The 144,179-nt window shown below is 34.6% G+C and overlaps 2 protein-coding genes across 3 annotated transcripts; one reads left to right on the top strand and one right to left on the bottom strand.

The window, feature by feature from the left end:
- Positions 1–2,139: 2,139 nt before the first annotated feature.
- Positions 2,140–23,185, top strand: LOC149786107 (ATP synthase subunit O, mitochondrial-like). Its single transcript, XM_089976423.1, has 9 exons — positions 2,140–2,163; positions 5,858–5,887; positions 8,805–8,849; positions 12,159–12,269; positions 14,723–14,795; positions 15,362–15,421; positions 18,208–18,320; positions 22,071–22,157; positions 22,947–23,185. Exons 2-9 carry the CDS (start codon positions 5,858–5,860, stop codon positions 23,058–23,060), a joined length of 633 nt encoding a protein of 210 aa, XP_089832549.1. The 5' UTR covers positions 2,140–2,163; the 3' UTR covers positions 23,061–23,185.
- A 12,186-nt stretch (positions 23,186–35,371) lies between these two features.
- LOC149786106 (glutamate receptor ionotropic, NMDA 1-like) lies at positions 35,372–143,510 on the bottom strand. 2 transcript variants are annotated; one of them, XM_089976421.1, is made up of 17 exons: positions 143,231–143,510; positions 138,653–139,122; positions 133,335–133,511; positions 125,847–125,947; positions 119,930–120,042; positions 107,800–107,980; positions 104,424–104,571; positions 103,651–103,749; positions 101,723–101,834; positions 91,436–91,560; positions 88,728–88,892; positions 85,979–86,213; positions 82,174–82,322; positions 77,482–77,639; positions 72,590–72,867; positions 60,868–61,013; positions 35,372–39,444 (listed from the first exon to the last, which is right to left on the bottom strand). In XM_089976421.1, the coding sequence occupies exons 2-17, from the start codon at positions 139,034–139,036 to the stop codon at positions 39,142–39,144; spliced, it is 2,874 nt and encodes a 957-aa protein (XP_089832547.1). In that variant the 5' UTR covers positions 139,037–139,122; positions 143,231–143,510; the 3' UTR covers positions 35,372–39,141. The 2 variants fall into 2 exon arrangements, with proteins under 2 accessions (XP_089832547.1, XP_089832548.1); XM_089976422.1 differs by lacking the exon at positions 35,372–39,444 and adding an exon at positions 41,977–51,746 and having other exon boundaries at positions 143,231–143,506.
- Between the last annotated feature and the right edge of the window lie 669 nt (positions 143,511–144,179).

The following is a 144,179-nucleotide window of genomic DNA, read 5'->3' as shown; positions in this document are numbered from 1 at the left end:
TTTGCCGCTGCATGGCACATTTGATACTTTTCCTTGCTAGAACGTGGACATCTTACATTCGCTCTCTCAGTTCCCATGCACAACTACACTTAGGTGTACGTTTCATACTAGTGGAGATCTGATATTGTAAAAAATGTAGAGTATGCGTATTTAGTTATAGCGCCCCGTTTTAAGGAATTCTTAGATTTTTGTGATTACTTGTCTGATTATTGGAAATCGGTGCGATGGAAATATTCCTTAGCCCGAAATAATTAGCCAATTACTAGGAGCAAACGTCGCGGAGTGAAGTGTTAGTGAGTGTCCATGATGCCATGGTCCACTAGTAGTGAATTCAGGTCCAAACTGAATGAGTGACCCTGGAATAACAAAGTCCCTATTAAGATCTAGTGGTGTACATTGGTAGTGTGATGGCAGTATTTACGGAAGGAAACCGGTAAATTACACAAAGGAATAAATAAGAAGGGACTCGACAGATATCGTTTTTGTCGCCAAGGTGGCAAATATGATGCAGTTGTACTGGCGAAATGTGCCTGGAAACCATAGATTGACTGGCCTAAGTTAAAATAGTTCCCTGTGTTAAGGGATAGTTGTATAGTTTCTACGGTGTCGATAGACAAATCACAGTCTCAATGATATATTGATTGGCGCTAGGCTTTGGATGTTGTGCGCTCTCTTTGGAGAACCGCTATCAACCTTCCAGAAAGTTAAGTTTAAAGATAATTCAATCTTCGCAAACTCTGCAGTCATATCTCTACTCTCAGTAATTTGCGCCTTGAATCATGCGGTGTTACAGGCCATTCGTCATCTAACATTATATGCTCCATGCTAAAAAAAAAAAAACCAGTGGGGTGCGGGGGGTGCGGACCACACCGGGTGACACCATCTCAGAGGGGTGACACCAAAATGAAAAATTGCAAATTTTACAGAGAACACACTGCTCGGTCTAGTCGGATTTCAATAGCGGATAACCGATCATAGTTAAATACATGACTAGCAGGCACAGCAGTGGCGTCGGTAGGGGGATGCGGGGGGTGCGGACTGCACCGGGTGACACCATCAGAGGGGGTGACACCAAAATGACATTACTAAGGATCTTGTATTACGGAAGGAGGACCATGGGGGTAACACCATGAGCTACCGTACTGGGTGACACCAACCCGAGTGACGCCACTGCAACCAGCTAATTAAACAAGCACGTTCTTTAAATTCGACCGTTGACACCATTAATAAGTGACGTGTAAAGACGCGTGCGTTTACTCTGAGATTGGCATCCCATGCGCTTGCCTATACGAAGAAAATAAAAATAACGCCCCCCTTAACGTCTTTAATATTGCTATAGTCGCGGAACGCCTTCTTCAGGCACTTCTTTAGTTTACTTTCCTTGAGGACGATGCGCATAAGAATCCCGAATAAGCTCGCCTTCGGTCTTTATATCCACCGGTACCACGTTACCTATCATGTTACCCAACAAGTCTATTCGAAAGTGGACCATGTATGCAGGGCCGGCGCACCATATAGGCAAACTAGGCATCCGCCTAGGGCGCTGATTTCAGGGGGCGCATTTAAAAAAAAAATAAATGATTGTTTATAAATTTTGAAATTGATATTTTCCGGAGGTCGCCAGAATCTAACCTTGTCTAGGGCGCCAGATAGTCTGGCCGGGTCTGGCGCCGGCCCTCTGTGTGTGTGTGTGTGTGTGTGTGTGTGTGGATGGATTAATGCTGTTTTACGGAATAATATGCAGATAAAATTATAGATTGATTTTTATGTGATAAAACTGACTCGTTTTCGAAGTGTCTTCATTCAAATGCGAAGTTTATTCATTAAATGCTGCAATGATTTCTTCAGTAAAATCTTGTTACAACTTTGTGATAATACTGATGATGACGACGACGATGCCCGTAGTGGTGATAAAGAAGAAAAAGACTAAAACGTCGAAGATGATATGATACTTAAATAACCATGATGATACAAACTGCAAAGCAACAGCATGGTACATCCTGCATGATACAAACTCCTGCTTAAAAAAATAAAAAAGAAAGCAAAATGATTTAACAGAATCCGTGAACACTTACGATGAACATTCTTTCCGTGTTTAAGATCTGTATTCGAGTTTAGGAGTAATTAACCCATATTGCAGTGCGATTTCCGCTTTTTGCAACTGGACATAGTACACAATTAATTTTACTATATGTTCTCTACATTTGTTTCTCAGTACTGACCTTTCCACTGTGTGACAATCAATGCAAATCATATGTTAATCTAAAATACCTTCAAAGATGACTTCACGGTGAAGTTCTTGTCAAAGGTTGACCTGCTCTTTTTTTAGATTATTGACTGTCAACATAACAGCATGTAACCAGAACATGAATTTCACTTCCGGATCATCACCAAGGCCTTATTACTCACTGTGCACTGTCGCCAAAATACATACAGACAACAACACCCTGAGCTCATATTATCAAGAATAAACAGTTACCTTTAAATCCCTACCAAAAATGCATAAATAAAACTCTTCTATCACCACCAAAATGAGAGAGGAAAAAATGTTCTAAAAATAGACTAGAACTACATTCGTGGGTACTGAACTGGAAGTATTAATTGTGAACTGATTCCTGACAGGCTACATGTTTTACGCCAATTTTAGTCAAACTTTTATATTTGCATGCTATACCTATTTCAACTTTATACATGAAGTCTTTTTGAATTTCCTTGCAAGGAAAACATGTGACACCTGTCAGAAAGTATGTAGTGCTGGTGTTCCACAGGGTACAAGTTCTGGTCCAAGTACTCTTGAGAAACCAAAACTAAATTTGCTATATCTTCCTTAATTATAGGAATTTTTCAATGCAGTAAAAACCTAATTGTGATACAAGATAAGCCCTGTCTGAAAATATGTTTGAAAATTACAAATGTTGATAAATTCAGTTTTAATGGCAAATTAAATTAACATTTAAATTTTAAAAACTAAATTTTATTGAAAACTTAAATTTTCATACAAGTTTTAAAACACAGTTTGACAAATTTTAGACAGAAAAGTTGACTAATGAATGATATTTAAAACAAATGGTAGTTTGGGTCTGTATAACTGATAACATTTTCCCCAGGGGTAGTGAAGCATCATAGCTCATAGTGATTTTGGCAGCAAACCGCAATATGCCTGTCCAGATGCATATAGGTGTACACACTAAAGAAACACTGACAGGTGCTATGTTCCACATTTATTGTGTCAGGTACTTAGGCAGTTGTTTCCATAACTAATAGCACATTCAGATTTAAAGTTCTAATGGGACCACTACCATGTTTTATAGCAAAAATGCATTCCATTTCAATGTCGATAACAACAAAAGGTGGCAATGGGACAGGAAAATAGTTACTAGGGAGGTTCTACCTTACTGAAAAATGGTGCTGATCTCTCTCATGAAAACCTAAGCCATGTCTTTGAGGTGCCATATATCAGTGTGGTGATATGAACTAATCTTGGTCACTTATGGCAGTACACTGCACATGCCCTTATGAAACCATGCTATTACCACCAGACTACTCAGGAGAGCTTCCAAGCTAATCCAACTCTAACACTTTGTTCCAGATACCAGGCTAGACCTGAAAAGATCCAATATGTTTCACTTAATTCTAGAAAACAGTAAGATCTATGTAAATGAAGTTAAACTGTGTTAGATATGGTGATTTCAAATTAACATTAAGGTTGCAAGCATGGGGGAAAATATTAAACTTGACAGAGTGACACTCAGAAATGTGAAGCAATGGCCATGTATTAAAGTGTTAAATTCATCCTAAAAGTATATGAGGTTTCTAGAAGCACATTTAGCCATTTACAAGTTAAAAAACTAATCAGGTAGACTATGTATCATAAAGTTTAAGGCAATGTTGGGGCGGTGAGGTTTGATCATTGGTGTAAACATTATTACATACCAGTATACAGGAAAGTCAGGTGACAATGTACTAAATTAGAATGTGTTACTATAAGCATTCTTATTCATGAGGGAAATAACAATTTTGGATATTGCAAGTGAATACAGCCAAATGTGGTCATACAAATCAACTATAAGTACCAATAAATCCTATATCATCAGCTAAATGTGAAATTCTCATCCCCAAAACTTGTAAACAAGGATGGAAATTTGCATATGTAGGACATATACAATGTACTTGTTAAGATCAAATGTGCAAACATAATTCAAATTATCTATTTGAACATTTATATGGTATTTTGAAGAGTGTTGGTTACCAATTATTAAGCTCATTGATTGAATGGAATCAGATATCAGCTGATGTTTCAATACCGCACTCTGTCAAAGTACTAAATTGAAATATGTTACCATACATAGGCATATTCATGATGAAAATAACATTTTGGGATCTTTTCAGTGCACATAGCCATAAATGTGCTTTACAGGTTCACTATAGATACAATGTCAGCCTATATGATGTACTGAATGTGAACTTTTGATCCCAAACATTCTAAAATGGATGGATATTTGTACATGTGGGATATGTAACCATGTACAAAGTTAAATTCAAATAATTTGTTTGAATGCTTCTTATGTAATCTTTAGAGTGTCAGTTAACAAATAGTATTAGTAATTAATAATGCATAAAGCAAGATGGATCATTAGAATTCCCATAACATCATATAGGCCACAATGCCGCACTACACCAATCAATATCTTAACCTAACTGAACAATAAAATGGAATGCATTTTGTATTCAACTTACATCATTTTGCTTTTTTCTTACATCCAAGGGTAAATATACCTGGGGGAAGCATATTTTATCCCTTTGACCTGTATTTCATTCTCAGACAGTTTAAAATGATTTAGTAGAGAACTTGAGTAGGTTCTAGTATAAAGTTTTCATCGCTGTCCTCTCACTAAATACCTTATAACTATGTTTATAAACAATTACTGAAGGCTATACAAGCAGAAGTTTGTTACTCAGGAAGTGACCCCATCATAAACACATAAATTAACTGATTGGACCCCTAATAAATAGTCTGAATGGCCAATACAAATTATAATTTTGTCTTCATGTATTTTTAATGAAGGTCTCATTTTGACTACAAAGATATTTTCTCTGACAAAATGTGACAAAAATCCAACATTGGAGCTTTTATATGGTGTAGGAATATATACATGCTGATAACATTTAATATGATTCCCAAAAATATTATATATGTGCATTTTAGGGGTTTTTTAATTATTTTTTTTAATTTTTTTAAAATTTTATTAAAATTTTTAAAATAAAAATTAATTTTTTACTTTTAATTTCATTCTTATATTTTAAAAGTCAATATACATGACATATTAAAATTTCATGTGTCTATCTTTAATAATAAAGATTTTATACCAATTTAAACTTTGCTCCAATACTGCCCTTACAGGACATAGTACACAATTAATTTTACTATATGTTCTCTACATTTGTTTCTCAGTACTGACCTTTCCACTGTGTGACAATCAATGCAAATCATATGTTAATCTAAAATACCTTCAAAGATGACTTCACGGTGAAGTTCTTGTCAAAGGTTGACCTGCTCTTTTTTTAGATTATTGACTGTCAACATAACAGCATGTAACCAGAACATGAATTTCACTTCCGGATCATCACCAAGGCCTTATTACTCACTGTGCACTGTCGCCAAAATACATACAGACAACAACACCCTGAGCTCATATTATCAAGAATAAACAGTTACCTTTAAATCCCTACCAAAAATGCATAAATAAAACTCTTCTATCACCACCAAAATGAGAGAGGAAAAAATGTTCTAAAAATAGACTAGAACTACATTCGTGGGTACTGAACTGGAAGTATTAATTGTGAACTGATTCCAACTATGGCCTCCTTCAGGACTGCCGGGCAGCTGGTACAGTAAAAATTGGTTGAACTGTAGTATAGCAAATATTCATACACCAGAGCAAAACATTGGTTGCATTAAATAGAATAATCATAGTGAAAATACGATCGTCAGTATAGTACTGCCATCTTATTATAACAAACCACAAAGTTCAAATTGAGCAGCTCGTGTCTGATTTCAAGGGCAAACTGTAATCTATACGGGGTTTGGGTCATAACGGTAGAGGAAGGTAGGGGGCACTATTATTATTATATGTTACAAAAACTGATAGGGAGGAAGCTTCACATGAAAATACTTTATAACTCTGCTATGTTCAAGTATCCGTACCACCAACAAAACAATGTATAGTAACTTAAAGTAAGCTGTAGTTCTTCATTGTTTGTTGAAATGTCATTTATTTTCAGTTTAGACTGGTGTGCTACGTATATAGTATCCGAATAGAATGAATCTATGAAAATAAGTTTCACATTCAAGAATACCGTCTGTCAACAAAAGGTACTGGCCTAGTTAATGACATAAGGCTCTCAAAACAAGCACATTTAAGTTGCAAGAAAAATAGACTGGTACGAAGATAGGATGGTATAGTTTTAAATATCAGCATTGATTCTTAAAGAGGTCTTGCGAGAAAGGAGAGAAGTATCCTCCTTTGTTTAATTATGTAGTACATATATGACAAGTAAATTGTAAACAGCCATACAATCCCCTGTGATGATGAAAAATGCATACATGACATGAGCCTCGAATTGTAATCATTATTATGTGTCTCGATCTGGGCTTGGAATTCATTTTTTTTAAAAAAGGTTCCTGTTTGCTCATTTTATTACCCTGGTTATTATTAAGGGGTGGGTACCCAGGTACCATCTGTTGGCATCTTAACCCTTTACCTCATAGAGCATAGTTACAAAGTGCAGCATGCTATAAATAGAACACCTGTTACCTATTCGACTCCATTTGCATAGGCCTGCCTGTTAACTGTTAAGCGTTGTAGTGTATTTACATTTAACAGCAATTTTAACCATTTTACATTTTTGGTACACATATATTATGTGTGGAAATGTTTTAGGGTAAAGTCCGATTGTTATAGCTGTGTAATTATTTTTCATGGAAGAATTTTTTTATGTGCTTTAAAATCTTGAGAGAACTCGTTCACCATCAAGTAAGTGAGACCGCATGACCAATCGTAACTGCCATTTCTCGACTTGAAATTTACAACTTTTTTGTCCGCATCTACATCACCAAGTCATCTGAATTTGATAATTTATAAATACTAATTGCTGCCTATATCAGAGCATTTACCTAAGTTAATGAAGCTTTCTTAGTTGGTATGTGAGAAAGCTTGCCAGTAGCTTCTTGTGGGTCGGTGGTTCTTCCCGGGGTTTTCCCGGGTTCTTCCTCCACCATTAATACTGGCCGCCATGTATAGCCTATCGTGTGCTGAAAAATGGCGTTAAATCCCACAACAACAAAAACAACTTTCTTAGTTGTGATTCTAATCGTGATAACTTCGTAAGTACTGAATGAAATCCGCAACCTCCATTTTGGAGAGTGGAGATTACGAACCAGATAATTTAAAAAGCAGATATCGACCAGAGCATAAACAGTGACCATGTGATCTGATGTAATTGTCATTCGCAGAAATGAATTTAGTATTTAATAGGGGTTTTTCCCCAAAGGTGGAGCTATGAAAACTGTCTTAAAATGGCTGTTTACAGCAGATATCAAAAGGTGCTTCCATGCGAATGGAGTAGAGGTGTCCAAAGGCACTTGCATGAGGTAAAGGGTTAAGTCAGAAATTGTGTTTGCTTTGGATTTAATATAAGTCTGTATTGTTTATTTGATTTTATGATACAGTTGGTCATAGTGGTATTGAAACATACTTTGCCAAAAAATCATGGACATGTGTTGCAATAAGAATGGTTGCTCATGACGATGCATTTCTAAAGTAACATTGACCCATATATAGTGAGTAGGATCATAAATGGCTACTTAAATAGGGTTTTATTGTATATTTTCAAAATCCCTCAATGGAGCTTCTTAATATATAGAATGAATCATTATGAAGCTAACACAATTGTTACACTTTCACCCCTTTGACCTTGGGGTCATAGTCAGTCATAAAAATTTGCATTACTGTTTTGTGGTTTTTGATTGTTTATATTTCCTAAATCTCTTTTCAGATTTTCTTTATACTTTTGAAGAAGTATTATGAATGTTAGACAATTCATTATGTGCACTTGCTTATTTGCTGTGGGGGTTATGGCCACAGTTAAAGAAAATTTTTATTAAGATTTTTGTTAAATATATTTAATTTGCATGTACTTACTAAACCCTTTGATGTAGTTATTTATCTTCATACTTAGGTTCTTCATACTTAGGTTGTAGAATTATGAATCTAAGATAATTAAATTTGCATCACATTTGCTTCTCCTTGTGACCTTGTTGTCACGGTCACACATTTTAATGGAATGCTATGATCATGGGCTTGACGTGCAAGTCCTGTCCTTGTTACAGTTGTAGCAGATAAAATATCTATGTTTTCTCCACATGGGAAAAGACAGAAACAGGAGTTAGTCAACCATTAACATATAAGCTTATAGATTAATTATTGGAAAGTGTATAAGAAAGTTAAAAAACTGCTTTTGTTTTGGAGAAAGTAATTTATATTAGGGTCAACCATTCAGTTAGACTTAGATCTTCTCACTGTCTTAGCAAAACATTGACATATGTATGCCTCAGTCTTATCACAGTTTTGCTCTTTTCCTGTCAGCATATTTGGCAATTTGTAAATTATAAAGAAAAAAATGATTATTGTGACTTGGAGCTGCATGTTATGAAGTGTGTCATCTTTTGGACACCTGCTTTTCACAGAGAAAGTGTTCATATAAATTGAAGGTCTTCTAATAAATATAATTATGTATATTTTCAGGTACGCCAGTTCTCATCCTCAGCAGTAAGGCATAAATTGGTTAATGTAAGTCATTATATGCCATTTAGTAAAGAAACAAACTTTTGTTCAGCAGTTTGTCTGTTTATGGGGTACAGCAATTTTAGCCGTGTCATCCATCCATTATTGCAAGCTTGTTATCACTGCTCCTCTAAATTACTGGGAGAAATGCCATGAACATCACACACACACACACATTTATCTCAAGGTCTCATCAGTTCCGATTGAAAATAGTGCCCTTGGTCATCCAATATTGCCACCTTGGGGGTTATCATTTTTTAAAAAATCTTTAAATTCCTCATACACATGTTACAACGTAGCTGATTGTCAGGGAACTATTCCATAAACATCCTTACCATTTAAAAAAATCATATTTGATAGGTTGTTGTATATACATGATAACATAAATGAAATTATATCAACTTAATTCAGTTCTATATATAAATTAACATACAGGAAATTGGTTTTTTATTGTCATGAAAAACACAAATAAGGGAAAATTGTGGAAAATGTAAGTACATATATATGGTACAGTCTTAGTGGCAATATGCTGTTTTTTTTCAAGCTGTATAAATATATTTGTATTATACAGTATTTAAGACAGTCATTCATATACAGATGTGATATGTGATTGGATCCGAAAGGAAGCAGAAAAAGGTGTATTAAGAAAAGATATGAACAGAGTTTTTGAGAGTTAAGACATGAAAAAAGATATATGTGCATGTCAGAGGTTCTGACATTGCCATCCAACAAATGAGCTCAGGACTGTCAACTGACCAATTGCTGACCTGATATGTCAGACATTGGACATATGGTGCTCATAATTACCTCACTTTAAATAATCTATAATCACAAACAACAAGACAACAGAAAAGCTTATCTCCATGATGTATCAAAAACCTTATAATCAAGTGATTTTTTAATGTCTGTAATGTAGACATTACATTAGGTCATCACACAAACATTTTTTAAACTATATTGTGCCACTCTCTGTCAGCACATCAGGCAAAATATGTGTTGACTTGAAAGAGATACTAGCAACAATAAATGACTTTTGCTATCGTCTTCCAGTACTAGTTGGGGGACATTATCAAATAAAATATGAACATCAAACATCACCAGAAATGCATGTTTATTAGTTGTTACGTATTTTGTAGGTAGTAGGTCTACTTGTTGTTAAGTAGTAGTTCATTTTTTGTGATTACATACAGTTGTGGGGGTGTAATTCTGTTGTATAGTGTTTTGAAAGAAAAGCTCATCTGGTCACATCATTTGTCAGTCTGTCTGTGCAAGTTTGTTGTTATGTCTAAACTACTTGGAGGATTGACATGAAATATTACACATACATTCATCCCATGGTCTACTTGGTCCCAAGTGAAAATGGTGCCACTCAAATTCTTGAAAATCTTGTTATTACTTCTCCTCCACTAAAAGACTTCTTACAATGTTTTGTTGGTCCTAAATGAAAATGGGGCCAGACTGGCATCCAGTATGGCCACCATGGAAGCCATCATGAAAATCTTATCACTACTCCTGAAGGAAAAGTCATATTGACATGGGTTTTTCATCAGAAGACTTACTTGTCTAATTTTCCTATATGCAAATGGACACCACAATAGTCATCTTGAAAATCTCATTGCTACTCCACCTGAATGGATAGGTCTATTAACATGTTTTTTTTTTCTTGGAAAACTTGATGTGATGTCTAGATGGTCCTAAATGAAAATGGTGCTGCTCGGAATCCAGTATGGTGACAACAGCATGTGGTTTTCGCAGAAACAATTCCTTTCATGTCTGATTTTTTTGTAGCTGAAAATGTTCTGATCTGGCCACCACAATGGTCATTTTGAAAACCTTGTGGCTACTTTTCCTAGATGACTGTTCTGATCTTTACAGCGCATTAACCAAAAGACTTACGATGTCTTGTTGGTCACAAATGTAAATGGTGACAGTTTAATAATCTACATGGCAGCCATGTCATCAATATTTAGCATTTTGTTATTGCTGTTCCACCTAAACAAATTATCATATCCAAATATGCTTTTCACTAAAAGACTTAAATTGTTGGTCTCATGTCAAATTGATGCTGTTCTGACATTGAATATTTTGAAACAAAATGTATTAATTCAACCTGTGAAAGGAGGTATGTATCGGCTTGGGGTTTTCACTGAAAGACTTTGATCTATAGTTGGTCCTGAATAATAAAAAAACTAGACTGCCAATTCTTTGGCCATGATAGGCATTTTGAAAATTTTGTTTCTATCACTCCTGAATTGTTGGACTTGGTGACATGAGTTTTTCACATAAAGACTTATGGTATGTAGTTGGTGCCTAATGAAAATAATGGGGATCTGATTGCAGTCAAAATAGCCATCTTGAAACATTTAACAGATTGACATAAAGACATGGGGTTTTCACTTAAAGACTTGTGACACCTTGTTGGCCCTATCAATATTAGCCATCTTGAAAATCTTAGTTCTGTACTTGGGGTGCATAATTGTATTGGTATTTTCATTAAAACACTTCTTTCTATATATAGTTGAATCTGAATGAAAATGATGCCAATGTGTCCACCAAAAATTTGAAGCAACTAATTATCCAAAATGAATGGCTATACTAACATTGGGGGAAAAAATAGGGAATAGTTGTTCCTTCATTAACATTGATAGTCATACCTACATGTTTAAGACAGACTGAATAATTTTCTATCCATGTTTGTGGTAAATGGCCATGGTAATGAATTTTATCATCAATTTCACAGGTATCTTGTAAACATATTAACTCACATCTTGAGTAAAAGGTTTTGTTACCAAGTTTGGTATATTCCGAAGAATATCAGATAGTTTAAATAGCAGTCAAAAGGAATAGTCAGCAGTTAAAAGGAATGAAAGGACAGAACAGAGCAAATGTTGTAATCTTGGATTCCTGGAAATTCTTTTTTGGTTAATTGAGCATTAGCTCCTTCAAGGGACTCTTGTTTTCTTTTGAGCAAATGAAATAAAATGCCTCCTTAACATCATTCACAGATTATTCTTTGAATATCATACTAATAAAAAGCTTATTGTATAGTTAAGCATCTTGTGGTGAATGACAGTAAATGGATGGTGATATTACATTCAGTATGAAAATTGATTATTATGCATGAGTTAATAAAAAAAAATGGAGGGGGAATGACTTTGGTATTTATTATATGAGCAATTCTTGCAGCTGCTATTTATCAGAATTGTTGATTGATGTTCTTTCTCAATATTTATTAGCTAGAATTCAAAGGGTGTAATTAAATAGGACTGTGACTTTAAATCTGAATTTTCATTCAAGAGTATTTCATTTTGCCAGCCTCCAATCCAAGTGTATGGTGTGGAGGGTCGATATGCTACGGCACTCTTCTCTGCTGCTTCAAAAGAAAAGAAGTTGGATGCTGTGGAAAAAGAGCTTAAGTCACTAAGGGTAAGGGATTTCCTCGTTATAAATGGCAGTCAACAGAAAAAAACCATAACTCAAAACCTAAATCTTAAAAATCAAAAAGGGTGACAAAAGCAAAACATTTAAGCACATATTTAAAAACCCCATAAGAAATGTGCTTCTAGACAATTTTTATACACCTGCCACTAGATGGAGCATATTACATGAATGATACTGTCTGTCCGTACATTTGTCTGTTTACAGTATCCACCATCTAGAGTTGCCAAATGTTGTGGGTGGGTTGCACTTGAGGTAAGGAAGAATGCAGTCAGTTTCTGGGTCAGGGTCACTGTGACTGAAAGAAAAGAAAAGGGTTTTAGCATAATAACTCTAGTTCTACACCATCTACAGATATGCATCTCCATGGATGATGTATGATTTGTGCTTGGAGTATAGTAGAGCCCTATTGATTTTGGGACTTAGAAGATATCCAAGGGCAAGGTCACTGTCATTGAAAGGAGAAAAGTTTCAGCACAGTAACTCAAGTAATCCACAATCTACAGTTCACAGTCTTTGTGGACAGCTTGCACTTTGGGTAAGGGAGAACCCTGTTGGCTTCAAGTTGAAAGGTCAAGGTCATTGTGACTGAAAGAAGAAAAATGGTTTCTGTGCAATAACTTAAGTTCTCCATCATTTACAGTTAACCAGCTTTGTGGATGACTTGCTCTTGTGGTAAGAAAGAAGGATATGAGTTTGAGTATCTTGTTAACACTACATGTATTCAAATGAAAGTCATGTATTGAAATGAGGTTTTACAAGAAGATTTCTTAAGGTATTTAGTTGGTCCTAAATGATAATATTTCCACTCAACATCCAATATGACTTGAACACAGACAGCTTGAAAGTCTTGTTATTGCTACTCCTGAATGGTTGTTCATATCAGCGTGGTATTTTCACTACAAGATTTCCTAGGATGTCTTATTTATATGGCAATCATCTTGAAAATATTGATTTTGCTAATCTTAAATGGGCTGTCATATTAACATTGGCTTTCCACCATCTTATTAACATGGGTTTTCCATTAGAATACTAATTATGATATCTAGTTGCTTGTGTCTGACCTTCAGTATGACCACACCAGCAGACCTCTTGAAAATCTTGTTGCTGCTCCTACTGAATCTAAAATTATTTTGAAATGACAGTTTTCACTCAAAGACATCTAATGTCTAGTTGTCCATTAATGAGAATGATGCTGATCTCATATTCAAATTTGTTATTGTCATTCCTCTATAAATGATGTTCATGTGAACATAAGGATTTCAGCATGAAACTTCTGATATCTAGTTGTGACTACATGGAATTTGAACTTTATTCTAATTGCCCTATTGGTGTGGGATCAGTATTATATTGACTCATTTTTTGTTGTTGATCTTTCATCCAATTTCACATAAAAGTCTGCGTTGTAAATAATAGCAGATCTAATTTTTTGTGTGTAACCTATAGTAGTTATTACCAATAACAGGTGAGAAGAGTACTAAAATAATTTGGGATAGAATCTCAAATTCAATACATTTTGTTGTGCTTGCATCTAGTAATAACTTTCTTTAAAGATGGCATGAATTCAAAGAGGGGTATAGTTTTATTTTCAAGCTGTCTTAAGCCCATCCTATTTTCATATTGTGGGGCCCTGAGTGGCAGAGTGGTCTAAAGTACTGCCATCTCACCTCTGTCTGTGTGGGTTCAAGTCTCGGGTTCTGCCATTGTGGGTATGTGAAAAAGCTTGCTGGTAGCTTCTTGTGGGTCGGTGGTTCTTTCCAGGGTTTTCCCGGGTTCTTCCTCCACCATTTTTACTGGCTGCCATGTATAGCCTATCTTGAACTGAAATTGGTGTTAAGCCCTATAACAACAACTTTAATATTGCAATTATAGAAAACAAAGTTTAATATGTTCAATGTAAGCTTATGCCAACATTTTTCCTAATTTTATTGAAAACCATCTTATTTGGAAATGAATGGTACAAATTCCCATCAGTTTTATTATTTTCCAATATAATAGCTGGTATAGAAAATTACTGTGAAATGATTGGAGTTTATGAAGGTTTTTCCTGGATTCTGGTACCAAAATGGTAATGAGTCTGGAGAGTTGCATCCTATGTCAGGGGCTTGTCATAAGAAGTTGAGACCATGAATGTATCATAGTGTGTACATTGCAGCCAGAACACCCAATTGCTTATTGGTTCATCCAAGATGGATGCTAAGCATCACTTTTTTCATAGATTATTGGAATGTTGTGTATTTTCTTCAAGTATATCTTTTTATTACTAAAAATATAGTTTTTAAACATTATAACAGAAGAATGCCACCCAAGTATTTACCAACTATAAATATATTTGTCATAGACCAAATTAAAGATGATCTGATAAATCAGATTCAAAGATAACATAGTTTCAAGACTCTTTTTAAACACAAAATATGTCTTATTTTATTTATCATTTACAGGAGTTGTTAAATAAGGATGCTAGATTTACAGAGTTCCTGTTAAATCCAAGCTTAAAGAGAAAAGACAAAATTAGTAAGTGTATTAATGATGGTATCTGCACATGTTCTGCATTAATGGAATTTAAAAAAACAAGAATTAATGATCTGTATGACAATGGGTTGTATATCTTTTTCTTTCTTTATAACAGTAATTAGTGTTGCACCCTGAGCAAGTCCAGAGAAACATTCTCCAACCCAAGTTTTAACAAATCCCCATATCTTGATCATTATAGGGGGCAAAAGTACTTGACAGTTCAACCAAGGTGCAACAGTCAATATTTAGTCATCATGGTTCCTGGTATTCAAGATAATTGTAAGGATATTTTTTCCTGACTTTAAGTCATTTTCTTTAATTCTATTCTTCACCTTGATCTGTACAAGTTACTACTACTACAAATACTACTACAAAAAATACTAAATTAAGCAAATTTTGTTGATGATTCATATTTACACAATGACAGAAATGTTACATGTTTTAATTTGCCTCATTTTAATGCAGTGGCTTTTTGTCTATACATAAGTTGTAGTTGTATTTTTTAAAAACATTCATAATGTCAAGTGTGCATCTTAATTACACATATCGTTGGTTGTCATTTTCAGATACAATTCAAGACGTGATGGCAAAACAGAAGTTCTCATCCCTGACAACCAATTTACTTGGTAATGGAATGTACTTTCTTTAGTAGGGAATACTTGCTTTACTGGATTCACTTTAAAAGTCTGGCATGTAATTTTGAAACTGCAAGCTTGGGCAATTTTTCACCTGTTTCTGTGCAAAGAAAATGAGGGCCATATTTCCCTATCATGCTTTTCAAAGAAAAATGAGAGGGACTTTGTTATTCTGCCTGTCTGGGCGTTTGGATGTCATTTATATAGTAATGTTATTATCTATCACATTCAAAACAAATTGTCAGATGAGGTGTAATGACATTAACAGCAAAAATGACAGATTATTGATATTATACATAATTTGAGGTGGTATACATTAGTTAGGTTCCATGTCACTGGAAAGCACTAATACAGAGTTGAAGGTTTACCTCGGTCATCTGTGACCTTGACATTAGTATATTTTAGTCAGGACATATTTGTCAAATAGCAACAGTCTAAAGGCAGTGGTCCACAGAATTTTTTAATGGAATTTTGCATAAGTTGTAACTATGGCCAATCATTTGGCTTTACATACAATAGTATAAACACCATCATATTATTGTAACAATGTTATATGAAATGTTGCAATATCACGATACAACTTTTGGCTCATTATAACATTGCTAGTGTTTCTCCGTCAAGACCTTTGTTGATAACAGGCTAAAACTGAGCTAAAAACTTGTTTTCCTAATAAATCGTTTTCTGGAGGCAAGGCTGGTTGAGATTGTTGGATGCACAAAGGAAATGTTTGAGTTAACGGATAATATGTAGCAAAAGCTATGCAAACAGTTTTTTTATTTCTTGCAGGTTTAGTTTTATTAGTTCACCAGGCCATAAAGTTAAGTTTAGCACCGAGCATCATTGTATGTAGGGCTTTTAGATTTGTAGGAATCATGCCATTGCAAAACAACAGAAAGACATTGAATTAATCTTCTCAAAAAGAATTTTACTAGACTTGACAGCATTCTGACTTACAAGGATTTCAAGTATGTACAAGTAAAGCTGAATCTTCATAGAATATGGCAGTCATTGCTAAAATTGGGGACGAAACCTTTAACCAACTTCTCCATAACTTCTGATCGTATTTGAAAAAAAGCATCATGACATGTAGACTTTCCAAAGTATACACATGATTTCAACCTGGCATAATTATAGTGGCAGCATTACAAAAATAGAAGTTAACTGAATTCTTTAAGTAAAAAAAACAACAACACTTAATTTGAGAAACTTTGACAGGAAGCAGTGTGGCAAAGAGGGCCTGCAGATTTGCACAAATGATACCAATACACCACAAAATGTAGAAGAATATTTATATAACTTTATCTCCAAAAAATGTTTCAACAGACTTTGACTATCTTTGACACTAGTCATTCTGGTATAAGGATTTTTCAAAATTGGAAAAATTACATTGATGTGCCTCAAATAATGAATGAAGAAATAAGAGAAATCTTAAACAGTTGTTTGCATAACATATGCAGTCAAGAGAATATTGGATGAAATGTTAACAGAAAGCATCCTACTGAGTATGATTTCTTGGCCAATTGCTCTTGCATTAGTCTATTGGGTAGATGTTAACCAGATGAGCATTTGTCTATTGGGTAGATATTAACCAGGTGAGCATTTGTCTTTTGGATAGATGTTAAACAGGTGAGCTTTTCTCTCTTGGGTAGATGTTAACCAGGTGAGCATATGTATATTGGGTAGATGTTAACCAGGTGAGCATTTGTCTGTTGGGTAGATGTTAACCAGGTTTTTGTTTTTTGGGTAGATGTTAACCAGGTGAGCTTTTCTCTCTTGGGTAGATGCTATCCAGGTGAGCTTTTGTCTGTTGGGTAGATATTAACCAGGTGAGCATTTGTCTTTTTGGGTAAATGTTAACCAGGTGAGCATTTGTCTATTGAGTAGATGTTAACCAGGTGAGCATTTGTCGTTTGGGTAAATGTTAACCAGGTGAGCATTTGTCTGTTGAGTAGATGTTAACCAGGTGAGCATTTGTCTATTGGGTAGATGTTAACCAGGTGAGCAATCCTGGGCTAAATGAGCCTCATATTATACATCTGCCTTAATACTGTGCATATTACATTATGAGGTTGTATGTCTGTCTGTTCACCCATCTGGCTGTAACCAATTTCACTCCTGCACAGTAAGTCTACTTATTCACCGTCTACAGTTATAGACTGTGTGGATGGCTTGCACTTGGTGTATGGAAGAAAACTATTCATATAGGTGTCAAACACTCTAAGATCAAATTCATTGCTACCGAAAAAATTTCATTTCTTCTGACTTGAATTCTCCACCAACTACAGATAGCAAACTTTGTAGGTTTCTTGCACTTGGAGTAAGGAAGAACCCTATAGATTTTTGGGTCAAAAGGTCAGAGTCACTGACTGAAAGGAGAAAAATTGTTTCTGCACAATGACTCAAGTTCTTTACTGTATACAGTTACCAAACATTGTGGATGGTCAGCACTTGGGGCAAGGAAGAATTCTATTGATTTTAGGATAAAAATGTCAAAAGTAGGGGTCAAGAACTTTTATTTCCATGCAATAACTTGAGTTCTGCATGTCATCTTCTTTTACCAAACCTTGTGGATGGATTTCACTAAATGTAAGGAAAAACCCTGTTGATTTGGGGATCAGATTCAAGGTTACTGTGAAAGAATTAAAATCATTTCTGCACAATAACATTAGTTCTGTATAACAGACATGGACAAATATTTTGGGATGTATTACACTTTGGTAAGCGAAAATTTACAATTAATCTATTGGCTTCCATTTTAAACCTGTTTTTCCTTTCAGCTACCATGGCAGAAAATGGCAGACTGAAGAAGATTGGAAATGTTCTTTCATCATTCGACAAACTTATGAGTGCCGTTAGAGGGGAGATCATCTGCACTGTAACTACAGCCAAGGTAACATGTAGTGGAATGAACCACCTGTGTATAATCATTTTTATATGTCAGCCATAAGGTGGAGAGTATAATGTTATGATAATGTCTGTCTTTCCATTCATACATTTGTCTATCTGTCCATACGTACATTTGTCCATCTGTCCATACATACATTTGTTTGTCTATCCATACCTATATTTGTCCATCTGTCCATACATACCTTTGTCCGTCCATACATACATTTGGGTGGCTGAGTGGTCTAAAGCACTCTCCATTACGGATCACTGCCATCTCATCTCTGTCTGTGTGGGTTCGAGTCTAGGATTCGGCCAATGTGGGTATGTGAGAAAGCTTGCCAGTAGCTTGTCGTGGGTCGGTGGTTCTTCCCGGGTCCTTCCTCCACTATTAATACCGGCTGCCATGCATAGCCTATCATGTGCTGAAAAATGGCACTAAACCCCACAACAACAACAACAACATGCATACTTTTATCCAATTGTCCATACATACATTCGTCCATCTGTTACCAGTTTCATTTCTGCATAGTAACTTGAGTTGTCCTCCATCTGCAGTTATCTACGCTTAGTGTAATGGCTTTCACTTGGGGTAAGGAAGAATCATCTCATTGTTGAGGTCAAGAGCTCATCGGGCAAGGTCGCCAACTAAAAGAAAAGTAGTTTATGCATGATAACTTAGTTCAGTTACATCTACCTTGACTGAATTTTGTGGATAGCTTGCACCTGGGGTAAGGAAAAACCCTATAAAGTTTGGGTTCTAAAGGTAAAAGTACAATTTAAAAGGGAAAAAAAATGTTTCGACACAATAACACATTTACATCACAGACCTTTGAACTTTTCAGAAATATCCTTTTTGGTCTGCATTGGGGGCATATGCATTTTTTGAACACAGATCTAGTTATCTTAAGGAGTGATTGAGGGAAAGGAAGATGGAAAGCAGGCCAAAAACTTCCCATTTTATACAGTGGTAAAAACCTGTTACTGGAAAACAATATCATTTCACAAACTTTCATGTGTGATAGCAGTTTTAGTCATTTAAAGCTATATGTCAAATTCCTTTATATAAGCATCTTTTCAGTTTTTGTTCTACTTTTTACTTTTCCTGATTTAAATAGTCAAATTTACCTTTACAAATTAAGAAATGGCTAATATGTGTGTGTGAATTGGATACACATGTTGATATCGAACATTGTTTTTAAAGACCTATTTTCTTTCACAGGAGTAAAAGTAATGTTTAGCCTAAATTTCATTGCCAGAGATTATCCTGAACTAGTAGGAATATGTTATATGGATTTATAATGCATGTCATAACAATTTTGATTCAAACTTTTATTTCCCAAGACAGAAAGACGTGTGTCTAGTTGTGTAGCCGATATTTGTAGTGAATTTCAGAGACTCTTGAAAGTCACAGGCCATCAGTGTAATGCATTTTTTAAGGCTTTTTATTGAAGAAAGCAACTTGAAGAAATGCACAATTCAACAATTAATCCAGCAATAACTATGTGCAGTTTGAAAACATTTGCAGAATTGGGAATGGGGTGAATTAATAAAGAAAACCATGCACGAAGCATATAAACTCAAGGAGCAAGGTCTGTAATAGAACATTTTCATATAAAGTACACTAAATAATGAAACAATAAAGACAAATTTATGATTGGTCTTATGCTCATATTATTCTACGAGGAAATATTATTACGTTCAAGTGGCTTCTTGGATTTACTTCCCATAATACCAGGCCCTCTTTTACATTTGCTTGATCAAGATCTCTGGCCAAGAGTACTGCAGGAATGGTGGATTCATCACAACAGCTGTTTAGATATGCTTTTATGGCCAGATTGTCAAGTCACTTTACCAAATTAGAACTGTTCTACACTGGGGAGCAACCATTAAACGATAGTTGCCAATCCTCATGAATTCCCCAATTCTCAATTATTTTAAATCTTTAATAAAGTAAACGATTTCCCGTTAAGCGCTAGTCATGATATCAGCAGTTGCTGTAACGGTCCAGTACTTCTGGTCGCAATAATAGTGGAACTATAGCTGATTAGTACAGTTGGCTGGTAGCAAGCATTTTTGCATATTGTAATCTATATGTATAAGAGTACAACTGCTTTTGAGAAAATGGGGCCTAATTGGAATTTTGCTCCGTGCATGCGCAGCAAACACTGAGTTGAATTACCATTCGGCATTGCATCTAGAAAATGTCTTCACCAACAAGGAAAAAGATGTGTATTGCACAAAAAGTGAAGTTTAGTTTGGAATATACCAAAAATTGGCTGTGCATTCAGTCATCAAACACAGATACACATCATGCAATTTGCATGCTGTGTGCCACAAATTTTAGCATTGAGCATGGTGGCAGAGATGATGCGAGGAAGCACATTGGTAGCCAAAAGCAGATAGAGGTTGGGAAAATTAAGAATTTGCCTCAGCAGATTTCAGCTCTGGAATATTTTAAGTCATGAAAGGAAGACATGCAAGGTACCAATGCTGAAGCATTGTTTGTGAGTTACCTTTATCAGCTGGAGACCATGCTAAACAATTGTTCCGACAAGTTAGTCCTACAATGTAAGACATAGCACATGTTGTCCTTGTTTTAGTGCTATGTCTTACTATCCAAATAACGGCCTTGTATAGCGAGTAGTCAAAGTTTCAGGAACATCTCACACACTTGGCAGCCTATATCGACACTCTTCCACTAATTTACGTGTAATTAATATACTTACTGTGCTGTCTTTATCCTGGTGGAATGAAAATATGATACTAGAAAAACGTTCCGTTGACATACATTTGAATTTGTTGCAATGCGATGGTAGTCGAGGTATGCCAAAGTAAGTTCAAGTAGGTTCATGTTGGGGAACCGTTTCTTGAACAAAACGAACCATTTCTTACAGTTCCAGTAGGCATAATATATTTTTTATTCATTTCGTTAAAGAACAATATTTCAACTTAACCTGAATTTGGCATTCTCAGCTTTCATTGTTTTCCAGCCAACTGAAATGTAGGCCAACAAAACTTGAAAACAGGTCCATTTCTTGTGAGAATTTGAATTGATTAGAGAAAAGACATCAGAGTAAGTAAAGTCTGACTAAAACATTACAACTTTACTTTGTAGAAAAGCACCGTTATTTTAGTTGTCAGTTGTCTGAAATATTCCTGAAAATTTGACTTTCATAATGATGTTAGTCAACATTAAAACACGCTACAAAGCACCGTTAGTTGGGCTGTAAGACCTTGATGCCCACAACATAAATGTTAGCATTGAGGTCTTACATGTAGGACTACCGACAAGTATTCCCAGACTTGATTGCTTCATGAATTCATGTCAAAATTCACTAATTTTTATCCCTATTTTCACTAATTTCAAGCCTGGAGGGTTGGCAGCTATGATTACACTGTAAACAGATGCCACAAAATTGCTGTAGCACAAAATTGTTTCAGCTGAATTATTTCCAGTTGAAAATTATAGTTCTTGTTTTGTAGTATGCTTCAGGATATTTCAAGCCCTCAGAAGCAGAGGAGAAAGAAATTTGCTTTATGAAACAATTTTATGCTGGCTGCATGAGGTCTTTGTCTGTATTAGGTGTATTCAGGATAATTGTATTAAGGACATCAATTTTAAGAGGGTACAAAGGACATTTTTATCATCAGCTTCTGGCAATGATAGTTTTTCCTCATTTCTACACGAATCGCACACTATATTTTCTTGCATAATTTTTTAAAGAAAAATGTTAAAAGGTCACATTTCTTTCAGCCCCTTGATGCTGTGGGTGAAAAAGAACTGAGATCAACACTTCAGGAATTTGTCAAAAAGGATGAAAAAGTTAATCTTGAATTGAAGGTAAGAGGATAAGTAAACACATCATAACAAGTATTAAATATATTGTGAACCTAGTAACATTATATGGGAATCAGAAGTTAGATAGAATGGTTTCTCTGCATTTACTTAACTATTTGTGTAAATTTCATATTAAATTATTTTTCAGAAACATGAATTTAATGATGAATTAGCTGAACAATACAGGTCCTTTTGAAACTTACATCCTATCACATGAATAAATACAGTTCTGTACACAGTATCACAGGCCTCGTCACAAGAAACATCTGAGGAACAATATGCTTTAAAACTGCACATTCATTAGAATTGTGAATGATCTTCACAGTTCAAGTACCTGGTTTGAAGAAGGCGTGTAGCAGTGTTTTTTTCTTCTTCTTACATCTTTGTTTCACTGATGTGACTTGTACACATGATTCAAATTCTTGTGCCATGGCCAGATAACACCCAACCTTAGCAGTCACGACGTGTACACATGACTCAGTTTCTTGTGCCATGGCCAGATAACACTCATCCTTAGCAGTTGTAAAGTTTTTTAATATCTGTATCTAAAACTATAGCGTGTGCCATTATGCGAGGCCACATGCCTTGTTTAATAAAGCCCCAATAATTAATTTGGCATATGGAATTAATATGGATATCACTGCAGAAGTAAAAACATACAGCAATAAGTAAGTTTACATTAGTTGAAGACTCCATTAAATTGAGATTTTCCCAGACCCAAGATAATTTTAAAAAGTCATATTATCTGATTGACTTGTACTCACATTTAATTTTGTTTACAATTCTTTTCAGGTTGACCCAAGTATCATTGGTGGTATGATTGTAAGCATTGGAGACAGATATGTTGATATGTCCATGGCCACAAAAATCAAGACATATACCAATCTAATCAAGCAGGCAGTATAATTGGAGATATTGTAGAAATATTTAATTGACCATCAGAAGCTGACTTTATTGAATTTCATTTTGTGCTTGACAGATTTTTATGTATGGTATCTATAAACTTCAAAATAAACAATGTTGTAAATGAATCCTCTTGACTTTTTTCATCATTTAATAGTGAAATTTAAGGGCATGTGTAATTAAATAAATATTTATATCCATGACCCTCTGTCCAAAAATGTTTAAATAATTATTAAAATTTTATCAGTCTTGCTGTATGGCACAAATGACAGAATTATCTCTTCTTTTTTTCCAAGTTAAAATTGTCTTCCATATTTCGGGGAAAAAAAATAGTTTCTACTTGCCAAGAACATGTGGAATTGTCTTTGTCATCCATCTTTCCATTAGCCCAAGTTTTTTATAACTACTAAACTGCTTGAAAATTGAATAAAACTTTATACATGCATTCATCCCATTATCTTGTTGATCCTAAATAAATGCTTTGTGGACATCTGAAAAATTGTATTGCTGAATGACTGGTCATATCAAATGAGTTTTCACTGAAAGACTGTGATGTATGGTTGGTCCTAAATGAAAATGTTTCCCATCTGACATCCAATATGGTCACCAAGGCAGCAATCATAAAAATTCTAAGTATCACAGATTCACCAGAACAGATTCACCTTGAGGAGGGGTTTTCACCACAAGACTTTTTTACGATGTCTATTTGGTCTTAAACAGTGGTGATCTGACATCCAATATGGCCACCATAGAGGCATCTTAAAATTCTTGCTATTGCTACACCTGAATGGATAGTTATGTGAACATGAAGTTTTCACTAAAAGTCTTACTTGGATGTCAAGTTGGTCCTAAATGAAGAAATTGTTGATCTGACATTAACCATGGCTGCCACAGCAACCATCTTGAAAATTTTGTTACAGCTACTCCTTCCAAACAGAAAGTCATATTGACATGGATTTTTTTAACGTAAATACTTATGTTATCTAGTTGATCCTATGGTGGTGCTCTACAGTTTGGTATTTTGACCTTGTATATCTTAAGAATAGTTCAAAGAACCTTTAATTCCCTTTATTTTAGTGTATGATTGATAGGTGTATTATCGGTTATAGAGTATACAGCCTGGCCTTACTCCAGATGTGCACCTTTCAAAAAGGTGCTAGCTCCACTTGGTCATTTTCTCTTCCTGAACTTCAGAGGTAAATTGTATAATAAAGAGCTGATAACTTTTTTTACATTTTACATATCTGGTAATTCATTCATTGCACTTTCAGAAGCTGGTATTGTCTATTCTGGAAAAATTCATGTTCCCAATTTTAATAGTTGCTACAGATAGTGTACTTTAGACTAATTCAGGCTGATTTTTGAGCACAAGGGAGCAGTCATTTTAGTTAGCAGAGAGCTTAGATCATGTACAATTTCCAAAAGTACAATATCCAAAGAAATATCAGCCACATTACATTGAAGTAGCAGAGAGGTATGCCAACATTCTCTCAACTGTGCATGTTTTAAATGCAAACAATTTCACCTTACATATGTCACTCTCTCAAAAGTACATAATAACTGGTGAGCGACTCCTAAATGAAAATGGTACCCTACTGAGGTTAAATATGGCTGCCACTGTGGATATCTTGAAAATCTTATAATCAATAAGCCTCCTGAGTAGAAAGTCATACTGAAATGGTCTATTCACCAGAAGATTTCTTATGATATCTAGTGTCTCCTAAATGAAAATGTTGCCTATCTGATTTCTAATATATCTGCCACAATGGGTAGCTTGAAAATTGCTATCACAACTACTACTGAATGAGTGCTCATATCAGCATGGGGTTTTCACTAAAGACTTCTTATATTGTTTCGCTTGTCTTAAATTTAATTGCTGCTGATCTGACTCTTGAATGGAAAGTCATTTTGACATGGGGTTTTTATCAGAAGAGTTCTTAATGTGTCTAGGTGGTCCTTAATGAAAAAATGACTAACCGCCAATATGGCCACCATAGTGGCTATTTTCAAAGACTTCTTATGATACCTAGTTGGTCCTAAATGAAAATGGAGCCAGTTGTACATCCAAGATGGCTGCTACAGTGACTTCATAACTTTGTCACAACTGAATGGATTTCATTATGATGTGGGATTTTCACCAAAAGACTTCTAATGATTTCTGCTTTGCCCAAAATGCAAATGGTGCCAGACTGACATCATGTGCACCACTGCAGGTAATTTGAAAATCTTGTCGCTGAAAAATATCAGAGAAAGTCTCAACAGTCAACAGTAGGAAGACATGGTCTTATCTTGAATTCATGGAAATTCTTACCTGAGCATCAGTCCCTTTGAGGGACTCTTGTTTATTGATTCTGTTTTTGAATTTACTTGTCAAATGAATCTCGATCAACCACCACCCTAAATCATACTTGTACAAAATTTGGTGGGTAATCAAGGGAGTGCTGTACTTCAGTTAAACCTTGTCAATGAATTCTGCCAAGTAATTGTCTGTTATTACATGTAAGGTACATGCATGTAACTTTCATGCTTGACTGATTTCAACTGTATTTGTCATTGTTTTGCTCTATTTACAGATGTCAACACCATGGGCAGGACTATGTGAATGGGGTGCACAATGGTTGAAGCTGACTCAAGACCATCACTTTTGCATGCATTCACTGTATTGGGTGCAATTCTAGCTATACCTGTAACTTGTGCTCACACTGGTTGGAAACTGTATGGGTATTTGTCTTTACCAAATATCTCAGCTGTGTGAATAAGAGAGCTAAGAATCACCATCAATGATACAGACACCTGTAGCATTGCTGATACCAAGGCCTCCAACTTTCTCTTAGCAGATTCCTTGAAGACTTGCTTGTTCAGATGAAGAATAGACAATTTTCAGTCCATTGTGGGATTCTCACAATGCCGTCCTGTCCACTACCCCTACTGCCATGATGAGAACTGGTCTTCACAGCTTTGACTTTCAGGACAGTACTGACTCGGTATGGTGTTTCATTTGGAACAGTGATAGATACACTAGTCACACATATAACTCCCTTTTACAGCCAGTACCATCCATTGGCACCAGACTTGAACATCTATGAACCACACCAACTCTGACATAGCCTCAACTTTGCCTTTGATTTATTTCCAGGAACTGGTACATTGATCTGTTTCCTGGTATACCCAGTATCAGCTTGTTGTTTTGGGTTTAATGACATTTTTCAGTGTGTGATAGGCGTATAACTGGTGGTGAGAAAGAACCTGGGAAAACCCATAAGAACCACCAACCCAGTGGAAGCTGCTGGCAAGCTTTCTCACATACCTACACTGGCCAAGCCCAGGACTCAAACCCACATGGACAGAGGTGAGATGGCAGTGATTGGTAAAGGCAAGTGCTTTAGTCCATTGTGCCACCCAGGACCCTAGTAGCAGCATAAAAACAGCACCTGACAACCAGCTGTGCCCATCCCAGATACAGGTATGACTTGGAGGCCATGTATGTCCAGCACTGGAATCAGTGAATAATCTCCTGCTACCTAGTACTAGACTACTGGAAGTACTGTTGACCAGTACCATACAGGCCCATCACTGGTCCCCACTGACTTCGTGAACAGACCATTCTTAGATGCTTGGCGCTTGACTGGGACTGTCTATGATTTACAAAGTGAATGCCAGGAGATAAATGTCCCAACATGGCCTTGTTCACTGTCCCACCTGACCTAGTTTACCAGCTAAGTCATCACAAGAGGCTTATTTATCATCCCACTTTTCTGTTTATAACTCGTGCTTACAGAGACCATCTTTCTTTCTTGATCTGACAATGTCCAGAGATGATACAGCCTGCTGTGCATTTATCAAAGAGGTTTTTAGCCTTTGCCGTCTGAATTTTGTCTGCTTTCACATGCTCCATCATTGGACACTTTTTAAGTTCCCAAATCCTTTGAGCTATTAGTGAAGAAAGACCAGCTGGCACTCAAATAATCATCTCATTATGATGAATTTGATGTATAATTTTATTTTGTCAGCTTCAACATAAAAATGTCAATAGGCCTTTTCACATCAACTTCAACTCAGCTTTCCATGAGACGCATACACTTGCTTTTCATACTGTATCTGTGGATCTGACAGTCTTCCCATCTTCATTAGTCAAGGTTCTGAGGTGTTATCCCTATCTACACCTTGGCAGATCAGTCAGATATTTACAAAGTATCCTCTTAAAGTCAATTGCTGGACCATTTTTGGCTGATGTACAATGTACTGCTGTAACATGCTATTGGTTAGTTGGTATTACATATCAAGGGAGACAACTTATAAAATCCAAAATGTCACTAGGACAAAGCACTGAAATATCTGATCATTCTGCCAAGGTGTAGATAGGGTTAACATATCAGAACCTTGGCTAGCAAAGATGAAGGCCTTCCTTGACAACTAACAATTGAATCTGAATTTAGAATTCATGCCCAAGTTAATTTCAAGTCCGCAGTCAAGACATTTACATCAGGAACACTGCTTATCAGTGCAGCAAAATACACACCAGTGCCAATGTGGCATCTGTTAACATACAGTTCTTAGAAATGTTTTCTCTCCACATCTGCCATTCTCAAGCAAAGCCATTCTCAGCCACCTTCTTCAACTTGCTCTTTCATGGGCAGAAAGAAGAGATCAGGAAACAGGCTGCATCAGTGGCAAACCAGCGACCAACAGCACAGCTTTGTTCTTGAAGAGATATCAAAGAAACAGAAAGGACTCTTCTGAAAATACATGCCAAACAAGTAAATCATCCTCTACATCCTCCTCAATGAGAATGGTTTCCAAAGGCCACATCCAACAAATCACAGAGACAAGGAACATCCTACTCAGTTTCTCTCCTGACCAGTCTTAATCTAAAAAAAATGATGCCTTGCTTGCACAACCCTTTTCAGATTTAATACATATCAACAGAACGGGAGAGACTCAGGCCTGACAGCTTTTGGGTCTTGTAAATCATTTCTTGCAAAACATTTCTGAGGGCCTCCAGATCTTATTTAGTTCCCCTCCTCATTATCAAGGGCTCGTTTTGCTACAGATGTTCCAAGAGAGTCGTTCAGAGCTGACATTCTGCAGTAAGAATAAAATAATCTTTCACAAAAAGGGCAGTAGAGGTTGTTCACAATATAAGCTCACCAGGATTTTACTCCAGACTGTTCTTAGTCCCAAAGGCCAATGCCAAGTTTCAACTTGTCATAGAGCTAAGCTCTCTAAACCAATTCAGTTGGGTACCAAGGTTAAGAATGGAGACACTAAGACTGGTTCACAGTGCTGTCCTGAAGAGAAAACTAACAGCCTCGATCTTCATGATGTATATACATCCACATCTCCAACATATTCCTGAAGTTCACATTCAGGGATACAGTATGCCAAATCATGACACTTCTTTTTGGTCAGAACATCAGTCCTTTGGTCTTCACAACAATAAAGGAGTCATGTTGCCTGTCGAAAAATCGTATTTCAGCCTGGGAATTTCTTCACCTGTTAGATCTCGCAAAACATCAAATCTCCATGTCGAGGGCTGCCTGTTCATGATATCACAGCAGATGGTTCTTCTACCTTAAAGGCAAACAAAACTTTTCTCTCTGGTCTATGTGTGCCCAGTTTTGAGATACGTTAGATCTCTTCTCAGAAAATAGGAGTACATCACCTGTGTTGTTCATCTCCTTGCAAGATCAGCCACTTGAAATTATGATCTTCAATGATGCCAGCACTGCAGACAGGTGTGCCCATTTCCTATCCACCTTTCAGGAAGACGTCAGGGTTTGGTCCCTTAACGAGTGGTCATGATCATGACACATAAACTTCCTGAAGACAAAGTCTAAGGTGAATACCTTTAAACCATGACAAGAGATATATGGAAAGGGCATTCTCATGCTAAATGACAACTATATTGTCATCAATATTATATCAATATTGTCATCAGTTATATCAGAAAATGGGGGGAGTATGTCCCCAAGCCTCTGCCTTGTGGTTTGGGATTTTCTCGGTTTCATCAATGAAAAATCCATATAAAATGACACCCACATACTGGGCAGGCTCTGTTTAAGTGGACTCATTGTCCCAATAGATTCAGTTGATTCATGCTGAATGGTCCATTCATCCCTTGGTGCTTCAATAAATCTGTGTCTAATGATGTCTGGCTCATGTGGACTTATTTGAAATGATGAACATAAACGCCTGACCTTATACTCCAGTTACAGATCCAAAAACCTGGCAGCCGATTTTCATTCCAGTAACTAAAATGGTCTCAATGCATGTGCTTTTCCTCCCGTCCATCTGATACCAAGTCATGCAAAACTGCAAGGAAATCATGATGCTACATAGTCCTGATGTTTTCACAAGTGGGAAGAATTATGGATTAGTCATTATTGAATTTGGCAGTGGAGATTCCCAGAAAAATGTACTTTCTTTCTGCCTCCTCAAACCACTCTGAAAGCAGGTCTTCCACCCACATCCAGAATTGTTCAACCAGTATGCCTGTTTAATATCAAGCAAAAAACATATTTCTCGTAACAAGTGCTGGACAGAATCACACTGGCAAGAGGATCCACCGCAAGGTTTGCCATATGTCCTCTTTTTCCACCACCACCCCGACATATCCTCCTTTTCAGTCCTCAAATCTTGATAGATACATCCACTGTCCACAGTGTCCTCTTGTTTTAAAGTTCAAATGTGCTTATAAGGAACTATCCCAAGACCAAGTGAATAATAAATGCCTTTACATTCATGCATTATCAGTTGGCCATGATACCAGGCACTCTGTTCATTGCATTGTCTTGACACTCATATCTATCAATTGGCTATGATACCAGGCACTCATGCAGTCTGTTGGTCACAATGTCTTGACACTCATGCATACTCATTTGGCCATGATACCAGGCACTTGTGCAGTCTGTTGGTCACAATGTTTTGACACGCATTTGGCCATGATGCCATGCACTCTTGCAGTCTGTTGGTCACAATGTTTTGACACTCATTTGGCCATGATACCAGGCACTTATGCAGTTTGTTGGTCACAATGTCTTGACACTTGTACATATCAATTGGCACTTATGCATACTCTGTTGGTCACAATACCTTGACACTCATGCATACTCCTTTGGCCATGATACCAGGCACTCATGCGCAGTCTGTTGGTCACAATGTCTTGACTCTCCTACATATCAACTGGCCATGATACCATGACACTTATGCATACTTTATTGGTTACAAATACCTTGACAACCATGCATACTCGTTTGACCATGATACCATGGCACTTGTGCATTAATCTGTTGGGCATAACACTTTGACACACACTGCCACTCACACATACTCTACTGCACACTTTGACACACACTGCCACTCACACATACTCTACTGCACACTTTGACACACACTGCCACTCACACATACTCTACTGCACACTTGGAGATGAAGTACTGTTACTGGATCCAGGTTTCCTTTAGAGTCGGCCTCAATTTTCCTTCGAATGGAAAATGTTCTTTCAGTGTCTGCATTGGAATGTGGCAATGTCAGTACAACTCTATGGAGTCCACCAAGAAGTTTAAATGTTTCTGCCTGTGGGTAGATTCTGAATGCAGACTGCCTGCCAGAACTGCTCAAGATTGGTACTGAGTGGGTCTAGCATTAATTTAATGTTAGTAATAAAGTACAAATGCATACATTTTACCATCACACCCTTTGTGATTTTAACCCTAATTTGCACATACTTTTTGCCATCATTATCATTATTATAACCACTCTTTAATAATGACAAATCCAGAAAAATGATTATCACTTACTAGTATCATAAACAAAGACATTACACATCCCAGGCAGCATGGATCACAATGGCAGTTAGTGACCTGTACTTTAGTCTGGTTTACAAGGGATTTTATCAAGGCCAGAATCGAGGTTTATATTGGCTTTTGCAGTGTAGTCATTCATTATTATCACCACTCTTTAATAATGACAAATCCAGAAAAATGATTATCACTTACTAGTATCATAGACAAAGACATTACACATCCCAGGCAGCATGGATCACAATGGCAGTTAGTGACCTGTACTTTAGTCTGGTTTACAAGGGATTTTATCAAGGCCAGAATCGAGGTTTATATTGGCTTTTGCAGTGTAGTCATTCATAGTAGTGTCAAGTGCATATTTTGCCTAAAAACCATGATTGCTAGTTGCTTTGTGCAGATGTTCACTCACAACACTGACTTTATATATTAACAATTATTATTATCATTATTATTATTAATTATTATTATAACACATTAAGATTTCTTCTGGGAAGTAGTTACTATGCAAGTAGTTCTTGTTCAATAGTATGAGAACATTTGTGCAAAATATATGTAGGTGAATATGACTCTGTACCAGAAATGAGAGGTGATATTCAGCTATAAAGTTGGCAAATAGTGTCTTGGCATGTGTAACTTGGTCCACATTTGATGCTGACTCCATAAACACGTTTGATAAAAGCTACTGAATAAATAAAAATTGCATGAAAAGAATAACACTACAATATGCTGCAACTGATAATGGTGAAAATATTGACAATGTATTGAATTTAGATCTAAGATTGACTATATTGGATTCATTATTTCGAGATGGAAATCTGTGTAAAAACTATTTCAAATGCTTAATATAAAAAGAAATGAAAATTAAAACAGGAAACAGGAAATAGAACTTGTACAGCAAATAGTCCATAGAGAATAGTTCCACAGGATCTGTGATTCTGAAATATTGGAGTCTAAAAAGAAAGAGCTTGAAAGTTTAAGAAAAGTAAAGTTTTGAGGAAGTATTATCAGATCCAGAGTAAAATGGATAGAAGATGGTGAGAAACCAATTAGATACTTCTGCCATCTTGAAAACATAAACTATGTGAATTATATAATTACAAAATTCATTAAAGATGAAAATGAAATTATTAGTGATCAATTTGATATTCTAGGGGAAGTAAAATATAATAATAGAGGTAGAATATATAGACTTAGAGGATCTTCTAAAAAATGATCAAACTCCTAGGCTTAACTATGAACAGTCTTTAAGATCAGAATGCAAAGTCACCAAAACAGAATTATTGGATTGTTTGAAAAGGATGAAAAACAGCAAAAGCCCAGGATCAGATGGTTTCATAGCTAAATTCTTTAAAGTCATTTGGATTGACATTGGGGAATTTGTAGTTAGTACAATCAATGAAGTATATGAAACTGGATCATTCTCAACTGTTTTGAGACAAGGCATTGTAACTTGCATACCAAAGGAGGATAAACCTAAGCAGTACCTGAGGAACTGGTGTCCGATTTTTTTATTTAATGTTTTGTACAAATTAGCATCAGGATGTATTACCATTAGAATTAAGTCAGTATTTAATGGAATAATATCTGATGATCAAACTGCTTTTGTAAAAGGAAAATACATTGGAGAAAATACAAGGATCATATACGATATTATGCACATTACAGAAGAGTTACAACTACTTGGTGTATTATTATTAATTGATGTTGAAAAAGCATATGATTATATATCATGTAAATTTTTTCATAATTCATAATGTTCTAACTTATTGAAATTTTGGACCAAGTATAAGGCACTGGGCTAAAATGTTTTATTTTAATATCTCATCGGCAGTTTTACAAAATGGCTTTCTGGGTTTTTCAAAATTTCCAGAGGTTTTCAACAGGGTGATCTAATATCCCCACATCTCTTTTTATTATGCACAGAACTATTGTCCATACTACTAAAGAATAATAAAAATGGAAGAGGTTTCAAGCTAAAGGAAACAGAATTTTTACCGTCACAGTTTGCAGATGGCACTAATTTAAAATTCTTGATGGCTCTTTTGACTCCTTAAAATCCTCTACTGAAGTATTAATTAAAACTTGTTTGCAAGGATTTCAGGACTGAAACTTAACATTGCCAAAACCAAAGCAGTTTGGACAGGAAGCAAGAATTACAGTGCAGAAACATATCGTCAAAGGTTAAAGTTACATTGGGGGTACTGAATTAACATCACTGAGCATAAAGTTTTTGGTGGATTTGGATAAAATGGTAACAGTGAATTTTGAAAATAAAACAGAAATTATTACAACTTGCTTAAAAACACTGGGAAAATTGATCCTTAGCACCATTTGGTAAAATAAGTTTTAAAAGCCTTAATTATTCCAAAGCAAATCATTGGTTTGTCTTTTTACCAAATTCTCCATAAAGGTTTAGCAGGGAAATGATTTATTGTACACCTTGATATGGAAATCAAAAAGCGGACAAAGTTAAAAGAGAGGTCATGTTTCAAATGTTTTCTAAAGGTGGCTTGGTGATGACAGATATTGATAAATTTATATTAGCTTTGAAAATAACATGGATTCATAGAGATCCTCTACCTCTCAGAATATTGGTCAATTTATTTGAATATGAAATACAAGATTAAGCCCCTGTTCTTATCAGATAATAATGCAATAACCTTATCCAAAGACAAAAATTTTTTTTGGAGTGATGGAAACTGGCTTGGAAACTGTTAATAGAGAAAAAATATATCCTAGACAGGAGATGTTATAAAAACCAGTTTAAAGATGAACTCCCTTATAAGGGTGAAGAAGGTACCCATTTTCTATAGGAAATGGTTTGAACATAATGTAATCTGTACCGATGATATGCTTAAAGATAAGGGAACTATTATTGACCTTGTCAGCTTTAAAGCTAAATATCTTCTCAATACAAATTTGAAGTTATAACTCAATGCGTAAAGTCCTTATGCACAAACACTACTTAATCCCTTTCCATTAGAAACTGTGTTTTATAACAATAATGGATGTAAAGATGATTACAAATCACTTTAAAAAAGATGTTAAACCAACCAGTGAAAATAAATGGAATTAAATTTTCAATCTGAATATGGATACATGGCCTGACATATATGCTATATTTTCTAAAATAACAATATACTCAAAACTACAATGGTTTCAATTTTGTGTTACTCATTGAATTTTATCAATGAATTCATTTCTATATAAAATATAATTGTCTGATACCAATACATGTACCTTTTGTAAATTAATTAATTCATGTCTTTAATCCGTTTGGAATTACTTTTTCTCACACACAGTTTAATCCACCTTGATAAAATTCAAACAATGAAGTCAAATGACCATACTAACATGATGAAGGGGTGAGGTTAGCAACTATATTGTCTTATGCTTAAGTCAGTTCAAAGTCACATGATCCCAGTCTGTATTACCATAAATAAACTACATGTACACAGAAACATGTGAAACAATGTATAAAAAAAATTAAAGTTTGACTAATTTTTCATAATGGGAGATTTCAGTGATTGATGAAAGGGACAGACCACACTCCTCAACTTGAGAGAAAAGATTTACGTTTATGCTATTGGCCTTAATACATTGGTGCTACTGGTCATAATACAATGACATTCACACATACTCTGTTGGTCACTATACACTGACACTTGCACATACTCTATTGGGCAGTATACACTGATAATGAAATACCTTAGTCCTCCAGCTGCACGTCCATTTCCATATATTATCCTAAACTTATGACTGAACATTGTCAACTTGGCAGTTTTCTTGTGTAGTAAGCATGTGCAAGTGAGGCATTATTTTTGGCTACCTCCACTTGACCTGGAATACAGTGTCAAATAATCTGAGATATGAACAGAGGTGAGATGTCAATGATATGTAAAGACTCGACCACCTGGGTGTCCACAAGTTACTCTCAACCAAAGCTGCTTTTGATTAAAGGTATCAGCTACCTTCCTAACAATAATCTGTATCATCAATGACTGAAACATCATTACGCCAATATTAAATAGCCACGGTCACTGGTAATTTTAATACAGTAACTGGCAATGATTGTGCTGCAGTAGAGTCCATACTTATGTCACAATAAATTAATAACATCAATACCAAGTCTGTGCACACATATATACAAATGAGTAATTGGATCAGAAAGAGGTAGTGTGACCAGAAATCTGAGAACTCCTCTTGGCAGTTGTAGCCATCTGTTGTAACAACTAAAATTCCACTTTGGCAATGTTCAACTCCGGTTGGTTTACAATCTTAAATTTGTGAAAAAGCAAAGACTAATATTTGAATCTTAGTTATGTGGCATGAATAGTAACTTGACATCAAATAAGACTTGGCTTTAGTCATCTGTTAGCAAAGGTTTGTCTGAAGTTTATATTCCAGAATCAACTTCAACTTCTAAGCACATTTTGAATATCACTACAGAGCAAGTCATACAAACAGCTGTATTTCACGTGCATACTTGATGAAAGGAGAAGAAAACAAAAATTCTTTATTAAAATGGATTTTATTTCAATTTAAAATGTGACAAAACAAGTGAACTAGATACTTGAGTATTGGTAATATGTTAGAAAAATCTGGTGTGAAGATTTGGCAGTGGATTATCTGTTTGTCATAAACTGTTGGCAGCTTCTGCATTAATTCATTTGGGTTAATACAAGCAGCAGTCTTATAACACAATGAAACCGCAATCAGGGTTCAAAGAGAATTCACTTGCGTTAATACAAGCAGCAGTCTTATAACAGTCAAACCGCAATCAGGGTTCATACAGAATTCATTTGGGTTAATGCAAGCAGCAGTCTTATAACACAGTGAAACCGCAATCAGGGTTCATACAGAATTCATTTGGGTTAATGCAAGCAACAGACTTATAATACAGTGAAACCGCAATCAGGGTTCATACAGAATTCATTTGGGTTAATGCAAGCAACAGACTTATAACACAGTGAAACCACAATCAGGGTTCATACAGAATTCATTTGGGTTAATACAAGCAGCAGTCTTATAACAGTCAAACCGCAATCAGGGTTCATACAGAATTCATTTGGGTTAATGCAAGCAGCAATCTTATAACACAGTGAAACCGCAATCAGGGTTCATACAGAATTCATTTGGGTTAATGCAAGCAACAGACTTATAACACAGTGAAACCGCAATCAGGGTTCATACAGAATTCATTTGGGTTAATGCAAGCAACAGACTTATAACAGTGAAACCGCAATCAGGGTTCATACAGAATTCATTTGGGTTAATACAAGCAGCAGTCTTATAACACAGTCAAACTGCAATCAGGGTTCATACAGAATTCTGAATGATAAATTCAAAGTCTTTTCTCAAACTTTCAATGACCACAAACATTGATTTCCAAGACTTATTTTCACTAACATTTTGTACACATGTTATATGAGAAAACAACAAATGCAAAATACTACAAAGCTGCTTAATGATGAAATGAAACTGAACGGGTCATCAAAAGAAAGAAACCAGGAAAACTCGACTACATCCGAATCTAACAACCTTGGACAATTTTACTTGTGATTATGAAAAGAAATTAAAATGTTTGGGTTTATTTCAATTTTCAGAGACTTTTAAAGGTCTCAGGGTAATCTGCTCTATTTTCCCAAACTTTCAAGGCCTTGAAAATGCTACCTCATTTTTCCCAAACTGTCAAAGACCGTGTGAACCCTGGCGATGAATCAACCCATAGCCTATCCTGTAGACTGGCTACAATTTGGACCAAAGATGCCTCCCCTGTGGACTGGATGCATATTTTGGACTAAAGACGGCTGTTCTAATAGTAATGAAACGTCTGTAGACTGGCCACCTCCCAATAATGCTGGTTTAGAAAAGTTTAACTATGCTTGTATTTGACTAAACATGTATATGCTGGAATTCTAAATCAAAAGCAAATATATCAATAATATTGAAACAAGCTGAAATATCTGTATTAAAACAATTATTTACATTGGTAGAATGGGCCTGCATAATACTGACAACGACACTAATTGAAAATGCAATTAAAGTAATAATCTTTTAGTACCATTTACAGTATGAAAACATTACAAGTAAGCAAATATAAACAATATTAAGTAGGTACACGTAAAACATAGGATAGTTCAGAAAATGTATACTGTATATACCTGCTTATATGTCAAATTGCAAACAACAATGATCCTGATCTGCTGTAGCATAATACATCTGCGGATCAGGGTCTATGTTGTAGTGATTACTCATTATAAGCTGTACAGACCCAGATCAGACAGCACATTATGCAATGTCAGATTTGGATCTGTGTAGTTTGCATTTGGACTCGTGAATATATATGGTATGTGTTTGTAGTACCCCAATACATGTATGAGTAAAAGTTCCAATCTATCCCATACTGTCTAAATGCCTTCCCTCCCAAATTATAAAATTGCTCTTGCTATCATGTTATAATTCCATTAATTACAACTATTTCACTCTATCCAATCAATACTGTCTACTGATTCAAAATACAGAATCTTTGGGACTAGATGCAATACAGGCATATAATTAAATGTCACTATTCAAGTCTTTTCCCCCATACTGTAATAAAATGAAAGACATCAACTGACGTAACAAGACAAGATTTAAATAAAGGCTTCATAATAAAATATCCAATAACCATTAATTACATATAACTACAAGATTTCTAGTCCAGACTCGGGACCTTTGTTATATTTACCAATAAATACACCTGATACATCATATATATATATATATATATATATATATATATATATATATATATATATATATATATATATATATCAATCATGATCTCAGGCAGGTTTGACAATCGGCAAGTTCCAAACATTTTAATGAGATAATCTTGTATCTGATTGGAACTTTTTACCATTCTGAAGTCTGTATTTCTGATCTAGTTTTAATCAAACTTTGAAATATATATTTACATGATCAAGATCGCAGACAAGTTCAGTAATAAGCAGAATACACACATATCAATGAGGTAAACTTGCACTTGATTGTCCAATCTTGTTACATATCTGGAAGCCATATGTGAGATCCAATTTTGATTAAACTTGAAGAACAGGCTTACTTCATAGAGCTCTTGGATGTGGTTGATAATTTAATGAGTGAGATCTATGCATATTAATGAGATGATCATGATCTGACTGATTGAACCTGTATCCATTCTGGAGTCAATATTGCTGATCAGACATGTAATATAAACTTATGTATCAATATCTTGTAATTTTTTACCTGATTGGCTCAACTTCTTACCACTCTTGAGATTGTATTTTTTATTTACTTAAACTTTCAAAATGTCTCCTGATTTTTATTATGAGCAAGCTGTACGCATATTAATGAAATTCAGAACAGATAGAAATAGTTCTCAAATTATATCCAGTATAATCTGTTGGTTTTTTTTCCTATATAAATACCTAACTTCTCTCCAGAGAAAAATGTACAATTGCAGGCTAGCATAAACTATGTCCAGTGTTGTAACTATTGATCAGAATTTCTTAAACAAATATCACTGAATTTGAATCTGGATTTTCTTATTCCTGGTACATCTGTATAACTTGTTTGCTGGTGTTACTAATAATCTTTGGCAAAAGAAATGACAACAAAATTAAGAGAAGCAAGACAAGTCAGCTGCACAGTGTACCAAAATAAGACACAGGTACACAGACTACCTACAAAATGACACAGACACACGTTTTGCTATTGTGAATTATATATATTTGTTTGCAAGTAATTGTGTTTCTTCTAATATTACATTTGCTCCAATAGGATCATTTCTTTACTAATACCATATCTAAGTTTATAAAATTATTTGCAGAGAATCATTTCTAACATTTTTGCCCCATTTAAAATTGTTCAATATTTGGAACCTGTTTTGATATGCTTGGCAAAACAGACTCTGGCTGTCCCTAGTCCACTTCTATGCTGCAGATAACTGTAATGAGATCTGCTGGTAAATTCCACAAAGCAAGGACTACCAAATGTATTCAGATTTTCCTAGTGCAGTGGAACAGCACATCTGCTTTCTCATTTATAGATGCTAATTTTATCCCTGCATTATTTGTCCCCACATAAAAAGCTATGGAAAAATATGGTGTTTCATAAACAACATTGTACTGACAAACTTTTCCAGAGGCTCGGCATACCATGGCAAAATGGCATATCATAATTTATAAATGTAAAGAATATCATTCCTGGTACATGAACAATAATTTATATTGTATTTATAACTTCGCTGATTGCTTCCATTATACCAATTCTGATCTATCCTCTGTAAATGCTGGATTGGCAGACACAAGAAAAGAGGTGGCAGGTGCCACACTCCTCCCACTTGGTGTCAAGGATCGTGGTGGTTTGCTCAGTGGTGGTGTGGAACTATTTTCTCGACTGAAACCAGACAATCCAGTTGTCAGAGCTTTCCTTAGTGAAGTTCTATTAATAGGCATAGTCATGGTGCTATTACTCTCAAATGATGTCAACTTTCCAAAGGAGTTTTCCCTCAGCTGTTCCTCACGTTGATGCTTTAATGTCTGTCGAAGTACACGTCTTTTCTTTAAAAGAAACAAAACTACCTATTTTACTGTGTATCAACCACTTGCAAAGAGTTTATCTTGTTTATTTTACTTTGGGGGTTTTATGTTGTCAACTTTAAAAACCATCTTACAGCAATGTTTACATTTTGTTTTAACCCAGGGTGCTTAAGGAATGTTTGTCATGACTGTACAAGCTTCATTTCCAGATTTTAATCAGATTGTGATTATGAATGAGACTGTTTTATATCAGATTGAGACTTTACTTTGGACTAACCAGGTGTGGCCATTCTGCTATTACTATATTTCTAAGCCAATATTACAAATTGTAAAATGGTTCCATCCAGCATGATTGTAAATCATGCATAGCAGCAAAAATTAAGAATATTATGGTATTCCCTCACTAGTTAGAAGCCCAGTATAAAATTAAGAATATTATGGTATTCCCTCACTAGTTAGAAGCCCAGTATAAAATTAAGAATATTACGGTATTCCCTCACTAGTTAGAAGCTCAGTATAAAATTAAGAATATTATGGTATTCCCTCACTAGTTAGAAGCCCAGTATAAAATTAAGAATATTATGGCATTCCCTTACTAGTTAGAAGCCCAGTATAAAATTAAGAATATTATGGTATTCCCTCACTAGTTAGAAGCCCAGTATAAAATTAAGAATATTATGGTATTCCCTCACTAGTTAGAAGCCCAGTATAAAATTAAGAATATTACGGTATTCCCTCACTAGTTAGAAGCTCAGTATAAAATTAAGAATATTATGGTATTCCCTCACTAGTTAGAAGCCCAGTATAAAATTAAGAATATTATGGCATTCCCTTACTAGTTAGAAGCCCAGTATAAAATTAAGAATATTACATATTCCCTTACTAGTTAGAAGCCCAGTATAAAATTAAGAATATTATGGTATTCCCTCACTAGTTAGAAGCCCAGTATAAAATTAAGAATATTACGGTATTCCCTTACTATTTAGCAGCCCAGTATAAAATTAAGAATATTATGGTATACCCTCACTAGTTAGCAGCCCAGTACAAAATTAAGAATATTATGGTATTCCTTTACTAGTTAGTAGCCCAGTAAAAAATTAAGAATATTATGGTATTCCCTTACTAGTTAGAAGCCCAGTAATAAATTAAGAATAGTATGGCATTCCCTTATTAGTTAGAAGCCCAGTAAAAAATTAAGAATATTATGACATTCCCTTACTAGTTACAAGCCCAGTAGAAAATTAAGAATAATATGGCATTCCCTTACTAGTTAGAAGCCCAGTAAAAAAATTAAGAATATTATGGCATTCCCTTACTAGTTACAAGCCCAGTATAAAATTAAGAATAATATGGCATTCCCTTACTAGTTAGAAGCCCAGTACAAGATTAAGAATATTATGGTATTCCTTTACTAGATAGCTGCCCAGTATAATGCTATTATTTACATGTCTGTAACGTCATGGATCCCTTTGCTGTTGGTGAATAAAGTTTGGACACTACAGTCCAATTTATTCAACCTGGCTGATAACAATGTGATATCATGTAAAAAAAATCCCTACTACAAAATTGGTATTTTTACATACTTTATAACCTATCACAAAATAATCTTTTGTTAAACATACCTTGCCTATAACACAGTACACTTGAATATATGTTGCCTATAACACGGTAAACTTGAATTTACCTTGCCTATAACATAGTGTATTTGAACTTACACCTTGCCTTTAACACATTACACTTTAATTTATCTTGACTATTATGAAGTACACTTGAACTACCTTGCCTATAACGCAGTATACTTTAACTCACCTTGCCTACAACAGTGATGTGAACTTGCACATTGCCTTTAACACAGTTCACTTTAAATTACCTTGCCTATAACACAGTAATTTTTAACTTACCTTGCCTATAACACAGTAATTTTTAGCTTACCTTGCCTGTAACACAGTGCATTTGAACTGATCATGCCTATAACACAATACACTTGAACTGAACTTGCCTATAACACAGTGCACTTGAACTGACCTTGCCTATAATTTATCTTCCCAACAACACAGCACACTTGAACTTACTTTGACTATCACACAGTATACTTGAACTTACCTTGCCAATAATACAATAAACTTTAACTTACCTTACCTATACCCAAGTTCACTTGAACTTGCATTGCCTATAATAAAATACTTTAATTTATCTTGCCTATAACAATGTACACTTGAACTACCTTGCCTATAACACAGAACACTTTAATTTACCTTGCCTATAACACAGCACACATGAACTTACCTTGTCTATAACACAGTACACTTTAATTTACCTTGCCTATAACACAGTACATTTTAAGTGCTGCCATGAAAAGAGCTAAGAAAGACATATAACTGAATATTACATACTGGTTTGTTGGAAATGGTCAAAGAGTTCAACTATTTTCCCCACAAAAGTGATCAATTTCTAAGGACAAATTTAGTAAACATTTCTTGATAAGAGTGATTAATTAGGGAACCTTAGAAATAGTTACATTGTGTTAATATTAATAGACAATTGTACACAGAGTCACTTTTGATTATTTTAATTAGATACCCATATATTGTACATAACACCTGTAAGAATAGCTTTTAAAACTTTGATCATTATCACGAGATTATAACATTCCAGAACACATTACAGGGCAATTTTCAACAGTCAGATCAGGTTAAAATAAAAAATGCAATGTATAGCACTTGTGTAAAAATAACAGGAAAATGAAACAAAACAATATCAAACATGAATTAAAAAAATAAAAGAGGACAATTATAATCAAAAAGAAAGTCTGCACATAAAAATACAAAGTTTCTACATATTGCATCATAACTAATGCAAGAAGATTGTGTATGGAGATTGATGTACTAAAAAGTACATCATGTGTATGGAGATTGATGTACTAAAAAGTACATCATGTGTATGGAGATTGATGTACTAAAAAGTACATCATGTATGGAGATTGATGTACTAAAAAGTACATCATGTATGGAGATTGATGTACTAAAAAGTACATCATGTATGGAGATTGATGTACTAAAAAGTACATCATGTATGGAGATTGATGTACTAAAAAGTACATCATGTATGGAGATTGATGTACTAAAAAGTACATCATTTATGGAGATTGATGTACTAAAAAGTACATCATGTATGGAGATTGATGTACTAAAAAGTACATCATGTATGGAGATTGATGTACTAAAAAGTACATCATTTATGGAGATTGATGTACTAAAAAGTACATCATGTATGGAGATTGATGTACTAAAAAGTACATCATGTATGGAGATTGATGTACTAAAAAGTACATCATTTATGGAGATTGATGTACTAAAAAGTACATCATTTATGGAGATTGATGTACTAAAAAGTACATCATTTATTCAATACCAATGTTACTCTCTCATGAAAGACTTAAAATCATAAATTGGACCTTTTCAGACATTTGCAAAATCATTAAGGGTAAAATAAATTAGAAGAAAAAATTATGCCAATTTTGATTTTGTGTCAACTATGACAGAGATTTAACCAACTGACTGGTTGTGTTCTAATAAATAAAAACATTAAAAAAATCATTAAAATACACAAAAATAAAACTTGTCATCCCCCCAAAATAAAGTCTGGATGTAATATCAAACTGACATGGACATCTTAATGGATTATACATGTGGAGCAAGAGAAAGAGAGACTTGATATTGCTCACAAACATTTTGTAAAATTGTATAAATCTGTTTCAAGGTCACACATTCAGCCAGAGATCAAGTACAACAGGACTAGGTTTAAGATCTAGCACCATGTCAACAGAAATCAATTTGCAGTTGCTTTGATGGCATCATCAATTTTGGCTTTAAATGACAAGATAATGAATCACAACTCAAATTCAACTGTTTCTTTGTAGATACTGGTCAAATATCAGCCATAACTCAAAAGAAATAGTAAACTATACTACACAGTAAGCTTGGATTTGTTGCTTTCCACTTGATTCATGCTACCTGATACAGTTTCTAAGCTGTAACCTGGTGATTGCCAGTTTCTCTCCCTTCCTTGTTCTATTTTCTCCTTCTAAAGCTAAGTCAACCCATTCTGATAATGACTGTCCATGTAATAGAAATGGGGCTAATCCAATGTTTTGTATTAGAAATGGGGCTAATCCAATGTTTTGTATTAGAAATGGGGCTAATCCAATGGTACGTATTAGAAATGGGGCTAATCCAATGTTACGTATTAGAAATGGGGCTAATCCAATGTTACGCATTAGAAATGGACCTACTGTTATGTATTAGAAATGGGGCTAATCCAAGGTTATGTATTAGAAATGGGGCTAATCGATGTTTGTATTAGAAATGGGGCCAATCCAATGTTATATATCAGAAATGGAACTATTGTTATGTTTTAGAAATGGGGCTAATCCAATGTCATATATTAGAAAAGGGGCTAATCCAATGGTGTGTAATAGAAATGGGGCCATTCCAATGTTATATATCAGAAATAGACCTATTGTTATGTATTAGAAATGGGGCTAATCCAATTTTATGTATCAGAAGTAGGGCTAATCCAATGTTGTGTAATAGAAATGGGGCCAATCCAATGTTATATATCAGAAATGGACCTATTGTTATGTATTAGAAATGGGGCCAATCCAATGTTGTGTATTAGAAATGGGGCCAATTCAATGTTATATTTCAGAAATGGACCTATTGGTATGTATTAGAAATGGAGCTAATCCAAAGTTATTTATTAGAAATGGTGGTAATTTATTGTTATGTACCAGAAATGGTCATAATCTAATTTGTATTAGAAATGGGCTTAATCAAATGCTATGTATAAGACTGGACTTAAACAAATACTATGTATCAGAAATGGACCTAATCCAACTATATATTAGAAATGGGCCTCACCACATGTTATGCATTAGAAATAGGCCTAATCCAATGCTATTAGAAATAGACATAATCCAACTAAATATTTGAAATGGGCCTAACCACATGATATGCAATAGAAATAGGCCTAATCCAATGCTATTAGAAATGGGCCTAACCACAAGTTATGCAATAGAAATGGACCTAATTCTATGCTATGTATTGGAGAAGGGGCTAATCCAATGTTGTGTATTAGAAATACAATAATGTGTATTGGAAATGGGCTTAATCGAATGTCATATATTAGAAATGGCCCCAATTAGGATTGGCTCAGAATGAATATGCCAAGAAAATTCATCATTTTAGATGCCATTTTTTCAACTTTTAAATTTCTTTATATATATGCTGCAAATTTAGTTTTAGTAGTTTTTACAAATGTTTTTCTTCAATTCTAACCAATGCAGATATCAGTCTAACAAAATTCAGGATATTATCACTATGTGCATACTGAATCAAACAAAACTAGCATTCTGTTTTCCAACATTTTTTCCCCCATGATGCTCCACAATTTTCCAATAAGGTCCACTCTATTGGGATGAAAATTTTGTATGCATTATTTTTGTTAAATTTAATACTATAATTAATATGAACAAGAAAATGTACCATGGAAAAACAACACTCACCAATCAACTGGTGGTTAATATCAACTGAATACAAACATTGAAAAGAAATTATCAACATAAATTTGGTCAACAGGTCATACTAAAATAAATAAGCAAACAATTTTAAATATATCAAGGAAACTCTGTAACCACATAATTTAAAATACATGATGGAAAATGAAACTATAATATCTGTAACCAAATAATTTAAAAAGGAAATAATATACTTGCATAACTAATGATATGATGAAAAGTCAAAAATAATAGAGCAAATACTATCTTTTAACTCTCAGATAAAAAGTTTCACAACTAATTAAAATATATTGCACAATGTCTCTACAAAATCTGCATGGAAACAAAATAAAATAATTTTCAGAAATATGTCCAACAGATGCTGTATGTACTTTGAAAAAGTTTAATTACAAGACCTTAAAGTACTTACAATATTCCTAACAATTAGAAAGCATCCTGGACAAAATGTCAATTCACTAGTACAAGATCAACATACAGTTATCCAGACTTTATTTTGCAGTCTGACAATGGCTCCCCTCAATATAGCGTCTATCCTTTGTGTTCACTGTGCAGTTTTATTATGTTACTGTTTATCTAGACAACCAATAATCTAGACAAAATACATGTTTCTCATGGAATCTCGAAAACTGATGTTTTATTATACATCCTATTATGCTTTTAGAGTGACCATACCCTTCCTGCCATATCCTTCTCATTTTTCTGACAAAAAAATATAATGTGCTAAATTAAAATCATAATTTCAAACCTTGGCAACACAAGAAATCACTTATTTTAAGTATGTAAATGAATAACAGTTTCAGTTAGGAATGCAGTTTGTGGTAGTGGGGGTAAACTAATTAAAATTATATTTACCAGTTATCAGTGCACTGCTATATCATTTCCTGGTGCTAGACGCCAGTCTAAGGACATTATGCCCTCCTTCAATCAGTTAAATGGAAGACTAGAATTAAAATTAAAAAAAGCAGGATCCCAGTCTGATATCTTACTTCACTTTAAAAACTGGAATATCTTCCTTCTTTGCCTTGGACAAGGAATAAAGGACATCAGAGCACAAGGGGTGGGGGTGGAACTGTGCAATAGAGGCAGTTACGTATTATATAATTAAAATCAGTTTTAACTTCCATCCAAAACATACAGTTTATCAGCAGTGATACAATACCTGCTATTATTACACTGCTAAATTTGTCAGCCTGGTGAGAAGTTTATGACCTAAGATAACCTGTAAATTACACTTACCAGTGATGTCAGTAGGCTGCTCTATTGATGTCAGTAAGCCATTCTATTGCAGTCAGGAGGCTGCTCTATTGATGTCAGTAAGCTATTCTATTGCAGTCAGGAGGCTGCTCTATTGATGTCAGTAAGCTATTCTATTGCTGTCAGTAGTCTGTTCTATTGCTGACAGCAGGATGGCTTTACACTATGTTGGGCTGATATAACTGGACCCAAGGCATAACCCCCACCACCACTATAGTGTGCCAGTGAAAAGAGGTAAAATGAGATAAAGGTGATGTGGCAACACCATAAGACAGCCTTTGTGACATCATCCTAAGAGTCAGGATTCGAAAAGGCCCAACATACAGTAATAGCCCAGACCTCAAAAAGGCCCAAAATACAGCAATAGCCCAGACCTCAAAAAGGCCCAAAATACAGCAACAGACCAGACCTCATGGGCTTTGATTTTCATGAGAGATCTCTCTCAGCAAGAGATTGACAAGCTCTTTTAATAGTCCAAACAATCCATTTCAAGATGGTGCTTGCTGAAATATTATAAGTACCTTTTAAAGGAAGAAAGAAATGGTTAGAGTTCTTTCTTTTTTCTCCTAATTTAGCTAGATAAAACCATAATGTTCCATGTGTGCAAACGAGTCCCTCTTAATCCTCCCCAGCACAGATATGATTGAGATAGGACCAGGAGCTATAACACTTTTTTTTTTTACTGACAAAGCATGAATTTTACACCTTCCCCATGCTGATGCTAGGGAAAGGAATGAAGATTGTTTTAAGGGTAAGATTCTTAAAGGATGCTTCACTCAAATGTTCATAAGGAGTTTCAGATAGTAACCAAAGAACAAACAAGAGGCTTCACCTTGGTATTAACAAGCCTGAGACTGGTCTCACTAGTTCAAATTACATGATCAGTTCTGAAAGCTGTGGGGCCAGCATGTAGTGGAGCCCACAGATAACTTAAGGGTGCTGTACCTGATGGACACTGTGGGACATCAGGTTCCTCCTCAGCGGCAATTTCCTGGGAATGAAAGATCATTGAACCAAGATCCCTGGGGGCACAGGGGGATTATTGGGTGAGCTGTGACATGGAAGTCATGGCTCCATGAAGAACCTCTGGAAGTAGGTGGGAATGCATAGGCATACAGTTGATTCTATTTCAGAATGAAGGCTTCCACCCCTCATGTCATCTAGTCTGGCACTGGAAAGATATAAACATGGAGCTTGTTGTTGAGCTTCATTGCAAACAACTCTACCATTGGCCTTCCCTACTGATGAAAGAAGGTCTCTGCAATTGACATCCCCACCCTACCTTTGAAGTGCTAGAAAAATGCCCTGCCTTTCTAGACTGTTGATGATACAACCATCCTTGCAGAACTAGTCCCTTGGACTTGAGGTGAGCCCCACAACCTGAATCTGAGGTCTCAGTGTAAAGGAAGGAATAAGGTTCTGAAGCGTGAATTGGAACTCCAGTTATAAATCTGAATCAATAGTTACATCAACTTTGAATTTAATGAAGTTTTGATCCTAAAGGAATCAAAGCAGTGAGTGGGTCCTTGTGGGTCTCTTGTTCCACAGAAGCAAACAACTGGAGGCACTGCATATGAAGCTAACCTAGGGGAACAATGTCCACTGCCACATTCAGAGTCATCTGAAGAGAGAGGTTGAGACAAGCTGATAATAATATCTTCTCATCCAGCCTGGTTAGGACAACAAGTATCTGTGAGATTATGCTGGGAGGAGCATGGGTTGTTCCTACAGAGGTGAACAAAATTCATCTCCATTTAATCAAAATTCTGAGATAAGATCCGACTTCTTATTGGGGATAAAGCCTAGTTTAGTCACCGTCTCCCAACAAAGACAGATCCCCAAGGAGAACATGCCTAATGACATTGTGCATCAACTAATCATCAAAGAATTGGAGGATGGGAACCCTTATTGGCTTTATATGACCTGCTATTATGCCCATCACCCTGATGAAGACTCTGGAAGCAGAAACTAGGCTGACAGGAAGAGAATGAGACTAAAAGATCTCGTCCCAGAAAGCATCTCCAAACTATAGAGGATCTTGCAGGCTTGGGACATAAATCTGGTGGAAAAAAAGGTAAACTCCATTTACTGCCTTATCAAAGCTTCAGATGTGTTCCTCCTCCATCACATCACATGATCTGCTGGGTGGGATAACGAAGGTGAATCCAGCTGATGAGAAGGACCAAGTGTGACAGGTTCGTATGGGAACTCATCTGCATCCACAAAAGTGTACCGTTCATTGTGCTATCTTTGCTCTTGCGATTATTCAGATTAATTTATCTTATCTTCCTCCTGGCCAGGGGTTAGTCATCCTATATCTGCTCAAGAAGATAGGACTAACTCTTTCTCCCTCTCTGAAGATATTGTTGATTTCCTCCTGATGCTGGCAAGTAAAAGTCCACCTTCCCCATGCTCTATAATGAGGCTGGAAGGGCTATAGCAACCTATCTCACAGAATTTGGAAACTTCCATACACTGGGAAGTGCTGTCAAAGAAGCATGTGACTTCCATACACTGTACACCAGGAAGTGCTATAGCCATTTCCTAGGAATGGAGGGGTCCGCCTGAGACAAAAATGGCAATATAGGTTGAACAACTCTGCCAAGTCCAAAACTGTGTCAAGCAACAAACAGTAAATGGGGTGATCATCTGTGAGTACACATGCCATACACACAAGACAGAGGGTTTTGCTGTCCCATGCTGTCTTGTTATGCTCACATTTGCCAATAATTGAGGCATTACTGATTCCTGAAGGAAACAAATACCACAATGAACTGGAATGATAAAATGGTTGGACATACTTTTCCTGACACTTTTTCCTATTAGAGGTACAAAATACATGAAATATGACTTCACTAACAATATACTCAAAAATCAACAAAAACCTGGACAGGGACACATGAAAATAAACCATGGACTGGGGAGAAAATAACAAAAACAACACACACAATTATAAGATTGACAGCAGAGAAGCCAAAAGACACCTAAATCAAGAAAGTGTTGCATGCCCTAGAGATATATATATATAAATGCAAGAAATCAATGGAAACAACAGAAGATATTTGGATTGTCTTAGGTGGATTAAGGTATCAGAGAGGGTTTAAGTTTCTTTTTATTCTAGCGCTCCAATTACTGATTGCAGGAGGAGAGAATGTGTCTTGGACTGGGAACTATTACAAGAAAAGATATACCAATACAATAACACCAGGCAATATATTACGGAGATTAAAGTATAATTTCCATCAGACAATAGACTAAACAATGAAATTTCTGCTTTTGGCATCATCTACCACAAATCATGCTTCTAATGGAAATTGACTTTAATCTACCTGCTCCAAATATGACTGACCTCTCATGCTATTAAGTTTGTGTAGTTACCATTTTTAACTTTTACTCTTCAGAAAACTGAAAGGGTATACCTGTTCAACTGTGTTTAAATAGATTTTAATGAAGTGCCTGAAATGTAATGTATCTGAACAAAAAAACTGCACAGTGTGAAAACTATGCCCACATTATGTACGGTCAGTAATAATATTACAACATTTGTAACCTCTATGATAAATTTAATAATAGCTGCGTAAGTTTTGCCTGGATAATTTGACTAATTAAATAGGTACCATTATTCTCTATGAATTATAAACTTTGATCGTATTCTCGGATTTCTGACACTCTATTGGTCAAAAATAATTTCCAGGAATTCAAGTCAAGACTTATAACTGCTGAGTGTTGAAATCATCTCCGATATTTTTCAGCAGTAACAAGATTTTCAAATTAGCAGTTTTGCTTAAAACACTGGATGTCAGATATGTAACATTTTCATTTAGGACAAACTTGTCACATTAAAAACTCTCCTGATGCAAAGAGTAACAATATTTTTAAGATGGACACCATGGTTGCCATATCTGAAGTCTTATCAGTACCATTTTAATTTAGAATATGTAAGAAGTCTTCTGGTGATAACTCCAGGCTGATATGACTTTCCATTTTGGAGAAGTAACAACCCAATTTTCAAGACAGCAGCCATGATGGCATCAGATGCACATAATTTCCATTTATGACCAAACAGACATTGCAAGAAGTCTTCTGGCAAAAGCAGTGTTGATATGACTGGCCATCTAGAAGTAGCGACAGTAAGATTTTCAAGATGACTGCCATGGTGGCCATATTGGAGGTCAGATTGGCCCAGTTTTCATTTATGACCAACTGACATCATAAGAAATGTTTCAGTGTAAACCCTATGCTGATATGATTATTCATTCAGGAGAACTAGGAATGACAAGATTTTCAAGATGGTCACTGTGATGACCGTATTGGGTGTCCGAGTAGCCAAAACCCCATGTTGATACAACCATCTCTTCTGGAAGAGCAGTGATAATAAGATTCTCAAGATGGCAGCAGTGGCAGCTTGGATGTGTGAGTAGCACCATTTCCAATTTGGATCGACTAGATATAATAAGAAAACTTTTACTTGATATGAGCATCCATTTGGGAGGAGTAGCAATAACAAGATTTTCAAGATGGCAATTGTGGTGTCTATAAATATTAAATTCAGGTTGGCACCATTATCTATCAATAATAGAGCCACCCCACTCCCACCCCGCAATTACTGACTATATGATTTTGCGAACAAACAAAAAAAAAACTTTAAAAAAAAACAAAATTCAAAAGAATTAGCTAATGAAATAAACAAATATAGCAAAACTGATATTTTAAAACAAGTGAAACAAAAGTTACCAACAACTACCAAGAGAATTTTTGTTTTCAATGCATATTTATGATTAAATTTATTAAAATAATAATAATAACTATAAACAGACATTCACACATACAGAAATAATTTATATACAATAGTCATTATCACCAACCACCCCAACCACCAAAAAGGCTGCATAGATTTGTCACAACAATGATATTGGAAAAGAACTAAAACAAAACAACACCATATTTTTATCACAGGGTATAGGTTCTTTACATATATACAATCATGAAGAATAAAAATGGAGAAATATGCATACACAAATAAATATTAAAGTAAGTAATCATAAAGAATGAAACTGCACTGAACTTAGGTTCATTAAAGCTGAAAATCTGGTTCAAAGCATAGAATGTAGTCTTTGTCTTAAATTATATTATTTTCTGATGTAACAAAAAACCACGAGAAAACTTGAGCTCTTTATATGATTCAATCAGAGGTCAATCAACACAAAACAAAAATAGTTAAATAATGGAAAAAACAATGTCCTGAAAAATTACATTAAAATGTGTCAACTATATTTCTATTTTCTCTATTGTCAGAATAGCAAAAGTCTCGCAAAATGAATCAAAGGTGTGGTGCTACATATAATTTTAAGTCTAAGCTGTTCAAAGTCTGTAGGTATTTTTCCCGATGTTATATAGCTCATGATTTGGATGACGGTATCTATTTATGATCAGGTGTGACTGACTCCGTAAGGGCTCTCATGATTGGCCAGGTTTCTCGTAAATGCTTCCTCTTCTGTAAAAAGACAATTTGAATGAAGATTTTGCAACAAGGTTGTAAGGGGTGTTAGTTAACATTTGATTCATTAGTACACTAGAAATGTGAGTTGACATCTCCTCCATCTTATTCAGTAACTACAACTCTCTTGACAACAGTGTCAAGGATTAGTATGCACAGTAAATCAGAACTGAATGAGCAAACTGAACAGCAAGAGCAGAAACTATGGAAACTCATGTCAACCTCTTTATCAGGATTTATAATTTCTTTCCTAATATATAGTCAATCACATAATCCTATTCCATCATGTCAACTTCTATCACATTAACCTATTCCATCATGTCAACCTCTATAACAAACAGGATTTATCATCTCCTTCCTAATATAAAGTCAATCTATTCCATCATGTCAACCTCTTAACAGGATTTATCATTTCCTTCCTAATATATAGTCAATCACATAATCCTATTCCATCATGTCAACTTCTATCACATTAACCTATTCCATCATGTCAACCTCTATAACAAACAGGATTTATCATTTCCTTCCTAATATATAGTCAATCACATAATCCTATTCCATCATGTCAACCTCTTTAACAGGATTTATCATTTCCTTCCTAATATATAGTCAATCACATAATCCTATTCCATCATGTCAACTTCTATCACATTAACCTATTCCATCATGTCAACCTCTATAACAAACAGGATTTATCATTTCCTTCCTAATATATAGTCAATCACATAATCCTATTCCATCATGTCAACTTCTATCACATTAACCTATTCCATCATGTCAACCTCCACAACAAACAGGATTTATCATTTCTTTCTTAATATATAGTCAATCACATTAACCTATTCCATCATGTCAACCTCTACAACAAACAGGATTTATCATTTCTTTCCTAATATATAGTCAATCACATTAACCTATTCCATCATGTCAACCTCTATAACAAATTTAGTTTATTATTACTTCCCTCAAATGTAGCCAGTCACATGAATATTCAGCTCTGTTAGGCATTCAGACAATAAAAGCATGCTGCATACATGCTGAATCAATACATAATTATTAGAGGTCCCGGTGGCCTAGTGGTATAAGGTGCTCGTCATTACAGATCACCTCTGTCCATGTGTGTTCAAGTCTCGGACTCGTCTAACATGTGAGAAGATTTGCCTGTAGCTTCCCATGGATTGGTGGTTCTTCACACATTTTCCTGGATTCTTCCTCCATACGATACACTGACCACCATGTATAGCCTATCATGTGGTGAAAAATGACATTAAACCAACAACAACAACGTAATTATTATTTTAATTTCTAAACTAGTACAAATGATCAAAATAACTGAAGGCGGGCCAAGTAAGCATTTCAATCATGGTCAGTTTGGAACATGCCTATGTTCAAGTTAATGAATATACACCTAATATTCACAAAGAGTACTTGGTGTTGGTTCTTGTTGTTTAATCAACAACTTGTGTCTCATATGAAAAATGAGTTGCCTATTCAAATTGCATTTATATACAGCTCTCCCTTGTCGTAACATGGTAGTCTAGGTGTGTAATCATAGAGTGCATTATGTATAAAGCTGTATTATAGTGAGAACCATATATGTACAAAACCATGATCTACTGAGAACAACTTAATATATCAAACCACATTATAGCATGAACTACCAAATGTTGTCAATAAACGTGTTTTTAAAAGAAAAAAATAAACATAACAAAGCTTCATCTCCCCTTCTTAAACCCCATATTGTTATACATTGGTATGATTTTGGTCATAGGGTCCATATAAGTACCATGTTATATACAGAACTGTCTTATAATGAGGTGCATTGTAGTGAGGGAGAAATGTATTAATGGGCCCAGTGATGAGTATCAATTGCATTATGGTGAGGGATACTTGAGTTACTGGGCCCATTGGTAAGTATCACTTGCATTATAGTGAGGGATACCTGTATTACTGGGCCAACTCGCATAACTTCCACGACTGTGATGGAGAACTGTATCACTGGGCCCATTGGTGAGTATCACTTGCATTAGAGTGAGGGAGAACTGTATTACTGGGCCCAATGGCGAGTATCACTTGTATTATAGTGAACTGTATTAATGGGCTCATTGGTATCACTCCCATTATAGTGAGGGAGAATTGTATTACTGGGCTCATTGGTATCACTTCCATTATAGTGAAGGAGAATTTTATTACTGGGCTCATTGGTGAGTGTTTATTACAGCTAAATATGTAAGTTGTAATTCTTTGGTTTCCAAACTACAGTGTAATGCAGTTTGATTCTGCTATTTGTCTACACTTAATAATGTAGTGTAAGTGTGTCAGTTTCAGTTAAATTGTTGTTAGTCTTTTGTTAGTGTCAAACCTCTCTCATGCAGGTGATTTGAAATTTTATAATCTACAATCTGCTCAAATACAAGACATTTTTTTTCTCAAACTTTTTTCAATATTTTTGTCCTTATTTTTTTCAGAACTGTAAAATACCTACAGACATAGGTATGTATGTATGTATGTATGTATGTATGTATGTATGTATGTAAAATACCTACAGACATAGGTATATAGGTGTGTGTGTGTGTGTGTGTACTGAATATTTCATTCTCATTCAGGATATTTTCAACTACACATGGGATGCTTTACAATGCTGGTGTCTAGAGTCTACAATGTTGGAAGTCAATCCATGAGTAACATGAGACCTTAAAACCACATCAAAAGGGAGTAAAACTGACAACTCCATACCACCAATTTCTTGTCTTTCTCCCCTTCCCATAACCCAAGCATGGTTGTAATTTACTAACAAACATGCCATGAATATTGACAACATTGACTTTATAATGTTTAAAACATAAAATGAATAAGTTAACTGCATTATGAACTGATTAAAAACTCCAAACATTTGTTATTTGTTTAAAACAATCATCAAGCAAACTGTACAATCCACATTATTTTAGAAACCATGCTGATGGTGTAAATACACAAAAGCAGGTAAAAGATGTACTATTTACTTCTAATTAGTCTATTTATATCTTCTGTGTTTTCTTTTTGAGCAGTGTAATTAAAAAGCACTGAATCCATGTGGCTGTAATTAAAAAGTACTGAATCCATGTAGACATAGCTTAAAGCAGCATGCACTATGCTTTAAACTTAATCAAAAAGGCATGGATATTTCTACACAACTTACGAGTTGTGACATCACTGATGCCAATATACGTGTAGCAATCATCAAAACCATCATTAATTATGATATTTCTCTTCTGTTTCCTTGATTAAAGTGCACTACTGTGTCCCACTGTATGATATCCATTACTGAAGATGTTAACCCTCAAGCCAAAAGTAAAGCCAAGCAATGATGGATTAAACAACTGAAAGGTCTGAATAGCTGTCATATCCAGGAGAGTACATTCAAATTGTCCAATGTTAATGGAGACAGGAACTGCCAGATGGGAAACAGAAAAAAGTTAGTGTTTACTTGAATTAATGATTCTTTGTTATAAAAATACTCCTTTTCCAAATAACTTTAAAACTGTGAAAGCCATGTATGTATAGCATTATAAACTGTTGAATGAAGAGTTCTGAGTGTATTTGTGGGAAACGTTTTTATTTATAAATAAAAAAAAATGTCAAGTTATAAAATAAGCATGACGTTTAAGGACCATCCAATAATGTCATATTTACTCCAAGCTAAAGGGCATCCAATAGCCTGTCATGATTTTTACTCCAAGCTAAGGGGCATTCAACTGTCATATTTATACCAAGTTAAGGAGCATTCAATAGTCCGTCATGACATTTACTCCAAGTTAAGGAACATTCAATTGTCTGTCATGATATTCGCTCCAAGCTAAGGGGCATCCAACAGGCTGTGTAAAAAGATCAAGCTACTGTCTCACTTCTTCTTGAATCTATATCTATTCTACAACATCATTTCAAAATTATTCTTATTTGCAGCCAATATGCATTTATCCTATAAATTGTTGGATATCGTGCTTGGACATGATATCATGACAAATAGCCTTAATTTTTCCAACAATTTTTTCAAAGTAACTCACGAAATATTCTATACCTGTGATATCTGTATAAGAAAAAAGTTTCATAGAATTCTGGACCATCTTTTATTTTCCACATTCAATTTCTCCAATATCAAAAAAATAATTCTAATGCAAAGATTTTTCCTAGTGCAATTCTGAACCAAAACATACATTTGTAATGTTGTCATAGTAACTTCAAAAAAAAAAAAAAAGAGTACAAATAAAACCATATCAGTTATGACTGTGTGTATAGGCCACATTATCTACAAATTCAAAAGTCAGTTAAACGTTAACTTAAAGAGCAACATGTTTGTATATATTATATACTCATTTAGCATTACATGGGTGATCTGGTGTTAAATTCATGAGTTCAGTCCATAAATGTGTATTGCATACTCTGACTAAAACTATTTAGAACTAATGTACCAAATGGAACTTGTATAAAATACAATTTGTTCTAATTCCATTGACTTTTGATAGCTAATTATATCTGGAAAGCAAAAAAATAAGAGTTGTGGAATATAAAAACTACATTTGTGTCTTGTTCCATATCAGGGGAAACAAATCTTGTTTAATATAGTACATGAATGAGTCTCAGCTTTAAGGCCTTCATAAATCCCTATGGAATATCAATTTCATTCTTTCTGTCAAGTCAGAACAACAAATGTATGCAGTTTTGTGTTTGTATCAATTGGATGACCTTATAATAAAAATCAAATCCCACAGATCTTATGGTACTGTATATGGGAAGTTTGACATCTATGAACTCAAATCTTACAGTATGGTATATAGGAAGTTTGACATCTATGAATTCAAATCTTACAGTATGGTATATGGGAAGTTTGACACCTATGAACTCAAATCTTACAGTATGGTATATAGGAAGTTTGACATCTATGAACTCAAATCTTACGGTATGGTATATAGGAAGTTTGACATCTATGAATTCAAATCTTACAGTATGGTATATGGGAAGTTTGACATCTATGAATTCAAATCTTACAGTATGGTATATGGGAAGTTTGACACCTATGAACTCAAATCTTACAGTATGGTATATGGGAAGTTTGACACCTATGAACTCAAATCTTACAGTATGGTGTTTTGGAAGTTTGACTACTATGAATTTAAATCCTACAGTATGGTATATGAGAAGTTTGAAAACTATGAACTTTTAGTACCCATAAAAGTTGTTTTACTTACAAAAACCTGCAATGAAGAAGGAATCTGTTATACATGCATGAGAACTTTAAATTTTTGTTTACAAGCTCACAAATGTAATAATTTCAAATTTCCTAGTAATGATGTGGCAGTTTTTAGCATCAATTCTCTGATTGGTTGCCTCAACAAAATTTTTTTTAACACTGAATCTTGCCTAATAAAGCTTGTACAAGGTCATATTACACTAACAAAGCTTGTACAAGGTCATATTACACTAATAAAGCTTGTACAAGGTCATATTACACTAGCAAAGCTTGTACAAGGTCATATTACACTAATAAATCTTGTACAAGGTCATATTACACAAATAAAGCTTGTATAAGGTCATATCACACTAATAAAGCTTGTACAAGGTCATATTACACTAATAAAGCTTGTACAAGGTCATATCACACTATTATTGATCATGTCTCAAGTCCAAAAACCAAATAAAAAACTTTTATCTTTTGCAATTAGCAAAGTACTGAAAATACTGAGGCTTGGAAGAATATAACTCCAGAGATACTGCTATTTATGGTTGCTTTTACTATCATAAATATATTGCTCTAAATAAACTTATTATATATATTTTTTAACTTTCTTTTCTTTTAAATGTCACTAGAGAATTTGTATTAACATTGGAAACATTATTTGAAATATTATTTTGTTTTCCTTTCATAAGTGGAGATAATAGATCTAATAATTTATTTATGAAGGTAGATTCATCCACAGATAATCTGATTATGTCCAACGCCATCTCTATTGCAATGCTGAACTGAGTTACTATGATGCTTCAATCTACAGAGATTTTGTAATTTTTGTCAGTAGCTCTAGTAAAACTAACATCTTGGTTGCCCATTACCTCAGTCATGCATTTTATTCATGACATATGCTTGCTTTTTTATTGATTATTATTGTTATCGTGTGCAGTGTGTGCTCAGCCATTTAATGTCATCATCAGCAAGGTGCAGAGCCTGCAGTCCACTGGGTAATTTTGTCAGTGGACAGTTGTCCACAATGTGTGACATGGTCTGAAAAGCTCCACAGCAATAGGAAGAGTTAGTGGCCTGGCCCCATTGGACAAGGTTGACTGCACAGCTACCCTGTCCTGTCTGAAAGCGGTTCAGTGTGGTCCACAGATGACGTGGAAGGTTGAAGCCAGGAGGGCAGACAGATGGCTCAGCTAAAAGGGAGCGGTTTACAACATCTGTTGAAGACCACTCTTCACTCCATGCCGAAATAGCTGTCATATCCTCTGGCAATGGACCTAACCAGATTGGGCATTTCAAAGTCAAGAGGACTGCTGGATGTGTGGTAATGTCCATGTACAGTGGAAGTTTCTCACTGGCATAGACCTTAGTCAACACTTTTGTGGTTGCTTCCTGGTGACACAGATATGGAGGAAGAGGAATGTTGCTGAGTACCGGCAGCCATGGTAAAGGAGTAGGATGTGGTATTCCAGAGATTATGTGCATTGTTGTGTTGAGCTGGACATAAATTAACTTAGTGTGGGATGATCGAGCCCAGACAGGAGCGCAATACTCTGCTGTCTAATAACAAAGAGCCAGTGCTAATGTCTTGAGTGTCTGAGCAAACTTCCCCAAGTAAATCAGAATACTGAAAAAACTTTACAATACAAATAAACTACAACAAATTATTATTTATTAAACGACTTTTACATTAAATTGCATTAAAAATGTTAAAACTTAGAAATAATGGTAACAAATTAAAGCAACTACAAATATTAACTCTTGTTTCATATACAACACTTTGCCCCTGTTAAAGTTTTCAATTAGAACAAAAATATCAAGAAGTATCAAGTTGTATCATGGTTGCTTTCATTTCTGAAACTGTTTACAAATGTATAAAATTTACATTATGTCAGAAAGCTATATGTTTTGATAGTATCACATGAATTTCATCACAGTAATACAAAATGTAGGATATATTATATTTAAAATGAGAAAATGTACTGGATATTTTTCTAACAAAAACCAAAAGCGATGAAAAATATGAACATTAAAATGTAATTTTGATCACATTCTACTCAAACAAAAAGTTAGGAAGGTCAATATGCCAATAAAATTTCCAGGATTTCTTGTAGACTTAATTTTTGTAGGTTATCAAGGTACACATTGTTTTCAAACTTGCCAAAATGTTAAACTCCATCATAAAATTGCTTTGCCTTTTTCTTTTTATTGAGGATTTGGCATCATCACTCTTTCTCACAAGTCTGTGGTCTTACAATGAGTATATTTACTCATAAAATGGTGGTAAATATTTATATCATTCGGGTTCTAAAAAGAAAATCTACCAACGTGTAAAGTCCAGCACAAAGGAAGTTGTCCTTTATAAATTTAAAAGAATATTTTGCCCAAATGCCTGTTATCAATTTTTACAGTTCAGAAAATAAATCATTTGTGTCTATTAGGAGTAGACTGAAAATGTGTATGCATATTATAATCAGTTAAATTTTCTGCCCTTAAACTTGGCTCCTTCCCTGGAGAAACCAATATCCTAGTCAATTATATCACTACAATAAGTATTGTATTATTGTTGACTGTTTTAGAGGCATTTTATGTACCTCTGTGGCACTGTTATGATTAAGATATTAGGAATTTTTAAATTTAGTGGGATTATGGAAGCCTGGATGAAAGAATGACAGGTACAAACTGTAGACTCTTGACAACCCCGATTGATAATACAATTATATACATGTAAAAAAAATGTCATTAATTATCAACATATAAATAAATGTCATTCTGATGATGTCAATTCTAAAAGAAATGTAGGGATTTGAAAGCAGCAAATATATAGAATCCAGCACAAAGGAAGTTGTCCTTTATAAATTTAAAAGTCAACTTGAAGAATATTTTGCCCAAATGCATGTTGTCAATATTTAAAGTTCAGAAAATAAATCATTTGTGTCTATTAGGAGTAGACTGAAAATGTGTATGCATATTATAATCAGTTAAATTTTCTGCCCTTAAAGTTGGCTCCTTCCCTGGAGAAACCAATATCCTAGTCAATTATACCACTACAATAAGCATTGTATTATGGTTGACTGTGATAGAGACATTTTATGTATCTCTGTGGCACTGTTATGATTAAGATATTAGGATTTGTTAAATTTAGTGGGATTATGGAAGCCTGGATGAAAGAATGACCAGGTACAAACTGTAGAATCTTGACCACCCACCCTGATTGATAATACAATTATGTACATGTAATAAAATGTCATTAATTATCAACATATAAAAAAATGTCAATTCTACATATAGTAAGGGAATACTCCAGGAATGTAGGGATTTGAAAGCAGCTTCAAATTCTTTGCAGCATGTGATAGGTAAAAATATGGAAATCAACTACTTGTCAAAAGATGGTGGTTCATAGTTGCCCATGGTCTCATGAAGACCAAAAATGTAATGTGCTTGTCACCAGTCTCAAACGGTTAATATAAAAAAGCACAGAATTTAAATTGACAGAAAATGACTAAAATGGATTACATGAAAAGAAGTTAGTAATACAAGAAACATGCAAAATGCAATGGAACAACACATAACACATGCAGTGCAGTGAGTGGGTCAGTCTACATTAGGAATGTTATAATACAATCTGCTGATTGAATAACCAAGTGAAATAAATGAACATTTGAATATAAAAGTAAGAAATGTCATTTAATTTTTTTCATAGAATTTCCTTTCCCCAAAAGATTATTTTCTTAATAAGATTTACACACTGGTAGATACATGCTAATTATGAGTCTTTAATAAACTGATGAAACAGAAAATTCATTTAAAAATAATTATTGATCTAGAGATAAAAAGTTATTATTTATACAGTTCACATTATAAAACAGTAGAATTTTTCTTTTACACTAAGTAATGAAATCTTACTGCAATGTTTCCTCTCCAACGGTCAGCAGCATTACGAGCCAGTTCCAGTTCCTTCTCTTTCAGGCCACGATGACGCTTGTATAAAATCTCAATGAAGATCAGGATAACCCCTGCCACAATACCACCTGCCACCATCATGAAAACACCTAGTCATGGAAAGAAAAAAAAAACATTTATTGGTTTTACTGATAAAAATGTACAGAAATGTTCACTTTGTCAAAAATGTCATTCCCACTATCACATACTATTTTGGATGCCTTTTTCCTGCTTAGAAATACTACGTAATGAATGTCATTCCTAATTTGAGACACTATATACTGGACGTCATTCCCCCTTAGAAATACTATGTACTGGATGCCATTGTCACTATGATATACAATATACCAGACGTCATTGCCACAAAGACATGCTATGTATTGGATGATACTGCCACATAGACATAATACGTATTAGATGCCATTGTCACATAGACATACAATGTATTAAATGCCACTGCCACTTAGACATACTATGTATTGGATAATACTGCCACAAAGACATAATATGTATTAGATGTCATTGTCACATAGACACACAATGTACAAGATGCCACTGCCACTTAGACATACCATGTATTGAATGACATTCCTAATTAGACACACTATGGACTAGATATTCCCACTCTGACATACTATGCCATAGGATGCCATTGTCACTAAGATATACAATATACTGAATGACATTGCCACTTAGATATACTATGTATTGGATGCCACTTCCATTTAGACATGTTATGTATTGAATGCCATTTTTAATTAGACACACTACATGTATATTTGATTTAATTATATCTGATTTAATATATACTTATTTCAATTTAATTGTTTGTTTGTCAGTTTTCAATTTTTATGCTATTGTAATGTAAATTTATTCACTGGAGATGAGACTTCTTCCAGAAAATAGTTTGACCTTGACTGTTCATTTTAGTAAACACCAGGCGTTGACCTGGATCTTAACCTTGATTCAAAATTTATTAACACTACGTCAGCAAGTTTTTTTTTATATTTATTTTAAGAGTGAGATTGAGGCTGTATTGAATACATGACCCAAGCTTTTAGTGAAGTAAACAACTTTTAGTAAAATGATTGGGTTTTATCAAGGACACAGAGGGGCTATGTGACTTTTTTGATATGTAAACATGACCATGTGACCCTTATCCGAGGCGTAAAGAGAATTAAAGACAGTTGGGCTTTTTTCTTTACACTGGAAGGTGTTGTGTCATTTGGAGTTATTTCAAATTACTTGGATTCAAAAGGATTAATTCTATTTTCCTGGAAGATACATGTGCTCATATGAAATTCCTGAAAAAAGACATTTCTTTAAAATTTTATTTGGGATTTCCAAAACTGGAGGTATAATTGATGGTTGTTTCAGTGTCTCCTTTGTTTATATCTGGTGGATTTGTCTTTTGTTTTCCCCATAGCAATACAGGTCAGCTAATCATTAAAACCCTAAAACTGGCTTGGGTTAAGAGGAAACTTTGTCCTGCAGCTATACCAGTACTTTGATGCATAATTGCCTTTTACTCCATGTCATTAGCACGATTACTGTAGTGTATACTAGTTGCTTACATCAAAAGCAAACTAAAACTCAGTATATATGGTATCAAAATAATTTTTTAAGCATCATTTCTGAAACTTCATTACTATATTTTGGGGATGTTTAAATTTAGAGTAATTGTGTCCATAGTTTGAATCCAAGGGATGAACTTCATTCAGCAGGATGTACTTCATTCTGTGCAAGTTCAAACCTTCAATGTACATGTGGTGTCGATATTATGTATTATCTAGCCTAAATATTAGCATTGAACCAAATCCTGTTGTTGTTCATTTTTGTCATACCAGGATCATATTTTAATGGGTTAGGTATTTTACAATTTCAAGGCAAAACAAAACCTAATTACTGATGTTCTAACCAGATGCGAGAGGTCGTGGGTTTGATCCCTGGGCGAGTCATACCAAAGACTTACAAAAATGGTACTAACAGCTGCCTCGCTTGGCGCTCAGCATTAAGAGGTTAGTGTTAGGACTGGTTGGCCTGGTGTCAGGCTAATGTGACTGGGTGGGACATCATCTATGTAGGGAAAAGGCTTATTGCAATGGAATACTGATGACACAAGATTTGGTAATGATGGGATTCGGCAATTCTGCAAAGAATATTGCTTACTGGATAATCTGCTCATTTACTGGATTATTAAAGTTACAAATGTTAACTGCTAAGTCTCACATGATAACTGTTCTATTTAGTGATGTGAGGCAGGTAGGGCTGGTCCCTTTGTTTAAAGTGACTATCCCATATGGTTTTTACACATTCCATGATTTTGACAACTGGGAATGCTCTCCTACATCACATTAACATAAATGTCCAAATATCTAGAATTGGCTTGGAATGGTCAGAGGAAACTCAGACTAGAAAATCAGGTACAAGAAATAGTTGGTCTGAATGCTTACATGACTAGCATGACTTGTACTGTAATGGTGTGATTAGCAATGAAGCACATAAAGCACGGAACCAGACTAATAAATAATCAGCCAGTCTTAACAAGAACATACGAAGGACACCCATTTCATTTTTGGGGGTTGGATAATATGTGACACAAATGTGTGCAATAAGCCATTCTAAAAAAATACTAGTGGAGCAAGTCATCATAGAAGAAACAGCTTTATGAAGACTAGCTTGTTTTGACAGGTAACAATTCAGTGGACAATCACCATTTTCCACTAGGTATCATTACATTATAAATTTGCCTTATACTGATTTTATAACTGCAAACATAGCATTGCTGTATTTAAATGACTTTCTTTGAAATTTAAATTTTAAACTTATTTGTTGATAACCAGGATTAAAAGTCCTAGCTCATTAGCATTTCAACATAATTCTAGTTTAACATACTGTGCATTTCATTGTTTAGTTTCACTACTATTTTATTCTGACAGTTTTAGTGATGAATTTTTTATTTTTATGAAATGTACCATATATACTCACTTAGTCCAACCGCAAACCGCACAGACCCAAATCTGCCATATCATAATGTGCAGATCTGGGTCTGTGCAGTTTGTTTGGATTAATCAGCAGAACAAAAAACACAGACCCTGATCTGCAGGTGTATTAAGCTATGACAGATCAGGATCTTTGTTCTTTTCCAGTTTGCCTCAACTTATAAGGGACTACATATCGTAATTACATTTACTTTTCAGAAAGAATCCAATTATCCCTAACATACTCAACTTTTCTACATTCCTGCAAAACTCAGGATCATACATTATCGATAAAGCACATTGAGAGCTGGCCCTGTATATAAATAACAATTTTACCCTGTCTTTTATATGCAGATTTCACTGGATATTAATTTTGTGATACAATTGGAATAAAAATCAGCTATACACCATTCTGAGTCTGACATACAGGATCTGAGCCTAGACAGTGCCTACACAGATATAGTTAGGAGTCTGACATACAGGATCTGAGCCTGGACAGTGCCTACACAGATATAGTTAGGAGTCTGACATACAGGATCTGGGCCTGGACAGTGCCTACACAGATATAGTTAGGTGTCTTACATACAGGATCTGAGCCTGAGCAGTGCCTACATATAGTTAGGAATGGTATTTATCTCTTTATTCATGTTTAAATATGCCAAGAGAATGAAAATATTTAATACAGTCAACAAGATGGCTCCACTCTCTTACAGCTGTGAATGGATACAAATACAAATTTGTTGCACAAAATAGAAACTTCAAACTATTCTTATTTCTTTTAGTGATTGGTTGTCTTACAATCAGTGATTGGTTATTTGCCTTACAATTAGTGATTGGTTGTTTTTCTTACAATTAGTGATTGGTTATTTGGTTGTCTTACATTTAGTGATTGGTTGTCTTACAATCAGTGATTGGTTATTTGTCTTACAATCAGTAACTAGTTATTTGCCTTACAATTAGTGATTGGTTGTCTTAAAATTAGTGATTGGTTATTTGTCTTACAATTAGTAATTGGATATTTGTCTTATAATTAGTGACTGGTTATTTGTCTTACAATTACGGATTGGTTATCTTACAATTATTGTTTGTTTGTCTTACAGTTAGTGACTGGTTATTTGTCTTACAATTAGTGATTGGTTGTCTTACATTTAGTAATTGGTTGTCTTACAATTAGTGATTGGTTGTCTTACAATCAGTGATTGGTCATTTGTCTTACAATTAGTGACTGGTTATCTGTCTTACAATTAGTGACTGGTTATCTGTCTCACAATTAGTGATTGGTTGTCTTACAATCAGTGGTTGGATATTTGTCTAACAATTAGTGATTGGTTGTCCTTTAATCTGTGATTGGATATTTGTCATACAATTAGTGATTGGTTGTCTTATAGTTAGTGTTTGGTTATTTGTCTTACATAGTTAGGAAGAAGGACATGGATCTAAGACTTGGCAAGCTTACAGCATCTGTTAGCTAGAGTTTCCCATCTAGATTCTTTCAGGACATTTTCAGCTACAGTAGATCCAGTGGCACCAGTATCAATATGCATTACTGCAATTTTTATCTTCTCTATTTGCTCCTCTTTGCTGATAGTACAAATATCCCAACCAGTGTATTATATATGTTCAATAAAAGCAAAGCAAGTAATTCCAATTATGTCCTATGTAATTTTAACTTTAGTACACTGCAGTCAATTTGACATTTTCACTCCCTAACCCCTTGCCTAATGTAACAAATAATGTTGATAAATAAATGTAGTGTCTGCTGTTTTTTTATATCAGATACAGTGTAAGAACATCATTCTCATGGGAATAAGGTTAAATCATAAAATACCATTATAATACCAAGAAGCCAGACTAGTGAATTTGTCTAAGGTTTGCTTCATGGTTCCCACACTTTTTTAAAGATAAATTTCCAGGTCATTTCCAGGGTTTTTCCAGGATGAAATTACTTTTTTCAAGGTTCACATATGACCATTACTGAATGGAATTAAAGAACATTTTAGATTATAAAACATGCATTTTTTAAATCTAAAGATGTTTCTCTTTCAAGATTCTCCAAAAACATCGAAGTCAGAAAAGATGATCATGTACAAAACCACAAAATGTATCACACAAAACAAGTTACATTATATTCCTATAAATTGGCATGTAAAGTCATTTCAATGTACAGAATAAAAATTCTAACTTTATTTTGCTGCATTATCTTGCTAGGTGGGAACAATATAATGAACATAAATTATGTTTAGTTTCCTTTCAAACCTTTAGCAATATATATATAATGAAAATACTTCTTTCAATAGTAATAATATGAAAGAAACTTTTAATATGCATTGTGATATTAATTGTGCAACATCAACTGTTATTTATTTGATAACATGCAAAAAATGTGGCATCCAATATGTTGGACAAACCAGTCAACAAATATCTAAACATATGAACCAACATAGATCAGATATAAAAAATTATATCAATCAATCATTTTCATCTCATGTTGCCGCACATTTTAACAAAAATTTCCATACAAAAGGTCTAAATTCAAAAACACTATATGACATTTAGTAATTTTTTTTTGTTCTGAATTATGTCCCCTGTTTACAATTAGATAAGAATATTTCATATTATTTTACTTTGCAGAAAATCTTAATTGGTAGAAGTATAATCTAATAACATAAAAATAAGTTTACTAATACTTTAAAAATGAAAGTGAATTTGTAAATTAATTTTCAATATAATGTGATTAATTATTTATAAAATACTTGACAGTAAGTGATACCAATTATGCACACCATATTTTTTATTACAGTCAAACCCGGTTATCTCGATTACGTCGGAGGTGTAAAAAAATCGTCGACATAACCGGGTCCCGAGATATCCGGGTTCATAAAAACCGGTAATTTTAAAAATGTCCTTGAGCATTACTCCTGTCTCTTGCTGGTGTTTACTGGAATCCCCTCCCACTGCATGTTACAATAAAATAAACAAAACGCTTAATTGATAATAAAATGAAATGAACTAACCTGGTGTTGTTATCATTTATTCCTTTTTTATCATCATAAGTAATTTATTAAAGAAAAAATATATCTATGAACTCCTTATATCACATGTAGCGTATGCATCCATTACTGTAGTGTGCATCACTTATGTCAGATAACACACGACGCATTTTTATAATTGATGTGAATATTGAAAAACAAATCATGTTTGGTTGTACTCAGAGGTTTGAATATGTTATCAGATTGAAAAATGGATCAAAGAAAATCACAAACGAAAGAGTGAGAGAGAAACATCCACCGATTGCTTTCAGGCACCCGCCATTCACGCATAACGCGGTGTTAGGTGCAAAATAACCAAGATTGTATTATATCCAGGTTAATATATGACAGTATCTCGCAGATAAAGATCAATAAATGTTTTTGAAAATACATGTACATGTACATGTACATTGACTGTGAGTGCAAATGACACTCCTTTCGCTAGCATGGGTTACAAAGAGTATTTATTAAAGCAAGTTAATGTTGAGTAGACTACTTACCCCGCAGGCATCAATGCGAGTTTGTATCAATTATGATTCCAGATGGCAAATAAATAGATGCGCGGGTGGTGAATAAACACATCCGGTAGCGAGCAGTAAACTAATTCTTTGAACTTACCGGCAGGATATCAAATACAAAGGTTATTTTATTGCAAAGCAAACCGACCCTACAGTTTGAAAAACGAAAGATCGCATTGATAATAGACAACTGCCGTGCTCACCCACGTGTAGAAGGGTTACAAGCAATCACAGTGTATTTTCTTCCTCCCAATGCTACCAGTAAGCTTCAGCCACTCGACCAAGGAATAATTCAGGCTTTTAAAATCCATTATCGGAAAGCTTTAGTTTGCAATTATTTGCTTGCAGTTGAGGAAAAGCGATCCTATAAACCAACTCTGCTAGACGCCATCATGTATGCCCGTACAGCTTGGAACAGTGTATCGCCGAAAACCATTCAAAACTGCTGGTTCCATTGTATTTTTCCGGAAATTTCTGATGAAGAATTTCACCAGCAGTGTTTAATTGCACAAGAAATTAAAGAGCCTCAATCAGAAATAGGTCTTGAAGCGATGGCTGATGAGATTGCGGACTCCATAGGCATTGCTCGGGATGAATTTTCTAATTATGTTCACGTGGATGATGATGCCAATGCCTATGGTGAACTTACTGATGAGGAAATAATCCAATCGGTGACAACGAAGCAGATACAATCATGCAAGCAAGATGATGATGATGATGATGATGATCAGCCTATCACTATCCCAAGCTACAGTGAAATGGCTGAATGCATTAAAAAAATGAAATTGTTTGTGGCAAGTGTCGACGGTGCCGAGCATATGTATGAAAACGTAAGTGCTTTTGAATCGTTCTTGTACAATTTCTGTGAGATTGACGTTAAAAAGTTGCATTTCGTCGAATTAAGCGGGTCCACATGTTACTTCGGACCGAAACTTATGCCCGACATAACCGGGTTATCGACTTAACAGAGGTCGAGATAAGCGGGTAAAAAATAGCATAACAAAGAAGAATTTTTTCGGGACCGGACCAAAACGCTCGACATAAGAGGGTTGTCGAGATAACCGAGGTCGAGATAAGTGGGTTTGACTGTATATAAATTGAGTTCTGATAGTCTATTTAACAGGCTTAAATAAAAAACTATAAAGGTTGGAACCCACTAGGGACAAATCCGGATTAGGAGTCCTTGGCTTCTCCAAAGCTCAATGGAGAACCAAGTAATCGACAAGGAGAATCAAACCGGACAAATACAATCAATAAATAGCAACTGTAGGGCCCAGAAGTAGGAAAAGATAATTAACTAATTAATAGGAGTAAACCAAAGTAGACCAATAATAGAAACACGCCAAAATTAGGGAAATATAGGAAACATTAACAGAACAAAAACCGGAATATAAGACCTTGACTTATTCTAGCACTACAGGGAATAGACAAGGACAACTAAACCAGGAACAAACAATCAAATTAATAACAACCCATAGGACATTAGCGTAGAAAGAGACAAATATCCAATTCAAACTTCACCCTAACTCATAGGACTTTAGTGTAGAAAGAGCAAAATATCCATTAAAACACGCAAATTAAGCTGATAAATTTAGGACTTGGGGGAAGAAAAAAAAAGTCTACTCTACTCACCTACCCAGCCCTATTCCCTCCTTAATCATAACACTCCTAACAACATCCAACCACTAACAATGTCTGATAACCAACTCCACTACCTAAGAATCAACCTCATAGTAACTATCGTCAGGACCCAAAATTAGATTATATAAGGTAGTCTCCAAGCCCAAAGACTATCAGGCCCGGCAGCACAAGGCTGCAATAAACAACTCGAATTAGGCCATAGGACCCCAAAAACTAGAACATACATGTATAAGGTAGTCTCAAAACCCAAAGACTATCAGGTCCAACAGCACAATGCTGTACCAAACCTTAACCTAAACAACAATGACCCCAAATTAACTACATATAAGGTAGTCTAAAAACCCAAAGACTATCAGGGCCAGCAGCACAAGGCTGCAAATAAAAACACCAATTAGGAACTAGAACCCAAACCCACCAATCAACATCAACCACTATGCTCCTATGAGCAAGGTGGATTAAGGACCCAACACCTAATGAGTCTGCCCCAACATAAGGCAACTATCATAACCATCTAAACTCTTAACACCCTCTTTAACCAAACTCTATAATAACAACAGCACAGAGTTATTCTTTATTCCAAATTCAAGAGATGGTTTTAGACCACGGATACCTGGATGTCGAAAGCACTACAGACCAGCGCTACCTCCACCCGAACCCAAACCCCACCTCGTTTGCCATGGCCAGAAACCAAATCTAAACGTGCAGTGCACAAAACATAAAGTGACCTTAATATAACCACTATCATTGCAACTGAAAACCGAGTGTGTGCTGGGTCCAATCCCACTCAATTAGGCCCTACACTCAGACCGACAGGCACAAATGATGCCTCGATCTGACGGCCCAATTAATAAGTGTTCCCTGAACACATTAAAGCCTGGGGGAAGCGGCATCTTTCCTCCCCCCAGGAGTAATCAAAAAGCCACCGGTGGTGGCATTAACCAGTGGTAAATGTCCCCAGTTGGACGCACACCACTTTAATTCTAGCAAACAACAACAATATTTAACAGTTGTGAAGATTATATTAGTATATATATTTTATATATATATCTTTCTAATTTTATTTTTATTTTATTAATATTTTATATTTTTTTCTTTTTTTTCTTTCTTTCTTTTTTTTTTCTATTTATTTATTTTCTATACCTCTAATAAGTGTGCATTATACATAATACAAATATTACTAAAACTGTTTATCTCTATTTATTAATAAATTTTACATATAGTTATCAGTAGAGATATATGTATCTTTAAGATCCAGTTTTATATATTTTTATGTATTAAGATATCATTAATCTTTGCCGTATATGCATATCTCCATGTAAATTATTCGTTAAAGTATAAGATAATTATGTTAAAAATGTAAGCTATGACATCATCTTGTTTATGTCATATTGTTTATTTCACTGATCACTTAGAAACAACATATTTAATGACGTAAGCAATGATGTTGAATTCAGTTTTAATTCAGTCTGATGAAGCATTAAAGCAAAACCGGTCACACATTCTACGTGTTGGTGTTGTTTATTTTATAATTTATATATATATATATATATATATATATATATATATATATATATATATGCATCTTATAGAAAGTAAACAGTTCCTATTAAAGTATATATAAAAAACAATAAACACAAATAATTAGGATCTTGCCTTGTAACGAAAAGAGTTTAACCCTGAATTTATCTATGCCAATAAAATTCCAAACAATATTTTTCAAACAACCTAATCTCCTTCAGACAATCGGTTACAAATCCATTATTTAAAAAACATTTTCCAAAGGGTTGATTTAAATTTTGACAAAAGACTTTCAAAATTGTATTCTGTTGTATTAAAAAGGACTGAATTTTCTGTAAAATCAACATGTCTTCTTGTAATTCGTTAAACCAGTCCCCAAACCTGTATTGATACAGGGGCTCGTATTGTTTTTTAATATATAATACAAGGGATGACAATTTATCATTTCAGCTCTGAGATTCAACAATCTGGACTAAAAATTTGGCTTAAAACGAATAGCACTCCATTTTCTAATCCAAATTTCCTCTGAATATTCCCACACAATTTTTCATATTTGACATTTAGGTTGGGTTCTGGGGTCATTGCAATTGCATATAAAAAATTTGGAATTTGCCACCACCGTGCTGTAGTGACATATGGTGGTCACTAACCAGCAGGCCTAGAGAATTTCAACTTATGTTATATCGACTCATACCTGCATGAAATTGATAGGAAAATGATTTATTTTCTCAGAAATGGCAAGTATTATAATCGTTATGTCGTTAATCCACTGACAGACATGACGAAACTACGGTGTAGATGAAACCTGACCCAGTACTCGCCATTTGCATTACTATTCACACGACTTCACAAAACTCAAATGACGACATCAAAAGTCCAACAGTCACGTGATATCAACAACAAACTTCCTTATAATGTTGTTGTACAGAAATTCAATTACATTAAATGAAAGTCGGTTACTTTTTGTAAAAACTAGCAATCTGGCCAGTCTGATTTATCAAGCAGAGAGTACATGTCAACGTGGTAGTCACATGATACAACAAAACTCCAGAAGTTGTTCTCGGAATATACAAATATGGAGATTTTTGTGTTCTTTCGTTTTTTGTATTTTTATTACAACCAGTATATGACTTTCATTTAATATTTTTTTTTACTTTTTCCTCTGCAACATTCAATAATGTGGGTTGTTAGATTTGTGTACTCATGTGACTAGCAATGCAAATTGCGAGTACCAGGTCACATTTCATCAATGACGTAGTTTTTCCTTGTCTTTCAGCAGATTAAAGACATAACAATTTTAATACTCACAATTTCTGACAAAATAAGGAGTTTTGATATCAATTTCATTCATGTATCACTCGATCTAACAATGTTTAAAGTTTGCTAGGTCATCTGGAAAGTGGCAACGCTTTGCCACGACCATGTTGGCCTCTTGTGATGCTAGACTGGTTTTCATACATTCCATGTATGGAAAGATACGGATATAATGCTGACTTTGAAAATAAAAGTCTACTAGACGAATCTAATCCACTGGGCATTTGGATTGACTCAGCATATATGTTTATTGCAAGCAATCAAATGGTTCATACTGCACCCTCCCAATATTCTGGTTAGAACTCGATACATTTAACTCAGTTTAGTTACAACTCAATTACATGATTGTTTCGGGCATCAAGAGGTGATGGAAAATTCCTGGGGTTTTTCTGACTTTCATCAATATTTGCAAAATTCAAGAACTTTTCACGGTCAGGAAAAAGTTATCATTTTTCCTGACTTTTTCCCAATTTTTCAGTAGCGTGGGAACCCTGTTTGCTTATTACCGAAACAAAACTTCCCTAAGCAGCATTTTCTAAAATTTATTAAAAGTGGGATGTAGGCTTCTCATCACTTCCTTCTCTACTTACTACCTGACACTCACTACCATATAATATCGATTAACTTATTTTATAAATGCATAACAAGCACATATGCAAGACTCTGAAACCGAATGATACTGTACCAGCCATATTAGTCAGGCCCAGGGTAGCAGGAGTTTGTCCTCTCTCTGGACAGGCTGTGCTCTCCACAAGTATCCACTTATTGTCCAATTTTTCCATCTGTCCACCCTCATGTAGTTCCAGTATAGCCAGTGAAACCTGCTGGGTCCAAGGACTTCCCTTTTGAAGCCCAATTCCCATCCCAGACCGACCAAACAACTCTCCTGCCACCATTAGGTCACATTCATTAGCAGCTTCATACTCCAGCCGTGATGAATCCCATATAAAAGCTTGAAGGCGACTGCAAAGATGCACAAGAAAACTAGAAATGTGCCTACATGACAGGGATGCCCCTGCTGCCCCCTTTTACTTGAATGAATATTGCAAGAAGAAAGATCAGGAATGGACATATCTATGAACAAACAAAAGAACATTTAGATAGGATAAAAGGGGCATAACTCTAGAAAATCATCAGAGCATGACAACAGTACACAATCACCATAAATCATTGTCTGTGAAATTTCAGGGCAATACATTAAAAGTTGAGAAATGAATTATCACATAAAGTAAATGCCATAAATACTCGATTATATGTTGAGTCCAACTGCAAACTGCACATTCCCAGATTTGCTGGTACATTATGTGCTGGCAGATTTGGGTCTGTAATGTTTGTTAGGAGTAATCATTAAAACAAAGAACACAGACCCTGATCTGCAGGCACATTATACTACAGCAGATTAGGATCTTTGTTGTTTGCAGTTTGCTTTGACTTATCAGCGTGTATATATGGTACCTTAACACCAAAGAGGCATAACTATGAAAATTGTAAGACTGTGACAGCAGAAAAACATGTCATTAATATCTGCAAAGTTTCAAGACTGTCCTTGTAAAGATGCAGAGTAGTTGTACACACAAGAATAATGCAGCACTTTGGCACACACACACACATACACACACAAGCAAAACATCTGTACATGGATTCTGGATGGATGGACAAGCCTAATGCTCTATTGTCATGTAGATTTCAATTTAAAGCTAACTTCTCTTACTCCAAAATTTCTTAAACAAGAATTGTGTCTATAAAACTCATATGACCCTACCAAAGTAAAAGAAACAAGAGTCACTCGAAGAAACTGACACTCTATTGGCTGAAAAGAATTTCCAGGAATTCAAGACAAGTTCATTGCTTGCTCTTAACTGCTGAACGTTTAAACTGTCTCCAATATTGTTCATCAATAAAAAGATATTCAAATTAGCTGCTGCAGTGGCCATATTGGATTTCAGATTGATACCATTTTCATTTAAGATCAAGCAGACATCACTGGAAGTCTTTTGGTGAAGGCCCATGTCAATATGACCATCCATTTCGGGATACCAGTGACAGCAAGATTTTCATGACAGTCATCATGGCAGCCATATTGTACGTACAACTGGCACCATATTCATTTAGAACCAGCTAAATATGATAAGTCTATCTGAGGAAACCCCAAGCTGATCTAAGCATCCATTTAGGAGCAGAGATAACAATATTTTCATGATGACAGCCATGATGGCTATACTGTGGGTCATTTTGGACCGAACAGGAGCAGCATAAGAACTCTTCTAATAAAAACCCTGCATCATAATAACTTTCCATTTAAGAGTAATATGATTTTCAAGCTGTTGTATGGGATGCTCTTGTGGCTTTGAAAGCATAACAGTAGCAACAAATTAAAGATGGCTGCCAGTGGCCATCTTGGATATCAGATTGGCACCATTTTCTTTCTAACTAGACATCATAAGAACTCCTTTGTTGAATGCTTAATGTTGACATGATCAGCCATCTAGGAGAAATAACACAAGCAAGATTTCCAAGATGTTCATTGTGGCAGCCATATTGGAGGCCAGATCAGCACCACTTTCATTTATGTCCAGCTAGACATTCTAAATTGTCTTTCAGTGAAAAACCCAGAATGATACATCCATTCATTCAGGAGTAGTAATAACAAGATTTTCAAGATGGCCATTGTGGTGGCCATTCTGGATGTGTGAGCATTGTATTTAAGGACCAACTAGACATCATATGAAGTCTTTCAATAAAAACCCTATGTTGATACAACCATCCATTCCAGAGTAGTAGTGACAGTAAGATTTTATGATGGCCACTGTGACTGTCATGATGGATAGGCAAATGACACAAGTTTTATTTAGGAATAACTAGATATCATAGGATGTCTTCTGGTGAAAATTCCATGTCAATATGACTTTTGTTCAGAAGAAGTAACAGGATTTTAAAGATTTATTGGCCATATTTTCATTTAGGACCAACTAGATATCACGAGAAGTCTTTTAATGAACCCCCCATGCTGATATGACCATCCACTCAGGATGTTTAGCGACAGCAATATTTTCAAGCTGGCTTCTGTGACAGCCATACTAGACATCAGATCGGAACAATTCTTATTTGTGTCAAAGCAGACATTATCAGAAGTCCTCTGGTGGAAACCCTATGTCAATATAATTTTTCTGTTGAGGAGGAGTTGCAATAAGATTTTCAAAATAGCTGCTGTTACAGCTATGTTGGAAACAAGATTGGCTCTATTTTTATTTAGGACCAACTAGACATCATAAAAAGTCATACAGTCAAACCCCATGTTGATATAACAATTCAATCAGGAGGAGTAAAAATAACAAGATTTTCATGGCAGCCATACTGGATGTCCAGTGGCACCATCTTCATTTAGGACCAACTAGACCATGGGATGAATGTATATGTCAAGTTTTATCGCAATCCTGCCAGGTAATTGTGCTCACATAAATACCCCCACCCTTACCTTATGATGGAGATTAATCTAGTCTAAAAAAGGTACATGACTCTACAGAAATTAATTAATTGAGTTGTCAACATCCATATTTTCTGATAAATGACCATATGTACTTATTTTCACAAAAAAACATTCAAATAAATACATGCATAGTTACATTTGCATATACTGCAACTAGCTGTAAGTTAAAACAGGTAATAACTCTTGTTAAAATCAAGGGAGCAAATGATGACATAATATCACAAAGTTTCATAGCTATCAATAAAAAAATGCAAGAAAATTCCTCGACTACATTATGTTATGAGACAAAAAGGTAATAATTATAACAAGAGGCCCAAATGGACCTGAGATTGCTCACCTGCCTTACATCACTTAATAGTTAACCGTTTCACTAAGCAGGCTTAAAACAAAACCTACACTGAACTCTCTCTCAACTTTATGTAAAGTTGATTTTACCAACATTATCTTTTAAAAATTCTTTTACAAAATAATAGAATAATTCAAATGCAGTCTCTTGCTCATAACTGATGTCACCAAAAATGTTGATGATATAAACCCATTTAACAAGTATAATATAAACTGGATAAGAAATAAAGTGAAAATGAATGGGGAGTTATATTGATGAAACCCTGACAGAGTTATATTGATGGGCCCTGAATGGGGAGTTATATTGATTAAATCCTGAAAGAGTTATACTGATGAGGCCCTGAATGGAAAGTTATACTGTTGAAATCCTGCAAGAGTTATACTGATGAGGCCCAAAATGGGGAGTTATACTTATGAGACCCTGAATGGAGACTTATATTGATGAGACCCTCAATGGGGAGTTCTATTGATGAGACCATCAATCAGGAGTTATAATGATGAGACCCTGAATGGAGAGTTATATTGATGAGGCCCTGAATGGGGAGTTATACTGATGAGACCCTGAATGGGGACTTATACTGATGAGGCCCTGAATGGGGATTTATATTGACTGGGCCCTGAATGGGGAGTTATGTTGATGAGACCATGAATGTGGAGTTATATTGATGGTGCCCTAAATGGGGAGTTATCTTGATGAGACCCTCAATGGGGAGTTACAATGATGAGGCCCTCAATGGGGAGTTATACTGATGAGGCCCTCAAAGGGGAGTTATACTGATGAGGCCCTCAATGGGGAGTTATACTGATGAGGCTCTAAATGGGTTTTATTTCCAGCACTAAAAAGAACTTATGGAAGTGATTGCTGGATTTCAACCAAATCTGGCTAGCAGCTTATACTTATGTGACCCTGAACGAGTTTCATTTCCAGCTATACACATTGTCATTGAGCAGAGTGATGGTCTCTAATTGCCATTACCCCTTTTGTTTCCACAACATAACTTTACAAGGGAATGATTTATCATACACCTCTGGAATGATGACACCTTGAATTAGTTGGATTTCCAGCATTCCCTGTTGTCACTTAGTGAAATTATGTCCCCTGATTGCCCATTCTTCTAACTGTGATTCCTAATATAATTTTTCCTGTTTCTGAGGCCCTGCCAAGCAAACTGTAGTGAGTAGGATCCATTGTGATATCCGTAGTTTGTCTCCTCTGATATTTTGTCCACTGATGCAAAAAGGACATGCAGCTACAAATTGTGCAGACCAAGATCTGTAAACCCATAATGCACTGCAAACAGCTGAAGCATAAGCACATTCCATAATGCAATGCATAACAGTACAGACCCTGATCAGCAATCACAAATGCAATCCAAACAGCAAACAATATAAACTCACCCCATAATACACTTCAAACAGCGAGAACCATGATATACCACACATAAACAGCCAAGTATAAGTCACATGTTAGCACACACTTTGCCTTTTGCTTTACCCAGTTTTGTATGGTATATGACTTATTTACACCTCGCTTGTAAGTTACACAGACTAGTTATGACTGTGCAGGAGTTCTTACTTCCAGCTAGAATAATATTTGAACTCAATACCTTACAGTTTGATAATGGACCAATCATAATATTTTAAATTCATTTAAACAGGAGCTAATCCAAATATTGTTGTCCACAGTTAGATGCATGTTATATTGGGATGCATATTGTATAAAATATTTCATGATAAAAACTTACCCACTCTTAACTGCTTCTATTGCCTCCTCAGCTGTTTCATAATTCAAATCCTCCATCTTACGATACATGGTGGACAACTCAACCTGCCGTTTGAAGTACATCTCAACTGCACTCTTCTTGACTGTGGCATACTTGAAGTTCTCATTTGGATTTCTAAGCTATAAATTATTATTATTATTATTATTATTATTATTATTATCAATGATATTAATGTGATGCTATTGGCAAGAAAAATCAAATCCATAAATAAAAAATACATATAAAGTCAATAAATTCATAACTATATCTGTGTGTAACATATCTGTCAACTTTTCAAAAACCAAGTAGGGAAACTGAATAAAAAAATAGGGAGATTGAGACCCAAAATCGTGAAGTTTCTTGCTTTTTTAAGCCTTGTTTTCACTAAATATTGACCAATCTACCATGTGCAATATGCATGAAATTTTCAAAGGATGTACCATTTCTCCCTGTGACATGCCTTATTTTCCCCCAGGGCGTGCCCTCTTTTCATATTCTGATCAGCTGTGGCCAAACTGCCCAATAGCTAAAGGTTAGTCTTAAGTAAATATGCAAGAAAGCTAGTGTGTCTGTTTGACATTTAATCCTTATCATTGCAATTATCTTTTAAAAAGGACTGGCCCTCCAACATAATTCAAATAAACCATATTCTACAGTGCATTATGTAAACACCAGCAACTGATTGACAAATAAACGAAGCCCTATTTTATCTTAACTAGCAGTGCTTAAATACTCAGTCTGAAGCTATTGTACAAGTACAACTCTTTTTCCCATGTTTTATATCCCACCTAATTTACTTATTCTGAACTCACAAAGCACTTAACATTTGCTGGCAATTTTATTGTTGTGGTTTATGTTTTTTGTTTTGATTTATTTTCTGATTTTAGAATTTGTGTAGGTTATAAAAAACCCTAAACTGACATGAATAATGTTCAAATTTAACATTCTATTTGCTGAAGAAAAAATTCTTCGTAGCCTAATAATAATTATTAAGTCACAACGCTTCACGGGTGATAAAACAGAACATGGCTTCTTTGGATTGCATAAGATATATCTATTTGTTTAGTGTTTTTTTAGGAGAAACGAAAATCAACAGACATAATGAAATAAATAGGAGTTCTCTGCAAAAATCAGGAGATATTATGAAATCGGAAAGTAGGTGAAGAACAACCCCATAAATCGGGAGTTTGTTCCTCCCAGTGTGAGAACTGACAGTTATGGTGTAAAGGACCAACAAGTTGAAAGCTGTTTCATTACCCCCCCAACAAATTGCCATATTGTTTGCAGTCTGTAATAGATTTTTAAATACTTTTTCAGGGTGTATGAATTATTAATAGCATTCTTAAGTATCTCAAATTAAAATTTACTGCCAATAAAGAAAATCATTCCCTGTATGCAAACACTGTAGAGAACAATACAAAACCATGATTTGTATGGGCTGATGATGTTTTAAAAAAACTGCAGACATTATGGTATTACACCACTCCCTCGATAACTCGCGCAAATCGGGGTCCAGAAACATCGACCGCACTATAAGTGAGGCGCGAGTTATCGAGGGACCTATAAAATAAGCCCAAAACCAATAAAGTGATTGACGACATAACGGAGAAATGTGGGGGGTTGGCAGATTATTCTGTTGAATACTCACTTTATAATCGTTCTGAGATTAAATGTTAATAAATATCTCTTCATAACGGTGTACTTTATTATTTCCTCATAGGACAACATTAATTTCAGGATAAATTACAGTATATTGAGGCGATCATCGAAAACATTATTCCACGTGGTTTCCATTCGCTTAACATGTGTACCACTTCACACATTGTGTACTATGTCACTAATTTTTATGTTGAATTGGATACATTCTAGTTTTATTGTTTGATCCAAATTAGAGGTTTTTTTATATACAAAAGATCAACTCTTTTCAAGAAACAGTGTCGATCGAACGATAGAAAGATAAATATTTTTAAATGTGATAGAAGTAAAATGGAAAACAAAAAAAAACAAGGGTTAATCAGTATAGACGTATTTAATTGGTCTACAAATTTAAAACAACGTAAATTAGAACAAGTTAATACTTGCCGTTTGTGCCACGCTTGACAAATATCAATTCACTTTTTAAAAAAATCAGTTATTTTTTTGTGTGTGTTACTCCTTGGTTTCTCTGCTGCTGAGCAAAATCCCTCAGATTTCTCAACTGCATGAGCTTTACGTAGTCAACATTTTGGGTCTCCAGCCACCTTATGGCAATATCAAAATATTTGATTGCTTCCTGTGCAGAGGGCCCACCCCCACGGGTGCAACATCTGCGTCTGCATCACTTTCAACACTTGTGTTACTCCAGTTAGAATCGTCTTCTGCTGCAAATTTGTTCGCTATAGAAATAATTATAGTTTCATCTGACATGTATTCGGCTGTGGGGCAATCATTGTCAGCACAAATCCACTCCTCCATATCAAGAGAAATGCCCGTCTCAGGACCATGAGTCTGTACGAATTTCTCCCAAACAGCCTCGGCATTAATGACATGAGTTTCACTGAAACATTTGAAGTCACTATCATCGTCGTTGTCTCTGTTACTGTTTTGCTTTACGTCAAAGGCAGCTCCAAGACCCTTAATCCAGCACCCGAGGTCTCTTGTAATCGATTTTTTTTTTTTAATGCAACAAACACTTCCCCAAGTTGTTGATCAAAACAAAGCCGGCACGTACATGTAATTAGGTTCTCACAGAAGTACTCACGGGTTTCGATGTGACGGTCGATTGACTCTTTTCATGTTTTCAATGAACATAATATGTTGTGATTATAATGTTTACACTGAAACAGAATTAAAGGATTAGAACGTGACTTTCACACAGGAAGACGTTTAACTGGTGTTTATTTCATTCTCTGTTGCCACCTGTTAGCATTTACCAAAGTTTTCATTGATAGCTATTTCACCAGACTGTTTATTTACAGTATACTGACAACTATTTATCATAAAAACTTACATAATATATGATATCTTTAAACAGAGGTCTCGCTAGGATTTTAAAACTGGGTCTTTCTGCCTCTGAAGTCAATCACTAAATATCAGTACATTTTCTCACTCAGCCGCTAGTCAAAGCCTTTGAACTAGCCGCCTAGCTTTTGCATCATGTTCTTTTTTGTATTAATGTACTCTTATAAAATGGCAAGAGTACATCAAAGAATCTTTCAGCCACTGAATTCTGTCATTGTAAATATCAGCACAGTTAACTGATCAACACATTTTCCCACAAAGCAGGTGGCTGAAACAGGACCGGCAAATCTTTGAATTTTTCCGCGCACCTATTACATGCATATGGAGGACTCCCGCCTCAGTGATTTTCTGCGTCCCAGATCAAAAACTGGTGTCCAAATACGCGTAATTAAGCGTTTTCGAGATCTCTGAAATTAATTCTTCTTTAGAACCTGCAAATTTCAAAATATGGATTACATTTTTACGGGCATTAATCACCATTTTCGATGATAAAATGAGCAATGTATCAAGGTTTAATTTATCAATTCTTATCGAATTTTTTCATGTTCAGCGTATTTTAAAGACATTTTAAATACATTTTCTCTGGAAAAAATCGGGAGCCAAGACGGACACCGCGTTATAAGCGGGATCGCGAGTTATCCGGGCGCGAGTTATCGAGCATGGGGTGTCCTTAATATATAGGCAAACTTCCAGTGCCAGGATATTATCTACACCATAACTAGTAAATTATGAAATCATTCAATCCATGAGTAATTTACTTTACCATTTGACTTAATAAAATTTTTTAAAATGTCCAATGTCAATAAAAAATAAATTCCTATGAGAATTGTTAGATATTTGATAGTTTCAAGGAGTCCGTAAGCCCTGAATTTAAAATATATTCAGACATCAGTCATTTATAGGTTTTATGATGATGTCTATCCTTAAAGTGCATAATGGGAAGTATATGCATATCAACCAAAACATATGATTAGAAATTAGAAATTGTCTGGATTGCCACAATAGTCTGAGAAGACCCAACCTTGCTCTATACTGTCACATGAATGACAAAAAAGACCCTCAAGTGAAAATAGAATAGAGCATCTAAGTAAAAATACAAAACAAAAAGACTCAAAATGAAAAAGATATCAGCTGAAAAAATATTCTCAGTTAGGTATAGGAGTAATGCAAGCATAGTGTAAACTATGTTCTGGGTGTGTCAATAACAGACAAACTAGCTTGACAGCAGAAAAAATAACAGTATCTCCCTTTAGACAGGGGTTACAAATCTAGTAATAAAAAAGAACCAATGACAGGTGCTATATATCATGCTGCATGATTACCACAGCTGAAAATAGGTGATGTGTGCATTCAATTCATGATAATACCCTATTCTTCCATCTCTTCGTACATTCAATGAAAATCTGTGAATTACCTTTTATCCCTGGGTACTAATATTTGTGAATTTTTTGCTAGCCTCATACCACAAATATAAAAATCAAACATATGACCAACCAGTGAAGTAAACAGACCCCACACAGGCACATCCAAGTATTTCATTGAAAAAACTAGTCAGCTGAAGCAACAAAATTGCTATTTATAAAAATTAATTAATTCATGGGGTACTCTAGTCTAGAATTTCATTCAAAGTGTAATAAGAACAATTAGAAACAGTTAAAGTTAATGTACACTCACACGAGCATCATCAATTCCTGAAATCTTAGCATCTGGTCTGTCGAGCACAAGGAAAGCTGCCAGATTAGCAGTATAGGATGCCACAATGATCATAGCAAATCCTGCCCACACCATTCCTAGTACACGAGCACTGAAACTCCTTGGAGTACCTAAAAGGCATAAGTTGGCATAACTATTCAATGGGGTACCTATTCAATGGAGTACCTAACTCCCTGGACTACCTAAAAGGGCATAAACTGAACTATTCAATGGGGTACCTATTCAATGGAGTACCTAACTCCTTGTAGTACCCAAAAGGGCATAAGTTGAACTATTCAATGGAGTACCTAAAAAGGCCTAAGTTGAACTACTCAATGGGAAATTTCCTTACACACAGGAGACCCTCAAAGGGACTGATGCTCTACTGGCTGAAAAAATTACAAAGAATTCAAAATAGGACCATATCTGCCTTTTAACTGCTGAGTTTTTAAACCATCTCTGATATTCTTTAGTGAAAACAAGATTTTCAAATTAGATGCTGTGGTGGACATACTGAATGTCAGACTGAAATCATTTTCATTTAAGACCAACAAAATGTCATAACTCTTTTTGGTGAAAGCACAATGTCAATATGACAATCCATTCACAATGTTGATACAACCAGCCACCTAGGATAATGAGTGATTTTCAAGATGGCCTTTGTGCAAGTCATATTAAAAGTCAGATTGGCATGACCATCAAGACATCATAAGAAGTCTTTTAGTGACCATTAATTCAGGAAGAGGTGCCATACAAAATGTTCAAGATGGCCATTGTGGCAGGCATATTGAATGTCTGCATGGCACCATTTTCATTTTGGATTAATTAGACCAAGGGATAAATGTGTGTGTAAAGTTTCATGGCAATCGTCCAAGTAGTTGAGGAGGAGAAGCAAATAATAACTTAACAGACAGATGAATGTAAGACATCAGACAAAGGACAGACAATGGATTGGATAACACTCCATCTCACAAAATATACTGGTCTATGACCAGTAGAGCTAAAGAAGCAAGAAAAATGTATCATTCATGTTCTAATCTGTTCCAAAAAAAACTATCAGCTTCATAAAGAAATAAAAGATACCGTATATTAAAAATCAAGTCATGCTGCACAAAAATGACATTCGGATAAACAATTTGATTTAAAAGTTAATTAAACAGGTTTCATTTTTTTAAAAGTAAAATTAAAAATTAAATCTTTTACATCTATTTCTTTAAATGACCAAAAATGAATGTATAATGGTGCAAATAAAATTTTGTTAGTTACTTTTTTTCAGATGGACTAGTGCATAAGAATAAAATTTTGCCACTAATACATTCATTGTACCCTACTATGCCAAGAATAGATGCAGCATTGGAAACTGGGAACAGTAACAAGTCAATCAAATGAAATAGCTCAATAAAACTTGTACCATGGATGAATTTAAGGAATGTATGCCCAAGAACTGGCACCAAATTTAAGGAATTCATATCCAAGGACCATCATCATTAATATAGTTGCCTGTTGCATGGACTAATTTCTACTTTCGTAAATATATATGCACGATTAGTGCAAATTCTTTTTAAGATTTGAATATTTTACTTGCTTACCATGAATATTACATTCTCAGTGCAAAAACTCCCACTGACCTTGAGCTCAGGGTATGCAGGAAGTTTTCTCTTTCTGTTTACTACATAACTGGTTTTAATCTTTTCACTGCAATGAACTGTGATGGTAAATTCAATAAATAACTTGTAATATAACTCCCAAATTAAATGTAGAATATTGTAGCTTCAGATTTTCATTGAGTACTTTGAAATATACTTTCAAAATGCCTAGATGCCATGATTACGCACTGCTACAATGGTTATCATAACAACAGAAGTATCAAAGAAGTTCAGACAGTTATCATTTACATGCAAACACAATGGCCTAAAAGCGTCCTTGAATTACTTCATCTGCACATGGATTCTTCTCAGCACAATTTTCAATGACATTCCGACTGCAAAGTTATGTAGTCAGTTGCAGAAGAAAACTGTATGCTATCAAAACAAATATTCATTGTGTTCATTCTCTTTTCTATAAGATTTAAGGTCATGAAAAAACCACAAGTTAGGATACTATTCAAAATGATGGCATCTACATGTTTCAGATACAAGTCACAACTGGGTTAAAAGCAATTAGAATTTGTGATTAAGTTCTAGATTTGTGTAAATTCAATTCTGAAAGTTGCAGAATCTCCATTAATACCAAGATGAACATTCAAATTTTTCAATTTATGCTGGAAGATTATAGAACAAAATGGTATTTGAATTGTTTGAATTCAGCTTTCCCATTGGTTGCAATAATTTATTATTTGTGATTCTAATGGAATTAGATGTTCAATGTCAACAACATTTAATTAAAAATCATAGTGCAGCCAGAAAATGTCCTAAGAAACTTTTAAAAAAATATTTAAAGAAAAAAACTTAATGTCACATTGTGACATTCCAACCTTTTTAATTCAGAAATAATACATTTCACTACATATACTGCCAGATTGGCCATGATCTTCCTCAATTCATTTTTTTTCTTTTTCTAAATGATGGACACCATGTTGGATCTGAGCTAAATATCAGATCACAGAATTAGCAAAACTAAAAGTTTTTTTCTATTATGTATGATTTTACTTGTTATGTATATTTGATTTAATTTGTTTGTTTGTTTGTAAGTTTGATATTTTTTTTTATTTGATTATATGCTATTGAAATATAACTTTGTTTACTGGATTTGAAATTGTATAAAATAGAGTTCAGTTGTGATTGATTTTTTAAAACATATTTTTGACATAAACAACTTTATAGAGACATTGTATCTAATGCTGACCTGGTTTCTGACCATGATTCAGAAACAGTGGCAGTTCTGGTAAACAACCTTTGTCTCTTCTTTTTTTAAATCTTTCCCAGAGAAAGAACCATTAATTTCAGTTAAGGCCATACTGGGAGTATATGATTTTAGGCATGTAAAAAGCTTCTATTTTGTTCTAGAAAGATGATCATGTGACCCTAATCCGGGCATCTGTTATGCATTGTAGTTAGACTTATTACTAATGTTTTGAGAAAGAATAGTGATAACATTTGAGACTTCCACATGTTTTATGTTGTGACCAGTTTTGGACTATTTTATTTTCTTCAAATTATTTGGAATTCAAGTAATTGTTTTCCCTGGAAAAACTAGTGCTCTAAATTCTTGGAGAAGGACATTTATCAAAATTTATACAGAATTCAAACACTGGAATAATATTTTCTGTGATTCAACAAGAGACTGTTGACACTGCAACACTTCACAGGTTACAACAGAGGTTGTCGTCTTCCATTTTGGATTTCATCAGGATTCGAACTCAGTTTCATTTAGAACTTTTTAATAATAGGATTTCTATTTTTTAATTCTTGGATTAATTTTGGAATTGATTCATAAAACCATAAGTTCTTTTTCTCATTTTTACCTTGTTTTTCATGGGAAATAAATTATTTGTTAAATTTTACAAAGCTTGTTGTCTTCACTCTTTTCTGTTAGTTTTGTAAGAGCATAAACACATAACATACTTCTCACTAAAAAGCATGTTTTTGTTTATCAGCATCACACAAACAGACATATAATAATGACTATTATGATGTATGCCTTGGCTATGTCTGACATATGTAAAGAATGTGTCAAGGCTGTGTTAAAATTTATTTTCTATGTCTCTCATATGTAAACAATGTGTCAAGGCAGTATCTAATTTATTAGAATTTTATTGTAATTTATCATAGCTGTGCTACAAGCTGACCTTCCCCTATACCACTGTTGAGCAGGACACCCCAGGCAAACCACATGGCACTAGATAAGTTTAGGGCATCTTCCTCTGTCTCCTCGCTCTTTGCCATCTTGAACCGTCCAAATGGACTGAAACGGTCTAAGAGGTACAACACCAGAGCCACCACATGCACTGACAGACCCACCAGAATCCATAGGGTGTCCTGGAATGGCTGCAGGAATGATGCCAGGCTGGAGTCTTTCTGAGACTGAAAAAGAATTGAAATTTTTTAAAGAAATACATCTTGGAATTACTTTAAGTGTGTGTACAATAAAAAATTAGACACATCTGTATTTCTAGCAGATGCAAAACAAAAGTTATGCTTTGTTCATGTGAAAAACCATCCAATGGACTTCACTGTAGGAGCTAAACATCAAAATGTGCTTTCTCAAAATTTCCATTATAAATTTTATGATATCAATGCCATTCAAGGTGTGTGTGTGTGTGTGTGAGTGTGAGTGTGTGCATGTGTGTGTGCTTGTGTATATGTGTGTAGTGGGGTAATATAGCATTTTTCCAATTCATTCATACATTTTTTCTTCATTTTGTTGGTTTCTTTATGTGTGCTTTTTCATTTATTTGTTACACTCAGACTATTATGAATCCTATTTCATCCCTACTCATCTCAAGGAAAGTAATTCAGATATACCAGGAATTATATCAATGTGACCTCATTTTCAAGTCACTTTTATATTTTCAACTCTCAATTTGTAGCACCCACAATATCTTGGATCCTATTACACCTTCACTCATGATGAGTAGAATAAAGATATAGCTCAATGAGAGTAACTCAACAACCATATCAAAAGTATGTCACTGTGACCTAATTTTAATACTTCAAAGGCTTGTATTTGTAGCTATTTGTTCAGTACACTCTCAATATCTTAGACACCAATAGTGGTATCATTTATTTTCATGGTTTTGTAAATAAACAAATATATTTTCATGGTTACTTAAATTTGTGGTTTTTCCGGTCACAGTTTTGCACATTAGTTGGTATTTTCATGGATGAACCTCTACAAATACCGACCATAAAGAATACAAAAGTACAAAACTATGATAGTAACAAACTGTGACCGTTCCTATGGTTAAGACATTACCACCACCTGTATGACCACAAATCAAACACCTGTCAAGACCAATTGCTTATACTCAACATCAAAAGGAGCTGATGCAGCCAACAACACTAAGTTATTTGGCTACATGTAGATAATGTCTTCCTTAAAACACTGTCCATGAAGTTGCACTATTAGTAATTTCTGATGACCATGGTATTAACACAGTGTCTTAAGAGGTAAAATTCAAGTTTGATCCTGGTTGATTTGGATAATGTCATCATTTTCCACGTGAACCAAACACATGACCAGTTGCCACTTGCTCCAAGTAATTAGCAAACTGTGCCAATATATTTTATGTGTTTAGAGCCCAACAAAGTATAAAGATGCTAACTAAATTGAAAAATAATGGAATCACTGTTTAGCCTGCCTCATGTACTTCAACCACTAGAATGTATGATAAAGACTACAAAGAAGAAATAATGCTAAATAAGTCATGGAGACCATCATGAAAAAGTGAAGACAAGTGTACTGTTATAGTGAAACTTAAAACCTTATCAATGCAGCCAAGTCACGCTAAATGGATAACTGTGGTTCACACAAAAAGTGTGTGAAAGATCCGACTTAATTATTTGTGGGTTAGAGAAAGCTGGACTCATTTAATTAAATCTAATCTTCATGTCATTATTCTTTCTTTCATTTTTAGTAAAACTATAGTTTTAATATCTTATTCTTTTTCTCATTTCTCTCTATATTTACTTGTAATTCTAATTTAAGGCAGAGAGTACAAATTGCAGCTAATGGATACTGTATAGATATAAGTGAAATAAAACAATATAAAATGCTTAATTCTTTTTTTTTAAATGGTTAAAATGAAACAAATACATGTAAAACCTAATACTGTATTACCAAATTACACCAACATATTGATTTATCAAAGCTTTGTTGATCTTAAGGACTGAAACAGTAAGAAACAGGAGGGCTTCTTTATCACATGTGGCTTAAAAAATCTGCCTGATCTTTAAATTTGTGGTTTCATGGCAACAACAAAATCCATGAAAATTGGTACCCCACCAAAACTTAGTGATACAGAAGTATTTCACTGACACTGATGAAAACTGGGATATGAGTGCATTTCAAAGAGAGCAACTCAGCCATACCAAAACTAAGCCATTGTGACATAATTTCATGTTTGAGTGACTTCTGAATTTTCAGCAATTATGTTACTTACATTCAACATCTTGTAACCTATATCCTCTACACGCCGCTGGTATGCAGGTGTATCTCAAATGAAGAAATCAGTATGTTCTGTCCTTGAAGATTAATAGAAGGCTAGAATCCCATCACACAGACAGACATACATTGACTGAGATAGCATGTATAAGAATACCGATACCTTTTTGACAAGAATGGTAAGAAGTCTGTACTTGAAAGGTTTGGAGGACTATGTATCTTCTGCCCTTTGAGAGTTGATAGTCAGTGGACTAGAATAATGTATCCTTACCTGTCTGTGTTAATAATCAGCAGGCTAAAATTTTTATCTGCATCCCTATGAACTGAGAGAGAGAGAGAGAGAGAGAGAGAGAGAGAGAGAGAGAGAAGACAGGCATACAAACAGAAAGGTTGAAAGACAAGTCTATATAAATAAATACAGTAGGGCAGCATACCTTCTTGACAAGGATAGTAAGGCCCTGGTACTTGAAGGGTTTGGAGAACTCTATATGTTCTGCTCTTTCTGGGTCAATGGTCAGTGGAGCTACAATGAGGTCAGTCTCCCCTCTCACGAGCTCTCCCATCATACCATTCCACTCCTTGATCTTAGAGTTATTTTTCTAAAATGACACACACTTGGTGACTTACCTGTTTGCATCAATTACAGGTGTACTAATTGTAAGATTAATATCATTATTCAAGATCAATTACAGATGCAGATTAAGTACAATGTAAAACAGGCCATGCAATCAAACTACAAAAAATGTTATTCAGTGCTGGTGCTGAAACAAGATTACAAATATTTCTATAAGAGTAAGTTAAAATACTAGCATGGAATATAAGGAAACTTTTAATATTTTAAGAAATTCTGGAGGAGAGGACTGTAAAACAGATAATAAATGAATAAGCTATTAATATTAAATTTAAATAACAATTGAATAATTCTAAATTATAGTTTTAAATCTAAATTTTACAAATATGGCATTTATCAATATGTCTTTAAAGACATAAACTGGATTAAAATATCATCCACTGAAATTCATTTAATGACATTATATCTTATTAAAAATTGAGGCAAATAAAATATCAGATTTATGTACTTGACATTTTAATATTGCAATCTTCACAAAAAAGTTGCGCATCATAATGCAAAAGGTTTCACAAAAGGGTTGACTGGTTAATAATAACTGACCTGAATCAATGTCCACATCCTTTACAGATGATGTCATCGGTAACCACAATAATGTAATCAATCAGTAACCACAATAACAGACAACTTAATGATTATACTATTAATTACTCTGTGTGATCCAATCAATATAAATAATTTTAATCTCAAGAAAATATGATATAAACATTCATAAACAACCTTTATGTGTGTCTTTATATTAGTAATTTGTCTGATTATTTTGTCCTCTTACTTGACAACAAGAATCCCTTGAAGGGACTGACGCTCTCCTGGGCAAAAAGAACTTGTAGGAATTCAAGACAAAACCATTTCTTCCTTCTAACTGTTGAGTATTGAAACTGTGTGTGTGTGATTTGGATTTTAATGTAGCTTTAACAATTTTTCAGTCATATCGCTATGATGTCTGCAGTGTGGCAGTTTATAGTGATGTCTAGCACTGAGGCATCACGCCGCAGACATGTAGCATGATGTCCCACCCAGTCACATTATCCTGACACCAGGCCAACCAGTCCTAACACTAACCTCTTAATGCTGAGCGCCAAGCAAGGCAGCTGTTAGTACCTTTTTGTAAGTCTTTGGTATGACTCGGCCAGAGATCGAACCCACAACCTCCCGCATCTGAGGCGGATGCTCATACCACTAGGCCATCGGAGTGGTTGAGTATTGAAACTATTTCTGATATTCTTCAGTGATAAAATTTTCAAATTGGCTGCTGTAGTGGACATGAATGATTCCAGATTGGTACCACTTTTACCCAGGACCATGTAGACTTTATCAAAAGTCTTTCAGTGAAAACCACAAGTCAATATAACTATCTAAAGATGGCTGCTGTGGTGGCCATATTGGAAATCAGATCAGCACCATTTTCATTAAGTACCAACTAGACATCATTAAAAGTGTTTTGAAATAAACCCCATGTTGATATGACCATCCATTCACAAGGAGTAGACATAAACCAAAATTTCAAGATGGCTGCTGTGACAGCCATATTTGATGTCAGATCTGCACCATTTTCATTTAGGACAATCTTGATATGAAGTCTTTTAGTGAAAACCTCATGTTCATCAGACCATCCATTCAGGAGTACCAATAACAAAACTGTCAAGATGTCATGGTATGGTGGCCATACTGGATGTCAGATTACTACCCTTTTCATTTAAGACCAACTAGACCTAATATGTCTTCTGAAGAAATCCATATGACAATATGATGTCTTTTCAGGAGAATGAAATCAAAGCCAGATTTTCAAGATGGCTGCTGAGGTGGCCATATTGGATCTCAGATCAGTGTCATTTTGCTCCAACTAGACATGGTAAGACATTTAAACCTAATGTTGATATAACCATCCTTTCAGAAGGAGTAGTAATAACAAGATTTTCAAGCTGGCCAATGCTGTGACCATATCAGACATCAGATCAGCACCATTTTCATATAGAACCAACTAGACATCATAAGAAGTCTTCAAGTGAAAGCCCCATGTTGATATGATCGTCCATCCATTTTGAAGTAGCACTAACAAGATTTTCACAATGGCTACTGTGGTGGCCATATTGGATATCTGAGTGGCACCATCTTTATATAACACCAACTAGACCACAGGAAGAATGTGTTTGAAATGTGTCTTGGCAATCTTCCATGTAGTTCTGAAGGAGTAATGACACCAAACTTGTGCTAATGGGAAGATGGATGACAGATGAAAAACTATCCCATAAGCTCTTCTTGTCTATGGTCAGTTGAGCTAAAAACTGTTTTATATACAACGAACATACAGTTTGCCTTCCACACAGGAAATTTACTACCAACATAGCCAAAATTATTTGCCATTCATTGTACTTAAAAGATCAAACTGTAGTTTATGGTAAATATAACAAAAAATATTATAATAGTAGAATATAATAATACCAACACAGATCATGTCATTGCATTATGAAACCCTACTTTCCAAGTTCCTGTAAAAAATGTCATCTACTTTACCTTTGTAAGTGTTCCAAAGCTGCCATCTTTGCTGAGGTGAAGGTCAAAGGTGAAGTTGATTTTTTCAGCAAGCTCAATCAACATGTCCATACAGTATCCATAGCAACAGTATGTTGTTTTCTCACCTGGAATATCATTCAAGTATATGAAAAATATCAAGATCATTAGCATGGTTCAAACAGTTAACAATATAAAAACTAATCTTTTGGGAGAGAGATTCTGCATAAATGGCAATGAAACATAATTCATTTGATGGGGCTAAGCTCTACTAGCCAAAAGAAATTACCATGAATCCACAAAAAGTGAGTTTATTCTGTCTTTGTATTCTTTTAAATGTGATTCTTGAAAAACTCTTATGCACCAAATTTAATGGCAAAAGTATTTTCTTATTTTGAGGTAACAATAATGAATGCATTGTCTAGTATACCTACAGGCTAAGTTTGGTCAAGTCAATAATGAATAGATTGTCTAGGATACCTACAGGCTAAGTTTGGTCAAGTCAATAATGAATAGATTGTCTAGTATACTTACAGGCTAAGTTTGGTCAAATCTATAATGAATACATTGTCTAGTATACCTACAGGCTAATCTTGGTCAAGACTACAGTGAATACATTGTCAAGTATACACATATGCTACGTTTGGTCAAATCTATGATGAACATTTACATTTTTTTGGCATAAAAAAGAAAATAAGTTGGTGAACCAGCATCATTTAAGGTATTCCTCTGAAATATTACAAACTGGATTTGATTTTTTAAAATCCATTTCTACTTGTGTGTTATCATGCTCACAAGCCAGTCTAGCGATAAAAAAAAAATGAATCAAGATTTTTGACCTTAAAAGAAATGTCAGAGTTCTGACTAGTAATTTATTTACTGGAATGCAACAAAGTCTGGCCAAAATTCATTTGTATATTATGAGAGATTAGTCCACCTAGGTCAATTATGTCCATTTATCAACCTTGTACCCAAATGTGTGGATATGTTGGCGGTCAGCTTTGTGAAAACTGTTTCGGGAGGTCCTTTCACCATATCTCCATTAAGGACCAACTAATTAGAGTGAAATAAGTTTTAGTGAAAAGCCCAAAGTCAAAACAACCATCCCTTCAAGAGGATTGTCAATAACAAGACTATACAAGATTGCTATCTGATCAGTACCATTTTCATCTACGACAAGAAGTTAATGTTAATATGACATCTGTTCAGGAGAAGTAGCAATATCAAGATTTTCAAGATGACCATCATGATGACCGTTTCAGAGGCATAAATTAGGACCATTTCATTTCAGACCAATCAGATGAAGTCTTTCAGAGAAATGCTCATGTTGATATGACCATTTACCTTCAGAAGCAATAACAAGACTTTAAAGATGGCCTCCATGATGGTCATGTTGGAGTTCGGATCAGGATCAACAATTTCTTATGGGAAATCTTTTAGTGAAAACTTCCAGGCAGCTACAATGGATTTTTTTAAAAAAGCAAAACATTGTCTCCTCCCCTACCCAACATTACAATTAATGTCATTTTGTGATACTAGTACTTCACAGACGGAAAGATAAATAAAGCATGGTGAATAAAATTACATTTCCAAGAAGTATCATATATAAAGCTAGCATGGTGAATAAAATGATATTTGTAAGGAGTGTGATATATAAAGCTAGCATGGTAAATAAAATGATATTTGTAAGGAGTGTGATATATAAAGCTAGCATGGTGAATAAAATGATATTTGTAAGGAGTGCGATATATAAAGCTAGCATGGTGAATAAAATGATATTTGTAAGGAGTGTGATATATAAAGCTAGCATGGTGAATAAAATGATATTTGTAAGGAGTGTGATATATAAAGCTAGCATGGTGAATAAAAAGATATTAGTGAGGAGTGTGATATATACATCTATTAAGGTGAATAAAGTGACTTTTGTTTGCCAAATTGTCCTTGTCTACCTTATATGACTTTTGTTAACTTGTTCTAACAAGGTTTTTGTACTTTAAAAGATTGTTGTTGTCATAAAAGTTAAAGAATGTTTTTCAAAAACAGGACAAACCACTACAATTGCATATCTGAACATAAACAAAGGAATACATATATGTTATCTAACTTAATTTGAAATACCTCTTAACTGCATCCTTATTTTTTTGCCAAATAGTTCAAAAGTTTTGCAAAATTAAAAAATTGCTCTCATGGCTTGAAAATATGATCAGCTTGTCTGTGTAACAATATTAACATGCAACCAAATTTCATCATCTACCTCAAGTGAATTTTGCTTAATTACGTCTCCATGGATTTTGTCCAAAAAAAGTCCACCCACCCCCAAAGTTAAGAGATAAGACAAGAATTATTTATTTCAGACTACACAGTCCATACATCTAAATTAAAATATAGATATAAAGTAAAAACATTGTAAACATAAAAGAACAAATATATCATACATACAAGTATACAGATACATCTACACAATTAACTGCACCCTGATTGTTAAGAATGAAATTAAATGGCACATTTAAAGAGTAATTTGTTCCACATACTAATATGAGAATTTAAATGAATGTCATAGTTCCAAAGAGATTTAAATATACAGTTCTTCCTCTTTGATATTCTTGTCATCATTGAGAATACATACTTTCTCAATACTTCATCAAAACTGAATACATTATAATTTACATATATGTTGGAGGCACTGTTCCACCTAGTTAAAAATCTACAAAATATAAACACTGCTAAAAAGGCCTGAAAATTAAACTTATTCATCTACATATAAATACAAATAAGTCAATCCAATGTTATTTTTCTACCTTGAGTGATTTTTGAAACACAAATTAAGTCTACCTAATTTTATTTTTCTACCTTGACTAATTTTTGAAATACAATTAAGTCAACCCAATTTAATGTTCCTACCTTGAGTGATTTTTTACTTAACTGTGCTTTAAGAGATTTTTTTTAAAAATGTCTACAGATTAGTACTAAAAATCTGTCCACATAAATTGAAAAACTGCTATGATGGCTTCATAATCCAATCAGCTCATCTACATATTACCAAATTTTATGTCTGCCTCAAGTAATTTTTGCTTAAACATCATTACAATGTCTTTTGTCAAAAAAGTTCTAAAACATGTTTTTAAAAAAAGCAAATTGCCCGAACCTATCAGGTCTTGGAACCCACCCAAGGTATCTAAATATTATTTTTTTTTAGTCTGGTATGGATCATTAGTTTTTAAGCATTCATGCTTAGAAGAAAGTGTGAAGGACAGACAGATGAATGGACAAACAGATCAATGAACAACACAAAGTAAATATGTCTCTCTCCCTTGGGAGAGGCATAATATCACTATCAATTAGGAGACCAAGAAATAACAAGATTTTAAGATGCTGCCATAGCAGTCATTTTGAGTCCAAATTTTGAAAATTAAAGGATGAAAAGTTTCAGTTGTTGTTTTGGCTTTAACACCATTCTAAAACACATGATAACTATACATGGCGGCCAGTATATTTGGTCAAAGGAGAACCCGGAAAAACCCTGGGGGGAACACCATTACATGTATATTTGGTCAAATGAGAACCCAGAAAAACCCTGGAGGGAACACCGTCACATGGGAAGCTATCGGCAAGTTTTCTCACTTACCCATGTTGGCTGAGCTGAGGCTCTAACTTATGTGGACAAAGATGAGATGTGAGTGATCTGTTGACCACTTGGCCACCCAGGGCCACCCCTCCCAAAAACTTTGAGTCTTGAAATATAAACATGAACATATATCATAAAAATGGCACTGTCATCAAAAGTTACAGTTATTACTATTTTTCCAGTTGTATGTGTACATTGTCAAACCACTGTAATCTAATATCCAAGCTATGTTCACCCTCTACTTGTACTTCTTCAGGAATTCTACCATACCATTCCATTTCTTCATAAATATTCAGTTTCTGGGTTTTTTCTTTATATCCTTTCCTAAGATAGTTTGACTAAATGGTAAAAGTTATTTGCCCTGTGGGTTCTGCCTTTTCACCGAGGCCATCTGCTTTAACTATGATTGCTTGGGAGAAAAATCTGGCCCATATACTAGTTTTAATCCAGCTGCATCAGCCAAGAGTGAAAGGATCTTCAGACAAATGATAACATTTTATCTCCAAATCTGTCATCAAACAAAAAGTCATCATTGACTTTCAAAGGATCCAAAGTACTCAATGGTGTCTTTATCTCCTGATAAACTCGCACATTGTTCTGCAAATCTATTAACTAACTATACCAAGTACATATTGCCATGGACTCAGCCCCTTTGAGCTCTCTAAACAAGTAAGTATTTGGGATCCGTGATCAATTTGCAATCGATTATATGTTTTCCGCATCGTTAAAGCAGACAATGAAGTTGAGATTCACTATCCTACAGCTGCCTTTTGCTTAGACGTGTTTAATTATAGTGACACCTACACTATGATTGGGAAAGTTCACAGTCTGATTACAAAACATGGTGATAACTCCAAAGGTATGCAAAAAAATGAAATATGTGATAAAATGGGGGGTGGGATCTGAATGATCATTTACACTCAGTTTGTATAAGCAATAAAATACTAGTGAAAGGACATTTTGCTGGTGAATTACATTTTTATGAAAGTGCTCGCCTGATCACATTAATACAAGGAAATTACCCTCTGCTAACTTCAAATCCTGCTCTTCCTGAAAGATAAAAACACTTTTCCAAATAAACATCATATAGACAAAGGGAAGTGACTCTTACAGATTAACTTCCCTAATTCCTGATAGATGGCCACATGTATCCTGGATGTTATAAGCTTGTGTGAAACCTACAACAGGAAGCTCATATTTGCATGGAAGGACAGGAGGGACTGATAGTACACCTGGCAAAGACCTTAACCTCAATAATTTTCGGGGCAAATCCAATATAAATTGAAGGTCATGCGTGGGCTGAGGTTGTTCTGTCATGAATAGAGAGGGGCAATTAGAACAATTTTGTAAGCTCTGCACCTCATTTTCATGATTAATTTTAGTATTAGAGTGAAGGTATATGACCATATTCACTCCCAAATGATCCAGAAATGGAGAGAGTACTGTGGACAGTTTATTGTTTTACTTCGTAAACACATCTAATAATTTGATGGAAGGACAGATGGAGACCACTCCAGACAAAGCAGCTGGAATCTCCATAATATGAGTTGACCAGGATACTAAGCTTGCCAGGAATGTGTTGGATTTGTATGTTTATATAACACTGGACATACCAATGAAGCCACTCCCATACCATGATGTGATGCAAAGGTCTCCTCCTGTTTGAAGAGGTAGTTAACTATGACTGAATTGTTCAGCATTATTAGAACCATCATCCTTTGGATACACTCCACCCAAGTGTGGGAGGCATTGAGAATGACCTTCATTTCCAGGAGACTGATGTGAAGAGAATTCTCTTGCAGTATCCACTTGCTGCTGACCATCACAAAATCCTATGATTTCTAGTAGCCAGGCTCCTAAAGACATTCCCATCATTAGCCACTCCCAGTCTTGCCACTAAAGCAAGAAGTGGTTGATTTTGGTCAACATCATTACCTGGTGATTTAAATGACCCAAGCTTAGATGACATTGTGTGAGAGGCAATCTGCAGAAGGCAGATATTGCAATTGTGTTCGGGAGGAAGTTGATCCATGTTAATATGCATTAGAAACTCGATAAAGCCTGATGAACAAAATGTTGAGAATGGACAAGATTCATGTCTCAATTACACAAATATTGTCAAGTGAAATTCATGTTTCTGTTTTATCTTTAATTTGGCATCAGTGTAATCTTTAATGTGTAATGTCCTCTTGTATTTAAACATAAAAGTCAATTTACAGTCACAGCAATGCCTGTGTTTCTGTAAGAACCTAATCAAGTGCCAACTATGTTTTGATCTCTGGCTTGCAAAAAGCATTTGCTGCATTACAACACACTCAGTTAAAAGCTGACCTGCTTTGCATTACCATGTCAAGTATATCTTTTACATCAAAACAAGAGGAAGAATATAAAAGTTTTAAGGCATGCAAATCCATACCTACATAAGAACTGTTTTAAATATTATTATGTAAGTAACATAATCAAAACATGTAACATTAAGCAGTGATTTATCCCACACATTCGGCAATGTGATTGAGGATAGCAAGGAACAAAGTGAAGGGTGTACTCAGTGCAAGAAAAGCTGCTTCACAAATTAGGTTCAATATGGAAAAGTTACTTCTAAAGCTGGTACTGCACTTAAATTCCAAAACTGGAACTCAGAAGTTTGTTCAAGGATGAACATATTTTATCTGCTGGATGCCTGGCAATTTGTGCAATCTTTGAAGAATGTGGTAAAAGTCTAAATGAGGGATGTACGTCATCTTCATCAACATCGGCCTTGAGCTTATACATCGTACTGACTGCAGGATGAAGGCACTCCAACTGAGGCAAAATTCTGTATCTCTTGAATTGCCGTCTAAAAGCTGAATTCTATCCTTCCATGGTTGGATCAAAATGTACAGGCAAATCCATGTCACCCTCCTTGTCGATTTGTCCCCCTCCTGTATGTTCTGCATCTTGAGCCATGGCATTCCATACAGCAGTGATATGCCAAATTCTCACCATGCATATAAAAAAGGTTCTACCAGTTGAATATGTAAGTAGGGCCAGCCAAGTCAGGTCTTACTGGGGTTGAGTTAAAAATGGTCCTAGTACTGTCCAACTCAATTGCTGACATTTTAAAAAAGCTTGCTGTAGTAAATATATCATACTGAATTCCAATATAGCTTAAGTGGAATCATTTCACAAGGCTTGAACTGGATTTGAAGTGATCATCATCACATGTGCTGTTTTAACTGTCTTTGTTGAATGAATGCTTAACATGAATGTGTTCAAAAGATTTAGAGCATGTTCTTTCCAAGGCATTTCCTTCGCCTATTCAAGACATTGGACCAAATGTCTTCTACCCACATTGTACATGCTGCATGGGTGTGAAGAACATTTTGTGCAGGCAAGGGACCTCTCATGGTTGTCCTCCACAACTTTAAAGTATCTCCACTTCCTGCAAATGGCTGACATCTCTGTAATGAATGAGAGTCGAAAAAAAAGAGCATACAACAAAAATACAAATTGTTCAAATAAGCAAACTTGTATTACTGAGATGACCCAAGAAGTGCATAATGAACCAAAATTTAATAGTGTATTATAATCACACCAGTTAAATGTTTTACCAATCAAAAACCACCATGACAACAATTAGCATTAAAAAAATGGATAAATATAAATAAATTCACCTTGAGAAATATAAATTTTATATACATCAGGTATCAAAAGCTTCTGACTTAATATACCAATGAAAATAAATGTTGGATGGTCAAAACTGATTATAAATTGCAAAATGTTCTTCAGAGGCATTGTTGTGAGTGAAAGCTGAAACCAGTAACATCCAGGGTATGTGTGCCACATAGTGGGAATAAAAAGAGTTATCTGCAAGTTACTTCCCTTCAGCAATATGATATATAGATAGAAACATGTTTTTCATCTTTCAGGGAGGGCTGTATTTGGAGGTAGCAGAGATCAATTTCCTAATGAAATTCAAGGGCTATAACTCTTTTCCTACCATGATGTGTATATCTGCTGCATACATGTTCCTTGCATTAAAAGTGACTAATAAATCTGCTTGTAAACAAGCACTACCATACTACATGCAGGTTAGTGATGTCAATGTTACAAATGATCTAATTCATCAATAATGACTGTAAAAAACAATGAACCAATCAAAACAGAGATAATAAACAATGGGGTTCTTGCCAAGAAAGACAACATGTACTAAACATGGATATAAAAGGGAGGTTGTCGGTACCTTGTACACATGATAGTTAATTCATGTAATTGTTGTCCAGTCTGTTGGAAATTAAAGCAGAATCAGATGATGAAGACAGTGCACTGTGGATAATAGAGCCACCTGCTTGGCATGTCACAGTGAAACTGTTAGTGCTATGTTTCATTTTTTAGAAGAAGAGAAAAAGAAATGTCTTCTTGAAATACTTTCCCTGGCATTAACTGAAAGAACTGTGATTGAAACTAACAATTATGCAGCAAAATGTATGGAAGCAAAAGCCCAGTTCTCTCTAGCAACTCATAACACTTAAAGAAAATGCATGCCTTTCTAGGCACATATCTGGCGTTATCAGTATTAGCTCTTCCAATGTACACCTTAGCTTAGTGATCTACATGGCCTTTCCAGACACCTAGTATGATGATTAGTATGATTAAATTATGATGAAACAATTGTCCCAGTATTTAGCCATACAAACTTGACATATAACTTGGTATAGAAGGAATGAGTCAAATTTCAGTGTTACATTGTTTTTGTTCAATTCATAAGAAATAGATTTTCTTACCAATCTTGTGAAAATCAGATAGATTTAAATTCAAACAGACAAAGGTATTTATACTTTCTATATATGCATGATTTAGTATATAAAATCAGTGAATTATAAGGAAAGGGACCAAAACAAATTAGCCTATATCCCGATGTCATTAGATGAAAAGTTATTATTTGGCAATAGTAGCATCAGTCTCTCATAGTCAACCCCAAACCAGGTGCATTAGTGATCTCATCAGCTAGGCATAGCAATGGGTCACTACAACAGCATTGACAACTAAAGAGTTAAAGTGCAGTAAATGCAAATTTTAGGACTTTTCAAGGCTTTTTTCCCTTTTCTCTTATTATCATGGGTTTTTCAAGAACAGGAATAAATTGAAGTGTTTTTAAGACCAATGCAAACCATGATATAGGGCCATCTAGACCATGGGGAGTGTGTGTGCAAAGTCTAATGATAATCCTCCAGTGGTTTAGGAGGAGTAAAGATAACAAACTTTTGTCAACAATGGACAAATGGAGGCCAGGCCATCACATAAGCTCTTCTCATCTTTGACTAACAGGGCAAAAACAAATAAAGAAATTGGTTGATGAAGCTACTAGCAACATATGCACAATGGAGCTGATGAATATGCCAAATGGCTGGCAAGAAACAATGCACTGCTTCAGCCTAAGTCACAATGATATGTATAATGATGACTGCTTAACCACAGTGGTCTGTATAATGATGACTGCTTAACCACAGTGAGCTGTGTAATGATGACTGCTTAACCACAGTGAACTGTACAATGATGACTGCTTAACCACAGTGAGCTGTGTAATGATGACTGCTTAACCACAGTGATCTGTATAATGATGACTGCTTAACCACAGTGAGCTGTGTAATGATGACTGCTTAACCACAGTGATCTGTATAATGATGACTGCTTAAACACACTGATCTGTGTAACAATGATGACTGCTTCAACACAGTGATTTGTGTAATGATTGTTTAAGACAGTGATCTGTATAATGATGACTGCTTAAGTGATCTGAATAATGATGACTGCTTAACCAGTGATCCGTATAATGATGACTCTTTAAGTCACAGTGATCTATATAATGATGACTGCTAAAACACAGTGATATGTGCAATAATTATGTGCAATAATGATTGCTTAAGACAGTGATCTGTAGAATGATGACTGCTTAACCATAATGATCTGAATAATGATGACTGCTTAACCACAGTGATCTGTATTATGATGACTGCATAACCATTGATGTGTATAATGCTGACTGCTTAAGTCACAATGATCTGTGGAATGATGACTGCTAAAGAAGTGATCTGAATAATGACTACTTAACCAGTGATATGTATGATGATGACTGCTTAAGTCACAATGATCTGAATAATGATGACTGTTGAAGTCTGATCTGTAGAATGATGACTGCTTAACCACAGTGATCTGTATTATGATAACTGCTTAAGTCACAATGATCTGAATGATGACTGTTTAAGCACAGTGATCTGTATTATGATGACTGCTTAAATCACAGTGATCTGTATCATGAGTGTAAATTAATGTTCTGCATCAGTTAACATTTTCCCTGAAAATGTGGGATTCTGAATAGCTCAAAAGAACAATAGTGATAGCCATTTGGATGGGCCACCCATTATCCTACTTCCTTAGCTGCAAAGACAAATTTCCATTTTTGGTGAAATTACAAATTATATCATAAATATTTTTGCCAGAGTTCTTATGCTATGATAATTGATATGCCCAAGTGTTACTAAGCATTTCTTATATATGTACAATGAAAATGATATTTTTGTCATTTTCATTTAGTGGAAATTTAAAATATGGTCTCTAAATTTTTAAATAACACAAAAGTCAAGTGTGTCTGCATAAAATTGTATCATTATGAAAGTAAATGCTACCAGTTTCCTGATTTGTGTTTATGCAGGGAATCCCAACAATATCCTCCCTGCATTCTTCCTCAGTTTCTGCCTTTTTCTTGTACACAAAAGGCTTGGCTTCAATTGTCACTATCTAAAGAAAGACACAAAAAGAACCCAACTTAGAATGTACTACAGGAACTCAACATACATGTACTTGCAAGACTCCATAAATCAAAGTACTTACAGTACTATCAGTCAACATTGCAATGTTCAACAGAAACAGGATTCTAAATTAGACTGTTGTTGTTGCTGTAGGGTTTAACTCCATTTTTCAGCACACGATAGGCTATACATGGCGGCCAGTATTAATGGTGGAGGAAGAACCCGGGAAATCCCCGGAAAGAACCACCAACCACCACCCTCGAGAAGCTACTGGCAAGCTTTCTCACATATCCACATTGGCCGAATCTGAGACTTGAACCCACAAAGAGAGAGGTGAGATGGCAGTGATCCGTAATGGAGAGCGCTTTAGACCACTTGGCCACTCAGTGCCTCTCTAAATTAGACTGAGCTAAGCAGTCAATATATGAGTTGTTATAAAACAAATGGTAACCTGAAGCATGTAGGTTTTTGTTATCATACTGCAGTTGCTGATCAAGGTTTGGGCTATTTTCTTAAGGGAGTTAATGCTTATGCACAACCCAAAATGAATTACAATAATCACAATAACAGTCCTTGGAAAGAAAATTATACAATTAATGAGATGTATATTCACCTTCAAAAATTTTCACTGATTTATGATTTGCTCTAAGTCAGCTGTACAGGTTTTCTGTTTTGGAAAAATAACTGTGATCTCAAATGTGTCATGTTAAACAAAAATCACACCAAGGTACCCTCTTTTCTTGAAGACTTGAAAGAAGTCTATGATCTTCAACCTCTAAAAATCTGACAAATTCTTAAATACTCATTGAGTTATTATTTTATGATCAATTAGTGACAGGTAACCCTTTTTTCTATGTAATAAACCTTTTTCTAAATATAACCCTTTTTTCTATGTAATAACCCTTTTTGGGGTTTGGATATTCAATTATGAGTAACAAAAATATGCAACCAAATTTTACATTTTAGGTTAGTCTAAACTACTTGGATGAAATTTCAAAATACTACATAAGCCACCATTTCACAACGATCATCATTACAATCACAAGTCAAAAGAGAACAGCATAGACCCTGATCTGCTGGTGCATAATAGGATGGCAAGACTTGGTGTACAGTATGTGCTGTTGGGTGCATGTCATACAAAAATAATTAACACTTTTTCCAAGGAAGCAATTTTAACCTTTGACTCTGAGCAAAATTTTGGAAGGTGTTTAAGAAAAAAGTGGATTAGAAAAACACTTTAGCTTTCCATTAGCAAAATGAACGCATGAAATTCACCTTCAACTGGAATAAGACACATATTTTGACATGCCCATCATTTACAATGAGAAAATTCACACCATCCTCTAACTTAACACTGATACTGCTCAAAGATGTTCTTGATGATTTTATTTTACAGATATAAAGATTTATACACAAGTGTTTATACGATATGAAATATATTAAATGAGTTCAATAAGATTTATACTGCAAGCTGTTTATATTGTATTATTCACTGAGTTTGATAAATTTTATGTTAACTATAAACTATTTTGTATCATGTAATTTAATCATGTAATTTATGGGACTTGGCATACTAAATGAGTTTGCTATCTAACATTGTTAAGCACTATTCAACAGTGTGTTGAATTATTTTTACGGCATAATGTTATAATGCTAAGAAAGCTGAATGTCATGTGATAAAACAAGGTTGCTATGTGGCATTGTTAAGTGTTATGTCACAATGTCATGAATGAGCTTTTTCATACAATATGCTAATAATGGTGAATTTTATGTGATAATATATAATAATAAAATCATATATTCACCTGAAGATGTGTGGATATTTTGATCCCTTTGGGTTTTTCTTCACTCAAGCTTGGCCAAACAATTGGTTTTGTCCCAAACTGTAACTGTTCATCATGAATCTGAAAATAATACAAGATAAGGAACTTGAGTAAGAACAAATTATTCATAAATTACACATGATGTTGTAAAAAATCTTATACTCCTACATACTGAGATTAAGTTAACTTTTTCTACTCCAGATGAAACTACCACTTCCAAAGAACTTGCTGCATCACTTTTTTTTTATCAACTTTGATTCCCTTACCATGAAATTTTTGTATAACATTTTAAATCATCACTTTGAATCTTCATACAGAGGAATTTTAGTCTGGTTCCATGAGTCAATTTTTTGCTGTTACATTCAAATACAAGCTTCACAAACTTTGGCATAACTAACCCCTCTAAAATGATTTCAGTAACAAAAAAAAGAACCATCTGACTGGGCAAAATGTTTGCTTTGATGTAGTGTTTAGACTAGTAAATGTAAAAACAACTGTTAAAATTCTCAATGTTCACATTTTTGTCTATTTCTGGAAGACTAACTCACTTGTTACATGTATATCAAAGTCAAAATCTAGTAACAATGTACTGCAAATAGTTTCATGACAGGTTGAAATGTAATATTCTGGCATATGAACAAACTAAATATAAACTGGGTCTTTTTTGCTTGGCAATTCCAATGTATCCTTGATTTATTTGCATCAGTAATTGTCTAAAAAACATTACACAAAAGGCAACAGTTTTTATGACCTACCGATTCTCGGCGATAGATTCCAACTTCCACAAGCCCCTTTACAGGCTGTACATTTTTGATCCAGTAGATGGGGTCTTGCCTGTCCCCATTAGAGTCAAAGCTGACCCTACCAGTCTTCCCATTCTCAAGAACCTCATTCTTGAGGGCACTGCAGAAAAGTGAATACTGTTTTACAATGAATAAATGAAATGAGCTTTATCCAGTTTTGACTGGGATACTGTGCATAACAATATTTCTGCATCATCATACAAATTTATAAATATATTCCCAACAGTAAGATTTTGTACGTTCTGCATAATTCTTACAAAGAAGTCTATTTCATGTGATTCCATTGGTCTGGATTTCTAGCTATTTAAAAACGATATCTTTGAGAAATTTAATTATTCAGATTCTCCTTTTACCAATACAAATGAGAAGAAAGGTGTGTGGATTAATTGGCTTTAGCTGCATAAATACTGTCAATTCACTGTTTTTGTGGGGTATAACTTTTCATGTATTTCATTATTGTTGAAAGCATGAATTTAAATACAAAAAAATAAATAATCCATCTTTAAAAACATTAAGGACCCTTCCCAAATCTAAAACTTTTAGGCACAGGCAAAATTGTATTTAAAAAACCACCAAAAATAAATGATTTTAAACTTCAAAATTAAAGATATAGTCCAATTTGCTATCTAAATTAATCAAAACTTGTATGCTATTGAGCAGTGATAAAGAAGCAGCTGTTTAAACACTGATAGAGAAGCAGCTACTGAAGAGTGATAAAGAAGCAAGAGAGTTGCCTTTCTCTTCCAATGAAAAATAGTAAGGTTGGGCAAAAATAGAGTAAGGCTGCTGCCTTAAATAGTAAGGTGATTAAAAATACTAAAAAAATAGAGAAAAACCTTATTTATTAATGGTTGAGATGTCTGCTTTTTCACCAATGCTGCTTTCTTCTGGCTACACAACAACTTGAGTTCAATTCTAAACAATTTCTCTTCATTTGGAAAAAAACCTTCAAGGAGACCCAATGGTCCAGGAGATAATTCAAACACTTTTCTAGTGATATCCGAGTACATGCATCTTAAAAGTCACTTCCTTACTCTAGGTAGTTCATGATCAGAGACTAATGTTGATCATGTGACTTATAATGATTATGTAGATCAGATGGACATTAAGGATCATTGTCCTGGCCTGTAAACAGTGGTCATGTTATGCTGATTTTAAAAAAATTAATAACTTGACACATAATATAACTATCCTATTTTATGGGGGTTTTGTTTCCTTTTTTTTAATTTTCAATGTTTAATTTTATAAATAACCTAAGGGCTGATATTCATATCTACCTGCATTCATCACTTAGTTATCGACAATATTTTGTGCAGTAGGATGAAATGCTGGGCCAGCTGGTTATGGACATGACCAGTAGCAATTTTAGGTTACTGGTCCAAAGGGCTTGCAGAAATTTCTGGCAAGTATCACACACTGCAAGGCACATGAAATAAAGCTCCAAATCCAATCACATACTGCAAGACATATGAAATTAGGTGCCTTGTCCAATTACAAAAAAGCAAGGCACATGGAATAAAATGCTTTGTTAAAACAGACACTGCAAGGCACATGGAATACAGTGCCTTGTCCAATTACACACTGCAAGGCATATGGAATAAAATGCCTTGTCCAATTACACACAGCAAGGCACATTGAATAAAGTGCCTAGTCCAATTACACACTGCAAGGCACATGGAATAAAGTGCCTTGTCCAATCACACACAGCAAGGCACATGGAATAAAGTGCCTTGTCCAATCACACTGCAGGGCACATGAAAGAAAGTGCCTTGTCCAATCACACTGCAAGGCACATGAAATAAAGTGCCTAGTCCAATCACACACTGCAAGGCACATGGAATAAAGTGCCTTGTTCAAATTGTTACTGACCCAAGCTGACAGAATGAGACTGTACAATACATCACCTGTAACCTGGAAAAGCAGACTACTAAAATCCAGCTAAAAATGAAGAAGAAACTTTGCAGTTTTCTGAAATCACATTATATAGCAGTAGGCCTAAATCAGGTTTTGAGCAGGCCATTGCTGAAATGTGGTTGATCTCTTGTAAGACAGTAGGTTTAAAGGCCCATATTTTTAGGATTTCAGCACCAAAATGAAAACTATTAAAACATACATAACTAATCCTTCTTGTAAAACCGAGTTTGCAAAATGGAGATCGATGTTGTAATTTGTAAGCCATGTGGACAAGCCTATAATACCACTAACCCTTGATTTTAAAATGTTTTATTTGTCTGTATGACTAAATTATGCCTGGCTAAAGGATGTTGCAATTTAAAAGTTTCTAAACTGGCGAGACTTTTAAGAAGCTAATGTTTACCAGATTTAATTCCAATTTCTAAAGAAGTCTATTGTATGCAACAGAATTTTCAGTATATCACAATTTCAAAAGGTTTCCCATGTCAAATGTGTAAGATCTGTGGCATACAATTTCATAACATATTTTTATTACACCCTAACAGCTAAGTTCCCAGTACATAACATATTTCTATTACACTCCAACAGCTATGTCCCCAGTTCCTATTTCTGTTACACTCCAACAGCTATGGGAACTTCCCAGTTCATAACACATATTTCTATTACACCTCAACAGCTATGTTCCCAGTTCATAACACATTTCTATTACATCCTAACAGCTATGTTCCCAGTTCATAACACATACTTCTATTACACCTCAACAGCTATGTTCCCAGTTCATAACATATTTCTATTACACCCTAACGGCTATGTTCCCAGTTCATAACATATTTCTATTACACCTCATTATATGGTTATTTTGATCTATCTGACAACAATGGGGAGAGTTTAAGAGTTCTTGCCGAAAAATGTAATGTTGGGAAGACTCAAATAAACAATATTCTGAAGCAGTGGGAAAATATAGTAAATGGAAAGAGAATATTTTAAATGCTAAGCAATGTATGTTGCAAGATTTAAATGAAGTTGTTGAATGGTTTTGCAATGCACATGCCAACAATAACGCACTGGCATTTCACACTTAAGAATAAAAACTAAAGATTTATATTAACTTGAAATAAGTCTGTTCTTAAGACAAGAAGAATCATTTCATAAATAATGATCCTTTTAAATGAAGACTTTAAATTTTTTGAAGTTATATATACATACACATACGTCTCACAAACATAGTCCCCCTTTGGAAAGGCCACCAGTCTTACATGGCCACTTTCCTCTGCTGAAGGGGTGGCCATAAAAAAAGAGGAACCACTGCATATACACAAAACAAAATTCTTCAAATGAATGCCTTTTTTCTTAACAAACAATAAGAATACTTTTTTCAATACACAAACAAAATACAATTTTTGATATCTCTTACTCAAAGATGATCTTTCCATTTTCCCACTGGGAGTTATCACTGCATCCTTGTGGCATTTTTCCAATGTCTGTGAGAGTATTATTTTCAAAAAGTTTATGAAAGGCATTCCCAATTATGTTTACACTGTCTTCAAGATGTGCCTGCTCATTTGAACGGTTGGTCAACTCTAGTCCTATGGCACCTGCAAGAGAAATAAAGAATAAATAACTAACTTCTACTTCTGCTTTTCCAATTTAACAAGATGGTATTTCTGGCCTGACAGCACCATGATATTTTGCTGGTTATTACTTTTTGGAAACTAACATGACTTGCAATGCCATAATAAGTCTAATGAATTTTTGGTAGATTTTATGATCTCACAATCAGGAGTCAGCTAGTATGAAATGTGCTACAAACTCTCAAATGTCAATGATTGCAAGGTCAACTAAAATACAAAGTTTCTTACAAAAATGTTAAGTCCCAAAATAATAAATGATTTTTATGGATTGATGGTGTTCAAATAGTTCAAGTCCCAAAAGAATAATGGTTTTTATGAACTGATGGTGTTCAAAAAGTTCCCAAAAGATGAATGTTTTCTGGACTGCCAAATGAAAATAATCCCTGCAACAGCTAATCCAAGCATGTCTGAATAGGAATAAGAGCCAGGGATTGGAGTCCATCACAATGCCATTGAGCAACTGTGGTTCCATAACCGGAACCTTTGGGATTGGAGTCCAGCACTATGCTACTGACCCACTGGGGCTACATAACCACAACTTTTGGGATTGGAGTCCAGCACTATGCTACTGACCCACTGGGGCTACATAACCACAACCTTTGGGATTGGAGTCCAGCACTATGCTACTGACCCATTGGGGCTACATAACTACAACCTTTGGGATTGAAGTCCAGCACTATGCTACTGACCCATTGGGGCTACATAACTACAACCTTTGGGATTGAAGTCCAGCACTATGCTACTGACCCACTGGGGCTACATAACCACAACTTTTGGGATTGGAGTCCAACACTATGCTACTGACCCACTGGGGCTACATAACTACAACCTTTGGGATTGAAGTCCAGCACTATGCTACTGACCCACTGGGGCTACATAACTACAACCTTTGGGATTGGAGTCCAGCACTATGCTACTGACCCACTGGGGCTACATAACCACAACTTTTGGGATTGGAGTCCAGCACTATGCTACTGACCCACTGGGGCTACATAACCACAACCTTTGGGATTGGAGTCCAGCACTATGCTACTGACCCATTGGGGCTACATAACTACAACCTTTGGGATTGAAGTCCAGCACTATACTACTGAGCCACTGGGGCTACATAACCACAACCTTTGAGATTTGAGTCCAGTACTATTCCACTGGGGCTCCATAACCAGAACCTTTCGGACTGGAGTCCAGCACTATGTCACTAAGCCAGTGGGACACCATAACCACAACCTTTGGGATTAGAGTCCAGCACTATGCCACTGTGCCACCATGGCTCCATAACCACAACCTTTGGGACTGAAGTCCAGCACTATGCCACTGTGCCACCATGGCTCCATAACCTCAACCTTTGGGATTGAAGTCCAGCATTATGCCAGAGCCAATGGTGTCTCCATAACAACAGCCTTTGGGATTGGAGTCCATAACTATGAGCCAACGGGGCTCCATAAAGATAAATGTATAAAGAAAAGAGTGGTTGTTGAAAATCCTCTGTATTTACCGTTACTTTACAATTTCAAGAAAAACACTCACCGTGTAAGTCTATGGGATTTTGGAAATACAGAATAATTTGTTAGTGTGAAGTGACAGTAACTTGGTACAGTATAAAAGTTTTTACACTTAGAGGATACAAAATACATGTAATTACGACATGGTTCTGCAATGATGTGTCTACATTTAGCTATCATCCCAGATAATACTGTTCACAAATGTACTTTGAAAATGCTCTCTATCGCTCATATTATATGATCATGATTCTTTTTCTCTGCTGTTATTTAATGATTTAAAAAGAAAACCCATTAGAGTGGTGAGAAAAACCTCAATTCCTAGTTTATTCCACTGTTTATCAACTTTTACAACATTAAATATAATATAATGATTCATAAACATTCAGATGAAATATTTACATATTTGTTAGGTATGTCCATAGCAATCAATTATACTGACAAGTAGTCCATATTCTTGTAGTAATAATGACTGAAGAAGAAATTCTGCCGTGTAATTTTTGTGTTTCGGTGGTACTTTTTCATCTCAGACATAATATGTTGCAATGTTGATTGTAGTGAGGATAATTTTGTTGTTTTTATTAAATTCTGATTGGAGATAGTAATTTGAAGAAATCTGTTGTTTAAAACAAGATATCTCTTTTTGCTTAGCCAACATTTTTATGTTGTGAAGTGAAAAACCTAAACAGTGACACTCACCTCTGGTGCAGACAGATGGATGGACAGACATGTACATAGACACCAAAGTGATGACTCTGTCAAGCTTCAACAAGAAAGGTCTTGACAATTACTGCCCAGTGCACAATTTATACATCAGAAATATGGAAAAAGAAATGAAACATTGTTAGATCACCTTACACAACAAAAATTATAGCCATTTTTAAGTTGGATGAAATTTCCATATTTCATCATGTACTGATTACAATCTTCAAAAGTCCCACTTAAGTTTTTCATTTAGTTGCATGTAAGTAATCATCTTCATTAACCTCAGTTTTTCTAATTAAATTCTTGATTAATTAATGGTCCCCAGAAATATGTCATTATATAATAACCCACATTTGTGTTTCTGTGAAAGATACATGAATGGCACTCACCTTCAAATCCAAATTGCATAATTATGTGCAATATTTAAAGATAAAACTGAAACCATCCCATAAGTGTATGAAATAGTTTACACCTTGAATTAATTCTAGTCAGTTTGAAATGACTACATTGTGAACCTGGCAGATACAGGATTCGAAATGATGCTAAGAACTGCTTCTTCAATCTCACATTTTGGTAGCTAAAGTTAATTTAAATATGAATGTGAAAAACATATTTTTTTTAATGCAAATAGGTATTCTTTGAATTATAATAATTTCTTTTTTTTAACATTTTATCAATTCTGTTAGGACAGTTGTTATCTGTTACCATTTCAAGATACTGGAATATACATTGGAGAACTCACCCCTCAGTTTTCATTTTGTTTTATAATCTTGTGGTAATTCTACCTCAGTTTGTGAACAAATATTGACCAATATTGATTGTCAAGTGTGCCAAGTACAGGATTATTTTGTATAAATTAAACAATAATGAAAAACACATGAAGAGACTGTTATATCCTGAATTACACTACGAATTTTAAATTGACCAGAAGCCATACCAGATTATGGGTGGTTATGATGTACCATTTCAATGTCTGCTAGATGTCAGTAAATTCTGCAATTTTGCAACCAGATATTACAGCTGTCCATATACATGTATGTAGTTAATTCACATTTAAAATCTATTTGAGTGCAATAGTACGGAAATTATTAAACTTTGAACAATGAAACTTAACACATTATCAGGGTCAAAAGTAGACGACCCAATTTGATTTTCAGGCCAATAAGGCAGTTTATAAAAATTGTTCTTATACAATTGTGAACTTTTGGGACTAATATGATAAAAACCTTGATGAGCACAATAACCAAAAATCCAACTGTGGTAAGCAGGTGAACCAACTTTTGTAAGCATGTTTGTAAATGTCATATAGTCAACCTGATTACATTATCATGATACTGTAATAGCAATTTTTTAAATTGTTTTTGAACTTTTTCTACCTTTTGGGGGAGACATTCATGTTTTTCTGTTACAAGAATTTCATTTATCTCTTTTCTTCAATTGCCCATTAAGTACCTTTCACTGTTAACTGCTATAAAATTAAGAAGAATGCAAAAGCCAAGAGATACAATGCCCGTACAGAATATAACCATTGATGTTTTGAGGTTCAGACAATAAAACAGAAATATATCTGAAAAGTCAAAGTCACTGTTAGCAAAGCCATTATAAATCACTGCATGAAAATTATCTAATACAGGTCTCCTTATAATGGCTTTATGGTCTTAAAATGAGTAACAGAAAAGAACGAAAATGAAATTTTTTTTATAAAATTCAACAAATAATTTATTTCCCTAGAATACAAAGTGAAAATTTAAAAAAGAACTTACAGTACTGTGAATTAAATCCCAAACAGTTCAAAAACATTCTGTCACAAGTACTAATGAATAAAGTTCTAATCAAATTCCAGTGATGTTTGAAATAAGATTCAGTGCTGAAGGCATTGAGGTGCCTGTAATCTTGAATGAAGTAGCCTGAAGTGTGATGATGTACAAACAGTCTACCAATTAATCACAATAATATAATCCAAGATGTCCTTGTCTGAATTTGAATATAATTCCAAGTTCATATTTCTGTACAAAAATACTAATAATTTGTTATGTATTTATAATTTGCACTATTTGCTAGTCTTATGTCACTTGTTTAGGCTCGAATAAACAGTAACACAAGAAAGAGTGGAAACAACAAGCTTTGAAAAATACACTAATTTATTTCCCTGGAAAAATTCTGTAAAAATAAAAAAATATATGAACTTATGGTTTTGTAGAATCAAATCCAAAAATGATCCAAAAATAATCAGAGAAAAAAAATGTAGAAGTCCTAATAACAAAATGTTCTAGTCACTTCACGTTTGAATCCCGACAAAGAATCCAAGATGGAAGACGATGACGTATTCTACAATCTGTACTGTTGAAGTCTACAGTTCCCTGTAGAAATAAGAATTATTACTCTGGTTTCTGATAGCTGCATAAATTTTTATAAAAAACTGTTCTTGTTCCACAATATTATATGAGCATACATATTTTCCTGAAAAATAACAATTAATGCTTCTGAATCAAAGTAATTTGAAATAACCTGGTCTATGTGATGATTGTCACATGCTTTACTGTAACAGACTTTCTATCTGTTCATGAACAATGAACTTCTGACCCTCATGTTTTTTTTGTCTTAGTTTTTTATACAAATCATGTTTACCTGAAAATCAGTCATTTGTCCAATAACATTCGAGCAGAATAAGTTGTGTGGTAGATACCAAGTGCTCAAAAATAATATTCTTGGACACAGAGACTTGGATTTATCATGAAATTCAAATAAAGATATATTCTTCAATTATATTATAGTGATCCGACAAAGAACTACTGGCACATTGCCATGACACAAGCCATCACAGGCACAGGCACATAAACACTGCCAGCATTGGATTTATTTTGGAATACCTCTAAAGTTTAATAATGAACTTTATTCATTAGGACTTGTGTTAGTAATTCTAGAATTATTTGCAATTTAATTCGTTATACCATTGATTATTTTTACATTTTCATTTTGTATTCTAGGGAAATAAATTCTGCTGAATTTTCCAAAGCTTGTTTCTTCTCACTCTTTTCTATTGCTTAATTTGAAACCATAGTCATAATAAATTTAATTAAATAATTTCACTGAAATGACATACTGAACACAATACAAATGATTACTGCTTCAGAAGTTATAGCAGGAATGAGTAACAAGTTAACCCTTTACCTCATGCATGCGCCCTTGGACGCCTCTACTCCATTCACATGGAAGTAGCCTTTTGACGCCTGCTGTAAACATCAGCCATTTTAAGTCAGTTTTCATAGTGCCACCTTCGGGGAAAAACCCCTATTAGATACTACATTCATTTCTGCGAATGACAATTACGTCAGATCACATGGTCACTGTTTATGCTCTGGTCGATATCTGCTATTTAAAGTAACTGGGTCATAATCTCCACTCTCCAAAATGAAGGTCGTGGATTTCATTCAGTATTTACAAAGTTTTCATGATTAGAATCACAACTATGAAAGATTCAATAACTCAAGATTTTACATGCACATAAAAAATTCCTCCGTGAAAAATAATTACATAGCTATAACAATCGGACTTTACTCTTAAATTTTTCCACACATAATAGATGTGTACCAAAAATGTAAAATGGTTAAAATTGCTGTTAAACATAACATACACTACATTGCTTAACAGTTAACAGGCAGGCCTATGCATATGGAGTCGAATAGGTAACAGATGTTCTATTTATAGCACGCTGCACTTTGTAACTATGCTCTATGAGGTAAAGGGTTAACAAGATTATGCACCCCTCTACCTGACCAAGGTAACAATTTCCATTTGCTAAAAATACTATATTTTGTGGAATTTTTCATTCTGGAACACTCTGGGTTGTTTAGAAGATAAAATCTGTTACTAAAATTATAATAAAGATCATCATAAACACAATGTAATTGACTCAAACCAAGATAAAGATCTTAATATTTAATCCACACTCATAGGGAAATATTAACTATGTCTTATTTGTTTACCAACATAAAAGTTACTGGTAAAGTAGACAATGAACATGATTTTGGACAAAGTCAAGTCCAAAATACAATCATACATATCATACAGTCATAGAAAAAAAGAAGTAACAAATAATACAATTTAAATATACAACCATTCCTCCTGCATAACACTCTTCATTAAAACAAAATGTGGTACCATTATGGTCCCCATAATCAAATTTAAACCCAACTGTCACATTGTAACAAGTAAGAACTGTATTATGAAACAAAGAGTCCCTTGATCGGATTGATGCTCTTCTGGCCAAAAAGCATCTACATGAATTTAAGATGTTAAGTATAATTATTTATATTCTTTGTTGGCTTTTCTCAATAATTATATATTATATGTATATCTGTAGTTTGTACTTGACCTTGTGCAAATCAAATTAATGGTGTACCTGACCAGAGACATTTAGTTTGTAAACAACATAATACAATGCTAATAGTTCTCCATCATTGTATATTAAATATTCAGATCGTTATTTTTTACTTCAATCTAAGTTAAAGATAGTCTTGAATATGACCTTTGAAACTTCCAGAATGGGAATTTAGTATTAAGTGACAGAGTATTTTCAGAAAATGGTAATTGCAATCTAGATCAAGCAGAGGGATATATAATCTTGTGTACATTGGGATTATTCAATCTTGCCTTAACATCTGAAGCAGATTCAGTCTTATCGTTGTTTTCAGATTTTAATTAGGTTGAATTTATTTGTTGAAATTATTCACTGGAAACTCACTAATATTCTTTGACTAAAACATTAATTTGGCATTATAGTGAATTCATTCAAGAACATTTTTGGATGATATTATTGTGAAACATCAAATGACTGTTAGCATCTTCAAGACTACAGGCACATCAACACATTCAATATCAGAATTTATTTGGAATACCAAAGGAATTCCATTGGAACTTTATACATTTGGATTTATGATAGAACTTTTAGTATTTTGGATTTAATTCAACTATAAAGTTGTTTTTAAATTTTGACTTTGTATTCTAGGGAAATAAATTATTTATTGAATTTTAACAAACTTGTTGATTTTTTTTCTTTTAGTTTAGGATCATAGGAATTGCAACAGAAAACGGGGCCCATCTCACATATGAATGTCTCTAAAATATTTCAGAAAACTTTGTTTTTTAAATTTAAATTCCATTGTTTCAGAACTTTCTAAGTCCCAGGTATTTTAATTCCACATATTTGATAAATCTATAGTGAAACCAACAAATTTTCATGATATCATCTAAAGTGGATAACTCTATTTAAAATCCTACACAGGAAGGGTTAGAGCCCTCCAAAAAGGATAAATTACTTTATCTTGCCAGACAATATTATCTTTCTGAGGTGAAGGTTTCTTTCACAAAGCAAGAAATATAAAATATTTTGGTCTAATATTTGGTAGAAAAGAATTTTTGGGATAAAAGTGTTTTAGGTTTGATTAGTAAGCCTGTATTGGGATCGGAAATGAAAGTAATAGAATTGAAATTTAATACAGATGGAAACAAAGTTAAGAAAGATTCAGATTCAGAAGGAGGAAAGATAGAAACAAAAAAATGCAACTTCAGAAAGGGGAATGAGAGACACAAATGCAGCTGCAGAAAGAGGAAGGAGAGAGAAAGAGAAGAAAGGCAAATGCAAATGAAAAAAGAAGAGATGGAAATGCAATTTATACAAAAAGAACTACAACTGGCAAGTGGAAAGCACCATCTCACCCCTCTTTACATACAAGTTTAGTTTCTGATGTTACCAAAAATATTATGTGAGTACCTCCATTTCATGAAAAAGAAGTAGATAAGTATTTTCCTCATTTTGAAGAAAACAAATTGCCAAAATTTGGAATGGCCAAGAGAGCATTTGGCTCTATTATTACAAAGTATACATACTGGCAAAGCTCATGACTTCACTGTCAGTACAACAAAGTGCTCATTAATGATCTGGTAAAGTAATGTATCTTGAAGGGTTATGAATTGATACCTGAGGCAGATCAACAAAGGTCAAGGAACTGTAAAAAAAAACAATGGACAGACCTATGTCAAATTTGCAAAAGAAAAAGAACTATTACTTATATATTTATATTAATTAATTACAGGTAGTGCTCAATTACAAAGGTTCGTAAAGACTATAATAACTGAAGACAACTCACATTAGCTGACGAATTCAAGAATTGTGTCCGTACTGACATCAAGACCTACCTTGATGAGCAAAAGGTTGAAACTTTAGAAAATGCTGCTCATACAGCTGACGATTATTCCTTGAATCACAAAGTTTCTTTTATCAACAAGTCTTCTATTCAGCAGTTTTGTGGTAAAAAACCATCCCAGTCTCACAATAAAAAACCGCAATCTGGAACAACTTTTAGGAAACAAGTTTCTGATAAGACTGATCAGAAATTCTTATCGCTTCCTATGTGCACATATTGCAGGAAGAAAGGGCATGTCTCTCCTAATTGCTACAAATTGAAAAATAAGCAACAGAATCAAGACTGAGCTGTTCCAAAATGCTCTTATTTCTAAGAGGTCAAGGTCATGGTCATGTATTGAAAGCAATATATTTTGGTGAAACAAACCACAGTCTGATTTTATTATGGAATAGCCAAATAATGGCAGACTGTGTCGGTCCCTTACCTAAGATCAAGTCATGCAACCAATACTTGTTGACCATAATGTGTGTATCCACAAGATTTCCAGAGGCAATTCCACTGAAGAATATTAAAACTAAAACCACAGTAAATCTTTGATAAAGCTTTTTTTCAACACAATTTGGCTTTCATAAATCTATCCAATCTAATCAGGGGTCAAATTTTATTTTTCAGAAATATTCCAGCAAGTTATGGATGAATTAGGTTTCCAGCAATTTAAATCTTCTGCCTATCACCCTGAAAATCAAAGGGCTTTAGAAAGATTTCATCAAACTATGAAAATATGACTCATTCATATTGCTTTGACAGCAGAGAGGATTGGGACAAAGATGTGCATTTATTCTTGTTTGCTGAATCAGTTCAAGAATCAGTAGGATTTACTCCTTCTGAACTAGTTTTTGGACATACTGAATGTGGAACTGTAAACATAATAAAAGAGAAACTTCTTTCAAATTAAGATTCGGACTTTAATTTTTCTGACTTTGTGTCTGATTTCAAATTCAAGCTGTCAAAGGACTGTGAAGTTGCAAGAACTAATCTTCGCTCTACTGTAAAAAGGTACTACAAAAATACAAAGGAAAGGAGTTATCAGCCTGGTGATATTTTCCCATACCTCAAAATCCTCTTCAGGCTAAATATTATGGTCTTTATACAGATGAAAAGAAAGTAACTTAAATGAGATCACTAACACTCTTGGGAGGTGAAAACAAAAACAACGTTACCATATAAATATGTTAAGGAGTATGTTGATAGAGATAGCCCTGTTAATTATGCAGTCAATTTAGTTGTACCTGTCCCACACTGTGAGAACTTAAGCAATGGAATGCAATCAGACTGTTTTGACACTGGTGCAACCGATCTCTGGAAATTCATATATACTGTAAAATCTGGACCAGAAACTTTCAAATCTGGTCTAGACAATTGTAATGTTTACATCGATTGCATCATCATTTACACCAATACAGTAGTCCCCCTCTTGAACGGCCCCCCTGACCAGCGGCCACCTGCTCCTTACGGCCAGAATCCGTTGGTACTCAAAAGTACCCCTCGTGAAAGGCCACCCAGCTAACGCAACCAGCGGCCAGCATATTAGTGCAATAATATAAAATGTACCCCTCACAAGTGGCCGCATTTTATTTGAATATGTATCCAGAACCAGTATTTTATTCATAATGTGTGTTAAGTAATCCGATTTCTGTTTCCCGATGTCAGGTTTTCGTTACTGAAAGAAGTGTTGAGTAAAGTACATGTACCACTAAGGTTAATATTATATCATTTACACCTCACGAGAAGCCAAATTTATTCCATAAAAACCGAGAAAGACTCAAATTTTAATCCATACAAAAGAGTAAGTACATGTAATCCATTTAGCCTTACTGCTGTGTTATCATAAGATGTCCGGTTTAGTCACTCTTATAATTGTTAAGATTACAATTATTGAACAGTAGTAACAACTGAGAAGTGGCAGTATCGATGTACAATACCCAAGTCAGCAGGAAAATGGTTTGATAGCCTTTATGGTTTCCCTTAGTAAGATGTTGAGCTTGTTCACTTTGATAATTAGTGGCTATTACTACTGACAATAATTGTCAAAATTACGAATCCTAATGGCCGCGAGGTCAAATCTGCGATGTTAATGGTACATATCGAAGCCGTTTTGGCTTCTCTCACTTAGTGTAAAGAAATGTATAAAAACAATAGGGTACCAGACTGCGACTAACGAATCACGTGACAAGATCACTTTCTTTAAAAACACACAGCAATTTGTTTAGATGCATACAAAATTGTTTTATCAGTATTGTAGTTGGCAACATGAATAACTTACTGCAAAAAGATCAACATGTCATCAAGGAAAAGAAAAATTCTCAGTTTAGAAGAGAAAGTGAAAGTAATTCAACTGATGGGGGGTGTGTCGAGGATCCTTGCAGAAAACTAATGTCGGGAAGACTCAGATAAACAATATCGTGAATGATAAGGAAACAATTCTGCAGAAGTGGGAAGGTGAAATGGATGGAGAAAGGAAGATTGTTTGAGCCAGGAGACGTTTGTATCCTGATTTGAATGACAAGAAAAAGCAACAATTTTGTCAGTTGAATTGGGATATGACGATTTTACCGCAAGTAACAGATGGTTGCACAGATTTCAAGTGCGAAACAATATTAAGTGTTCTGTCCTTAGTGGAGAATCAGCTGATGTTAATAATGAAGTTGTCGAAGATTGGAACAAAAGACTAAACAATATATGCAGGGGATATGACAGCAAGGATATTTTTAATTGTGACGAGACTGGTTTGTTTTTTAGACTGTTACCAAGAAAGTGACATATGATGTGATCTGTAACATAATTATAAAGACAGCTTTAAAACTATATCAACGGTTACTCATAGCATTCTTTTGAAAATGATGACACAGTTTGTTTTACATTTATTTCACAACATGCATGTGATTTTTTAATGAAAATATTAAATGTTTTAGAATTAAATGTACTTGTGACTTTCTACATATGTATTAAATATTCTCATTTGTCATCCCCCTCTAGAAAGGCCACCCTCATTATAAGGCCACTTCCGTGATGCATTATGGGTGGCCTTTTAAGAGGGGGACTACTGTACCTAGAAAGATCACTTGGAAACCATTTGGAAATTCTTCGATAGACTCAGGGATGCAAATTTGATGATTAATTTAGGGAAAAGTGAGTTTTGTTGTGCTTGTGTTACATTTTTAGGAGATATTGTGGGACACGGTCAAGTTAAGCTTATAAAAGTTAAGGTCAAGTCTATCCCTCAATTCTCTGTACCTATCAGGAGAAAGCAACTGATGTAAATTTTGGGTAGGGCTGGATATTATTACATCAATTTAAAATGGCATAACATGTCAATGACTCAAGGTGAAATCATGAATGGTTTAATCTAAAACCACTAAGTAGGCTCTGAATCACCAACTGATGTTGATCAAATGGATCAACTCAAATGGCCAGGTGCTTTTTAAATTGAAACTAACCTCCCATTGAGTTTAAAGAAGTTTCTATTTTAAAAAAATTGTTTTGGGAAGATCTAAATGACTGACCTATTGGTATTGTACTGGCCTCCAGTGCCCGTTCACTGACCAGCCACACGTAATCACTGTTGGTCAGATTCAGGTGGGCTGCATTCAAAAATATCTGCTCTGCATCCCGCTTCCTATCAGGAAAAGAAAAAAATACTATAACTACCCTGTAAGATAGACGGTTTTGGGGATATCCTTGACATTTCTAACCTAACTATTCATATCACAAAAATATCCTAAAACATCCAAATGTGATATTAACAATGTGAATTTGCATTTTAAAATATTAAATATTGTGATTTTATTTTTTCAGGTATAAATTTTCATGGCTTTAAAAAAACTGAATTTTGTAGGGTTGTTACTTAACTCCAAGAACATACCACTAAGGGAGGAACAGTTCTGTTTTCTTCATAGGTCAATCCTTGTACGTTTGGTCTTTTAATTTGTGGTCTGTAACAATGACACAGTGAACTAAAATTGGTTCCCCACCAATCAATTTGATTTTGATTGCCAATAATAAAATTTAAATTCACAGCATGGTTTAAGAGCTATGCAAAAAGATGGTATAGACTGTTGTGGATAAATCCAAATGACATGGCAAGAGTTAAACAAGAGGTACCAATAGGTAAATAAAAGGATGGCAGGGATTGTTAAAGAGATGTCCAAACAACAAATATACATGTATCAACATTTTCCATTGATGTATTATGTAGAAAAGTGGTCTAGATCAGATCAGTGTCAGCATCATCATGATTATTTCAGGGCTGTTCCAGTAAAATATACATGGCACCCAGGAAGGCACTTTTAATGTAGAATAGTCACCCATATATTCAATTTATAATTTTGTATTGTTATCCAATGGATTCTTTGGGTACTCTGAGTACCCTGGATATATTTTAAAAAAGTTCCTTTCCTGGGTACCATGTATTTTAAATGGAATAGCCTTCAGATAAATACTAGACTTAATCCCATGCATTATGTTCAGAGAAAATTTTAGGTCATCATACTTAACTTTGTAATATCTTCATGAATTAATGAGATGCACACCTGACAGACCCTCATGGAGGATTAAATGAGAATTTTTTTAATAAAAAAAGCTGAATGATAGTTTTGCCAAATGGACATTTTATAACTAATTATGATACTCTTCAGTATTAAAAAAAATATTTTAATCCTTGGTTCAGTAATTTAAATGATACCTGACTAGTAACAGTCCATAAGACTGAATACAAATGTTTATAACTGAATCATGTCCTTCATATACATGTGCAAACCCACAGTACAAATGAAAGGGATTGTTATTTTCAGTCAGTGTAAATAAATATTTTTGGTCACCGGAGTATCATAATGACATACCTGCCATAACATGCTGTGTCACACACATAACACGATTTTGGACTACAAAAACCCCCCAACAGAGTAATGTTTTGAAAAACACAATTTTTAGGAATATTAACCCCAAAGTTTATTCAACAACAAAAAACCCTCTATTTTTTTACTGCCGTGATATATGTAGGCTAGTATGTATGAACAGTAAACAGTCCTGCTATAAGCTCAGCTAAACTCATCCTATGGACATACAGCTGATATAGCGGCAATTGCGGTCACAAATTTACAACCACCATTTACCACCATGCTGGCCAATTCTGCGTGTCAGGTAATTCTGCGCAACGATACATCATTTCTGTAAACACTGGATCACATGTTATTTTGGGTCAAAAATCCATTTTGTATCAAGAAAGAATGATTGCAATTTAATTAAGAAAAGTTATATTCATAAAGTGTACAAAAATATCCTGCATTTCGACTCGAAATGCATATGAAAATGTGATTTCTAACTGTCAACATGAAAACACACTCCATCACCTTCTTGAACTGGTAGCCCATAAAATCTGATTTACTATGTATCTTTCAGAATCATACAAATAAATACATTATATAAACAACAGAAATGTATACCTTAAAACAATACTGCATTTTAATCCAAGTTTGCATTTTTGCAAGAAGTTGTCCCACGCATACAAAATTGTCTGCTACCCAACATGTCAACTTGCCGCTACAATATAAATTCACAAAAAATTCACCAGCGTATTATCTGTTTCTAAAATCTTTAGTAATTTTTCCCCATCAGCAAGACGTTGTAAACACATTACATCTTATTCATTGTTGTTTCTCTTCCACGTAAGATTATTTTTTTTATAAAATGTTGAATTTTACTACTTTTTTACAAGATCAGTTTTGTTTGCTTAATATATCTTGCCATTTATTGGCATTATTATGATGAATTTTGTAAAACTAGCTATAAACCTGACCTAATTACTTGACTGAAATGCTGACAGAAACAGTCCAAAGTAAGGCATTTCATTTCTATTGCCCGATTAATAAATGTTACATCTTTTCAATGCTGTGCGCAGAATAGGTCAACATATCGCGAGTCAGGAAAACACGCGGGTGGTATCCATGTCTAAAATTAATATTATTTTGAACAAAATCTTCTGGTGACAATTGCTTCTTTTCAAATGGTAAACATTGCTGTATTTTATTTTTGTCAATCGGTCGATTTCGGTATGTGTTTTGCTTCAGTATTGAAGACGGAGACCTTAAGTACACAGAATTGCCCGACAGCATTGTAGAGATTGCCCAACTGGCAGACAATAGCTAGAGTGATGTGTTCTGTTAAATTCTGCTGTGGGAGAGTAAATTTAGCTAATTTGCACAGTTGAAATACACAAAGTAAAACAAACCAATTTGCTTGAAGTTATCTTGAGACATCAAAGAGATGTGGTGAAGAACACTAATTTTATTACACATCAATGCAATGAATGCGAATGTTGAAGCCAACTTTTCTTTGAAATAGGATTTTTACTTCATATATAAAATGCAAAACATGATTATTTCAGATGTCGGAATTGTGTTCAAGTGTGAGTCATTTCTCAAGAGTATGACTCTGGAAGCAACAGACCATCAGCAAACCCCAGCAAATATAAATTTCAAAACTGCAGGTTGACAGAGTTTTGCTTTATCAAACATGGCAGCAAGAGGAAACATTTAATTCATTGCACCTACTGCAAACAACATACTGACATAAGTGTACCGCATCCATTGAAATAGAAGCACCACCTGCATGTAGCATATCTGGCACACTGAACTGAAGATTCAGGTTAGAGAGAACATTCAGATTATTTGTTATCTTAATCTTGTTATCATACAATTATGTTTTTCTGGATGATTTTAGCAGCGAAAGACAATAATAAGCACACGCTCATAGTTTCACAGCTGAATTGTGCTGATAAAGCATTAACACCTGAAGCAGGCAGAGGTATTTATTAAGGCTGTATTACCTGTAAAAAATACCATTCAATGTTAAATATTATGTTCTCCCCCATTCCTCAATGAAATGGCTAGTCATAAATGTGATAAACAAAATTCTATTCAGCCAAACATGCGTATCTCATGGTCAAACTGCATCAGAAACAGTTCTGACAATGCTAACATGATGGTCTTCTTGAACAAATCTGTTCTGACCAGGATTTGCTCAAAGGATCCAGCAGGGAAGTTTGAACAACACTACCATCTAATGGCACCTGCATTACCTTCAAAACCCTTACTGAACTATTGAAAGCAACAAAGACTACATCAAATTAAGCATATATTTTACCATCCATTGTATTTTAAGAACAGAAATTTGATGTGTTTTTAAAAAAATTATGTCAGTGTATTGTGATTATTTGAATGTTTGTACATAAGTATAGAACTGGTTTTTGATAATGTTAAGTCTGTAAGTGTAAGTCTGTAAGTATATTAAATGCTCTGAAGAAAACAGAAAAGTCAATTTCTTTTATTCCGATTTAATTTCCAATCATTTTCTATATAAAAAGTTACCTTATTCTCAATTTAGCGACATTGGTTTGGGGAGTGACACACACTGATCCCCTTGGGACCTCAAAACACACTTTTGAGTCTCAGAAACTCCACAACACTGTTTGGGAACATGGCAGGTATGTAATGATATCTCAGATGGAGCCAGGGCAATTTTCTCAATGCAAATGTAGGCAAACATATGGCTAAGACCACTAATATCAACCAAGTTCCACTGCCTTTGATTGAGAGATATCAAACTACAGAGTCTTGATGTATTGTCACAATGTTTAACTAACTAACAACTTTGGAATGAAATAATAAAGCAACATTTATTCTTAACTTAAAGTAAACACATAACATTTGCCACTGAGCTACATGACAAAACAATACAATGCCATGAAAATGATACTATACAAATAACATTTGCCACTGAGTTACATCACAAAATAATACACTGCCATGAAAATATGACACAATACAAATAACATTAACCACTGAGATGCATCACAAAACAATACAGTGAAAATGACACAATACAGATAACATTTGGGGATGGTGAGTAAAATTCCTCTTCTTTTCACTCGTAGAATTAAATCTTTCAGAACACTCATTTTCTGTAGTAATCCCTGTCAGACTAGAACATAACACCTATGTATCCATCAACTGTTAGCCTTTTTCAAAAAGATTTCTGCTGGATGCATGGAAGGCAGCATCACTCTGCCACCAGAAAGGGACTAGCTAAAATCAACCAACTTTTGAAGATAGGAAAAGTAACTGCTACAACTGACAAAATGATGGCTAATTCCTTTTGTTTTCAAACTGTACCCAGAAACAAGTTTTGCTGAAACTTCAAAGAAAACTGATCACCTTTGAAGAACCAATCATTCTGTATAAATACTAAGCAAATAAAAATAAATCAATCTCAATCAATGTTCTACAATTATTTGATGTTGCCGCCACAATAAGAAACAGACATCTTTTTGGTCCTCCAAAGATGTACTTAAGTGATATCTTCAATAACAGATGCACCCCTCATCAAGAAAGTCAGCTACAATCTTCATTAAAAACAAAGAACCATTCATCAAAGGAAGTTAGCACCAAACTTAAATAAAAGCAATGGAATGATAGACTGTTGATTTTTCCAAAGTGACTGGAACATGTTTATTGTGCCAAGAGAGTTTCTCTTTTGCAGGAAAACAAACATTCTTACAGTTGCTACCAATGGCAGCACAAACACAAATTAAAATTCCAATCCTCTGAACCAAAGATACATGGCCATCAAGTTAACTGAAGATGGGGTATCTTGCAAAGATGTTTGTTAAAATTTTTAATTTGTTCAAGTTTTCATTTCCCTATCAAAAGCCTCATCCCCTGGGTAGCCTCAGCAAGATGATACTGTCTCCAGCTGACCAAAACCTAAGTCAATTTAAGTTCATGTACATGTAACATGTAAACAACTAATGCCTTGTGCTACCTCCAACACTTGTAGTGAATTAATTTACAATCATACATAGATCAAAACCAGGACAACCATTTTTTTTAAATATGTATTATTGGTGTGTTTTAATTGGATGCAAGTATGCATGTGATCTATACTAGAATTTATGGATTTATTATATACAAGTACAGTACTTAACGAATTATGGATTGTAATAAACAAATGTAAGTTGTCAATATCAAAGTGTTTTTCAAACTAGTTTGTCCTCATTTAATCAAAAGCAGGTATTTTTGCACCCGCTTTTATTACCCCACCCATCCAGACACCATATTTTAGATAAATGTATAATTTTTATCAGCTAACTGACTTGGTTGGTTATAACACGGTTTGGTCTATAACACGGTTGGGTTCTATGGACCCCAACTACCGTGTTATAGAGGGGTCACACTGTACATCACAAAACAATACACTGCTATGAAAATAGGACTATATGTGTAGATCCTAAAGATTCTGTCATACTGTCAAGAGACAAAATGTTTGATCTCAAATATGGATGTTTGGTCTCAAATCTGGAACACCACTGGATGAGCCATGTATGCATTAAAAATCTATCTGAAAATGAGAGAGTGAATAACTTACGATGCAGACAGCAGAACAATTCTAGACTGAACATCTGTAAGTTCTTGTAAGATGCTTGTAAAGTTCTCGATACCAGTGGAATATTTCAAAACTTTCTCGATCTGAAAAGATATCCAAATCACAAATAAGAGCAAATAATATTTTCAATATGTTTTATGAATTATCACAAATCTGAGTAAATACCATCACAAATATAAGAGTAATCACCAGTATGTTTCATGAGTTATTAGAAATAAAAGCACATGTAAACACATGAACAGTATGTTTTATAAGTTATCAAAAATAGAAATAAAGTCCACAGGGCTACAAGTTGCAAGTAAACTGCTTGAAATTTATGACCTAAAGTTCTATTTGATGAGTACATTTTGCAGAACAGTCGCAGGCTGGTGACAAAAAAAGAAAGAAAACAAAAGAACAAGACTTAAGATCAACAATATAAGTCACAGAGGATCGTATTGTTGCTTACAATTTACCTATCAGTCCTACACATACATGGCAACCATTAGGCTTTTGGCATAGTCATTACGCTTTTTCCATTTAATTATGTAGTACACTCACCTGTATATGGATTATGTTTTTCTGGTTAATTATAAAATAAAATAGAAATCAAGCAGTAAAAAGTTGTGTTTGTCATTTTTATTATCATCTCTTTAATTCTACTCTAAATTTGAGAATATTCTAAAGAGAAAGACTGCTATGTAAGTATAGCGTAAGAGTTATTTTGTCTCTCCTAGACATACATGTACTTTCTTAATTTTCTATTCATAAAACCTGCATATGACCCATTTCCAAGAAAATAAATGGGTTTCTTTAAAGCTAATAAAAAAATGTGTGTTTCCAGTCAGCCAACCCTCTGTTTTTTTGTTGCCAACCCTAGCACTTTTTCTACAAGGGGTAAAGAAAAAAATTCTTCAAATTTATTTTGTGCATCTAACTGAGCTGGTTTAGTTCAGAACTTGAAGTGCTTAGTACATTTTATATACTAATTATTATAACATATACAAAGTTTTAAAAAAACACCCCTTAAAAAAAACTACCTACCTAACTACCTTAATTTTAAAACAATAGGAAACACATTTTTTGGCCTAATTTAAGACAGATTCATTACATTGATGATCAAAGTTAGCAGGCCAGTTTGTACTTTTAAAGAGCATGGCGCCAGATCTTAAGTGAAACAAGCTTTTACAGTTTGACTTGTGGAAGCAAATTCTTAGAGCAGATGGATCTTTTTTAACATGTTCGATAAGAAAAAGGACAAATCAATACTGCCTTATACATCTGTAAATATGAGATCAAGGACCTTGCCATTCTCATTGAAAAGAATGAGACTGAGGACCTTGCCATTCTCAATGCTGAATTTGTGGACTTCACTGAGATTGAGGACCTTGCCATTATCATTGAAAAGAATGACATTGAGGACACTGACATTCTCATTGCTGAATTTGTGGACTTCATTGAGATTGAGGACCTTGCCATTCTCATTGAAAAGAATGAGACTGTGGACCTTGCCATTCTCATTGCTGAATTTGTGGACTTCACTGAGATTGAGGACCTTGCCATTATCATTGAAAAGAATGACATTGAGGACACTGACATTCTCATTGCTGAATTTGTGGACTTCATTGAGATTAAGGACCTTGCCATTCTCATTGAAAAGAATGAGACTGAGGACCTTGCCATTCTCATTGCTGAATTTGTGGACTTCACTGAGACTGAGGACCTTGCCATTATCATTGAAAAGAATGACATTGAGGACACTGACATTCTCATTGCTGAATTTGTGGACTTCATTGAGATTGAGGACCTTGCCATTCTCATTGAAAAGAATGAGATTGAAGACCTTGCCATTCTCATTGAAAGGAATATGAGATCAAGAACCTTGCCATTCTCATTGCTGAATTTGTGGACTTTATGATCAATCAGCTAAAGTTAGACATCTAGACTAGTTAAAGTGAGTGTTGAATATAGATAATTTATCAGTATATTGTGTGTCTGCATTCTGGTTCTAATCCACATGGATTTTGCCAGTATTCTGACCTGCTGCACATACAGTTTAGTAGCAAAAATAAATGTAGACTTTTCACACAGTGTATATATAATATTTAGATTACACATTTTATAATCAGATTATACTTTTTTACCACTTATCAAAGGAAACATGATGCTTGTCTTCTCTCAGGGTTGGCATCTAGACATGTACAATAAACATTACACTTATAGCTCTCTCAGGGTTGGCATCTATACATGTACTATAAACAACTACAAGGGAGGTCACTTCACAATGCAGATATTTCAAGCTATAATTTGATGACCAAATATTTGCAAATGGTGACTTTATTTTTAATCTGGTAGCTATTCTGTGGCCAATACATTAGACCTATCTGGTAGCTATTTTGTGGCCAATACATTAGACCTATGTGGTAGCTATTCTGTGGCCAATACATTAGACCTATCTGGTAGCTATACTGTGGCCAATACATTAGACCTATCTGGTAGCTATTCTGTGGCCAACACATTAGATCTATCTGGTAGCTACTTTGTGGCCAATAGATTAGACCTATCTGGTAGCTACTTTGTGGCCAATACATTAGACCTATCTGGTAGCTACTTTGTGGCCAATACATTAGACCTATCTGGTAGCTATTCTGTGGCCAACACATTAGACCTATCTGGTAGCTATTCTGTGGCCAATACATTAGACCTATCTGGTAGCTATTCTGTGGCCAATACATTAGACCTATCTGGTAGCTATTCTGTGGCCAATACATTAGACCTATCTGAAGCCCTGGACTGTCATCAGTATCAGAGTTCTCCAGGATGACAAAATCTGAAAGAAAATTCAACAGCTGGATCCGCAGTATGCAACTTATGTATTTCTTTTTTTCAGCAAAATTCTATTTTATTTGATCTATTTATAATGTGATTATCTTTCATGTAGTGTGTTGTGTGCAAGCTATCAAAAGGAGTGATTGTGACGAGATTAGGTGAAGTTGTATAGGTTATATTTTAACAAACAAGAAGATTAAGATAGCTGTTTAACAAATGTTGCTGCATAATGTCAATTTTCATTAAAAGATTAATTGACACAGTTATGCTTTGATACCTCTGTTTAATAAGCATTTTAAGCACAGTTTTAATCCATCATATTAAAAATCCTTATAGATGTTTGGAACACTTGCATTTTATCATATACTGTATCTAGAAAGTAGTGCCAAGATTTTGTGATTTATTTAATATGTTACAGGAATATGAACTTCCATGTTAATTATCTTAAACCATCATAAATCAGCTGGGTATTTTTGGTGTCATGTACATATATGCCTTCATTTTCAAGTGATTATCATGTGTGTGTTATTTAAATAGCAATATGACATCTTCTTTGGTGCCAAACACAAGAAATTAGTAGATGCGTCTCGTTTTGATGAAGAAAACAGAATGCCAATAAGAATGAGATATTCGTAGAATGAATCATGGAATAAGATACTTTCATGTGCCAAACAATGAGAAAACAATGGAACATTATTAGTTTCATGTCATGGTCACACAAATCTGGAAGGAACAATGCAATGGCAACCCAAGAACACTGAAATTACAAAGCTCAACATAATCACATCAAGATAATGATCTTTCTAAATCAAGAAATTGTGATGAAATTGATGAGGGTTATGGAAGAAGGTCCAGAATATGAGGATTTCTATCTCAAACTGGGGTGGAGAAAATGGTTTAAGTTTATTTAAGAACAATGTGAATGCAGTATTCTGTTTTGCTTAAAGATGAAATTAAAAAACGTGAATGGAATATGGCCATTTGTTTCATCCTCCAGTGTCTTGGAAAATTGATTAATTTTAAATGGTATTAAGCCAATTAAATAAATTAATACAGAAAAGAAAGTAATCTCATTTTTGATTCCTTCTAGCTGCACAAAAAGTAAAAGAATGACAAGGTAAAGGCAGTGAGAATTGTTAAAGTTGTAACATCGCAAACAATCAGTTATCACAGTTATCACCTGCCTTCATTTTTCATTAGTTTATTATACTAAATATTTGACAAATGAATGAGCGTTAGCAAGGCTGCATATCTTGAGCTGAGATATATCAGCTCCATTCGTAAATATCTTTCAGCTGATGCCACAAAAACACTTGTGTTTTCATTAGTACTTTCAAGACTGGACTATTGTAACTCAATTATGTCTGATTCATCTCAATATCTACTCGAGACACTTCAGAAAGTTCAAAACACAGCTGCTTGGATCATCCTTAGAGTACCATGATCTTAGCACACCTCCCTGCTACTCTGTACCCTACACTGGCTATCCATTCAATCCATAATCAAACACAAAATTTGTTCTCTGTGCTACGTTTCATTAACGGACTCCAGCCCAACATACCTATCCGACCTCACCCATGTGTACACACCAGCAAGATACCTACACTCCTCTTCTGACAATTGTATACTCATTATTTCCACTATAAAAAGGAAGTCATATAGACAAAGTTCTTTTGCATACCAGGGCCCAGTAATGTGGAACGAATTGCCCACTGAACTTTGACACAAAGACACAGTGATCCCGTTCAAAACTCACCTATTTCAACTTCAAGAACAAACTTAAAGACCTAATAATGTTTCCTACCTTAAATATTTTCAGCATGTTTTTTATGTTTTCTAAATTCATGGTGTTTGTTTTTTGTACTCATATCATTATGTTTTTTTTGTCATAGGTGTTGTCTAATGCTGTAAAGCGCTTAGAGCTTCTAAAGATTAGGTGCTATACAAAGTCCTCTTTATTATTATTATTATTATTATTATCTGATGACATATCTAATGGTGACACAACAATACACACAATGGTCTGAATTATTGCAAGAGAAAAAATAAGTCAAAATCATACAAGTTGGTGAATACCTGTATAGCTTACCTCAAATGTTAGCATTATTTAAGTGTTATTGTTTTAGGAAATACATGCAAAAGAAACGCAAATAATTTTATAAACTACATATTGTTAAGCAACAAATCTTCTATGAGAGTTTACTATTCAAGTTGAAATGTATATCTGATTTAGGAAGGGAAATAACTCCAATGAATAAAGATTTTGCTCTGAAAAATGAAATAACTCAAATTAAAAATTTAACAAAGTGGCAAGAAATTTTTTAAAAATTGTGAACCCTTTCATTCTTTATCTTAAAAAAAGTTGTGACATGTATAAAACTATTAAAAGATGTTTAACAAATTAAGAGTATGTGTGAGATTGTGTGTAGTAAACACAATTCACTCTACTAGAATTTCTGTTGCTCTCTCTCTCCCTCCCTGGCCCCCCTCCAAGTGACCTAATTGGTTAGATCTTCCCCACATGGACAGAGGTGAGATGTCAGTGATCTGTAACAGTGAGTGCCTTGGATCACTCGGCCACCCTGAAGCCCTATTTGGCTGTGAACACTGTAACACACATCTAACTGTGAACACTGTAACACACATCTAACTGTAAACACTGTTAAACCAAATCTACTGTGTGGCATAATGTGCTGACAGATCCGAGTCTAAGGTGTTAGTTTCAAATGAACAGCAGAGAATCTGATTTGATTGTACAATATGCAATGACACATTTAGGATTATGCCATTCCCAGAATGACACACATTATGTAATGTCAGATCTTGGTTTATGCCATTCCCAGAAGGATGCACATTATGTAATGTCAGATCTTGGTTTATGCCATTCCCAGAAGGATGCACATTATGTAATGACAGATCTGGTTTTATGCCATTCATTCTATGTTGCAGTGACAGATCCAGGTTAATGCCATCACCAGAGGATACACATTCTATAATGAAAGATTTGGTTCATGCCATTCTGAGAAGAAAGATATAATGACAGATCTGGACTTAAGTTTATAAATGGATGCTACAGTGAGATATGGGTTTATGCCATTCACAGAATCATGTACACTGTATAATAGCATATGTGAGTTTATGCCATTCACAGAAGAGTTCTATATTTATAGGTTACTGCATTTGTATGGGAAAATATGAACGAGTTTTGGGATGGAATACTGCATGACCTTGGGAGTGTAGTATATCCTTCCAACAAAACGAGTAAATATTTTCCCATACAAATGCAGTAACCTTTTTATTATATGCTCAATTTTTTATTATACCTAAGGTTTAATTATATAAACAAAATACACTACAAGAAACAACATAAATGAATGTATGCCACATTCCAAACTAAATACACAAGCGCATATTCATCATTACACAAATCAACATTATTACTGCGCACATAACTCCGCCCATATAAATTTGAACTTAGCCGCGCGCTCGACATAACTTTTGAAAGAAAATGGCGTGTCTAGTTAAAATTTAAATTTGGAGTCATATTGTGAATGAATGTGCACTGCAACAACTTTTCCATTTAATCTGGAATGAATAGATTTTGTTATTTTTCTCGATTCTAGGAAGTTTTGTGATTATTGAAAGGATTTGTATGTGACAATTCCACATGAAATACATGAGATTGAAGCTAGTAAGAAGCATGTTGACATCTGCAAATGTGTTTCTGTTTCTGTCATTGAATGTCTGAAATCATAATGTGGGAAAATATGAAGTCTTTCAATTGCAATTATCAAAAAGACGCTATGGACTTTAATGCTTATTTCATTTTGAGTGCAGTAAGGAGGATGCAATTGCACTTATCATAGAAATTACAGCACAATTTCGAAATGTGTAATCCAGATTGAAAACCTATGACATGGCTCATGTAATTCGGATTTGCAGAATTAAGAAAATACATTTTGAGCAAATTCAGGATGTAAAACTGTAAGTATATTTTATTTTGCCATTCTTATCACCAGCTAAAGAAGAGAGTATATGACTTGTCACTTGTACGTTATTCAAAAGTACTGGCGTCTGCGTCCATTGTTTGTTTACAATAGAAAAGAGTTCCTTTATACACGTGAATGATATATGTGTTATGTCGCGTGAGTTCAGTATCGGTTAATACTGAACGATTCTGACAATGTAAAGTTAACAGGGAAAAAAATGAGCATAAAATAATTACAGATCTGAGTTTATGCCACTCACAGAATGCTGCTTTAATGACAGATCTGGCTGTATGCCATTTAAAGAAGGTTACCATAATGACATGGTCTTATGTTGTTTAAAGGATGCTATAATGACAGATCTTGGTTTTATGTCATGCACAGAAGGATGCTATAATGACAGATCTTGGTTTATGCCATACACAGAAAAATGCTGTTATGACAGATCTTGGTTTATGCCATGCACAGAAGAATGCTGCAAGGATAAATATGGTTCATGCCATTCACAGAAGGATATTCATTATCCTCCCTTAAATACTGTACTTAAGTGCTCTCAATGGGGATTATTAATAGTATAGTCTATGTACACATGGCACTGTAAATGGGTATTCTCTGAAGCAAGATTTTACTGTAATTAGTGCCATATCCATATCAATTTTAATTTTTTTCAATAAACCTTGATACTGGCAGGACCAGCATGTGCCTGGAAGTTGCTGAGCGTAGTACGTCCCTCTTCGTCCATTCCATGGATAAACACAATCTTTTTCCAGTCAAAGTGGAGCAGAATCTTTACCCATACTATTGCCTGATGATTGAATGGTGGGACCGTCCTTATGAAGGTTGGATGCACATTCTTGAAAGAAAAGAAAATGCAACAATCAATGAAACTGTATTTCTCATATAAGAGGTCCATAAATGAAGAGTATACTTGTTATGAGATAAAATCTTTTCTTAAGTATTAATTTTACCTAAATTTTCTTAACAGAAACAAATGTGGGACAATGTAGGCTTTCCATTGGGCATGGAATAAAGATGGTGATGAATTTTGGGATAATTTGATTGTTTCTCTGAAACACAGTCCTTTATGTTGCCATTACAATCAATTTCAGACAAGAAATTAATATGAATTGACACAAAATTCTTATTATTTCAAATATTATCTTTGAAGTAAAAGGTAAATATTCCCAAGATATAAACAATTTTCAAATAATTTTAAAAGTTATGTATCATTCCGTACCCATATTTGCCAGCCTATAAGTCAATGTGGAGTACAATCAAATTTGCACATTTTGTCCAATTATCCTTCCTTCATCCATATATTATAAGTTAATGCAAAGTATAAGACAAGGCCAGATCAATGCCTCATATTGCAGATTTGTTCATTCTACATAAATTGCAGATTTTATCCAATCTGTGACTCTGCAAATTTTCAGATCAGCATCAGCAAATCTAGCTAAAAGTACCTATTTCATTTTACAAAGAGTATTGTAAATGAATTATGTACTGTTAGCTACATTTAATGAGGATGACCTGAAGATTCACTGACTTAAAGAAAGGATAAAATTTGCTGTGATGTGCTAAATTAAACTATAGTAACTTCCAGTTTCATGAATATTAATGGTATTACAGTATGCCATTTCAGATTATTATATGCTCCTATTTTTCTCTGTTAACTTGACATTGACACTGTCAGAATAATGCAGTATTTTTCAATAATATATGGCTTCATAATGCACAACATGAGTGACTAAAAATAGTATAGTATAGTGTATTAGGAACTACTTTGTAAACAAATCATATATACTCATGTAGTACCACTTTAGGTTTTGGTTGATTAGATTTGTTTGTGAATGAACTAAACAAGCTGTTTCATCCATCTGAATGTAAAAATTATAAAGTTAACAATGTGGACGAGTTCACTGAGTCACAAATGAAACTTTCAAACAAGTAAACGACTGAACTTGAAATGAATGCGCAATGTCAACAACAAACGTGAGAGAAGCAGTAATTGAAAATACCATTCTGATAATTGAAAGTTATTTAGGAGAAATATTTATAGCCTTTTGCAAACAGAATAGTTCAGACTAAGCGCAGTGCTCTCTAGGGTCTATAAAAATAGCATAGAAAAGCACAATGAGGCCCAGGGCTATTGCATATCTATCAGAGACATACCATTTTACAAGTCAGTCAAAACACTAAATTTCAAGGCAACTTAAGGTTTGGGTAAGAATCTATAAGCCTCAAAGCCAATAAGCCAAGATGACAAAAAAGTATCATTGCTGCAGGTTAAATGGACTGTCACACAACAGCTGCTTTGCAATTATCCTTGATTAACTATTCTGATGAAATGTTAGGCTAGTGATCAAAGATATACACTGTAGGATATAGGTTATAACTGCAATCATGCGAGTGACAGGGCATAAACATGTCTTCTTTAGCTGATAATAAGAATGGTAATAAATACACTTACAATTATCATCTTGAATTTTCTCAAAATGTACTTTCTAAGTTCTGCAAATCCAAATGATATTACCATGTCTTGGAAAACCTAATACACACTGAAACTGTACTGTAATTTTGACTACATTATCAACTGAAATCACATTCTCCTTACTGCACTGAACTGACCCAATAAATCCAGTCCATCATAAGCAGGAAAGCAGAATTGAGTTGGATTAACAGAAAAACAAAATCCATCCATTCCTGACCAAATGGAAAAGTGTTTCAATGTGATTCATTCAAAATATGTCTCTAAATTTAAATTTTAAGTAGACCAAAACAAATCTTGAGCATCTGACAAAGTTCAAAGGTCAGTGGATAGTGCTATGTGCGCATTAATATTGTTACTATGTATTGATAAATCTCTGTGTATTTATTTTTAAAACAGATAAATTCAATTACTTTATTTACTGTAGTATATTCTCTCATTATTAAGCCTTAAGTAGCTAACTGATACAACTACAGAATGAAGAGGTTACTGCATTTGTGTGAACTTGTTTTTTTATATACTGATACCGCACTCCCAAGGTCATAATGTCTTTAGTTACCTTTATTTAAATAATAACAAAAGCAATCATAGCAGTTTATAACAGTTGAGTAAGTGTTGGGACACTGAGAATGTATTTTTTCCACATGCATATATGCCTTAGGACATGGAAAAAATTACTTTTTCATATCCCACAATTTACAACCATTATAGTAACGAACAAAAAATCTTAAAATCTTTCAAATTTAGACCTTGGCCAATGGATATAAGCTCCCCCCCCCCCCATCTTCCAGGCCTTTATTTTTTCGTAAATTATTTGGCTTATACACGAGTATATATGGTACTTTTGGAGAAAATTTTTACATAACAAAAATGACATGACATACAATAAAGTAATTTGAATGACATAATCCATATGTAAATTAATTTGGAGTATAAGACAAAACCACGATTTCTGCTCAGAAAGTATACTCATAGGCTGGCAAATACAGTATGTACAGTATCTGTGCAACAGTCAACTTTTTGTCTATTTAAGAATCAAGCACTTACCAAAGTACTATGATACCCTTGTGTACCTTGTCTATTTGTGATCTTTTTCTTTTGCTTTGTTTAATGTTGTTCAGGTGTATTTAGCTATCAAAAGCAAGTACTTCATTATCAAAAACCATAACAAACTGATGATGATGATGATGATGATGATAATAATGATGATGATGATAGAAAAGTGACTGCTTCATTTTGCTTGCCACTAATGCTGGATCAACAGTGTCACATTTGCCTGCCCGCGATTACGTAAGTCAGGAACAAAGGAATGGGTTAGCGAAATGAGTATGTTGACCCTGCACTGACGCGGCGATTTTTGTTTGTACAAGAACCGCCCGTTAGGTGTTAACATTCGCATATTCGTTAGAAGCTTTGTTCTAAGAACAAAGGACCCTCAACGCTATTGTAAATCTCCCAGCTTTGACAGATGGCCTGAGGCTCGTCTCTTAATCTGGACCGACTGGGGGTAGAATTGATATCCAAACAGAACTGAGGATGGGTGGGGCCATCAATTCGAACCAGAACTTAACAGTCATTTGAACTGATAACGAATTAGTGATTTGTAAGCCATCGTACTGGTAAAGCAGAATATACTCACTCCGAGGGAGCCACTCGTGATTTGGCGGGAAAACTCTTAGTACATTCTAAGGACAGAAAGCTTCGTAAAGGTCAGTGAGTTATTTGCTCGACTGTTGCAGAATGTTACGGCATTGTAATTGTAATTAAGTGCAGTATGTATATTTACTTACTAGAATCATTAGCACGTAGAATTACCCTTGTATTGTTTAATTTACATGCGTACTTGAGAAATGAGCTATGATTATGTAGATTGCTCGCTTGTCAGAATTAATATTGTATTTCGCTATTTAGTTACTTCATAGTAAACTAGTATATCTATTCATGTGATATTCTATATTTTGCCATTGTGAATTAAATGGTAGCTTGTAAAATGGCTGCAGTGTGTAAATTTAAATAATATGGATATTTGAATATTTGTGTACACTTGTGGGAGTGTAAAGTACAGAAATACTTCGGATTATTGTGATATTGTTTTAGAATAATGAGATTAAGAATATATATATATATATATATATATATATATATATATATATATATATATATATATATTGATGTGACGCAATTTAGTGATTTCTGTATGATAAGTAGGATACCGCTCTTATTGCAACGTTGTTTCTATAAGAATGTGTGTGTTTTTCGATGTGCACGAATGCGTGACCAAAGATGTAGATAACCTTGATCTGATGATTGATTGATTGTTGATTTAGTGTGAGTGAGATGGCTAACACAAATGCTAACGTCCTTGTGTTTTTCGTAGGAAGCTTTTGGGGACAAAGTATTCAAGTCCTGAGTCTCAGAAAGACAGGATAGAAGTAGGCGGAGAACAAGCTTTGTTGAAGGAGAAATAGAGAATAGAAGTAGGCGGGGAACAAGCCTCGTTGAAGGAGAAAGAGAGAAAGAAAGGAGGAGGAGAAAAGAAGACAAAAGGGAGGACAGGAAGAATCGGAGAACGCCGGAAGGAGGAAAGCAATTGGCGTAGTAAACACAGATGAGTAGAAATCAAGTACAGGGGAAAGCCATCTCACACTAAAATCACGTGATGAAATAGGTTGTCACATGGTCGAGAGGAAGCAGATTGGTTGAGAACTTAATATTGTTTAATTTGTATTAAACTGTTATTCTTTTGGATTTCACCTTTGTGTTCTTAATAATTTAATTGTCGGTATTGCTGACTTGGGGCTCAGAGCTTTACCTCTCTCTATCACTAATTTCACTTCCTACAAAACGAGCCAGGGTGGGAATTCCACAGTAATTCAAATAAATTTGGGAGCACCCCACCCCAATGCATAACACTGAGTCACATAGAACTTCACAAACAGCCAATGGGGATCCACGCAAAATTACCAGAAGATTAGCACCATGAACCAGCAAAATGTATTCTCATTATAAATACAAAAGAGAATTTTTCTAGGGACATGTGGCCTTAACTATGTCGATCTCTGCTAAAATGAAGCTGCAATTTTTTTTTTGATCCATCACATTATGAAGTGTTCCTACAAGTGTTAATTAGTTGCAGAAAAAATAACATTTAATGAGCATGACTTACCATGTACATATCAGTAAAGTATCTAGTCTTGAATCACAAAAGTATCGGCATATTATGGGATGTTCTTGTCTTACTATGTACATATCAGTAAAGTATATAGTCTTGTATCACAAAAGTATCAGCATATTAAGGGATGTTCTTGTCTTACTTTGTACATACCAGTATGGTATCTATTCTTGAATCATAGAAAAGTATCACCATATTATGGAATGATCTGTTTGAAAATTGTTTTGACTAGAAAATTGGCGGGGGGGGGGGGGATTATTAAAGGGTTTCACAGTCATAATCTGACTTGGCAATGACTTCTGATCTTATTAAAATAATTTTGTGGAATAAATACCTTATCTGAAAATGCACTGTCTCTTGCAAATATCCCAATGACTGGCACCTGGTAGAAACCACAGGTGTACGATACAGATATTGGAGGATTGTCACTGTTTGGTGGATGACTGACAATGATCACATTAACTTTCTGTGGGATTAAGTCTCTACATATAACCTGAGCTGATTTAATTGGGTTTGGCTCCATGATGACTGAGGTGGAATTAAATCTGACATAGCCATAATGGTCATATTTAAGATTCAAATGTTCAACATAGTCCCCAAATACTTTCTGCTGTTCTGGACTACTCAAAACTGCTCCAACTGTAATGGGTACCACTGCACCCTCTCTTGGCTGGTACAGAGTCCACAAAATAGCAAACAAGTACAGCAGCTGATTCATGGTAACAGTAGACTGATGTCAATTCATGTCTGATGGATTATGTCCCTTGTTAACTCATTAATCCAACCTTTCCAGCTCTGGAAACTCTGAAATTAAAATAAAAAAATGACTTGTGAATTATCAAGCTGTAATTAAAATAACAGTTGTTCTAATTATGTGATATTAATATAACTCTAAATCATGAAGAGTTACAGTAAGAGTCATCTAAATATACCCCTCAAAAGTACTCTTTTGTCCTTCAATCGTGATTTCTACTACTTATGACAGTACCCTATGGTACAGCACTTTTAGTTTATATGCAATAAATGTTACACTGTTTCCATGGTAATGCTAAAACAAAATTGAATGTGATTAAGAATAAGTACCAAAAGGAACATCTACACATTGCTTGAAATGTGTACTGAGTTTGGTTTAATCATCACAAATGGTTAGAATGTTCTAGAATTAAAAATGTTTACAGACAGACAGCTACCACACCCCCACTGGCATTACACACTGGGGTATAAAAATACCTGAGAAGATCAAGTCATCTACCAAAATGTCTGCTAGGAGACACAAGGATCTGTCAATGATATCATGCATAGAAAGTTCATACAGGGAGTTTGGATCCAGAAATGAAGGTACTAAGGGTAGATGGACGATAAACAAACTCAAGATCCTTAAAAAGAAAATCACTAATCTGTGTACCAAGTTTCACAGAGATTGCTTAGTTTGAGTTTTGTACTGAAAACAAAAGTGTGAATAATGGATAAATAGATGATCAGACAAAAGCATTAAAAATATTGACAATGAAGATCTCCAAATAGCAAATGCTACAAATGTACCACTAGTCCATTATGTCTAAGAACTGTAAATGGTATAACTGGAGCAATACTCAAATATGTGTAAGAACTGTAAATAACAAATAGCACAACTGGATCACAGGTCCAATATGCGTAAGATTCAAAGATTATCTTTAACAATTTTGGAAATAGTGGATGGTCAGACAAATGAATGAAAATGTTACAAATATTGTGATATGGATATTTAATTTATATTGTGTGCCTAACTTTTCTCAATGGCTGTAAAGAGTAGTTTACATAGCTAACTTTTGTCCACAGCTGTAACTTGTATAGAGCATGTTTACACAGCAAACTTTTGTACATGACTTTTAAGCTGCAACACCTTGTTTACGTAGCAGGAGTTCAGAGTCAGTCATGTTTACAGTTAGACTAGGTTTTTCCATTGGAAACATTCACATTCTATTACATTACAGATCAAGTGAAAATGTGTATAGAGATTTGATAAACAAATAATTCATTCCTATTTTAGATCAGTCTGTCAGATACAATTCAAGAGGAATTATTTATTTAAAATATTCATTGCAACTACTAAAGTGCTCATTGACTAATGCTATTTTTTATTACTCTGAATTCACTCAAAGACATTCTGAATTGAATCACTGTAGTTATCAGAACATTTGAGACTATTGGAATTCGTTTAGAACATTATATATTTTTGGACTTGTGATAGGACATATAGTATTATTTGGGATTTAATTCACCATACTGAAAGTGTCTCTTGAATTTTTACTTTGTATTGTAAGGAAATAAATAACTTGTTGATCTTATCTGAATTGTTGGTTTTACTTCTTTCGGTTATGTGTTTTAGGAACTACAGTCATAAAAGCTGAAACTGAAGAGATGTGAATAGCAAAAGGCACATCTACATCACAGGTCCTATGAGTGTTGTAATTTCATAAATATATCCTCAACAGTTCTGAAGCTTTGCCCCAAAAACTAAAGTGTGGTGTTATGTATGTGTTATGTATATGTATAATTTTTGTAACTACTGTTACATGAGTTTATCTAATTTGTAATTTGCAGTGATTATCTCGAGTTAGATTTTGCCTATGTAACTAGGGTATGTTTTAGGAATATTAAGAGCCTAAAATTACATAGGATCTATAAATAAATGTTTATGTATGTGCTGACAATTACTAATAATAACATTAATAATAAGACTTGTTTTCAATTTTGGGTTAATTTCTAATTAGCTGGTGGGGTTTGGCTGGTTTTGGAAGAATCAAGTAATTTCCCATTGGATGGGCTAGGTCACATGAATAGGTATTTTGATCTGTCACATGGGGTATATTGCAAAATTTAGTCATAACAGAAGGTGCATAAAAGGAGAGAACTGAACAATCAAATTTCATTCCTATTTTGGAGTCAATCTTATTTCTTGTGTTCCTGTTGTAACACATTAAGTTTGCATATGTTTTTATGTTGTACTTAGATATTATCTGAGAGGAAAAACATTTGTTTGGACTGTTCAGTGGCAATAGAAAGTGCTCATTATTTGGACTATAATAGTATTCTGAAACTATTACTATTTATTCACAATAGTAGTTCTGGACAATACCATTTTGACAATGTCATGATTCTTGGTGGACCAGTACATTTCCAATTCTTAAATTTATACAGACTTTTTCATTCTTTTGGACTTTCATATAACTCTTTCACGATTATTTTGGATTCACTACATAATACTTAAGTTCCTCTCACCTTTTTATGTATAACTATCAAATGATAATTCAATTATTTCTTAAGTTTTACAAAACTTGTTGGTTTTGCTTCTTTCTGTTACTTAGTTTATAACCACAGAATTGTAAAAGAAATTGGTGACTCATCCAGGATACTAATTTCAGGAATATTTCTGAGAAATTGAAATTGTTTTGAAATTTAAATTCATTTTATTCTGACATTCCTTTATCCTTGCTCTTTTGATTTTCATAGTGAAACACACAAGCTTTCACATTGTCATCCAGGGTGGAGAGCTTTGTTTCAAGTCCAACAAAGAAAGGGTTAGAATCTTTGCAGATCAAAAAAGACAGAGTTAAGAAAGGTTCAGCTTCAGACTCAAACAATGTAAAGAGAGAAACAGAAAATTCAAAAGGAAGAAAATGACAGAGAAAGAGAAGAGTGAAAAATGCAAATGCAGGAAAAAAGAAAGTGACAAATGAAAATACAAAAAATAACAAAGAAAAAGGGAAGAGAGAAAGAAGAAAGACATGCAAATATAGTTTCAAATGCAGAAAGAAGAAAGGAAGATGGAAATGCAAATGAAATTAAAAGAATTAGAACTGGCAAGCAAAAATTACTCCCCCACACATCCAGGTTTTGTTGTGTCAGAAATGTCAAATCAGATCCCCCTTTTCAGGAAAAAGTAGATCAATAGTTTTTGCATTCTGAAAAAATAGCTGTTAGTTTGAAATGGCCAAGAGAGTACTGGACTTTGTTATTACAGAGTGTACTTATTGGCAAAGATTGTTAAGTATATACTTCACTGTCTGTAGAAGCTACCAATAATGCTATCTCTGAATTCCCTGTTCCTATCAGTAAAAAAGCAACATATGCGATTTTGGGGTATGGCTGGATATTAATGGAAATTTTGCTCATATAGTTTCCATAACTGTTGAACTGCTGACCAATTTATTAAGACCAAGTTTTAATGGTCTGAAAAATGTCAGGAGGTATTCAATAAGTTAAAGACCATACTTAAAATTGCACCAGTTCTTTCAGCCACAGACTTCAATCAACCATTTAAAATGTCCGTTAATGCAAGTGATGTAGGGGTTGGTAGCATGTTAATTCAGGAAAATAAAAATGGTTTGGATCATCCAGTGTGCTATTTCTCTACAAATTAAATAAGCACCAGAGAAATTATTCCACTATCAAGAAGGAATATTTGGCTTTAAATTTAGCTTTACAACACTGTGACGTGTATATTAATTCTGTTCCTTCCCCAATTAATGTAATCGGTGATCACAATGCCCTTACTTTCATCAACAAAATGAAGAAGAAAAAAATTAAAGATCACCGAGATGGAGTTTGATGTTGTGAGAATATAATTCTAAAAGTGACACCCATTACTGAAATAGTCGGTACTGAATACCTACATGACCCATGTGACTTTTACTATAGAAAGAACGCGGGGGGGGGGTTAAAGGCTATCTGCATCAAAACAGTTAAAACCATTCCAATGTGTAAATTGTTGGAACCACTGGCACTGTACGTTTACTGTGGGCCAATAAATTGTTCTCCTCCTTTTTGTTCTTTTTCTGACAGAGCAGAGCGGAAAGCAGCTTGCTGGTCTATGTAAACAGTCTATCTACTCCCACACAACCAGTAATATGACAAGTTTTGAATAGCTTACCAATCACCGCACCATCAACTCAGGGTAATTTAGCATGCAAGGACGGTACAATGTGTCGCAACTACCCCGTCTTAACCGAATCTAACTGGTTTGTAACATGGAATACTACGTCAGATTAACTATGTCTGTTATGCATAATTTATGGATTTCTCGCTCTCACAGCATTCAGCAGCTGCAGCCGGTGTAAGGACATAATCTTCCAACATAAAAAGTGACCTTTATGAACAAAATATTCTAAAGTTCTATTAACTGTTTTAGACATAGCAATTTTCCATTGATCAGTGTGAATCATCAAGCGACATTACGAGATTAAACGTCGCCATTAAAGTTTTGGCTTTGAGTATGACAACTGGATGGGGGACGGACCTGGCTTAACTGCTGCCAGGGATCTTAACAAGTTACCCAATTTGTACGGCTGCATGTGATTTGTGTGAATATCAACCATCTGAGGAACATATCTGAAATAATTGGAATTCAGTTTAAATCAGACTTGTTGACGGAAATTTATTTGAAGAGTCCCAATATACATATATATATAAACGTGACATAAGCTTTCCTGGAGAATGATTTGTGAATTAAAAGCCCAGTGTTTCATAGTCCTTTATGAAGGTACTAGTATGGGTTGGTTGACTGGAGATGACTGGCCCAGTGAAGAAGAAAAAATTTGTGCAGAAACCATTATTTTCCTATTAAAGTTAACATGACCGTCACCTCAGACCTTTAGACCCCAAAATATTTTTCAATTACACTAAGTGCAGGTCAAGTTTTGTCGAGGAACTCAAAGACTTTTTTTTCTTTTTTTTCTTTTTTTTTTTCTTTCTTCAAAAAGACTTTTTTCTTTTGAGTAACAGTGACTTTGACCTTTACATTTGACCCTTTAAACAGAACAGTAATACGTTTCTTCCATACTATAGTTGATTGCTTTTCTACAAATTTTGGTCAAGCTAGG

The sequence above is a fragment of the Sinohyriopsis cumingii genome, chromosome 12 (genome assembly GCF_028554795.1).
Source record: "Sinohyriopsis cumingii isolate HCF-2022 chromosome 12, ASM2855479v2, whole genome shotgun sequence".
In the NCBI taxonomy this organism is placed as follows: domain Eukaryota; kingdom Metazoa; phylum Mollusca; class Bivalvia; order Unionida; family Unionidae; genus Sinohyriopsis; species Sinohyriopsis cumingii.
This window is presented reverse-complemented; position numbering and strand designations above follow the sequence as displayed.

What these genes read in the sequence shown, in the direction of transcription:
- LOC149786106 (XM_089976421.1), bottom strand. Translation starts at nt 139,036, where the DNA reads ATGAATCAGCTGCTGTACTTGTTTGCTATTTTGTGGACTCTGTACCAG. An exon ending in AATGGAAAGATCATCTTTGA is followed by an intron (nt 104,572 to 107,799) that starts GTAAGAGATATC and finishes ACTTTTCTGCAG; the next exon opens with TGCCCTCAAGAATGAGGTTC. An exon ending in AAATATCCACACATCTTCAG is followed by an intron (nt 101,835 to 103,650) that starts GTGAATATATGA and finishes GTCTTTCTTTAG; the next exon opens with ATAGTGACAATTGAAGCCAA.
- LOC149786107 (XM_089976423.1), top strand. Translation starts at nt 5,858, where the DNA reads ATGGCCTCCTTCAGGACTGCCGGGCAGCTG. An exon ending in AAGAGCTTAAGTCACTAAGG is followed by an intron (nt 12,270 to 14,722) that starts GTAAGGGATTTC and finishes TATCATTTACAG; the next exon opens with GAGTTGTTAAATAAGGATGC. An exon ending in GCACTGTAACTACAGCCAAG is followed by an intron (nt 18,321 to 22,070) that starts GTAACATGTAGT and finishes CATTTCTTTCAG; the next exon opens with CCCCTTGATGCTGTGGGTGA.